The sequence below is a fragment of the Zootoca vivipara genome, chromosome 14 (assembly GCF_965207765.1).
Source record: "Zootoca vivipara chromosome 14, rZooViv2.hap1.1, whole genome shotgun sequence".
NCBI classification, from domain to species: Eukaryota; Metazoa; Chordata; class Lepidosauria; order Squamata; family Lacertidae; genus Zootoca; species Zootoca vivipara.
The window spans coordinates 8910688-9054866 of record NC_142597.1 but is presented as its reverse complement, the minus strand read 5'-3'; the positions used below and the strand labels follow the sequence as shown (position 1 = coordinate 9054866).

The 144179-nt window shown below is 44.9% G+C and overlaps 1 long non-coding RNA gene and 1 other non-coding gene across 3 annotated transcripts; one reads left to right on the top strand and one right to left on the bottom strand.

The window, feature by feature from the left end:
- Positions 1 to 26070: 26070 nt before the first annotated feature.
- Positions 26071 to 65432, bottom strand: LOC148683483 (uncharacterized). Of its 2 annotated transcripts, XR_015947031.1 has the most exons (6): positions 65086 to 65432; positions 36423 to 36528; positions 35118 to 35179; positions 33820 to 33847; positions 28928 to 29076; positions 26071 to 28086 (listed from the first exon to the last, which is right to left on the bottom strand). It is a non-coding gene; the product is annotated as an uncharacterized LOC148683483 (long non-coding RNA). The 2 variants fall into 2 exon arrangements; XR_015947032.1 differs by lacking the exon at positions 26071 to 28086 and having other exon boundaries at positions 33729 to 33847.
- Positions 65433 to 123536: 58104 nt separating this feature from the next.
- On the top strand, positions 123537 to 126262 carry LOC118097313 (uncharacterized). Its single transcript, XR_015947035.1, has 3 exons — positions 123537 to 123608; positions 124139 to 124291; positions 126150 to 126262. It is a non-coding gene; the product is annotated as an uncharacterized LOC118097313 (transcript).
- The last annotated feature ends 17917 nt before the right edge of the window (positions 126263 to 144179 follow it).

Genomic DNA, 144179 nt, shown 5'->3' with positions numbered 1-144179 from the left:
TGACTTGTACCTAAAGAATCCTTGCGCGCAACGGGGGCATAACACATGTAATTAACAACTAGCCCAAAATAAGGAAACCAAGAGAGATTTCCTAACTCCTAGACTTCATTAGCAGTTAAAAGGAAAAGAGAAAAAAGGAAAGAGAACTCAACTGCCAGCAGGTTAGAAGTTAATTAGGAGTGGTGCTAGGGGACTTCTGCCAGCCTCTGAAGCTTATAGGATAGTTTAAAGCTCTTTATTGCCACTATAAAAGTTCTTGTGCTGGCATGCTCCCTGAAAAAAGGAAAACAACTCTCCGAGTAATTGTAAACCAGGTTGCAGCTAGTTCCGGCCTCCTTGGAGTACAGGGACATCAAATCCATCTGACAAGAGGCGATCACTCCTCTATTAACAGACACTTCTACTTGTCAAACAATATTGTGGACGGAGAAGAAGGATATAGGGTCCTTTTGCAACAGGGCTGGAGGAACCTGCGACCCTCCCAATGTTGTTGAGCTCCAGCTGCCATCAACCCCAGCCAGTATGATCAGTGGTCAAGGTTTATGAGAGGTGTAATCCAGCAACTTCTGAGGGGTCCTCAGTCCAGTTTTATTGTATACAAGGCCACCCTTATTTGATCAGAAGATGGATGCTCAAGAATGACTTGTAAACATTTGATATCTACAGGGCCAGTTGTCAGAGCTTTGGGGGTTTGTGTGTGAGGTGGAATGGAAACTGCTCCAAATACATCATTGAAAAGAAGGCTAACTGCAACAGCAAGTCTTTTTATACATTTTTCCAGTCCAACGGGGTCAGCCTGGGAGGGCAGAATCAACCTATGACAGGAATGAGAAACTTCTAGCCCTCCAAATTTCATCAGCCCCAATTAGCATGACCAGTGATCAGGGATGAGGGGAGTTATAATCCAGCAACAACTGAAAGGATACTGTTTCCTCATGGCCATGAAACTGAAAAGCTATCACCTGTGACAAAGTGAAGCTCCACAGAGATTCTGCAGCTGCCACCAATTATGAACCGAACCCTAGTCTTGTTCGCATATTACAATGAACACTGTCTGTACACGTGTACAGGTGTCTGTGTGAAAGCATGTATGTTGGGAAACTATTGGGTAGACAAACCCTTCTTGTTCCGCTCATTTGGGTCCCATTTGGGCAAGCTATTAAGGCTATAATCATAATTCCACTTACCTGGGAGTAAGCTCCATTGAATTCAATAGGACTTCCTACTTCTGAGTAGATGCGTTGCATAAATAAATGGCAGAAAACTAAGTTCGAAGGATCTGCCTTGACAAGGAAAAATCGCAGCAGATCCCTGGACCTGATTTCAGTATGGCGTTTCCCCTCAAGATTCTTCATAGTCCTCCTTCTCTTTTGCAAGAGAGGTTCCAAGCAACAGCAGGCGTTGAGAGGGCCTGCGAGGCCGGGTGCTGTGAACAAGGAACAAGCTGTAAATGACTCCAGCTGTGTATAATTAACCGTAATACTGTGAAGTAAATGACTTTTATTGGCAAGCATGTCATAACTTCATTAAAAGTCGTATTTACAGCCCTCTCACATGGAAGGAGCACTTGTGTAGTCTACAGCTTAATGAGTGCTCATTTACACCTTGTTCCAATTATCACGCAAGAGCCCCTCTCCCTTTCCCTACATTACGCCAGCAGCTTATAATGGGAACGTAATTAGGACTGCCTTGCATCTTTTCACAAGCCCACATTCCTCCATGCTGGTAAAAGCCTTTTTGTCTTTGCTTTATTGTTCCAATAGCAAGACACTGCCTTCCAAACAGTGCTGCCATTTGACAATAATTTAAAAATTGCTGCACCGCTGCCCAAAAGGGTCTCACCAACGTAGCGTTTCAAGGGGCCCAAGTGCTGCTACTGTAAACTGTGCTTTCTAATGGCAATAATAGGGCAAAGCAGACAATGTGGTTGGAAAAGTGGGGCTTAGAAACAGAATCTGAGGTAATTTTGGAGAGATTCCCTGGTCTAACTTCAGGTGTGTTATTAGGGTTGCCATATTCTCCAAAGTGAAAATCCAGACAGAGTTGACCTTTTTTGTGCTCAAAGTTTAGGTTTTTAAGATAAATATCTGACCCCAAAATTAACTTTTTTGAATTTTTTATTGATTTGATTTTTTTAAAAATAACCCCCCTTGCCATACGTCCGGGTTTCCCCAGACATTCTATTGATTGCGCAAAAAATCTGCCCGGATGCCAAAATGTTGTCTGACTGTACATGTCAGGAAAAATCGAAGCATATGGCAGCCCTGACAATGTGTTATACACATAATCCCACATTTTTGCTTGAACCTATATGCTCATATAAGGGCTATGTGTTTGGCCATAGAATGATTTATGCACAGACCTCATTTATTGTATATGCACTGCAATGCTTCTTGCTGTTTGACTGTATTTGTTTATTGGCCGTGTTTATGGAACATAAAATGAGGAGAAAGATACCAAGAAGAAGAGGAAGAAGTTAGCTTGATGTCAAGGAATGCAGAGAAATTATATTGTTTATGTGATAAAATTTTGATTCGGTATAACATTCTTATAGCAAACAAGATGATTCCGTGCATTCACATTTCACTTTTCCCTCCAAAGTGTTCAAGGTGGTGTAAATAGTTCTTCCCCTCCTCATTTAATCCCCACAAGAACCCTGTGTTGTAGGTTAGGCTGAAAAGCAGCAGCTGGTCCAAGGTCACCCAGTGAGCATCATGACCAAGTCGGATTTGAACCCTGGTCTCCCAAGTCCTCGTAGTCTGACAATCTGATCACTGTGCTACACTGACTCTACTGAACTAAGCTGATTTAGGCTGCTCCATAGTGGGATGTATAGAATTGAAAGCAGACTAGCAGGTATCAGAGTGTAAATTAAACTCTCACTGTAACCTTGTATCAAAAAGTGGATGGCTACATTTTTTGGGGGGGGCTGGTCCCTGGAAGGGAAAGCAACCTTTCAGTTGAAATAAATATTCCCCCCCCCCTGCTATACATGTTACAATATTGGGAAGATAGGAGGTGGCAATAGGGATGGGTGAATCTGTAGATTTTGCTTTCTCTTAGTTTCTCATTTTCCCCATTATTATTATTATTTTGTTTCTGCAACCTATGGATGTGGTTGCTTCTTTGGAATTCCTTATACTAGTTACGACAGGGATTTCTTGCTGGGATCCAACCAAAGCTATCTTGATGCAATCATATTTGATTTGAATTGCCAGCCCCACAAACGACTCAAGTTTAATGGAGCAGCATGAGTTGTAGATATGTAATTTAATCTAAAGCTACTGCTACAGTTCACTTTCCCCATCCTTTTTTGTCAGATTTGCCCTGAATTATACACAATTCAAATATAGCTTTAGGCTTTGTGAGGACTTTGATTTTCACTGATAATCTGTTTCTCTCTAACAGAAGTAATCATTAAAAGGAAGGGTGTGAAACTTATGCATAGCTTTTAAAATAGCTAAGATCTTAAATCCATCAAAATTTTGCAAATTTCTCAACTGGTTGCCCCTCCAGTTGCAGACTCACCAAAGCCTAGCCTACAACCTTGCCCAAATTTATCCTGATATGGAATACAATGCCCAGACAGATTGCTAGCCACAATGTCTCTCCCTACCTCCACTAAAAGAGGCAGTATACCTCTGAATACCAGTTACTTGGAATTACAAGTGGAAATAGTATTGGTATATGCAAGTCCTGCTTTGAGGCTTCCCATAGGCATCTGGTTGACCACTGTGAAAACAGAATGCTGGACTAGACTGGCCATTCACGTGATCCAGCAGGGCCCTTCTTAGGTTTTTATGACTGATTACATTTATTTCCTTGCAGGGGGCTATTGCACAGTTAGCATTACAGCTTTGCTCTATGCAGCAAGAAGTACCAAAGCAACTCATTCAGTGGGGCAGAGCTGCAGCAATTGTATTCCAGTAGCAGTGCCACCAGGAAGAGGGGGAGCAGAGTTTGCTAACACCATCACCATCTGCTTCTAGGTAGGCCACTTTCCCACAAAATTTATGTATTGAGAAGTTTTAAAAAAAATCAGAATTTCCAGAAATGTGGAAAATAAATCTATAAAGAAGTACAAATAAGCTAGCTTATTTTAGCAATTTAAAACTAAATAGGGTTGAGAGCAAAGTCTAACAGAAATGCAGTATGAGATTCTAGGGGGTAGGGAGAAGACATTCCACCACAATTTGTTCACATGCATTGCAAGACAGCAAACCTGCCACCCTTCCCTCCCAACTCTCAGCTGTTTCATAGAATCATAGAATCATAGAGTTGGAAGAGACCACAAGGGCCATCCAGTCCAACCCCCTGCCAAGCAGGAAACACCATCAAAGCATTCTTGACATATGGCTGTCAAGCCTCTGCTTAAAGACCTCCAAAGAAGGAGACTCCACCACACTCCTTGGCAGCAAATTCCACTGTCGAACAGCTCTTACTGTCAGGAAGTTCTTCCTAATGTTTAGGTGGAAGCTTCTTTCTTGTAGTTTGAATCCATTGCTCCGTGTCCGCTTCTCTGGAGCAGCAGAAAACAACCTTTCACCCTCCTCTATATGACATCATTTTATATATTTGAACATGGCTATCATATCACCCCTTAACCTTCTCTTCTCCAGGCTAAACATACCCAGCTCCCTAAGCCGTTCCTCATAAGGCATTGTTTCCAGGCCTTTGACCATTTTGGTTGCCCTCCTCTGGACATGTTCCAGCTTGTCAGTATCCTTCTTGAACTGTGGTGCCCAGAACTGGACACAGTACTCCAGGTTTCTCCTCTGTCACTCCCCCATTTCTCATCTGGGGAGGTAACGATGGTCCTTCAAGCTTCACATTTCTTCACAGTTTTAATATAGCTCACTCTGATCTCCAAATATCCCTTCCCACACTGTCCTTGAGGCACTTGGAAACCATGAGCCAAGTTTGACCCTTAGAGTACTGCTTAGTTAGTCTGCTCCATCTCATGCTCCCTTCATCCTTTCCTGCAGCAACATTTTATACCCTAACTGCTCACCTTAGGATGAGAGCTTAGACTCATGTCAAGGCACAAGTACTGAGGGAGATGAGAGGAAACACCTCTTTCCCTGCCATTACAGCAAAGGATGAGTTGGTGGTAAGGATTTGGATGGAGGTTGTGTGGATGTTGCATCAGGAGTACCAGATTGGCTCCACCAGAGCATCTGCACAGTTCTGGCTTCATTGCCAGCAAACAGCGAGGGATGGGCTGTTAGTGAGCAAGGACCCAAGACACAATTCCTTTCCACTCATCTAAAAGGAATCTGGAGGAAAGCCAATTTCTCATAAGTGAGAAGCACAAAAATTAGGCAGGCTGCATCCATTAGTAAGATGTCAACAACTGTCATTGTTCCGTCAATAAGATATGGCAATAAGATGAGCAAAAATGTCTCGTTCTTGCAGCAAGCAGCATTTGGCATCATCTTTCAATTGTCTGCCTTGGACCAGGTTCTTTGCTGATTTTTCACCCTCCACCTTGCTGCCGACCTCACATACATTTGCCGCTTGCTGCAGCCTTTCAGAATTTACAGCAGCCCTAAGAAAGGCTGACATTTCTTTATTATTCACAAGCAAGGCCATCAGGCATGCCATGTTTGTTGGTAAAACTAATTATTAAAAAGATGCTGGCACCGTGTTTGTAGCATAAGGAGGCAGGCAAAGATTGACAGTAAATGAATGAATTCACTTTGTGTGATTTGAGCTGCAATGAATTATTCACAAATTATTCATGAAATGTGTGTCCATGGCACTGCATCTAGCTGATTTCTAAATCTGGAGTCAAAATCTTCTCTAAACACAACAAGCTTTGCAAGCAAAGTTCTTTTCTGGGTTTATGGAAGCAAAAGACAATGAACTCCACTAGGGACATTTTAAGAAAATTGATTCTTTTTGATTTCTGATATGAACTGACCTGATCCTCACCCCCCAGACAAATAAGTGGGTCAGAATGCAATCCTAACTTTTGCATTTCTCTGAATTTTGTGACCCTATTCTTGGCTCACAAAAACATATAAAAATGCATATTTAAATGTGTATTTTAGAATAAACTACATTTAGAAATGAGTATATTTAGATACTATTGTTACGGTACTAATCCTTATTATTCTAAGGCAGAATGGCAGTATCCAATGCCCTTGTTCCATTAAGCACTTGTGCATTGGGACTTTTCCCCATCTCCCCCAACCTTGGGCATGCCCCATGTCCTCCTTAAATCTCCTCCAGAGGGTGGGGGAACCCCTAAAACAGATTTAAGGGATGCATGTGAGATGAAGATGGAGAAAGTCCCACTGCAAAAGGCTAAATCCTTGCATTGATCCTTGCAGTTTCCTGGGCTTGTATACAGCTGCATTTTGCAGCTCGCCAGCCAATGTTTGAGATGAAATTACTTCCCTCTTGCTAGGTGAGCCATGGGTGAGCAACTTGCACACTGAGCCTCTGCTGTCCAACACTCAACCAAGATGGACCTGTCAGACCCAGAGGGAAGAACTCCAAAACCCACCACACAGAAGGCAACAGCTAGCTGCACTGGCTCCCGGTGGAGTACAGGATCAGATTTAAGGTGCTGGTTTTGACCTTTAAAGCCCTATGCGGCTTGGGACCCTCATACCTACGGGACCGCCTCTCCTGGTATGCCCTGCGGAGGACCTTAAGGTCCACAAATAACAATAATTTGGAGATCCTGAGCCATAAAGTGGCTAGATTGGCCTCAACTAGGGCCAGGGCCTTTTCAGTATTGGCCCCGACTTGGTGGAACACTCTCTCACAGGAGACCAGGGCCCTGCAGGATTTGACATCTTTCCACAGGGCCTGCAAGATGGAGTTGTTCTGCCAGGCCCTTGGGCTGGACTCAGTCTGACCACTATGTTTTTCCTCCCTTATGGTTTTGATTTGGGCCATTTTAAAATGAGGCTGCATTAAATAATAATGATGATGATGATGACGATGACGATGACGATGATGATGATGATAATAATAATAATAATATTTTTTAAAAAATCTGGATTGTATTTTAATCCGCATTTTCATCCATTGTTTTTCTTTCTTTTACATTTTGTTGTGATCTTGTTGATGTCAGCCGCCTAAAGCCCGGCTCTCGCTGGGGAGGGCGGGGTATAAATAAAATTTATTATTTATTCTTATTATTATTAAATGGTGTCCTTAACTAAAAATGCCTACGATTACCTAGCATTAATGTATTTCCTCACCTGTCTATACTCAAGGCCAAACAGACCACACCTCTCCCAAGAAACAGATCAGAATGGCCCAGCAGTGTAGAGTAGAGGTGAAAAAAGAGGGAAGCAGCCCTTCAGGTGTTTGGGTGTTGGGGCCTGTAAGGGGGATGGCTTATAGAGAACCCCCCCATCTGAAGCAGCCTGTCTCCCAGCAGTCAGGAGAGCGAAGGGTCTGATGGAGGGAGTCAGGAAACGGAGAGGGAGTGCCAGGGCTCTGGCAACATCCAAGAGCCCCTGCTCCATAGGCAGGAAGAGAGGGAGGCGGAAAGAGAGGACAGGAATCGGTCAGACAGAAGACCCGTCCCCCTGACGCCGGAATTGAGGAGGAGGAAAGGGAGGCGCTTTTCAGTTCCGAGGCTTTTATGTTGGTCCAAAACGCGGAGGGGGGCAGTGCAGGAATCTGACTCGAGCGGGTAGACATGGAATCAGCAGTTCGTTACACTGTAAATAATGTGCACCAATAAAAACATCTGAAAGACAAGCATGTGGAAGGTCGTTACTCAAGAGTAGTCACTACAACCTTGACAGGGCCTTTAAACACTAATGGCTTTAAACACTAACACTGAGCCCAGAAACAAACGGGCAACCAGTGCAGCTCTTTTGGAACATTTGCTCTGGCTTCTACTTCTAACACCTTTAGAAGGCATCCTCTGCCAATCTTAGCACCTGAGAGTCTGAGCTAGATGGACTAATTGGACTAACTCAGGAGGCAGCAGCTTCCTGTGTTCCCTTTTTGCTCAACCCTAGACGATTTTGGTAATATCTCTAGATTTACTTTCCCCCCGAGGCACCAGATCCTTGGGCTGGAAGCTTTTGTGAATGAATTGGTACTATGGAAACTGGGACATTGATTGAGAACCACCCTCATTAGGGCCTCCTTTAACTACAAGAACATTAAACCGAAAGCAATTATTTACAGACTTCGTGGGAAATGATGCTTTCAATCCGCTTGGTAATAAAAAGAACACCGCAAGGTGTTCAGGATGTTATTGGCACTGTGGGAAATTCTGTATGGGTTGTAAATCTACCGTCACTTTCCCCCCCAAACTGACCAACCAAGCTTTAGTAGCTAATCGATAATTGGCCAGTACTGAGGCAGCGATTAGCACTTACCCTGAAAGTAGGAAAGGAAAGGCAATAAAAAACTCAATGTCCCCCCAATTTCTCTACTGGAATAGAAAGCTGTGATACGGTGATTTATAACGCAACCTGAAAATGATTGTCCTCTTGCATCCCTGGAGAGTGTCTTTGACTACTAAGCTGCCTTGGTGTGCTAAAAAGAGAAAGCAAGCATCCCCGGTACTGTAATAGTGAATGCCATTGTAGGAGCATCAGAAGTTGCCGACGGTTCATCTAGCTCAGGGGTCTGCAAACTTTTTCAGCAGGGGGCCGGTCCACTGTCCCTGGGAACTTGTGGGGGGGGGCGGACTATATGTTGCCATGATTATGATCTGCATTTTTGGCAAAAACCCTTATTGGGACCAACCCCCAACGCTGATTTTCTTTGGGGTGTGTGTGTTTCCTCACACACCCATGCTGCTTCCTTTGCATTTTACGTGCTGACAGTTATTATTTCTCTTGTAAGGTAGGGGGCTGAGATAAGCACACCATTCCTTTCAGCCCGGGAGAGCATGTGCACATGCGTGGGTGAAGGGAAAAGCCGCTGGCCATGTTAAGTCAGGCCTGCGCCACTCAAGCAAAAACGTTCTTTTCCCTGCATGAGGGAAGATGAGGTGGAGGCTATTTACCTTTCCATGGCTCGCACCCTGTAGCTAACAAGCGGTCTCCCCAGCAGAGTGCAGAACTGCTTCGGAGTGCAGCTGCCCAGGTGCTCCCTGCTTCCCCTGGCAGGGAGCACCACCGCCACAGACACCGGCGGGCGTCACTCCCGAGGCGCCTCTGAGCCCTTGCCACCGCAACAGCCCTTCCTGAGGTCAGTCGCTGGCAGCTCCATGGTGGAAATCCAAACTGTAGCTCCTTTTCCCTCTCTCTACCCCCCAGCCTGGGACCCAGGTGGTGATGTAGGTTAAACCACTGAGCCTAGGGCTTGCTGATCAGAAGGTCAGCGGTTCAAATCCCTGTGACGGGGTGAGCTCCCGTTGCTTGGTACAACTCCTGCCAACCTAGCAGTTTGAAAGCACATCAAAATGCAAGTAGATAAATAGGAACCGCTACAGCGGGAAGGTAAACAGCGTTTCGGTGTGCTGCTCTGGTTCGCCAGAAGTGGCTTTGTCATGCTGGTCACATGACCTGGAAGCTGTACGCCGGCTCCCTCGGCCAATAATGCGAGATGAGCGCACAACCCCAGAGTCGGTCACGACTGGACCTAATGGTCAGGGGTCCCTTTACCTTTACCTTTACCCCCCCCCAGCCTGGAAGAAAAGATTCCTGTGTGCATGAGATGGGCAGAGAAGGGGCTTGTCTTGAGCAGCTGCCCACCTCACTTTTGACCCCCAAGCCCGGCTGAGTTGCAAAAACCATCGTGTGTGCGCACTATGCCGGCTTCCTGGATTCCTGGACAGTCCGCGGGGGCGGATCTAGAAGGCAATTGGGCCTGATCCGGCCTGCGGGCCTTAGTTTGCTGACCCATGATCTAGCTCAGTAGTTGCCACATGGAACAGCAGCAGCTCTCCAGGATTTCAAAGAGGGTTTGCCCTCAGCCCAACTCTCATCAGCCCCAGCCATGGCCAATAGTCAGGGATGATGGGAGATGAAGCCCAGCAACATCTGGAGAGTCACATGTTCCCCAGCCATGCTCTAATTACTAGCAACAACTGCTACTCAAAGGCCTACTACAATCAATGTTTGTTTAGGAGAATTTTGATGGCAGCTATTGGGAGAAAAATAATTTATAATGGAGCAAAGCCAGATTATATGGGGGGAGGAATGCTCTTTCTAAGATTTAATGGTGACACCCCATCTTAAAATAATAACAGCAATACATTTGGATCCTGGAGGTTAATTTGAATCTAAGGATGAATCTCAGGTTACTACTTTGAGCCCTGGAAACGATTTCCCCTACAATGAAGATTAATCCCTTTTATTTTGTTGATGAAATAATGACACAATCATAAAACATAAGAGAACAAGAGGAAGATTACAAATGTGATTAATTGTCCTAATATATCATAGGTTGCTGACTGCAGAACCTTCCCCCCTAGGCTCATTTTTCAGAATTTAACACTTTCGTGTAGACTCTGAGAGGTGAAGAGAACAAATGAGATTTTAAGATGCCCTGATCACATGGTCTACTATGGGGGTCAGCAGCATGCAGCCCATGGGCCAGATCCGGCCCACGAAGACCATTTTACTGGCCCACAAGCCACCCGCTCGGCGAGTCCCCTGCGTGCTGTGCTAAACCGGCACATCGCGGCATGGGGACTCGCCGAGCGTTGGAAATTGCTTCTGCGCATGCCCAGACACCGAAAATCGCTTCTGCACAGGTGTGATCTTTGGCATCGCCCTGCCCTGGTCCGGCCCATGGATGATCTCCGCAGGTGTGATCTGGCCCATGGCTGGTAAGCCTTGCCGACCCCTGGTCTACTATGTAAGTCCTTTTTTTAACTTTATTTACTCTTGCTTTATTTTATCCTGTCCTGCCCAGTGTTTTTGTACATTGTGTTGCATAAGATTATATTGTGGGCCTTTGGCCGTAATAAAGATTTCATTCATTCTACTATGTAAGGTAAAGGGTAACCAACACAGTGTGCTCCAGATGTGGTGGACTGCATCATCCCCGACCACTGGCCATGCTGGCTGGAGCTGATAGAAGGTATAGTTCAAAACATTGGGAGGATAAAGTGTTGTCTAACCCTGGTGTAAGTCATAGCAGGCGCAAGAACAGTTATGCTCGTGTCTAAAACTTGTATCCATTCAGGTGCAAAATGCTGTAAAAGACCATGCAGAAGATAAAGGTTGCCAGACTTAAGGTCACCTTTCAAAGGGAGCACCAAGACCCACAGCCTTGGCATCTTCAAGATGGGTTTATCCTATCTAAATAAATAAATAAAGTCGAGCAACACTGAGCCTCACTGATTTGGTTATAACTTTTATTTGCGTGTGTAATTAACTTGAATCGGGGACATAGCAAGTTGTCATATTCTGGAATCTTAGCTCTCTGGAGTATGGATTATTAACTGAGAAAGACAAAACATTGTTTTTTTAAAAAAACGTCAATAATACAACGAGAAGGATCCTCAGCCAGAGATGAAACTCTCCGCATTACTTAAACAGCTGCAAAGTGAAGTGCACAGAGGGATGCTTGTTTGAGTGCAGCCTCAAGCAGCTGTTCCAAATGGTCCCTCAAGGACCTGTAAATGTAGCAAGTTATCTTCCACTCTCTTCCCTCCTCTATCACCACCTCTTTCCTTTTTATGCACTTTAAACTGCTGTCACATTAGAACCCTCTCAACAATTCTTTTTTTAAAAAAATCATCCCCAGAGATGCTAGTAATTAAAGAACATTCCCTCCCACAATTGCCAATCATATAATTATAAAATGGGTCATTGTGGCCTGTTAGACAAGAATCTCCCTACATACAGATACAGACACACACACTTATTTAGCAAGCAAGACAAATTTATCTCTTGGAGAGAGAGGAATTCTAAAACCGAAAAAGGGATTATAAAGGATTCATTGGCTATCGCAATTGCTTTAGAAAATATTTAAGGTGTTTGTGGTGCAGATGTGTGGCTCGGACCATTTCCAAGTGATCAGTCATTGAGCTTTTCTGTCACATTTTTTTGTGATTTAAAAATAAACATTCAAAAACGGCATTTTAATTGCATGCATTTCCCCACCAGCATACATGTTTTGTGCACATATTTCCACTAAGTGGAAGAACCTTTGCCCCTCCAGATGTTGTTGAACTCCCATCATTCCTGGCCATTGACCATATTTGCTAGGACTGATAGGAACTGTACTACAGCAATATCAGGAGGACCAAAGGTTCCCCACACCTAGCCTAAAATAGGCATCTTCTGTTTGCATTTTTTAAAAAATAAAAATTGAATATACATCACCAAATTTGGAGAAGTGTGTCATCTGACTGATATATGCATTGCATTCCACATATAGATCAGGGACTGGAGAATTAAATCAGTTTGCCCAGGCAGGCACATATTTGTGGTTCAAGGAAATAACTTAGGCAGGACACCAGTGTTGGGTGAAATCAGGTCACAACTTTATCAACGGCAGTAAGGTAAGGGTAAATTCCTTTCTCCACTCAGCCCTTGCTGATGGAATGGCATTTTGCTTGGGGGTGGGGAGCATCTAATCCCCCCATCATGGGAGTTGGCCAGTATTGAAACCTGGCATGGTACAAGTCAAACATCCTGGATCCCACTGGGCATCCTGGATTCCATCCTGTCAGGTGCCCTACCGAAACCTAGGATGTGCCTTCAGACAATCCTTCTCCCTGGCCACTTTATTGATCCTGCCCATGGGATCTCATGGCACTTCGGACATGAGTGAGAAGCCTGGTGGCTTGGATTTGGCCCATGGGCTAGATTTCCTAGCTCTGGTTTAGGTATCCCCACTGCTGTGGTTAATAAACAGTTGATTAAAGGGAAAGGGGAAAGGGACCCCTGACAGTTAAGTCCAGTCACGAACGACTCTGGGGTTGCGGCGCTCATCTCACTTTACTAGCCAAGTGAGCTGACATTTGTCCGCAGACAGTTTTTCCGGGTCATGTGGCCAGCATGACTAAGCCGCTTCTGGCGAAACCAGAGCAGGGCACGGAAACACCGTTTGCCTTCCCGCCGGAGCAGTACCTATTTATCTACTTGCACTTTGACGTGCTTTCGAACTGCTAGGTTGGCAGGAGCTGGAGCCGAACAACGGGGGCTCACCCCGTCGCAGGGATTCGAACCGTCAACCCGTGTTGGTGCCACCCATGTCCCTTGATTAGCCTGCAGCAAATCCTCTATTATTGTTATTGTTGTTACTATTATTATATTCAGCAAAGCAGTGAACCTTATTTGAAGCAACACTTTTGGCTCTTGCAACTCATCTTTCCATTGGTCCACTCCTTTTCTCCTGGTAGCAAAAGAAGGGAGGAAATAGCTTGGGTGCTTCTGAAGGCCTTGAGATTTGATAAGGTGACAGGAAGTTAGCAGAGGCCCTCCACTGTCTAGACTTGGAAAGCCTCCCATCTGCTGCCTGCCATCACCTCACATTGGAGATTCATTTCTAATTTCAAATTAGCAGCAATATGTACTATGCTAAATTACCCTTGAAATTGAAGAGGAGATTCATGAGGGTGTGTGTGTGTGTGTGTGTGTGTGTGTGTGTGTGAGAGAGAGAGAGAGAGAGAGAGAGAGAGAGAGAACCAACATGTGTTTGCAAAGGAGCTAAGTTTGCAAAATTCTGTTGTGTTCTCTTTACTTAATAAGCACAAGTTATAGAGAGCAGTATACTTTCAGAAAACTAGGTTAGTATTGAACAAGCCCAAGTGAATATGTATTTGAAGACCCATTGTGTCAAAACTATTTTTATACTTTTGCTGTTCAAGGAACTGCAAAGAGCAGTTTATTAACTCAGGGCTTAGAAAACCATGAGAGGAGCAAGCAATAAAGGTCACAATAATCAGAAATCAAGGCCCTACAAGATTTACTCAATACTGGAGCAAAATATATTAGGGATGGGCTAAAGGGGTAGGAAACTTGTATCTTTGGTTTGTATACAATGTTAGTTCAGCTCAGAGTAAACATAATGAAGTTAATGGACATTACTAACTCGGGTTCCTTAATTTCAGTGGGTCTACTCTGAATACAATTTAGTTGGATACAACCTATTATCTCCCTAGCACCACATTTCTTTCCAAAGTGGAGCTGATGAATTATGGAGTCTCCCGTGGTTCCACATTGAGAAAGGTGGCAAGAGACATCTTCTTCGCTGCTGTCTTTTAACATTCCAAACAGTTGCTGTTTATAAAGTTCATTTGAAATCTACAGAAAAATACAATCAATAAATCCAATGAGCACTTATATTACAAAATTTCCTCCCTTCAATACGAAACTTTTGTGGAGCGCAAATGAATCATAACATTGATAATATTTGCATACATACTCAATCAGATGTACTTTTCATTTTCAAATAAGCTATAAATATCGACCATCCTTCCACAAATATCAGCACAGCCTTCTGTTTCCCAATGCACATATGCAATAGCACCACATTTTTGCACTTAAGCGTAACATGCCAAAGTGTTTGAATATTCTCTTCCAGAGATGATCTATTTTTATTCTTCCTTTCTGAGTGGGATGGCTCTGATGTGGTGAGCATAACATGCCTTCTCATCCTTCTAGTGGTGGGACTGTGATTCTACCTATTTCGTCTTCCATCAAAGTAAAAGGCATTGATGAAGTTTTGTTATCATAAAAGAGGACAGCTGATTGAACCTCCCCTAAAGATACTTGGTAACCAAGTGCTTACTTTACCAAGTGCATTGAAATCTGGGGCTCTGATTCGAACTCCATTAACGTTTTGCAGAATATTTCCACCCTGGAAGCTATACTCTCTACCATGGGCATAGGCGGGGGGCAGGAGGGGGCAGTTGCCCCTCCTAGAAGCAGGGCCGCTGGACAGCCTGCCCTGCTGCCTCCCGCCGCCCGGTGCCGTCTCCCTTCTCCCTGGCTGGCTGTGGGGCGGGTGGAGGGAAAGCCAGCCAAATGCTTTGCGCGGCTCTGGGGCTTTCCCTCCACCCGCACCACAGCCAGCCAGCTAGAAGGGACGTCTCCCTTCTCCCTTGCTGGCTGTGGGGCGGGTGAAGGGAAAGCCAGCTTTCCCTCCACCCGCCCCGGCGATCACGGAGGGGGAGGAGGGGATCGGAACAGCCCGGTTTCGCGCTGATCCTGGCGCCCCCTCGCCCCTGCCTGTCGAGGAGGGGGAGGAGGGGGTCGGAGCAGCCCGATTTTTGGCTGATCCTGCCGCCCCCTCGCCCCTGAACGACCATGGCTTTCCTTGCCCACTGTGCCCCTCCCCCGTGCCTTGGCCCCGCCCCTTGCCCCCCCTAATTTTGATCCTGGCTATGCCCCTGCTCTCTACCACCAGGAATTTAAGCAGAAATTATTTGTACAGAATCAGAGTGGCCAAGAAAGAACGCAAGAGTGCACTGTGCTCAGTTAGAGTATATCTTGAAAATTGCTACTATGCCTATTAAGTGTTTTCCTGCTCTGTGCTATTTGGAATTGGGCAATAACCAACTCTGGAAAGCAGCTTTTCAATATATTTTAGATTTTTATTATCTTCCAGAACTGAGCTCTGCTTTGACCTTGAAGAAGTGTCAACTGAGAGATTGGCTCTTCTGGATAGAATCCGTAATTGACCCGCAGCTAATTAGAAATACCCAGTTTCCCCCTTGGTATCCACTCTTGAGAACAGATCATTTTAGAGCTAGTTGTCAGGGTGAACTCTCACCAGTTTCCTTAGGAAATGCTTTTATTGAGCTGCATTTCCAAGTGATATCCAGTATTGGGTGGCTGCTACAACAAGGTCCCATACACATACAGACTTTGTATTTGTGTCAAACTCAGGTGGAAGACATCACTCATTACCTGTTATACAGAGACCCAAGAGGTCACTTTCTGAAATCTTTGATCACACAAGCAAGCAGGCACGCTCCAGCAGAAATGCTCTGGTTTCTATTGAGTGACAATGCTTGCTTCGTAACACACAGAGGGCCTGTGTTGGCTGCAAAAGAAATCAGGGGAAAGGGGTTATGGTAGATAAAATTACTAAAAATGGTTGTGGTGATTCAAAGGTAGGTTTGTTGGTGTCTCTCATAACTTTCTGCTCTCTCATCATGGCAAACTGGATTTAAAAAATGCAACATATTAGAATTGGAGCTGTCAGAGGAAACTCTGCTTTAATGCTCAGGAACTTGGATGCATGTTTTGTATTATTTTATTATTATTATTGCTTAATTGCTGTTGTTTAGTTGTGTCCGACTCTTCGTGACCCCATGGACCAGAGCACGCCAGGCACTTGTATTATTGCTTAATACAAGTTGTATTAAGCCTTTGGCTAGAACAATAAACTTAGGAACTGAAATAAAATGGTGATGAATTTTCATGCAGATTTTTTGCATACTGATGTGGGAATGTGGAGAACTGAATTTAAGATTGAGAAACTGGGGAAAACCAAAATTCACAGATTTTCCCATTCCTGCCTATTCCTTGTTGCTGCTCTAGCATTCTGAGTGGGGAAAAATGACTTTCAAGTGGGTTTGGAAGCTTGCTAATCAGATCAGCATCAAAGGTCAGCATTGTCAGACCTTGCCAAGATCCACCCTTAGGGTTGTCATATTTCAAGAAGTGAAAATCTTTTTTTAGTATTGTCCCAAGTTGTTGAGCTTTTTTGGCAAAATCACAAAAAAGGAAAATCATCTAAAACTACACTGCCAACATGGGTTGCCATACATATGGATTTCCCCACACATTTTCTCAGGGACGTCTTAGCCATAGAGGCTAGTGGCGCGGGGAACCACGGCACCAAATTCTGGAGGGTGCCACGGAAGAGGCGGAGACTGGGCGTGGCGCCTCCCCGCATCAGCTCACTGCCCTTGCTTGCCTCCGCCATGCCACACGGCGCCCGGAGCCTCCATCCCATCGGAGGAGCCGCCCTCCAGCCACTGCCTGCCCGTAGGGCTGCCTCTTGCCTTCCCCGTCTCCCCCTCGGCAAAGGGGCCCTCAGGCAGGAGCTGCCGAAGCGCCAAGGCACACCGCGAGGCACGCGCTTCGCCAGACCCTCACAGCATAGGAGGGCTGCCAGGAGGCGGCTGGCCACTGAGGGCGAGTCCCAGAGCTGCTGCCTCTTCCTCGCCGCAAGGACCCCGCGGCTGTCCTGAGCACAGCAGCAGAGATAAGGTGTTGGGAGAGCCCTTGAGGCCGATGTGGAAAGTTAAATCCGCCGCTGTCTGGCTGGAAGTGGGAGGGAGGGGGGAGGCTGCTTAGTTTGGGGATCGGATCACAGCGCCCACCCAGCAGGGGCACCCAGCAGCTGGAGTCTGGGAAGATCCCTCCTCTTCAGAGAGGGGGGAATTTGCAGGCGGGACCCGCTCTACACTCCGAGCAGGGGGGGGCGTGTTTGGCCCTCTGCTCCACCTTTACCTGCCGCGCTCAGGGCCCTGGCTGGCCAATAGTGTCAGCTGTGGGCAGGGCTACCTGTTTCAAAAGAGCGCGGCAGACCCCAGCTCATCCCTTTTAGCTGCTGCTCCTCGTCGGATCTCCCACCCACCCTCCCTTTAGGTCTTCCCTTAGGGTGTTCGCTTGACCTTGCTATGGACTTCGGTTGGTCGCCTTGGTTGCCCGAGGGGCCTGGTAGGAGTTTTTTATCCAATTGGCTAATTGGCACCGGCCTCTTGGTTTTTTCGCCTACCTCGTAGCAATTCGTCACAACTTCTTTGGTATTTGGCGGTAGGCATTGGAATATGGAGTTGTCTGGTGTGTTCGAGGACTGGTTGTGGCCATCACCCAACCCTCCTCTTATAGGGGTAATCCCCTTAAGGGATCCGGCGGTCGTGGATCCCGTCCTACGCCCTGCTGGTGGCTAGGGCCATGGCACGACCCCCGGTGGCACCAGGGTGAGCTTTCAGTTGTATTTGCATCAACAGGCTCCTTCCTTGGGGTGTTAACCTGATATGACCCCACCCCCACCCCCCGCCGAGCGGGGAGGAGTCATGCTTGCTAGTGAGTCCAATGCCTAAGCCAATACCTCTCACTTGCTCTAACCAATAAAGTTGTGGCCTTATTCTGCCCATTAACCCTAATACCATGTGTCACTGTGTCTTTATATATCGCGGGGAGCAGGTCCTTGAACCGCAACAGCTGCTATGCACGCTGCTCAAGTTGGGGCTGCAAGTGAGGTGCTGCCGCTGAAGCAGCAGGCTCCAGGCGCCCAGCCTGGCCTTGCCAAGCACTGAGTCTGCCTTGCCGCTTCCTCAGCCGACTTGGGAGTCTCCTCAGAGGAGGAGTCGCCACGCTGAAAGCCCCACAGAGCAGTGTCTGGTGCTGGCCACAGGCAGGGAGAGGACGGGAAGGAGGCAGGCGAGCAAACAAGTGGAGGGGGGAGGGAAGGAGAGAAGCAAAAGCTCCCTCAACTCAGGACCCAAACCCTGGAACCCACAGGGTTAAAAAAAATGATCCCCTTTTTGCTCCTGATTTCACTCCACCCCTGGTGCTTTGTTCCATTTGTCCCATTTCCACCGTTGGGGCAGCTGTGAAAGCCTCTATTCTATTCCCTGCATCTGCAGCTGAGTGTGTGGAGGGCTGCGTACTGTTGGGTGAGCATTTTTATTCAATCCCCCACCACCCAACAACTTCGTGCTCTTTCCCCTAAGAGAAGCTTAAAAACTCTTGCTAATCCCTGCCATAAATAGGTCAACTGCTGGCACTCCACCCTAAAAAAAAAAGTTCATAAACTGGCCAATCCTCTCCCAAAACAGCTCAACAACTCCGGGCAATTGCTTCCAACTGGGCAGATCACTGCCCTAGAATTATAGTATTGTAGAGCTGGAAGGGAACCTGTTGAAGATAACCTTTTTACATTTGCTCTCAGCCTTCATTTGGCCTCCTCCTACTATGTAAGTTTACATATCTCTCTGTCTGTCCCTCCCTCACACACACCAACAACACACAAGCACAGTGTTCTCGGATGCTAGTCCTACTCAGAGTAGACTCACTGAAATGAATTAAAAACCCAAACTTAAATTTCAAAGGATCTGCCCTTAGTAGGATTTAGTTGAATGTAGCCTGTTATTATGACCAAAGTATCTTACCCAAAAAGAGCTGCACAAACCAGTTTACCTGAGTGCATTATTCTCAGGGTGGGGGGGGAATCATTTATTTATAATTGCATAACCATATGGGACTAAATTGCATTATGTTGTAAGGACCTTTTTATTAAATCTTAGAATTGTAAAGTTGGAAGGGACCCAAGAGTCATCTTGTCCAACCCACTGCAATGCTTGGAACCTGGCATTGGGCTGCAAGAATGTACTGTAAACTATCACATTTTCCAAATGTCTGATAGCCAAGTTCCACTACTTTTCACAGGATGGGAGTAGTGGCTCCCTCAGATTGTACCCATTATGGAATTAGACTAGAAAAGAAAGTACTAACACAGTTTGTGCTGTGTTTGTGTTGTGCTACTTCCATAGTTTACTTGGCATGGTTCAGATTGACCAATGCATTGTTTTCAGTGACAGTCTGTAGCAGTTGAAGCTGTGAAATGTGCTAGGCCGGGGCAAGCATTTTTGTTGTTGCGAATTCTACTGATGTTAACAACGTTATCTGACCAACAGTACACAAAATCTCTTAATTGGTATTTGAAGCATACAGTATGTGTTAATGAGATGAAAGCAAACTAACCATGGCACCAATTGAGAAAATGTTTGATACACATTTACTTTTAGTGACTTTTTTGTGGGCTGATTCATTTTCCACAATGAACAATGTTTTATGACCAACAAATAATTTGCTAGACAGATTTTTTTTTAAATAAAATAAAAAGAGCATTATTTTTTAGAGCTGCCTTAATGTAGTGGATTTCAAATTTTAATTATTTTAAAATATGTTCGTACGTTGTTTTAAGGTCTCCCTTATTAAAGCAAAGCATTAAGGTGTTAGGAGAACCTTAGAATGTGAGGAAAAACTATACTATCCAATGTACTGTATCAAACTATTTAACATGAATAAATTTATTTTCCCAAGCAGAAATAATATCAATGTATCAATATCAATATACTTTATTCGACCGTTAGTCAGAAAGAAAAAAAACTTTTCTCAATACAAATATAAAAATATAAAACTGAAGGCATCAGAGGGATACATAAAAATATTAAAATATAAAACTAAAGGCACCAGAGGGATACATAAATGGGGTATGACCGCGCTACTAAACCTCCTACAGGTAACCCACATCAAGACATTCGATTATACGTTTCCGACACTTGAGCGCCAGAAAGAAGAATTTAGCCACCGAGAAGGTTATTTTCCCAGTGGGCTTGTTTAGCAAATATGCTGCCTGCCATTCTCTTAGTCGGAAACTAAACTGAGATAAATATGGGGTTATAAGATATTGCCTTAAATCATTATAAAAGGGACAACTCAATAAAATGTGTTCTGTGGATTCTACCTCACCCAAGGCACCATCTCTGACCGTATGGGACTCCTCCAAATCTTCCCCTCAAAACCGCCGAATCAAGGACATTCAGTCTAGCCGCTGTAAGTAGTCTGCGGTTTCCACATAGTGGATATCCGCCAGGTAACGGGCTGGTGCAGTCCGATACACCTGCTCCCCTAAAAAACATCCCAGATTTCACACGGACTATGTCCTCCTGTCTGGCAATATCCCCCAATCTCTGAGTGATCACCGCTTTAGCAGAGATAATGTGTAAGCATGGTGTCAGCTATCTGAAGGTCAACAACTTTTGTGTGTCCCCCCCTTAAAAAAGGCCGACGACTCTGGGAAATGCCCCCCCCCCCCGGCTGGATATGCTTAAAACGGCCCTGCATTTTTTGCTATTCCATAGTGAAAGAAAGGAATGTGAAACCACTGAATTTACAATTCTTCAACATTTTAATGCTATCACTTGTAAACTGAATCAGGGCTGTTAATAATAATAATAATAATAATAATAATAATAATAATAATAATAATAATACATGTGTTAATTTGCTTCCCAATGCCAGATGGTCTATGGTAACAACATTGTGTGTGTAAGTGCCCGCTGATAATAATGTAATTATCACTGTTTTCTGTATTTCATTCTTCCCTTCCTCACAGTTCACGGTCTCCACCCCTGTAATTCAGTATAACACTTCCGGCATCCAACAGAGTGGGCTGTAATCTATAAAAGCTTATGCCACTATATATTTGTTAGTCTTTAAGGTGCCATAAGGCTCTTAGCTGGTTTTGCAGCAACAGATTAACACAGCTCTCCCTCTATGACCTTTTCAGATTTAGAATTGGTGGGATCTCGTGTCACTAGATATACTATAAGATGGTATATGCAATTGTGATGGGCCAGAAGGAACATAATAGTTAAGACTGAGCAGGATGCAAAAGAACAATCTGACAGCTGGATTCTTTCTATTTCAGGCACTTCTTCCTAAACTGATGTGCAAAGGGGTCCCCATTTAGATGCACCTCTAACATGAGAAGAATACCGCCATAGCACTTTACATACTTATGTGTTGCTAGGAAATTATTTCTGCTGTGCCTATGAAAGATGCATATTAATTTAGATCACCTGAAGTGACAAGAGACTGCAATTTCCCTCACCTGTGATGAATTATGAGCTTCCACCTTCTGTTTGTTCATATATGGGGAAGCAGAAGGAATGCTTAATGCAAAGTGTCTGTGTACGTGGAGCCATAAGCCAAGGGGTGCTATCCTTTTTTGGGCCTAGGCACACATTTCGAAGTCTATGCAGCAGTTGTGAGCACTATAACCTAAGGTTACCAGACATCCCCATTTCCCGGGGACAGTCCCCGGATTTACAAATCAGTCCCCATACAAAATCCATTGGAGTTGAAAAGTGTCCCTGGATTCATTGAAAAAAGTCTGGTAACCTTACTGCAGTATAACCATCTAACAGAACGGAAAGAAAACCTGGTAATGCTAAAGGCAAAACTCTACCCGCAAAAGACAAGACACCTATACCTCATTTTTAAAAAATAATCACAGATTTATTTATTTATTTTTAAAAAACCTCAAAAGGCAACATCCTGAAAAAAAGACACAATAACATAAGAAAAGCCCATCTAGTCCCGCATAGGGGGGTAGCTAGGTGCTCCGGCACCCAGAGTGGTGGGGGTGGGGCGATCCACCCAGGGGGGTGTTGTGCAATCTACCCAGGGGGGTGCCACGGTGAGCTGCCCACGGAATTGCAAGCCCCACGCTGCCGTTTTGGGCAGCGTGGGGCACTGAGCCACCACGTCACTCTCAGGAGAGTCACATGGCTTGGGCACGCTGCAGGCCAGGCCCCGCAGTAAGTGCCACCCCCCGTGGTGTGCTATTTTGTCAGCCCCTCAGGCAGGCTATACCCCCTGCACGCCCCGCAACCCCCTTCCTACGTCCCCGGTCCAGCGTCCTGTTCTCTCTCTCTTTTTTTTAAAAAAGACAGTTTATAAAAAATTCCAATTAAACACATTTAAACAAAAACAAACCATACAACTTCAAACACAACACAACCACACATAAACATAATAAACACAAAAAATTTTCATCTTAACATCTAATCAATTATTACAATTTTCTTTGCTCTGCCAAGCTTTGACTTCCCTCCTCCCCCCCCCCAATCGGTTTTCTTATCCATTCCTATCTCACAGTTTCTTTATTCCTTCTACTTAAAGTCAATTCGTAGGATTTATTTCAATCCTGCAAGTGTCTTTAAACTTCTACAGTTCTTCTCCATATACTCCACAAATTTACTCCAATCCTTTTGGAACTTTGACTCTCCCTGGTTTCGGATCCTGCTAGTCAGTCTTGCTAATTCCGCATAGTCCATCATTTTCGTCTGCCACTCTTCAATCATCGGTAACTCCTGGGTTTTCCATTTTTGGGCTAACAAAGTCCTACGGTAGCTGCAGTTGTCACATACATAAATAATACTTGATACCCTTTCTCTATCTCTTGTTCTATAAGTCCTAATAAAAAAAGCTTCCGGTTTTTTGGGAAAGGTGTATTTAAAAATCTTTTTTCAGTAGATTATAAATCATTTCCCAAAATCTTTTGATTTTATCGCATGTCCACCACATATGATAAAATTCACCATCCTTCTCTTTACATTTCCAGCATGTTTTACTACTCATCCTAAACATCTTATCCAGCATCCTGTTCTCACAGTGACAAGTGGTATGTCTATGGGAAGCATGAGAACAGCAGCTGAATTATTTTATTTATTTAACAATTATATACTGCTTGATAGTAATAAAATGTCTAAGCCCCTCTTTACATTCATCAACACCTATGCACCCTGCAGTTTCCAGCTACTAGTATGCATAATGTTTTATTATGTTTTTATGTATGTTGGAAGCTGCCCAGCGTGGCTGGGGCAATCCAGTCAGATGGACAGAGTATAAATAATAAAATTATTATTAATAATTTTTATTATTCATGAGAATAGAACATACCCATCATGGTTAGTAGACATTGATAGCCCTATCCTCCATGAATTTTTCCAGTCTTCTATTAAACAGCCATCACAGCCTCTTGTGGGACCGGAGACACTTTGGGGATAAGATGCCTGCCTTTCACTTTTCAGCTAGCTCAGTTCTAAAAGGTAAAGGGACCCTTGACAATTAAGTCCAGTCGCGAACAACTCTGGGCTTGCGGCGCTCATCTCACTTTACTGGCCAAGGGAGCTGGTGTTTGTCCGCCTCTGCAGACAGTTTTCCCAGGTCATGTAGCCAGCATGACAAAGCCACTTCTGGCGAAACCAGAGCAGTGCACAGAAATCCTGTTTACCTTCCGGCCAGAGCAATACTTATTTATCTACTTGCGCTGGTGTGCTTTCAGACTGCTAGGCTGGCAGGAGCTGGGACGGAACAACAGGAGCTCACCCCGTTGCAGGGATTCAAACCGCTGACCTTTCGATCGGCAAGCCCAAGCGGCACAGCGCCACCCGCGTCCCACCTCAGTACTACCTGTGATATAAAGAAAAGAAGTCATAATTTCGAAAGGCAGGGAGATATAGCAGGCACCAAGGGTGATGTCAGAGGACCAAGAGCATCACAAGGCCATGAGCACCGTATTAGCCACAAGCCCTTTTTCTGAAGGAGAGTGTTTGTTGCATTTTCTTAATTAAATTTCATGTTTTGCTACATTGAAAAAAATTTTTAGCTGTTATATGTCGATAGCAGTCATCTGTTGTGGACCACTTTCTTGGAGCATATTTTGTGATGCATTATCATTATTCTTAAAATATCAGCCTGGTTCTGTCAAATTTTCTCTGTATGTTCTTTAGAAAAGGTTGGAAGCAACTGTCTCAAGATGACAGAAATAGAAAGCTGCAGAGACATCTTTTACTTAGTAATGGGGTAGATGGGAGGATAAAGCACATTTTCATTTTTCTAAAAAAGACCTCAAAACTGGGGGGAAATGGATGGCATTAACCTAATTGTGGCTGTAGTTATTTTCCTTTTCAGGTTTTTTTTTATAAAAAGAACCAGTTTCACAGAATTTACGTATCAAGTACTTTAGTGTTTTGTTGCTATTGAATTGTTTCCTTGCATTAAGATTCCAAACTGCGCCCTTTGAATCCAATGAACATATAAAATCTCTCATGCACACTGGGCATCTCTTTGGGGAGCATCGGAAATGGAGCCTTTTGTTTATTTTATTTATTTGTTCCAAGGAGAGATGCAGTCAAAAATTGCTGAGCTTGTGCCCAGAATAAAGTGTCAGTTTCATCTTTGCCTTCAGTCCCAGAAGTACTCAAAACCCCAAGGGTTCTTTTGTTCTCAGAGAGCCCCGGGTGGGGAACTTGCTGAAAAAGGTTGGTGGCCTCCTTTAATCACTGCATTTTGCCGCGGGTTTGTTTTGGCAGGTTTTACACACACACACACAAACACACACGTTTTATCCTCTCTTAGACTCTTGAATGGTACAGTGATACCTCTGGTTATCAACTTAATTCTTTACAGGGGTCCATTCTTAACCTGAAGCCGTTCTTAACCTGAGGTACTGCTTTAGCTAATGGGCCTCCCGCTGCAATTTTTGTTCTCATCCTGGGGCAAAGTTCTTAACCCGAGGTACTACTTCCAACTTAGTGGAGTCTGTAACCCGAAGGGTTTGTAACACGAGGTGTTTGTAAACTGAGGTACCACTGTATATATTTCCTTGCTTGTATTCTGGCAAATGTTCTTTTTCTTGTACTGCCTGCGTGTCCACCCCTCTTCCTCTTTCTGGCTTGCTATCGGGGATAACATCACCTTCAGGGGCAGAGGAAGGGGGTGCGGTGGGTGCTGTTCGCCCCGGGTCTCACCACGAGGGAGGTGACAAAATGCCAGGCGGCACTCACCATGGGGCCTGCAGTGCGCCCAAGCCTCTCTCTGTTGGGAGACACACGGTGGCTTGGGTGTGTGCAGGCTCTGCACTGCCCAAACAGTCCACCCGCTGCCTCTCCCCCCCCCCAGCTGTAGGGTGGCTGAGTGGGAGGAGACAGGCAGACTCTGGAGGCCCCACAGTGAGCCCTGCTCCTATGGGTGGCTCACCCCACTCCCCACCCCTGTGGGCAGCTCACTCTGCCCCTGGGCGCGTCACCTCAGGTGCCCAAGCGGCTTCCTCTGCCACTGGGCATCTGTGTCTCTTTTCCTCTTCTCTTCCTTACTGAGGCACCACAAATTCCTTTTGCAGCTCACCTTTCCCTCTCTACCACCTCCTTGTCTGTTCCTTCTAAATCTCTCCCTTCCCTCCAAAACATCCTGGCTTGTTTCTTCTGTGTTCCTTCTCTGTTGCTCCCCCAACAGCTTCTCCCTGCTAAGACCCAGCTCAGGCATTCCCACAGAACATTTCAGTAGGTGCTGGTCTTCTGTCTGTGTCCTCCTGACATGAGGCATTGCTAACCACCTGGATTCCTGCAAATCAAGCTTTTAGGGCATGAATGGGGACCCTCCAGCCTGTGGGCTCAAAGCAGCCGTCAAAAGACTCTCCCTGCTTCTCCCCCTTATTGGTCTGCTCCATGTTCCCCTTGAGTGCTTTTGGATTGCTGGAATGCATCCTTGAATTGTGATGCCTCTTCCTTGTCTAGGTGGAAGATGGTGTCTTGCCAAATGCAAGGTGGTTCTTTCAATGAGATTCAGAAGCAACACAAACACAAGTGAGTGAGAAGATTAAAGATTTTATTCTAAACAACAAGCATTATATACATTATGAAGCAAGCACTTCGATCTGCCACCGGAAGCCCTCAAGAAGTGGCAAAGTGACAGGTAGCCTCAGGTAGCATGACCCTCCCACCATGAGTTTGTACACAAGCTTCCAGGTTATGCCTCAAAACCATCTGATTTATAGATAGCTAGATTGTTAGCCTACGTGCCTTGCCCGACTAGCTAGTGCAGATTATTAATTAGCTAGCCCCCTCTTCCAATACTGCACGTTCCTCCAAACAATGTCTAACATCAAAGAAAGTAATAATGTTCCCTGCATTATCACTTCTTCCTTCCACCAGATTATACATTAAAGGCTGCTTGCTCTCAGCCATCAAAGAGCAGTACAGGAGATAGAAAGGGGAAGTAAACAGAGGCAGGAAGAAATGACCATGTCGGATCACTTATCTCCTCAAGGTACAAATATCTTCTGGGAAAAGTTGCCCATAAAGATGGTGAGACTTCAGGATAGAAACCTCTGCTCTGATGTTTGCTCAAAATGCAGACAGAGGCCCGTACCTGTAAGGAAGGTATCTTTATTCAATCAAGTAACAGTACAGGCTCAGCAGTAAACATGGCTCAGGAATCATGATCCAGGAGTTCAGGAGCAGGGCAAGGAGCTCTGACCTGGATAGAAGCAACAAAGATGTCCCAACAAGTTTCCCCGCCCCTCCCTCTGACTTTTAAAAATGAGGCATGACACGCTCACTCTCTGGCCATGTGTGAAGATTGCAAGTTTATGCTCCACCAGAGCAAGTGGGTCTGCTCCCATCCTTGAAGCTGGCAACTGGTTCTAGATAATAAGGCTTCATCCTCCTGGTCAGGCTCCTGGTTAGTCACTGTTGCCTCCTGCTCAATCTCCTCTCCTCAACTGATCAAACCCCTCAGCAGCCTCCACTGAAGCTCCCCACTGCAGGAAAATTGGAGGTGAGAGGCAGTATCTCTGCCGCCCCTTATAAAGTGACTGTGTTGGTGTGGAAAAGGGAGACCCTCAGCTCCTCCAACCCAAGTTCCCACCATTCAAGCCCCTCTTGTTTCTTCCTCTTCCTCCTTTTGGGTTTTTTTTTTTGGGGGGGGTATTTTGGTTTAAAATAATAAATACTAGATATGGTAAAATATGCTGTGGTTAAACCACTGAGCCTAGGGCTTGCTGATCAGAAGGTCGGCGGTTCGAATCCCTGTGACGGGGTGAGCTCCCGTTGCTTGGTCCCAGCTCCTGCCAACCTAGCAGTTCGAAAGCACGTCAAAATGCAAGTAGATAAATAGGAACCGCTACAGCGGGAAGGTCATCAGCGTTTCCATGTGCTGCTCTGGTTTGCCAGAAGTGGCTTTGTCATGCTGGCCACATGACCTGGAAGCTATACGCCGGCTCCCTCGGCCAATAATGCGAGATGAGCACGCAACCCCAGAGTCGGTCACGACTGGACATAATGGTCAGGGGTCCCTTTACCTTTACCTTTTTATGGTAAAATAAAAGGAGAATTTTCCTGGATGCAAAGATCCAGGTTCGAGGCAAGTATTCTCTGGTGAGAAAGCCTCAGCCAGAGATTTTAAATCACAAAACATACAGCAAACTAAAGCATGAAAATAGAGGCTGATAGACCTTTAAAATACCCCTTCTAAGTTCTTCCAGGTCCCCAATTCTCACGGCATAGAAAGAGCTTACACATTTAGTAAGTTAAAAATTGTTTTCTTACAAATCCTTCAAAGGTTAGATTCATGTGTTTTTCCATACAGCAGTAAGAAAAGACAGGCAGTTTCAAAATGGCAAATGTTTCTAAATTATTTGTATTGAAACACAAAGACAGCTTGCTCAAGCTTGGAGCATCCCCTGTCTTTTCTGTGACTGGAATGTGGGCAGCTGTGGCTCTGTCCACTTTTGCCAACATAAGGTTGCTCATGAAGGAAGGGAGGCCAGCTGGGGTGGGGGTGGGATTCTCTGCCTCTGCTTTCTGGGGGTCATTAATGCTCTCTTGAAAGGAAAGGAAAGGAAAACATTAGTAATTCCCAAATCCTGATCAACCAGGCATAATATCTTTTTAAACAGTGAATTACAAAAAAATACGCAAAATGAAGCAGCAGGTGCTATTACAGAAGAGGAACACCCTCTGCTTTAACATGGAAGGAAGTTCCTTTGCATGGTAGTATGTATTGTGGCCCATAATATCTATAATCTAAGATGTATTAAAATAAAAATAGGAGCCCTACTGGATGAAGCCAAGAGCCTGTCTAGCTCAGGATTCTGTTCTCACACTGAGCAAACAGATATCTCAATATGAAACTTGTAGGATAGACATATAGAAACAAAAACATAATTTAAAATGAAATCAATTAAACTCTTATGTTGCATCCACTAAAGGCTTTTCAGTACAACAACAACAAATAATAATAATAATAATAATAATAATAATAATAATAATAATACTCATAATGATGGGAGAGATTTGTGTTGTTTTCAGCTATGTCATGAAAAGAAGAAATTAGTGAATGTCTTGACAACAGTAATTAGAGTCTTTGTTAAGTGACAAGCAGTAGTATAAGGCCTTATTTTATTTTACTTTTGTGATTATTGTGATTTTTGAATAGGAAGCTGCCAAATCAGACCAAAGTTGCATCTAGCTCAATATTGTCTCCACTGACTGGCAGGAGACTTTCCCAGTCCGTCCTGGAGATGTTGGGGATTGAATCCAGAAATGAACCTGGGGTCTTCTGCTTGCAAAACAAAACCTCTCATTGACCTACAGCCCTTCCATTTTTATATTGCTGCTCAAAGTTGGGGGTGCCACTGAGAGCACAGCTTTCACTTGACTCACCTGTTTCTTTGGATGCTAGTATGTTGCCATATTTTCCGTTATTGGCTATTTGTTTTAAGAACAGTCCCCTGAACATCTCTGTGCATGGCGCTGCCCGCTTCAGCTGTGACATGATGAAAGGAAGGTCACACTGCTGGGATTTCATAAAGCTGTAGAAGAAAGCAAATGTTACACACAGCAACTTTCATCACTGTTTGCTTTGCCTTGCAGTGTTTTGATGGCTTTTCGCTTTGCATTTGTTTCTCGTGCTGAGCAGCAACCAGCATTTTGACATCACAGACATCATTCCTAGAGGGCAAAATGGGAGGAATTATATGGCAAAATCACAGGATTTGCCAGGTTCGATCAGAAGCTTGGCTCAGCAAACAAGCCCAGTGATCTTGAATCCAGCCACCCTTATTAAGCCAGAGGACAACCTGTATCTCCTTCACAGCAAAACCTAGCCAACTGTGCAGAGCTTCACAAAGGGGCAAGTCTTTCCCGGCCGCTTGCAATAATCAGGTTTTCCATACCACAAAGTTTTGTTTGCTTTTGGTTATGTTTATTTTTATTATTAACAGAGCTGCATATCTTGTGTGATAAATGAACGGGCAAAGATGTCCCCTCCCCTCCCCATGTTCCCATGATCACGGAGCCAGCTTCAAGGCTGAGTGAGCCTTTGGCTAAAGTGATGCCTGGTGAAGCTTCCACTGATACAACCTCCAACTGTGGGTTTACTTGGCATCAGCTTGGAAACCGTGGCTTTAATTTTCTCACAATACCCAGAATGCTTGTATGGCGCATCACTCCAGTACACCAGTAGAAATTTAAAATGCTAGCTTCTAAGACTCTGCTGCCCAGCATGGGGGAACCCGGGGTAGTTACCCATGCCTGTTGAGATGCTGGGTTGCTAGCAATTGCTCAAGAATGCCAGATTACTGACACTGGACCTCCATGTTTAATAGAATCCATACAGCCCCCACATGGAGCCCATGATGTCAGTGCACACAGACAACATATCCACAACATGTGACATCAGGTGAGGAGCAAGCAGAGACACAGCTGGATTAACTGTGCCATTGTGGGCACCTGAATCGTGCCTCCAATCCCTCCTGAAAGCTCCTGAGGCTCCATTTACACCAGTGGTGGCCAAACTCGGCCCACCAGATGTTTGGGGACTACAATTCCCATCGTCCCTGACCACTGGTTCTGTTAGCTAGGGATGGTGGGAGCTGTAGTCCCAAAACATCTGGAGGGCTAAGTTTGGCCACCTACACTATACGTTTAAAGCAGTGCCATTTCACTTCAAACAGTAATGAAGCATGATGGGAGCTGTCCTTTGTTAGGGTGCTGACAGTTGTTAAGAGCCCTCTATATACCCCTCACAAAGCTACAATTCTCAGAGTGGTTTAACAGTCAATATCACTTCCCAGGGAACTCTGAGAATCATGGCTCTTTGAGGGGAATAGGGGGCCCCTGACAACTTTCAGCACCCTAACAAAGGACAGCTCCCATCATGCTTTGGGAGGCATCATTACTGTTTGAAGCCGAATGGCCCTGCTTTAAAGGCAGAGCGCAGATGGGGCCTGAGAAAGAGAGGAGCAAACATTGTATATAACAAGTGAAGAAACTCAGACTCAGAGAGGAGTCCTATCATAAAAGAAGGCAACCAAACTCTTTGAGGAAGCTCCCCACTGGTGGCTTTCTGAGACCACATGGGGTCCTGAGGGTTCCTAGGACTGGAGGCAGAGGTAGAGCAGAGACATGTTACAAAAGATGCAAGCTCAGCACATGTTCACTTCATCTCTGCTTGGAGTCAATAAATGAAATAAATAAAAGACTCCGTTTCTAGTTCTCCCCAAAGATATACTCTATGTGAGAGATTTTCTGATATGTCCATTAGATTCAAATGCGATTGTTTAGCCGAGCTCAACCAGCACACATTCCAGCACGAGCCTCAGTATTAACGATGGATAGAGAGCATTGGTTTTAAGGGGCAGGTGCAAATTATTTGATTTTGTTGCAGAAGGTATTTTCTTCTTGCAAAGCCTCAAGGGGACAGAGAATGATATTTTTATTATTTGCAGAAAATGTGCCATTCCTGCCTGACATACTGTATATTATTTGTGAAGTTAACACACGATCCCTTGGGGCGGTGCAAAAAACCAACTCAAATATTAAGGAGGACCTCTTTTGTTTCAGGTGCTTTGAAAAATAAGCCCAATGCTATGAAGGAAAAAGGAAATGAATAGAGTGGTGGGAACATACCTGCATAAACTTCTCTGCCAATATATTTCTACTGGCTTCCAGATGTTTGTTTGTTTTTCTAACTTTTGCATTAAACACAACACGGAGATTTAACAAACAAGTGAGTTTTCATTGCATCTGAATCCCTGAGTTTTTCAGACTTTGGTGTGCTGCCTTTGTGTCAATCATATGCTAAAGTAGAGATTTCATATAGAACAATCCCCTAGGATATATATGCTAAGCCAAGGCATATGCACACAGCACTGCCAGCAGACATGTGCCAACATTATGGGCTGGGAAAGAAGAGACTCTTCCACCATTTCCCTGAAAAAAACTCATGATTACCAAACCATTTCTCAGTTGAGTTGAAGGGAGTTTGTCCATCACTAATAGTAATAGAATTGCTTTAAGGCCATGCACACCCCACTTATATAGGGTTGCCATATTTCAAAAAGTGAAAATCCCCCCAAAAGTTGTTGGGGCCAAAGTTGTTTTTTGGGAAGTTTTTGAGCTTTTTTTAAATGTAATTCATCAAAATCTACACTGCTGCCATGGGCTGCCATACATCCAGATTTTCCTGGACATATTTCCGCCCAGACGCTGTTTACGAGGGCTAAGTACTGGCTATGCAGGGACGTATGGCAACCCTAACTTATATCATGACATGTGTTTTCACATAACATCACTCCCCTAGTGATATGCTCTGTGCTCCAATTTGCTCTTTGCAATATGGTAGTTGTAGGAAAGCGGTCACAGGTATAGCTGGCTGTAGCAATGTCTGGGTCCTGTGCATAGCTGCCAAGTTTCCCCTTTTCTCGCGAGGAAGCCTATTCAGCATAAGGGAAAATCCCTTTAAAAAAGGGATAACTTGGCAGCTATGGTCCTGTGAGGAATGATTGAAAGAACTGACTAAGCCAGGCTTCCTCAACCTCGGCCCTCCAGATGTTTTGAGACTGCATTTCCCATCATCCCTGACCACTGGTCCTGCTAACTCGGGATCATGGGAGTTGTGGGCCAAAAACATCTGGAGGGCCAAGGTTGAGGAAGCCTGGACTAAGCTTTGCCTGGGGAGAACATGATAATGGTGATCATAGATGAAAGGCTATCATGCAAAGGATGGCGGACACAGGCTGTCTGTTATCTGTAAATATCACCATGACCCCCAACATGAGGTGGGGATCAGAAAGTAATACCAGGCCAAAATAAAGGTGTTACTATGAGTATATAAAGCCTTTAACACAGGCTTCCTCAAACTCAACCCTTCAGATGTTTTGAGACTACAATTCCCATCATCCCTGACCACTGGTCCTCCTAGCTAGGGATCATGGGAGTTCTAGGCCAAAAAAATCTGGAGGGCCGAGTTTGAGGAAGCCTGCTTTAACAGCTTGGGTCCAACTTGCTTATGTCACATATGCCCATTTGACTGAATTGATCTGCAGAATAAGGATGCAGGTGGTGCTGTGGTCTAAACCACTGAGCCTCTTGGGTTTGCCAACTGGATGGTCAGCAGTTTGAATCCCCATGACAGAGTGAGCTCCCATTGCTTTGTCCCAACTTCTTCCAATCTAGCAGTTCGAAAGCATGCCAGTGCAAGTAGATAATTAGGTACCACTGTGGTGGGAAGGTAAATGGCATTTTTGTGCAGTCTGGCTTTTGTCACGGTGTCCTGTTGCACCAGACGTGGTTTAGTTATGCTGGCCACATGACCCAGAAAGCTGTCTGTGGACAAATGTCGACTCCCTCAGCCTGAAAGCAAGATGAGCTCCATAACCCCATAGTTGCCTTTGACTGGACTTAACTGTAACTGCTGCAGGTGCCCCATAATACCCATTCTATGTTTGTAAGAAATCGACATTGTAGTGTAGCAGCTCCTACACTCAGGGACGGAGCAAGATGGGGGCGGTGGGAGAGGTCCACCCCGGGTGCCACCTCTGAGGGGGCGACAAAATTCTGTGCGGCACTCACCGTCTGGGAGAGACGATGTGGCTTTGGCGCACGCAGGCTTCCTGCTGCCAAAATGGTCCACCTCCCCCTCAGCTTTGGGTGGCTCAACAACTCTGGCTCCCCCCAAAAAGCTGAACAACTTTGGTCAATCCAATGGGTAGATCACTGCCAGTAGATCACAGTCTCTTGGGAGTTGGACATGCCTGCTATCAATAAAATAACACAAGCCAAAACACAATCCATCCTGTAGATTTAAGTATCTGCCCACAGTCGCCTACTTGTTATCAGAGGCCCAGAATCCACATTCCTTTGTAAGAAAATATGAAATAAAGTCAAACCATTTTTGCAGGGGGACAAAAAAATCAAGGTGGAGGTGTGTGACAAGAGGTTTTCCACACCGGGTACCACCTGACCTTGCTATGCCACTGCCGACACTTTGGAACCCTCTGCAACTTGTGCTTCTTGACATCAGGGGACGTGCCTCTGTTTGACTCTTCCCAGCACCTGCTCAAAACATTCTTGTTTAGGTGAGCATACCCAGGCAAGTAGGAATTTCACATGTTTTATTTCCTTTTCTTTAAAAAATGATTGCTGATTTTAGTCACCCTCTCCAACATGAGAGCTCTCTCACCTCTGCTGATCTAACGGTCCCCGAGATGCTCACCCAGAGGCCATGGGATTGACCTGTTAATGTCTGTTGTGGAGCTTGAGCCGAATATTACCTTAGTCATCTTTCTCTGCTGGGAGGTCCTTGGGCAGGTTACAGCAATGTAAAATGAAAAGAAAAGTCAGATCAAAATTGGTTAAAATCAAAAGAATAGAGCAGGTCCCACAACAAACAATCAAACAAACAAACAAATGGGAGGTGTCAAAAGTCAGTTGGCAAATAGGTGCATTTTCAGGATATAGTGAAAGCTTTGTGAGGCCCACCTGTAAAGCAGAGCAGAAATACCATAATTAAAATATCAGGAGCAGGAAAAAGAGCTAGTCACATTTAATGTAATGTAAAATACAGACTGGCTATTTATTTTTAATGATTTTATTACGTAAGGGATCCATCAGTCCCACAAATTAAATTAGTCTCCAGCTGTCAGCATCACCTCTTTAAATAGTTTCCTGGCTCCTTGATTATTCCCTCCCAGTTCTAAAGTGAATTTGAAAGAGCAGACAGTTCTGTCAAACTGCTATGAATTATATATCCTTCGTCTCACCCTACCCCAAATTCCTTGTATATATCTGCGGCACGTCATTTTTGCTGAAAAGATGAATCAGCCCTAGGATTGGTGTGTTCTCTGGAACAAACCTGAGCAACATGAAATTGATTAGGGAAACAAAAGTCTTGAAAAGGGAAGGAAATGAACAAATATAAGTATTCTACAGCTTGTAATTTTACACTTGGAGTGGGTTGGAAGAAAAATCACAAGAGCCAGGAAATGTGGAGGTGAAATTTAAGATATTTAGAAAAGTGTGATAGGCTGATGTTTCAGAATAGTGAAAATTCAGTTGGAATTTTGTGTGTGTGTAGGAGGGGATGGGAATGTGATGAAGGGGGAGATTAAATTTTCTCTCCATTTTACAGTTTTAGGTGCAATTTTCTTGGGGATACAACAAAACACAGTTGTGCTATCTTAACTCCTTGCTCCAGCCATATTTAAAATCTATATAATGCCACTGGAATTCCTTGGTGCATCCTGGAGGAGAAAAGGCAAGTCTCACTGGCCCCCATATGAGCAAAGTTTTTCAGTTCAGGTTGCAAAGCCCCTAGACCAAGTGTAAGGAACCTTCGACTCTACAATGTTACTGAATAACAATTGGCAAGCATGGCCAATGGGTGATGAGAATATAGGTCAGCAAGATCTGCAGGGCCAAAGATTCACCACATGTACTCTAGGCCCTTACAAAAAAAAGCTTTGTTCAGTTCTGGACTGTGTACTTGCAAGACGTAATGGCACACACACAATACAAAGTATGAATAAAGGCAAAATGCAGAAGACAGAACACAGCTGTAAATAAACCTTACCTAAGAAACTAGGAACAAAACGAGCTGGTCAGGATAAGGAAATTCTGCAACTGCTTAAGTAACTATTAGATGAAGACACAGGCAAATAAGTTTAAAAACAAAGCTTGGGCGGGAATTAATTGGGAAATGCTGGTAGACAAACAGGTATAAGATTGAACAGGGTATTGTGAAGGAAAGAAACAACAAGGTGAATATACACCAGCAAACTCATTTTAGAGACAAAACTTACAAGAGTGAAGGCAGTGTTAGCTTGTTGCCTATTAAGACATAAACATTCCTCCCCTCAAGCACTGTGATTGGAGATGGTTTGGTGAAATTCTAACCATGCAGCCCTCAATAAGAAAATATCTGCTCTCCTCCTCCTTCTCCTCTCCCCGTTCTGGTGCTCTCTTAATTACTAATTGCAACACTTTAGAGACCTGTCTTGTTTTCTAAGAGGCCCTTTGAGCAACAGGTCAGCAAAAATTGTTACAAATTGAGTCAGATCAATGCAACCCACTCTGTAGAGATTTGTAACTGCATCAACCTGATCTAGACTGATCAGCCCAATTCAGTTTGTGATTCAGACAGATTGGTTGCACAGTCCCACTTAGAGTTTTGGGGTTGTCGTTTTTACCCTGCAACGGGGTGAGCTCCCGTTGCTTGGTCCCAGCTACTGCCAACCTAGCAGTTCGAAAGCACGTCAAAGTGCAAGTAGATAAACAGGTACCGCTACAGCGGGAAGGTAAACGGCGTTTCCGTCTGCTGCTCTGGTTTGCCAGAAGCGGCTTTGTTATGCTGGCCACATGACCTGGAAGCTGTACGCCGGCTCCCTCGGCTAATAATGCGAGATGAGCACTGCAACCCCAGAGTCGGTCACGACTGGACCTAATGGTCAGGGGTCCCTTTACTTTTACCTTTAGTATGTGTTTGATTTGGACAAAAAACAAATAGAATGGAAAAAATGAGTGTTAGTTGAAAACCACATGCAAATTCAAATTTTACAGGTCAACCTTCAAACTAACTTTCTAGATTGAGGACACTCAAATTGTATTACAACCGAGCTGTCCAAGCTGAGCACATTCACATTCCAAGCAAGGTAATTACAAACTTTGGAACGTCACACTCTCCAATGATTTGTAGAAAGGAAACACAGAGAAAAATGAAATCCAATATCTAAAGGTCATTTATCAGGACACTGATACTCCCACACTATGAAACTCTTCTTGCAAGGGCCTCCAGGCGAGGGGTTTGAATGCACCTATCAGTGAGTGATTATAGATAATTATGCAGAAAGACAATGGCATTTTATTACAGTTTACTTACATTGTGCAAATGATGGTTAATTTGTGCCTTGATGTATCTGACCTTCTGGTGTTGACTGAAGAATTTCTATTGCCTGAACAAGGTCAAATGAAGGACAGAAAAGGGACTGTGGTAACAGTAAAAAAGAACATTAGAATTATTAAAAACCATGGGAAGTGATGATGATTAATTACTACCAATACAAGTGAAATAGCTAGAAACTATTAACCAGTTTAATTATTTCCCCTTTAGTCTGAATCATGGTTTAATGTATCTTCTCAAATAATTGGGGGTGGGGGGTGGGGAGAATAGATAATAGAGAAGAAATGATTATTACTCATCAGAGATGAATTGCATACACAATTTCAGAGAAATTGCTACCAGTAATTTCTTCCTTTTCAGCTGGAACCAAGCTGAAAATTCAGAGAATATAGTTTTCTTAGATTCCCCATGATTATCATCATTATTCACAGTCCCCTAAAAAACACACACACACATAAGGGCACTTTGCAGATTTTCCCAAATATTATCCACCATTTCTGGTGGTCATTTCCCCCATGTCCCTCACACGAACAATACCATATTCGGATCACTGTGGATTGCCGGCACAATTCCAGTGATTCCACTGATTCCAGTGCCGGGGTGTGGAATGTGTATGATGTGACTGGCCACACTCAAAATGTATAATGTACATTAGAGAAGAGCTTTCCAAACTGTGCCGTGACGCATTAGTGTGTCGGCTGCAGTGTGTAGGTATGTAGTGTGAATGCTCCCCACACTCCTCCCAGGGCTTTAAAGGGGTTAGTTTAACTTCCAGTTTGCAAGTAAAACTGAATTACTGTGTCACGAAATGATGCATGTCTAAAATGTGTGTCACCAACATGGAGGCAGGCAGAAGCCCAAGAGCAGGAACCGCAGCTCCGTCTGGCGCCATCTCCTGGGATTCGGGGCTTCCTCCCCGGAAGCCTGTCCCCGGAGAAGCCCGCGCTTTGGAGGCCTTCCTCACCCTGCCCTCCTATGCGTGGCCGCTGAGCAAGTCCCGCCCCACTGCCCCTCCAGCCAGAGGCCTCCAGGACTAGAGGGGCTCTGGCTGCTCCACCACCCGCCAGTGTGCTTCCTAAGCGGCCTCCGGAGAGGAGAGGAGACACTTCTGTTTTTCTCTACACGCAATATGCAAACCTGCAACCAGCGAACCCGGCTCAGATGCTTCTTCCTGGGGAGCTGGACAATTGGTGTTCCTTGGGGCTGTGAGGCTTTGCTGGGCATGGCTGGGCGGGACGAGCCATGTCTTGGCCGGCTAGGATCTGCCTGAAGACTAGCCCTTCAATGGAGCCGGTGGCTTATTCTCGCCTCACATGCACCACAGGTGGAGCCATTTCCCTCCCCTCCAATGCCTGTTACCCCCACCCTGAAAATCTCCATCCCAAACATTTCTGAACAACTGCCTGACCTCGGTGCTGCTGGGCTGGGTGAGCTGAGGGCTGCCTGCCTGGCCTGTGCCCAGCTACGGGAGGCGACCAGGGGTGCCAACTTGAATAAAACATGGGGGGGGTGCAGGTAAGGCCGGGCTTCATAATAACTGTCCCACCCACACCCTCGGAATGGCAATGCCCATCAACTTGGTGGGGGGAGGCAGGCAGGCAGGGGAGAAGATGGGTGTCTTCCCTGAAGGGGTGACATTCGGCGCCCCCTGCCTGCGACTCCCAAGCCTACAGCAAGCAGTGGCCCCAACGCACATCAAGGCCGCCAGCAAAGCAGCAAAGTTCCCCCCCTTCCCCCAGCTCGCAGTGGGCTTGGGAGTTGTGGGCGAGGGGGGGTGACCTTGATATGCCTCTGGCCCCACTCTGCCAATCTTAGCACCTAAGAGGGTCTATAGGGCAGGAGGCAGTCTTTCAGATATTCGGGCTTCAAACACTATTGTTAGCACCTTCAATTGGGCCTGGAAATGAACTGGAAACCAGTGCAGCTCATTTAAAACATTTACTCTGCTTCTAGTGCTCTCCCACCACTGGTGGCTGATGCCACAGACAGATGACATTAGCCTTGATACTTATTGCTGTTTGGTGTATTTTTCTCTCAAACCAACTTCTACAGTTATATGCACATTCACAGATTGTGACAGCTTCACTGAATAAGAGTTCAGCATGGGGAAACAAATTAGGGAATGTGCTTCAGGTGAAAGCATCCCCCCCTCTCTGTTGGCGTGCATAGCAACAGAAAAGCACCTTGAAACATAGCAGGGGGCAATGGCCTCACTCCATTTTAAGGGGAGAGGGCCTAACTACTTTTCAAGCCACTATTCTGTGAGGGTGAGGTTGGCTGCTTAGTAACAGCACCAGCAGCATCAGGAACTCTGGAGGTTACAAAGTAGTGGAGATGCATGAAAAGCGCTGCAGGCAGAGCAAATCAATTGATCTTCCTCATCCCCTTGCATTGCAGGTCACTTTAGGAGTAGCTAGATTGTATTGAAGAGCTAGACCAGAATATACCGTATTTGCCTTGCATGTCTTCTAAATAGGCCATTCAGGCTGGAACCTAAGCTGAGTTTATTTATTTATTTTAAAAAAATATAATGTAGGCCATAGGAGACAGCTCAAAGTGCTCAAATTAGCATCTCTGTTGACTGTGCTGTATCGATCTGCACAGCAATAGCCTAGCAGAAGCAGAAGAAGGAAAAAAAGATGCACTGAAAAACAGACAGGTGCTACAAAAGCTATAAAACCTGCGATGCTTTAGTGGTGCTCTAGAAATGCCTGGTAAACAGAAAGTAGCTAGTTATTACGACTTTGAGAAGGAGACCAAGAAGGGGCCCAAGCCCAATTTAAATACTGTATTTTGTATTGGTAAGTGTTAAAATCCACATTTGCAGTTTTCTAAGTCTACATGTTTGCAGGGGGGTAGCAAGGGGGGTGCGTTGGGGGCAGTCTGCCTCGGGTGCCACCCTGGAGGGGGTTGACACTCAGTGCCCCCTTCCCCCCATGACTCCCAAGCTGAGCCTTGCCGCCCGGTAAAAAGCCTCACTCACTACCTTTGCTGGCACGCACTTTGCTTCTTCCTGCTCAGGTGGAGGCGAGGGACGGGCCAGAGAGGGGCGTCAGTGGCCTGCCCCTCGCCTCCGCCCAAACTGAGGGAGAAGCAAAGCGTGCGCCGAGCAGGTGAGCAGGTAAACTGTGGGGCGAGGCTTTTTATCAGGTGGTAGGGCAACGGTTCCTCCCAAGCCGTCCAGTAAAAAACCTCACTCCACAGCTTGCTTGCGGTTTGCCGGCAGTGCCACTCCAGCACCGTATGGATGGTGCTGGGATCCTCTTCTGCAGCCGCAAGCAGAAGATCACGGCGCTGGAACGCCAGTGGCGGCAACCCGCCACATACTGTGCATGCGCAGCGTCACTACGTAGTGATGTATGTGCCGTACGTAGCGATGTGCGCCATGTAGCATGTGTCGTACATAGCATGCACGCTATGTAGCAACACCCCGCCCCTGGGTGCACATCAGGTTTGCCACTCCGGGTGCTGGAGTGGCTTCCTACGCCAGTGCATGTTTGCCTGCAATTCCTGGGTCCCAAAGCAGCATAGATATCCATGCTAGAAGTTCACTAATGAGTGAAGGGGGGGCAGAGATAATTGAAGTCCTTCTGCTATTGCTCTCATGCAGTTCCCAAATAGGATGGACAACACAAATATGTTGGCCCTCCTTGGCTCTGATCTTAACCGCTATCTGTGCTACATACATTTTTTTCCCATATTCTGCCACTGTATCAAGCAAAGCCCTTGTTAGAGTCCGGGATGCCTTTTGCGCATTGGAGTCATGTAGCTGCTTCTGTGATCCTGACTTGACCCCCCATGCACAAAGAGGAAAAGCTAGCTCAGCGGAAAGTCCTTGCAATTTTGAATATGCACATCCTGAATGACACTAAATGGAACTGCAAACAGTGTGCCAGTGTTTAATTTTCTGACAGCATATTTGATTAGAGGGAAGGTATCTCATCTGCGGATAACGTTATCCATTTATCTGTCCAACACAAGGAATGAGGATCAGAAAGGAGTCTGTGAAAGTTTTAAACTAGTAGTGAAGGGTGGGGGAAGGGAGAAAGAGGGAGGCAGTGTTTTTCAATACATTGGGAAGAAAAGGTTAGACATATAGCAGGTATTGGCAACTAGAAATCACACATTTTTTGCTTGTGCTTGCAGTGGTAATAACAGATTGGACACCAGCTCTTGGTGAAATCAGACCACAAATTTATTGTTTAAAGAGCAGGTGGGCAGGGTTGGCGTGGCAGTAGGGCAAGGATCAATTTCTTATTCCACTCAGCTCTTTGCTGATGGAATGGTGTTCCTTGCGAAGCATCCAAATCTCCACCAGGGGAGTTGACTAGTGATTGAATCCTGGCATGGTACAAGCCAAACATCCAGGAATCCCACGGGAGAACCAGGGGCAGAGATTACAGCCAGGCAGTGGCCCTATTCAAGCTTAGGGTGTGTCTTGAGCCCTAAGGCCCCTTAATGTCCTCCCTCCATTACTATGTTGATCCGGCCCAATGACACTTCTTCTGCCCAATGTTGTGACAAAAATTTGTAATTGCCTAACATATAGAAGCATTTCACTGAGGAAAAGATGAGGGGAAAACCCCCACCAAGGTCCAAGTTAGTTTGAGAGGGGGAAAAATAAATACTGACTGGCTCTGTCAACCAGTGACCCAAGTAGCCCAGTGAAGCTCTAGCACTGAGGGGGGGGGCAGTGCATTTTAAAGGCCCTGGTCTCCCCCTACTCTTGTGAGATCCCAGTCCTGTGAGCCCTCACAAGGACAATGCAGGAAGACAAAGCCCCACCTCTCCATTGTTCTCCATGCCCCTACACTGCTAGGCAAAGTCACCCTGTATGGAGGCATGTGCGGAGTAATCCTCAAGGGAGGTTGGCTGCTTTCATTGCCTTGGAGATGAAGGACTAAACCAGATTTGATGGTAAATGTGCTTTTGCACTTAATATGTATGCTGGAGGAGACTCTTGAGAGTCCCATGGACTGCAAGAAGATCAAACCTATCCATTATGAAGGAAATCAGTCCTGAGTGCTCACTGGAAGGACAGATCCTGAAGCTGAGGCTCCAATACTTTGGCCACCTCATGAGAAGAGAAGACTCCCTAGAAAAGACCCTGATGTTGGGAAAGATTGAGGGCACAAGGAGAAGGGGACAACAGAGGATGGGATGGTTGGAACGTGTTCTCAAAACTACTAACATGAGTCTGACCAAACTGCGGGAGGCAGTGGAAGACAGGAGTGCCTGGTGTAATGGTGCTGGCTGCTTCCTCACGAGCAATCCGCTCCAAACTCTGTGGCTGGTTTTTACAGAGTTTTATTATATACATATGTACAAGACAGAGCAACAAAAAGCATGACTGTTCTATCCCGAATCAGAATCCGGAAGCACTGCCCTTCGTGACTTCCGCCAAAAGAACACACTGGGTGTTCGGAATCTCCTCCTCTCTGCACGCCTCTTTTCACCCCTCCATTGTTGGGGTGATGGAGCTGGTGGAGAACCCTTCCCACTGGAACTGCCTAACTGGGGGGCTGGAGCTGTCTCCTCTGGCACCTCCCCTTCCTGAGCGCTCTGGTCCAACCCTTCAACGACCCCTTCAACGCTTCCCTCTGAGGACCTCCCCCCCCCCTCAGCATCCTCTAGGCCAGTGGTCCTCAACCTTGGGCCTACAGATGTTTTTGGCCTAGAACTCCCATGATCCCTAGCTAGCAGGACCAGTGGTCAGGGATGATGGGAATTGTAGTCTCAAAACATCTGGAGGTCCAAGGTTGAGGACCACTGCTCTAGGCTCTGCGCCGCTTCCTGAGGGTCAGCACCACCTCCTGCGGACAGCTCCGAAGCAATGCCACCCCGGGCTCTTACTTCATTGGAGAGCCCTTGTCCCCATTTCCTGGACTCTCCGCTGACCCCTGGTGGTCTCCTGGTCCATGGGGTCATGAAGTGTCAGACACGACTAAACGACTAAACAACAACAATTGAGTAATGTTATTTTCCAATGATGGTTACTACAAGATGCATGAAAAAACAAACACAAACAAGAGAAAACTAAAACTGTGTATAATATAAAGTGATAATCTTGGAACTAATAAGAGGAGGGGGAGAGGAGGGGGGAAAGTAGCACTTGGGCGGGGGAGCAGGAAATCCATAGGTGAGGTTAATGCATCTTTACAATTAATGTGACCGTAATGTGATGCTATGAAGCAAGAGCTGGCCATAAATTGGCTCAGGGGAGAGGGGTGACAATGGGGAGTCTGGATGAAGCTCCTGAATTAATAGTGTTGGAGCATCTGCCGTGCAATATGGTTTGAACTTTAAAGAGCTCTGCTGTATTATTCACTTGTCAGGCAGGTTGAGGAAGAGATGACACATCTGCCGGGTAACGGGAGGGCAGGGGAAGACTTTTTAAATTCATCATGTTGGTTATTTTTTAAGGAAAAGATGGGAGTTAAGAAACCAGCTGTTCTTGCTGTGATGTTTTGTTCATCACTTAGCAAACGTAGCAATTTGAATGTGCTAAGCCAAGCCTGACGCAGATGTATTCTTACCCTCTGCAAGGGAAAATCACAAAATATGTAAAGGGAATAGGTAGGGATGGAGAAATATGTCAGCTTTGGTTTCTCATTTTTTCAACCTTAATTTGTGGGGTTTGCTTTTTTAAAAAATCTGCACCAAAACTAATTTGCATCTTTTCTTTGCACAAATTTCTCCAAATCTATGTACAGTAGTTTTGTACGTAATTCAGTCTAAAATACACATTTTTGCAAGTAACTTTCTCCAACATAATGCCATTTTTAATGTTATTTTCAACATTATATGTATTTGGGGGCACACTTCTTATTGGTTCATAAAGTGTGAATTAAGTGGGTTAAAATGCAGGCTGAATGAATTTGACTCCAATCTCCATAAGGGAGGGATGTTGAGAGTCTGGGGAACAGGATATCTTCATAAGAACATAGGAAGAGCCTGCTGGATCAGGCCAATGGCCCATCTAGGCCAGCATCCCGTTATTGCAGTGATAAATCAGATGCAGTAGGAAACCCTCAGTAGGGACTTGAGCTCAAGAGCACTCCTGCCCTTGTGGTTTCTGCCAAGGGTGACATTTGGCCCTGAGGTTCCCCATCCCTGTGTTGGTGGAAGAGTTCTAACATAGGCATCTCACTGATTTGCAAGCTTTCTGTATTTTAACCATGGAGTCCTACTCATGCTTATTCAGAAGCTCCACGGAATATATAATGCTGTCTACTTATTGTCTTTAAGATTGCAGCCTAAGTGAATTATCAGCATCAGCACATACATGACAAAAGTGCATTTTACCAGCTCCAGAGTTCCCTGGGAAGAAGATTGACTGTTAAACCACTGCAAAATTTGTTGGTGACAGAAGGAATATGATGCTGCAGCAACCTTGCTGAAGCTAAGTTGCTTTGGGTCTGGTCAACAGCTGGATAGGGGACCACCTGAGAACCCTTTGTAGGTTGCCCCAAGGTGCATCATGAAATAAGATAAATGAGTATTCCCACTAACTTTAAAAATAAATAAATAACATTTTTAAGATGCTATCCTCCCAGAGGTCATCAGGACTGACCTCACTGCTGTTGTGGGTGGAAGTGATTGGATAGCCACAACAACCCAATTGGTGGTCCCTCAGTTGCTGGGGTAAATCTGGCCATTGGGATTGTTCATGCATTAACCAACGGACCTATATATACCGCTGCATGTTGCATTGAGCTTCCTCTTTTTCGCATTGTGCACCGGATCACCCACCCACCCTCCCTCCCTATATTTAGGGTCCATTATGACCTTGCTATGCCATCGTGGGTCGTCTGTTCTTGGGACAGGTGCCTGGTAGGAAATTTCCCATTTGGCTGATTGGCTGGTGCCACTTGGGTTTCACCTGTCGCGTAGCAAATCATCACAACTTTGTAAGGTTTGGCGGTTAGGCATTGGTTCAATGTGGAGTGGAGTGGAGGTTGTCACACTTGCCCCTCCAATGCACGGAAGTGTATTCCATTAATGGAATCCAGGGGCTCACCTTGCTTTTGTCCGATCCACTTCCAGGGATTAGGGCCACGGCAGAGCCCCTGGGAGCATTTGGTGTGAGCTGGAGACTGAGCCTGGTCCAATGCTCCCCCATGATGTTTACCTGAACTGACCTCTGCTGGAGTCCAGTCATCAGTGCTGCCCTGCCAAGGTCAGGTGCAAACCACTCACGATCTGTAATCAATAAAGTTATGGCCAAAATTATGCCAATAACCTTAAACTAAATTCTGTGTCAATTGTGTCTTTATTTATTGGGGGAGGTCTTGGGATCTTAACACGCAATGCTCGGCAGTCATGGGATGGAACAAGGGGAATGGAATAACAAGGCTGGAATCTTGTGGGGGGGGGAATAAATATTGTTATGAGTTTGTGGGTGCCAGACCATTAAATCCCTGGATCCAGTAAGTGCTAGAATTTAATCAAGTGTTAAACTGAGTGCCACACTTCTACTCTTTGGATCCAGCAAGTCTTAAAAGCTAATCAAGCCAGGATAGTCTCCTGGTGATGTGTAAGGAGACGGAAGGGGCTTTGTGGGGGTTGTAAATGGGTGTGGCTCACCCTCAACTCACAGATACTGAGAAGGAATAAAGCCAGAGTTTAGAGTGGAGAGCTAGCAGTTATGTGAGCTAGAAGCTGGATGCAAAAGTGTCAGGCTGGAAAGCAGAGAGCGCGTGCGCCATTCTGGATATCTACTTGACTCCAAGGCTGTGGCTATAGGAGATGCAAGACTCTTTTGAAATGAATGAAAATGCAACAGAGAAAAATAAGGCTAAAGAAGACACAGAACATTTGGAGAATATTATTGATGGAGGACTGCCAGAACAGGAGAGTGGAATGATACAGCTGGAGACAGTAGATGGTGAAATAGAAAGGACATCTCCCCAGGTGCCTGGAGGAGTGAAACAGTCAAACGGTAGAGATACGATGTTGGAGGTGGGGGATAAAACTGTGAATGGAGAGATTAAGAAATATTCTGAGCTGGCAGAGATATAGCTGAGAAAGAAACGATTCTGTTTACAATTTGGAGTGAATTTAGAGGGGAAAGCTACCAAACCTCTGGCAACACACCTGGACAAAGAAGGAAGGAACTGTTTTGTTTTGTTTTGTTTTCAAATTAGGATGGACAACCATATCCAACAGGAAATGGGAATGGAAGATATGGAACTGGGTGTGGATTAATGAATATACAATAAGCAAATAACAATGGATTGATGTTTTAATATATTACCACAGCAAAGAGACGCATGTGTGAATAAAGATGAAGGAATTATTGCTTCTCAGCATAGGAGGTAAAGTTGTTATGCTGGGCTGGAGGAAGATTATTGTTGACATTTATTGATAACCAGAAGCTCCTTTTATTTGCTTCTTTTTCCATCATTTTATTATTTTCATCTTCCTATTTCTTTTCCCTACCTTTCTGTGCTTTGCTCTTGTTTCTGTTTTTTTTAATGTCCTCTACTCTGGGTCAATGTGGAGATTTTATGCACATGAAGGTGATGGCTGGCTGGTGATGACCCTGTGTGTAACAATATGATGTATCTCAGCAATGTGCCACAATTCATCCGGAGCTGTGTGGCGTGCATAAGTGGAAAAATCAAATGTTTTTCAATAAAGCCAATTTTACTAAAAGAAGCAAAGGGGCATGTTATGGTGGTTCTTTTTTTGGGGGGGGGTACTATGAAAAAATTGGATTAAGACCTGTACAGCTGTCTTCCAGAAGCTCCTCGTTGAATTTGATCATCACTTTCCAGCTCCATCCATTTCTAATTGTATCCTTCTGTAGTATCCATTAAGACTGGAATGCAACACCCTGCCCTCTAGTTGATTTCAAGAATGATATTATCCCATCAATTTTCCAGCAAATTACAGTGCTTTGCAGAAGCACATTAAACCACCAGATCTTTCTCATTATAGATTTCTCACAAGGCTTTTCATTCCAAATGAGCTTTGAGTCCACCTTAAATCTCTGATGGGGCTGCTGCCTTTCACAGCTACATGAAATGAGAAGTGCAACTTCCATGCAGTAATTTGGACCTGGGTCTACTTGAGTGACATCTGCAGGATGCCATCTTGGAAAGCTGAGGAGGAGTGCTTAGTATTTGCAAGAGAACACATTCTCTAGGAATCATGAGACTCACACAGAGAGTGGAGGACTCTGTGCTTTCTATTCTTTCTCCACCTCCTGTGAAGATGCTAGTTATTTCAGTCAACCGGGATCTGCGGCCCAGTAATTATTAGAGCAATGATATCATGGTACAGCGGGACCCAGGTGGCGCTGTGGTTAAACCACTGAGCCTAGGGCTTGCTGATCAGAAGGTCGGCGGTTCGAATCCCTGTGACGGGGTGAGCTCCCGTTGCTCGGTCCCAGCTCCTCCCAACCTAGCAGTTCGAAAGCACGTTAAAATGCAAGTAGATAAATAGGAACTGCTACAGCGGGAAGGTAAACAGCGTTTCCATGTGCTGCTCTGGTTTGCCAGAAGCGGCTTTGTCATGCTGGCCACATGACCTGGAAGCTATACGCCGGCTCCCTCGGCCGATAATGCAAGATGAGCGCGCAACCCCAGAGTCAGTCACAACTGGACCTAATGGTCAGGGGTCCCTTTACCTTTTATCATGGTACAGAGACAATGTTGCCCTCTCCTGATGAAACAACTAATATCTTTAATATGCTAGAGAGATTTCAAATTCAGGAAGCCCTAAACCGTTGAAGCAGGTTGATTTAGCATCTCTTTTAAATACTGCTCATGCTAGAGGAGTTAGCTTTATTGCTCAAAAGTGACAACTGTTTCTGAATTTCCATTTAAGGAGCCATTGTAATTTTGCTGGGAAGAAAAAATGTCTATGCATGGCTCCCTCTGGCCCATGCAAATTACTGGTGGAACACATCCTGGTATTTTATCTTCACTGTCAACTCACAGCATGAGCAAAGCACATTCCTGGGAGCTCTGAAGACAAAAGAGAAGCACAAAGTGGTAGTGGGTGGATTTTGCATTTACCCTACAAATGAAGAGGGAAGTTCCAATTTTGCTTCTAATGGAACTGAAGATCAAAGTAGCATGGGATCAGGGGGAATTCAGCACTTGGTACGATCAGATAGAACACCATTTATAGAAGGTCTGGAGCTTCTTCTGAACTGTCTCCCAATTGTTCCTGCACTATTTCAAAAACCATTTGCCTCTACAGTATTACCGGTACCTGAGCCATTGCATACAATATAACGCATGTCTTCCTCCTGCTATATCTGGGTGGCTTATGGCCTCTTGAAGGTCTTATTTCATCGGTGGAGAACCTCAGGCCCAGGGACCAAATGTGGCCCTCCAGACCCCCCCCCCCCCCTATTTGGCCCTCCTCTCAGGCCACACTCTCCCCAGGCCACACCCTATGGTGGTCCTGCTTCACACCCTAAATATTATTGCCTGGCTGGAATGTGTCCTTGAATTCTGACAATGCCTCTTGTTTCTCTGGATAGAGGGTAGAGAAGGGCATAAGGGTGTTATAGAAACTAGCCTACTGTGCAAAGCTAAACTTTATATTCATGGCTCTGCTTATCCTGCTGCCTGCATGAATCTGTATTCTGCACAGCTCAAGAGGCTCAACCCTTTATCATGTGTGTATCATAACATCTTTCTATAAAATTAAGGTGGGAAAGCAGATATGGTATCTAAATATCTTTATGGTAATTAGTGGTTCAATTTAATTAAAAAATAGTTGTGCTTGAAATCATGCAAGCTCTCCTTGCTTTCTAAAATTATCCTTGAGTTACCTTTCTCTCGTCCTCCTCCCTCTGGTTTGCACTCTTTTTTATTATCATAAAGAAATGGCATTAAAAAGAACAGAGAGATTAGGTCTAGGGCAGGCATGTCCAACAGGTACCGTAGATCACGATATACTGGTAGATCACTGAATGCCTGTGGTAGATCACTGGCTCCCCCAAAAGACCTACAACTTTGTCTCCCATAAAAAAGCTCAATATTTTTGCCCTGCACCCCCCAAAAATGGGGCTTTCATACTCCCTAAAGAAAGCTCAACAACTTTGACTTGAACCCTCCAAAAGGGGGTAGATCACTGCCAGTTTTTAACTCTGTGAGTAGATCGCAGTCTCTTGGGAGACCCCTGGCCTAGGGGTTCCCACCCTACTCAGCAGTCTAGATTGCAGCTGAAAAGCTTATTGGAATAATAAGTAGTCTTTAAAGAGATTAGCAAGCCTAAAAATAACAGGAAGCACACGTCCATTCAAAAGCATACAATAAGAAGAGTGATGCATTTATATGCACTCCCAACCGGCTTGTCAGTAACAAATTAGACTTGTCACATTCTCCAAACAGATTTCTTTTGAGAACATTAGCAATGCTAATGATCTTGGATCTCAGCAAGAGCAGAGAAGTTGAAACCTGGTTCAGAGGTACTGCCAGACAGCTCACCTCCTTCCTTGGAGACCAAAAGCAATTCCTTGCTCTGCAAGCATGGATTAATTGACAAGAATAAGCACAGACCCAGCCCTTTTAGGGCTAGGTTCAAGGTTCTTGTGTTAGTATACGAAACCCAGAACGACGTAGGTTCAGTATACATTAAGGACCACTTCATCCCATATGCCCCAAACTTGCCTTTGTGGTAAACTAGAGAAGCACTATTAGCCCCCCCTCCCCGCCCCATAGGGCAGAAGCACAACTCATGTCAATGAGGAGCCAGGTCTTCAATGTAGTAGGGCCAATTCTATGGAGCTCACTCCTATTAGAAATCAGTCAGGCATCAATCCCGGCTAAATTTAAGATGTTGAAACTGTTTTATTTTCAGACAGCCTTTGCACTACAAATGTTGTTCTGGTGTCTGTATCTTCCATTGTTATATATCTGTGTTTTATAGTTAGGGGTGGGGGACTGTTTAATCCAGTTCACATTAGAAGTTAAATCTATCAAATTTGCAGATGCTGAAACAGTATGAGAGCCAGCGTGAGAACCTGCTGGCCAGTAGATGAGGAGAGTGCATGGCACTGCAGAACCAGGTTGATCAACTTGCCTTTACAGTGGTACCTCAGGTTACAGACGCTTCAGGTTACAGACTCCACTAACCCAGAAATAGTACCTGGGGTTAAGGACTTTGCTTCAGGATGAGAATAGAAATCGTGCTCTGGTGGTGTGGCGGAAGTGGGAGGCCCCATTAGCTAAAGTGCTACCACAGGTTAAGAACAGTTTCAGGTTAAGAACGGACCTCCAGAATGAATTAAGTTCTTAACCCGAGGTACCACTGTATGTGGGAAAGTCCCTTATATAAAAATCTTCCCTGGCCTCCTTTCCAGTGACAGGCAGGATTAAGGTTCTGGCTCCGGATCCAGAAGAGCAAATCCAGACATCAATGGGCAAATGCACAACAGGTTGAAAGCAGCATAAGGCTGAACAATGAAGAGTCAAGCAAACCTGATCAGGAAAGCTTAAAAAATATTCCGAGGGGAGGGAGACCATATTACAGATGACAGGGGAACACCTGGTATTGGGGATACAGTAATAGCTTCATTGACGCACAAGCAACTGATGTAGTGTTTCCCCTGCTAAAGGGCAGAAAACAACATACAGTGGCACCTTGGTTCTTGAACGTACTCTGCTCCGGAAATCTGTTGGACTTCCGAAATGTTCAAAAACCAAGGAGCGCCTTCCTATTGGCTGAGGCCAATAGCCTCAGAACCACATCGAGAGAAACAATAGCCGACAACCACATCGGACATTCGGCTTCCGAAAAACGTTTGAAAACCGGAACACTTACTTCCGGGGTTTTGGCGTTCAGGAGCTGAAATGTTCGAGTACCAAGGCATTCGAGAAACAAGGTTCCACTGTATATATGTGTGTGTCCATACATGCACACATTTTTGTAAACACTGATTGCATTGGAAAATTTGGAGGAGTGTGAATTTTGAAGAATGGCTGTGTTTCCATTCTCATATTGTTTCAAGAAACTGCAAATTTGATAGATTTGGCTTTCAATGTGAACTGAATTGAATTTCCCCTCCATCCCTACTCTCAAATCACACTGAATTAATCTTCTTGTTCAAGGATCAAATCCAAGACAAATAAGGCAATACACTGTTTGCCAAGCATTCAGCACATTCTAGGAACCAACTTACCTATCCCTTTTTTTAAATAAAGAATTATTGCAATGGTCCAGACACAAGGGATTTCGCGTGGGGTAGGAGAGAGAAAGAATAGATTGGTAGGATGAGTCATTCAAACTAGAGACAGTTGGTAATTAATTCAACAAAACAAACACAGTAATTACTAAAAGTAATAAAACTTTACATTACATTAAAGGATCTAATAGGTTTTATAAGAGGATTCTATTACACTAAGCGCAATGGAAATGTGCTATTTATAAAAGCGAGCCTTGCAAAATGTCAATAGCTTGGTATTTACCTTAGAAAATTAGACAACCATACGAAAAAATAATTATCTTTAAAAATGCACATTTGGAGATTCTTTCATTAGTGAAATTAATTGCATGATCTTAATTGCGTTGGCGGCACGTTAATGGCTCCTGTTCGTGGCACTTTGTAAACGAAAAGCGATCAAGAAATATAATGGGAGGAAAACTCTATTCTCATTCCATGCAGTCATATATTGTAAAAGAGCTCATCTGGAAAGTAAAAGTCGGTTGAGAGAGTTCCTTAGGGTGCCAAGGGTTTTGAAGCAGACAAATGATAAGGTGAGTTAATGATTCTTTCAAACTTGGAAATGCCCAGGCCAGTTGTTTGCTCAGAACTGGAGCCAAAGTATTATTATTCCTGTCTTGAAAGGTTCTAATTGATCACCCACCATTTCATCCAAAGCAAAGGGTTAAAGTAATCAACTGATGAACATACACCAAAAATGACTGCTGAATTTGAGTGCTTCTTACGACAAACTAGTAGAAAGTACCCAGCGCCCTTCAGGAATTCTTAGAAATCAAAGGATACCGAGATTTATAAATGGATAATGTAATTTGTTCATTCCTGGGTCTGTGCATCCTCCCCCCAATAATAATAATAATAATAATAATAATAATAATAATAATAATAATGGGGATGTTTTGTCTCCTTTCTCACCCTCCCAACTACCCTGCAGAGAGCAGGTTTCAGTCCCTCCAGGAACTTCACCTTAAGTGGATAACTCCCACACTGCTGCTTCCTGTGCTTGGCTGATGTGCCAGCCTTCTTGCCATCCCCCTGCTTCCATGTCACTTACCCCCATGTGTCCCAGGTTCATGGCCCAGCTGTTCTCAGCACCACAGATGACTCCATTGCTTCTCATTCCAGGGCCACCACCCATCCAGCTACTGTTGTTGTTGCTGCCGCCACTGCTAAATTGTGAGAAACAGCTGCCTGAGCTGGACCCACCTCACTCCCACCCAGACTGACCCCTGCATCAGCCATCACCATGGAGACCATAGCCAACAGTGAAAGACAGACCCCTGGCACTGGGGCAGCCCTGTTCTCCATGCCTCCTCCACTACCCCATTCCTCTATCTTGTACTTAAGTCTCCTCATCCTCCCTTGGGACCTCTGTGATTTCAGCCACGCCCTTTTCAGTCCTGCTAGGGACTGCTTGTCCAGTCCCTTCCCTGAACATTCTGGCAATGCAGAACCCAGCAGAATTGCCCCTTCTGCTCACAAAGCTACAAATCCCAGAGCAGTTTCACAATCGATCCTTATTCCCAGGGTCACTGGCGTAGCAAGGGGGGGTGATGGGGGTGCCACCCTGGAGGGGAGTGACACTCGGCGAGCCCCCCCGGCGAATCCCCAGCTGAGCGGCGCCACTTCAGTTCCGTGTGGATGGTGCCGGGATCATCTGCTTGCGGCTGCAGCCGCGAGAGGAGGGTCCTTCATTTATGGCTGCAGCCGCGAGTGGAGGGTCCCAGTGCCGGCCCCGCATGGCGCTGGAGGGTTTGCCTTCGCTGCTGCTGTGTAGTGCGCATGTGTGGCATCGCTGTACATGCCCGCTGCATAGCGGTTTGCCAGTGGCAAGCTGCTCCAGCGAAGTGCGGGGATGGTGCCGGGGTCCTGTGCGGCCCCGGCCGAGCTAGAGTGCTTTGCCGATGCCGCCGCGCAGCACGCATGTGCGTAACGCGCATGCGTCGTGTGTGGTGATGCCGCACTGCATGGCAGCGCCCTATCCCCGGGTGCACACCCCCGGGTGCCGCTCCAGGTGCCCGAGTGGCTTCCTCCGCACCTGCCCAGGGTAGCTCCATGTGGGGAACCTACAAAGAACTCTCAGCACCCTTAACAAATGAGTATTCCCAGGATTCTTTGGGGGAAGCCATGACTGTTTAAAGAGGCCAGATGCTGCTTTAAATACATAGCGCAGATGGAGCGCATGTGTCAGCAACAGAGCCCTGAGGTCCTGGCAGCCTCCTAAGGGCGCTGGTTAAATGAACTGGTGTTCTGGGTTGGTAAAAGGCAGTTCTTGCTCGTATTTCTGTCCTTCCTTTTTACCCAAAGGAACTCAGGGCAGGAAAGAACAAAGCAGAACAAATTATTTTAAAAAGAAAAGACAATGGAGTTGGGTGCACCTCACCAGGGAGGACATTCAAAAGGGGGGGGGAATCGCCACACAGAAGGCCCTGTCAAAAATTTCAGTGCCAACCAGGTAGCAGCCAGTAATGGCAGCACCAACAGGGCCTCCTCTGCTGGTCATAGGGCCTGAGATAGTGGATACTGAGGAAGACATTGTTTTAGGTAAATGGTTGTTTAAGGGCTTATTTTTTATTTTTTTGTTACAAAATTGTACACACATAAATCATAAAACATGACATGACAAACAAAAATAGGTCACTTGGGGGGAATACGAAACATTATTTTACAGTACATAATAATGAGATGATTACAGAAAAATGAGTTCTTCAGTGAATTTACTTGGAAAACACAGAGTAATGGGAGCAAGTACAGAGTTGTGCCTGCTTATCTCTATCATATTGCATTTTTTGCTGTAGGTATTTCTTGTCTGTGCATTGTTTCATTTGTATATTTAATAAAATCACACCATATGGTGGAAAAATTAACTTGTCCCCCCCCTCCCCTTGCCCCCTTCAGTTTCTGCTACAGCTTTTCCATTATGGCTGTTTGCCTGTTTAAGGCTTATATGCTGTGGCCTCCCACACTCATAAATATAATGAACAAGAGTTGTTTGTCATTACTCAGAAGTGAAAGACACTGTATTCCTTTCCAAAGGAAACTTTTAGGTATTCCAGTGTTCAGAGGTTGAGCCTATTATTGCAATCAGGTTCAAGTCCGTCATGACCTTTTGCTCAAATGTTTTCATATCCTTTTTCTCTATTTTTTAAGAAAATGAAGTTTGAAAGGATAAGGAAGCAAGATCAAGGATAGAAAAAATCTTTAATTTCAAGGGGTTGTTTAATCAAGACAAAGACAAGCATGAATGGCTTAGCATTTTTGCTATTAAGCCAGGTATTTGGGCTTTTTAAGGGTAGGTAATTATTGCAATATTTAGGAGAAATGCATAAAGAGACTATGGAAAGAGACTAGGGAAAGTGAATGATAAAACCATTTACGTACATTTGCACACATGCACACACAAACATCTGGTCAAACACTTCTTCCGAGTGGAATACCTTGTAGCTCCTGCTTACAGACAATAAATGTTATAGGTTTACAGTGAAGAGAAATGAGAACTGCCATTCCCAAGGGACCCGGAATACATCTCTTCCAATGACAAGCAGTTAACATTATGGATAGCATCTGCCCAAGCTTTTATCATGATTTAAATTTGTTTTTCATTCACCAAGCTGGATTGCAGGAGAATAATACTGAAATGTGTGTGAATCACCAGAGAGAATTTTTATTATTATTAGCATCTCTGTGGTGATCCTAGTGCAGAGAGAGGAAGTTTATGAGGGAACAGGAGTACAAGGCACTTTCTTGTCTCCAATATTTCCTGCAACAAATGGAAGGTGTAATTGATTTTCTAATAATAGAGAGAATTCTCCTTTGGAAGCATAATATTGCAGCTTTAGACCATGTCTGGGTTCTGTAATCCACACTATATAGAGCCATTCAAGTGCTTTATGGCAAATGGTTTGTAAGCTTATTTGTTGCTGGAATCTGGAAGGATATGAAACATAAAAGGGTCTCCAAGCCACTAAGGTAATTTAATAGCCCGACACACACACACACACACACACACACACACACACACAACACCATGGAAATATGAAGTGCAAAATATTTGGCACCAGGTGAAGAGCTTGCAGTGATGAGACAGAAGGAGTTATGGGTTCTATCCTCTCTGCCTTGCAAATTCCACTGGTTGTTGACAAGGAGACTAGTGAGGGTGGTGAAAAATCTCAGCTGCTATTAGGCAGGACATCATTTGGGTCTTCTTCACAGACCCCCTCACTGTGAGTCCTTGCAATCTGATAGACAAGAGGACTTGGGAGGGCTGGTACTACATTCCCAGTACTGTCATGATTCAGGGAAAGCCTACCTATAACTTGGGTAGTACAGGCCATTTTTCAGCCTGAGGGCCACATTCCCTTCTGGAAAACGTTATGAGGGTTACATGCCTGTGGTGGGTAGAGTCAGAGGCAAAAGCAGGTGGACAACGTATGTAAATGTAGCTCCTGAACGTTAGGCTAGCTTCTACACACACTCAGGCATCCCTCTGTATCCTCCATCCAGGTGACATTTTCAGGTCACTTCCAGGTTCGCACTTATTGAATGCACGTAAACGGAGTTGCTTGTCTTTGCACACACACATCAAGCCCTGGAGTCCTTCTTACCAGTTTCACTTTTTTGAGAGTTCAGGAAATGCAGTTGGAAATAATTAGGGTGTGGAAGGTCTATAATGGCTATACAAATTCCATCTACCCTGCATACATAGCTGGGGTTACTGGAGTTTCGTTATTTGACATGATGTGTTTTTATTAAATTTATATTTTTATGCTGTGCCTTTATAGAAATGTATGTTCGGGGTTAACGTTTCTGATAAGAGGAACTTTTTAATGGTAAGATCAGTTTCGTAACTGAACCAATTATCTAGAGGTCTTCAACCAGAGAGGCTGGACAGCCATCTCTTAGTGACCCAGGAGATTGGACTAGAGTATATTTGAAAACAAAGCAAAGAGCTCCGGGCACCCTCTTTTAAAACCTGTGTGGGTGAGGTTTATTATAGAGCAAATGAAAACAGCACACAGAAGCCTTCTGTGATGTGCAATATTGAAGGGCTGGTTCAGGCACTGGTTCTTCATGTTAGAGTTGGTGCATGACAAGCAGACCTGTTTTCACCTCTGAAATATTGGATTGGATGAAAGGATATAATTTTGCTGCCTCAGTTGCATTCAGAACTCTGTGCCTGAAGTCAAAATATTCCTTCTGAGAAACAGACAGGAAGTTGCCAAGGGACTGTTTTCCTTTAAGTAAAATGGAAATGAGCAACCGTGATATGAGAGAAAGGCTGAAAACTATTCACATGTCTTAACGTAAATCAATAGTATTGGAATTAAGGTTTAACATGAGAGGCAGCTGTCACAGAGACAAGGCTAACAAGAGCAGAATATCTGTAGAGACGATTAATGTTGTCCACTTTTCGGAACAGACATGCTGCTGAAAGTGAAGGGGGGAAGGGAAAAGAGCTTTCCTTGCAAGAAAGATGCGCTGGCATATTCATGAGACAATTTCCCAAGATTCTCAGTTGAGTATTGCAGAAAAGCCCCATGAGCCTTTCCTCTCCAACCAGCCTCTGATTAGCAGTTCTGAAAAGCAGCCAATCAATTTCACTGGACGGCCCTGCGGTCTAGCACGGTGGCGCTGGAGTGAATTCTCTCTGACTGCTTTCTACCCATCACACATACTTTTGTAAACCTCTATGAAAAGTGGAGAAGATGGAGGTGTACAAAAATAAAATAAAAAATAGTCACGGTGAGGATAGAGATCCCGCCGCCGCCTACTTCACCTATAATTCTGTAACGGGGTTATTGTTACTGCGAAGCTGATCGGGCTGGAATGGGTCCTTGAACTCAGATTCAGATACTCAAACTTTTATTTGCATGTGCCAATGTCTTTTGTTCCCATGGATGTAGAAACCAACCAATACAAAGGTAACATTTATATTCAAAGGCTGCCTCTTTTTGCCTCTGGCACCCAGAAGGTTACCCAGAAGGGAATGTTCCCTGCCACTAAGGTTGCTGACTTAGTTACAATTACAAAGACAGAGGACAAGGATCTATCCAGGCTTTGCTGGACCTGCAAAGCCTTGGGAGGGAATTATCCAGCTGGCCTGTGGGGAAAGCAGCATAAGCACCCTTGGCTTCCTATCTTCCTTCTGCAGTTATTTTCCCCTACCTGAAGGAATGAATACTAAAACACACAGATGCACACAACAAAGTGAAGTGCTAAAACTTCTCTCTGGTCGCCATGTTTCCCATATTTTAACATCCCTTCTGCTTGTGGAATATTTATTTTTATTGTCCCCACCTTAACAAGCACGTCTTGTACCTTTCTCGCTGCTCACAAAGGCTATGCTACAGCCACCGGCAGAGGAAGAGGAGTGCAGGGGGGGCGCACTGGCCCCAGCAGTGCGATCCCAGTAGGGTGCTATCACGGCTGCCCCTCCCACCCCCACTGGGCACCACGCCCCCGCAAGCGGTGTGCCACGCCCCCAGGACACGTGCCAGGATGTGCGCCAGCCACACCACTGGCTTCAGCCACCCAGATAACCTTTGAACAGCCAACTTCTGATAGTGAAGCCTGCACTGAGGCCTTGATACATACAATTCCATTAAAAAAAATACCGCATGGTGACTTAATGTTCGTGTGTAGATCTGCCTAGATATGTACTAGTGATAAAATGAACTCACTCACCCAATTTCCCTTTGAGACCTTGGGAAGGGAGCAGAACATTCTGGCATTTTAATAAGCAATACAGGGAAGGTGATTTAGCAGGACAGGTAGCAGAACATAAGGATACTCCCGGATAAATTGTCTCATACTTGTTGCCAAAGTCAAAGAAGGGCACAGGAGAAACAATTCTTCTCTAGCTCATAATTCAGTCTGAGCCAGAGAAGAATTCCAGGGTTTGAAAAGCCTACTTCTCCTTTGAGGTGGACTTTACAAATCCTGATAGTTCTTCTTCAACCTGTAATATGGAGAAGTTTACCAGGACCCCTAAAAGTAAGTGCCGCGACACAGCTCATCTGCTTGCCAGGTGCCCCCAGACAACAGCAATTTTCAAGTTTGTATATAATCTGCATGATTTATTCTGAAAGCGCAACTAGGTTTTCTCTGGAAGACGTGCTGGATGTTATTTATTTAATGGTTCATTTGGAGATGCATAAAATATTCAGTTCTGCCTCTGTGTGAAATCAACAGTAAGAACAATCCACTTTCTAGGTTTTGTGTTTGTTTGTTTTTTAAATGAAATTTTACGGCCAACTTTTAGGTCTTTGTCCACAAAGCACACATTATTTGGCAGGGTATCTGAATTTAACAAATGGTGTCCTTTTCACAAGCATGTTAAAATACTGTCAGTTTTCTGTGTATGGCATTAGTTCCAAAGGCAGCAAAGTGGGGGTAGGGAAAAGAATAAATTAGGCTCAACACTGTAGAAAAAGAAAAGTTTCCCTTTCTCCCAACAGTGTTAATCAGAAAAGGCTGAAATATAGAATATCATTTCTCTTGAATAAAACTGACAGAATATAAATCACTCTTAATACCTCCAGCCCTCCGCAAGAATACAGACGGCACAAGGCAGTCGCTGTTCTACACACACTTTGTATGCTTCAAAGCCTTCCGCTTTGTCTGGCAATTCTGAATAATAGAGGATCCTGAGCCATGTATATGAAACTTGGATTAATGTGCAAGATTTAATCTACAGTTTGCAAGGACCAGGCAAATTCCAAGGGAAATCAAGAGTTTAAGAAGTCTCTCTCCCAAACAGGAAATAGGTCTCAAGTCCAACTTGTAACATATTGCTTATGACACATTTCTTGTTCCAGGTCAATTCTCGCCTACCCCTGCCCCACCACAACTGAAATTAGTGTAGAATGAGAGGGGCCGGAGTTATGTATTAAAGAGTCCCAAGCCTTCATCTGCAGGGTGAACGGAGGGAGATGGGTTTGAAGCTCCAGGAGCAGCTGAGCTTACCAAAGGCTGGGTGAAGTCATAGGCTGCCTCATGCCAGGTGAGACTATCTGGCCCTCTAGCTCAGTATAATCTGTTCTGTCAGCAGCTGTCTATGTTAGATATTACTGACGTTTTGTGAAATGTATGTGTGTGAGAGAGGAACAGAGGAAGAGATTGATTTTGTTCTATATTTACATTACTATTTCATTTTTATCCTTATTCTAAAGCCATACTAGGGTTGTTTATTTGAAGGGGGGGATAAATGAACAAATCATTTTAATTTTTTTCTCGATCTTGGCTAGCATCATAAGAAGGTGGCAGCTGTGGAGGGGCCCAACATTGTTTTCCACCAGGACATAGAGGGGCAGCTGCTATCCTCTACTTCCATGAGCTTACTGGAGGCACTCCAAACAGCTTTCCCCATTTTGAGAAGTTCCGTCTATATCAGTTGAGGAAAGAGTCACATAAGGGCTATAGTACACATCATCTTCGTGGCATAGCTGTGTCTTTAATTGAAGAGTTTTTAAAACAAACAAAAACAAACAAATTACCTAACATGGATAATAGGGAGTTCCATCATTTAGTCCTTGGGCTAGTCCCAATATGGGTAATACTCTCAACCTAACTACTTAAGCAGAAGGGAGGTTTCCTAGTTCAGTTTGCAAGCATGGGGGCTATGATTCAGATTGGGACCACAGCATGGGGCAAAGGGTTTAAGCTCCCTATCAGAATTCCCTTCCAATCCTAATGGGAGCACCCTCTTTGCTTGTAATTTATTTAAAAAGAACAACAACGATTCCCTTAAAAACATAGCTCCATAGCTCCTGTAGCCAGCAGTGGAGGAAGCCCCATAGGGAGGGCACCTGGGGCAGCATGCCCAGGGGTGGGCCAACCACCCACAGGGATGGGGCACACAGCTCCCATAGGGAGGGCCGGGACAAGGGGCTTGGAAGGGACAGAATGGGGCGCGTGGTGCCCATAGGGACGGGGCACACCACGGGGCCTCAGCTGCCCTACAGGTGAGGGGTAGGCAACAGGCGGATAGCACAGAGCCTGAAGGCACCCAAGACGCGTGGCTTGGATGCACTGCAACAGGCCTCGCATTGAGTGCCACCTGCCATTTTGTCACCCCCATCAGGGTGACACCCAGGGCGGCCCACCCCTCGCCCTCTCCTTCCTACACCCCTAACAGTAGCAATTTAGCATGCAGCTTGATCCTAGCTCTGATGTGTGCCAAAACAGTTGCACTAGTACATTGTTACATTATTAAATTTCCTGTATTTCCCCCTAGCATCTCCCACTAATTAATGTGAAAGGAAACTGCATTCAAAAAATATCAGAGCAGAAAGAAAATTTGGGTGAAATATTCTGGATGGGTACAGGATTTTTGTTGTGCTTATCTTATTTTGAAGGTGGCCAACCAGTGTTTGCAAGTGTATTCTCTTTCATTCCACAAAACATCTCTCTGGCTGTCTGCTCCTGCAGCCTTCCCAGTTGCTTGCAAATCAATTAAATCCCAGGGGAATATATCATGAGATAATACATTTTTGTATATCACAAGGTTCAGGCAGCTGGGGAGGCTGCTGAGGGCTGGTGAAATGTTTACTGGAAAGTGAAACACGCAATGAGAAAGGCAAGCTCATAACGGAAACTCAAAGGGGGAAAACTGCCCCCTTTGCCTTTGGATGCCCAAGTCGACCACCCCACATTTCCCTGTTGGTAGACCTGACATCCCAAACCGCCCACCAAAATTCTAATGACATTCTAAAGAGGCTGGATAATTTGGCAGAAAAATAGAAGCTTCATTAGCTGAAGAAGAAAACTTTCAAGAAACTGGGGCACAGATTCTGGATGTTACATGCGGTTCTACGCCACTCTCCTATTTTTTGGCCAGTTTGATGAAATCCTGATTGCAGGAGAAATCTCTTGATGCAAGCAGTCACAGATGAAAGACCGTCCACAGAGATTTTTTTGGGGAGACACAAAAGCCTTTACATGACAAAAAAGTAATTATTCTTCAAAGTTCCTTGAAAGAGGGAGTTTAAGGTATTTAATGATTAAAAACTTGATGTCCTTGAGTACAAGTCAGATAAAGGAATTAGCATGGACCTTAAGGCTGCCAAAATGACAAACATAAAGACTGCAATAATGAGTGTGCCTGAGGTGATTACATTTTCTAATTAGAAGAACACATGTCCCATTTAGGCGTGGTAATCTTGTTCTGCCTTTGACGTCATTTGGGTCGTCCTCAACTAGTAGAAGCTCTTGCAATTTTTAAATAAAGCCCATAGGCAGAAGGCAGAGTCAACTCTCAAAAAGAAAAGGAAAAGAACAGCACCAACCACATCTCTAAACATGAAGTGTGAAACTTCATGTCCAGGGTCCAAATGCAGCTCTGTGGGACTTCATTCATACTACACTGTGATGCAATTTTAAACGGTCATGGCTTCCCCCAAAAGAAGCTGAAAGCTGGAAGATTCAAGACAAAAGAAAGTACTTCTTCTTGAAATGCATAGTTAAGCTATGGAACTCTCTCCTACAGGAGGTAGTGATGATCATCAACCAAGTTGGCTTTAAAAGAGGGTGAGACAACTTCATGAAGGCAAAGGCCATTGGCGGCTATTACATAACTGCAATGCTCTGCCTTCAAAGATGGAGGCAGGAATGCTTCTGAAAACCAGTTGCTGGAAGCTTCAAAAGAGGACAGTGCTATTGTGCTCAAATCCTGTTTGCTGGTTTCCCACAAGCATCTGAGAACAGGATGCTGGATTAGATGGTCCATTGGCATGATCCAGCAGGCTGTTCTTATGTTCTTAGTCCAGCAATATGTTGGGAGGCCACACAGAGGCGTAGCAAGGTTAGGTGGTACCCGGTGCAGAATTTTTTTGTCCCTCCCTCCCATCAATGGCTTGGGGTAGGCTTGGGAGTTGCAGGCAGCGCACCAAATGTCAACCTCCCCCACCCCCAATCGATGGCTCAGGGTAGGCTTGGGAGTTGCGGGTGGGCAGCGCGCCGAATGTCACCCCCCTCAGTGATGACCCCCAAGGCGGACCACACCCCACACACCCCTTCCTACGCCTCTATCCCCATCTCCAGCAATGGGAGGGTCACTTCTTCCCCTGTCCAGTTCACACACCATGCCCATTTCTGTCTGAAGGAAGGACATGGCTGGACTGCTGCTTGGCCAGAGCCTTTCCCAAACCATGACCCTGCGAAGGAAGAAGGGCATTGTATTCTCCTGGCATAGGCATCCACTCTAGAACAGCGGGGTCCTGTGGGCCCTCTCCAATGATTTTTTTCTTGGGCACAGCTCCCTCAATATCCCCCCCCCCGCTCCTGTCTGCCTTTCCAGCTACCTCCCTCCCTCAGTCTGTTGCCTCCCCCCAGCCACACCCCTCCTTCTCCTCATGGCACAGAGCAGCTCAGCAACAGAACAGGGGAAGGCGAGACAGTGGAGGCAGGGGCCCCAATGTGGTAGGGACATAGGGCCCCTGGGGGGCCAGCCCCAAAACTACTGTGGGGACAGCCTGAGCGCTGCTGAGTGCCTGACCAGCTGACCCAGGGAAGGAGGGAGGCAGAACAAGCACATGCCCATGCCCACATCACGACTGGCTGCCGACACGGCAGCGTGATCCCTGGCTCGGAAGGAGGGGGTGAGGGGCTGGGGTGAGGTGAGGTGAGGCAAGGCAGGCCTGCTCCCCACCCCACCCCAGCCCTGTTTCGCTCAGGATGGCGCCACAACCTCCTGGCACATGTGAGAAATGGATTCCCCATGGAATTACCATACCATGACTTTGTGGCCTCGCCTTCTTTTGATATCCACAGCTGCCTATGTGGCCCACTTGTCCTAGGCCCTTGGAGAATAAAGGAAAATAAAAGGAAAGGAAAGGAAAGGAAAATAAAAACAGAGGAAGAGGTCACAGATGGGAAATGTCTGGGGAAACAGTTTGTAAAGCTGCTTCCCGGGTGCTTGGAGGGGGTGGTGCGAGGCATCTGGGCATTTGCAAAACAAGCCAAGCCGTGGCTCTGTGACTCACCTAAATGGAGGGAATTCTGTTCCTGGGCAGCTGACAGAGTCCCTCTTGGCCACATGCCCCTGGCGATGTCGACTGGACTGCTGAACCTAAGCCCAGCCCAGCTTCTGGTCCTCCACCAAGTGCCCCCTTCTAGAACCCACTGCTCTCAACCGACTCTCACCTGCCTCCCCCCAACATTCCACTTCCCTTTCCAAGCCTCCTCCAATCTTCTGTCTCCACCAGAATTCCTCTCTCTCTTCCCCCTCCCTCCCTGCTTGGCAGGAATTCTATTAGCATCACCTCACTTACCATAATGCAAAAACAGAGGAAGAGATTACAGATGGGAAATGTCTGGGAATCCCAAAGTCTAAAGCATAGCTGCCAAGTTATCCCTTTTTTAAAGGGATTTTCCCTTATGCTGAATAGGCTTCCTCGCGAGAAAAGGGAAAACTTGGCAGCTATGCTAAAGGCAGAGACCCTGGCTTATGCCTCACAGCAGGACTCAGGATCCATCCTGGACCTCAACCTTTCCCAGTTCCCTTTCTGTGTCAAATTAAAGATTATAAGCCCCTTGGGGCAATGGGGCAGGGACCTGTTTCTTAAGGGTCACATGCAGTGATGGTGCAAAGAATACAAAAGAAATCTCACTAGGCTCTTACCCCGTGCAAGCTGAAACCCCCTGGACACCTTTCCCTTAAAAACAAAGGCTGTGTACACACCATCCATTTAGGGCAGGGGTAGGCAACCTTAGGCCCAGGGGCCGGATGCAGCCCAATTGCCTTCTCAATCCGGCCCACGGATGGTCCGGAATCAGCGTGTTTTTACATGAGTAGAATGTGTCCTTTTATTTAAAATGCATCTCCGGGTTATTTGTGGGGCATAGGAATTCATTCATTTCCCCCCCCTCAAAATATAGTCTTGCCCACCACATGGTCTGAGGGACGGTGGACCAGCCCATGGCTGAAAAAGGTTGCTGACCTCTCATTTAGGGCTCCTGCAGCATGAAAAGGGGCTAAGGCTGCAAGGCTGCATTACGGATAGGCAGGAACTCGGACCTTAGAAATACAATTGGCAGAGAGGGCTCTGTGTAAGGTCCTTCTCCCTGCTCTCCTTGAGAGAAAGGAGCACATTGTACTTCGTGTTCCCCTCTCACTTCCTTGGACCCTTGTTGGATGCAGACATGCCTCCTCCACAGGTGCCTGGGGTTGGTTATCTTGAAATGTCAGAATTGTTGACAAAAGTTGGGTGTCACCCCTACACTCTGCAAGATGCCAGGGGGATCCAGGCAGTCTCACCCAAGATCCATGTTCCTTTGGAGAGAAGAGACACGGCAGAGATTGTCATAGCTCTCTTAGATGGGTTTGTTCACCCATTTGCACTTTCTGTCTGCGTGGAGGGAGTCCGCATCTGACAGCCTGGTCCTGTCAAGAGGGGCTTGTCCCCCACAGCAGGGCAGCCCTGGGCTCCCAGGTATTTCTCCCAGGCTCTCCAATGACCCCTTTTGGCATGTTCCTGTCTCTATATCAGGTGAGGCCCTGACTTGGAAATAAATCTGAGCCTGTGCTTTCCCACTGACTTCCAATCTTCCCTTCAATACATCAGTGGTGTCCAAACTTTTTTCAAAGAGGTCCAGATTTGAAGTGAAGAGCCGGCCAAAGGGCTGACCAAAGTTCTTGAGCTTTTTTTTAGGGTTGAAGTTGTTGAGCTTTTTTAGGATTTTACCTCAGGAAATAAACTGCCACAGGCCCCCCGAAATGGACTTTGGACATGCCTGCTCCAGGTCATCAAAACCCTACCATTTATTAATCTCTGGGGTTTAGGAGTGTCCCCTGCAAATCCATAACAGTATTTTGCCTTCGTAGCTTTTACTTCTACCTTTGCTATGAACCAATGTATGGTAAGAAAGTAAGGAAGGCTTATTTTTAAACTTCTCAGCTTGTGGCCTGATTCTTTCTGAAGTGGGCAGCTGATTTCATAGCTGGACTTCCTCCAAACAAGATTTCGCAGCCAAATTCCTAAGCATTCAGTTTCGCTGTCCAGGAGGGGATTTTAAACCTCTGTCATCTCACATTTGTGGGTATCTGGAGGGATAAATTTCCATTGACATATACTCTTCTACCTGTTAAAACCAATTCACACAGTGGCAAGATCTTGAAACTTTGGGAAATTCTCTTGAAAATGATCTAGATGAACATGTTTAGGAATGATGAGTCTGTAGATTGACATTTAATGGAATGACCCCGTGACTTCAAGGTGTGATGTGTACACAGCCTTAGATTTAAGAGAACAGAGGCATGGAAAGGCCATATTGTTCAACCTAGTAACCAACCAGATATTCACAACAGTAAATATAATCTGGGGGCCACAGCTGAGGACCTGCCAAGCTATCAACAGCTGTGGACAAGTCAAGCCAGTTAGCCAAGTCACGTGCACCACCAGTGAAGGGTGATGCTAATAATAATAATAATAATAATAATAATAATAATAATAATAATATTACCTTCACAGTTCCTATTCATGCTGAGTGATGGGCAAGTATCTTGGCAAGAATCTCACCATCATCTGACAGGCATCCCTCTTGCAGGGCACTATAAGGCTGGCTTGCAAAGTGGGACTTTGTGACATCAGCTGGCAAACAGGAGCCAGGCTGCTGGGTTGTCAGGCAGCTGAATTAAGAAAAATAAAACCAACAGGGCCAAAGGGTGCTGAGATGAAGCCACCGTGGGTCAGGCCAGAGTGTGCTGTTGGGGTGTGTGGTTGTGCCTCCCTGATGTCAGGATTGAAGAACCCTCATATCAGAATCTCCCACTGTCTGAAGAGCACATTCCAGCAGAGGCTGAAGAGAGGGAGGAGGGAGAGAATGGAATGCAGGTTGCCAGGGAAACAAGCAGACAGGAACTAGGTGTAGGGTCAGGTGATGGAGCGAGGGAACCTGCAGAAAGTGACAGCTTGTCAGAAAGGGAATCTGAACCAATCAGCCACAGACTTCGCTGGAGGGAAGGCTTACAAGACAGACAGACAGACAGACAGACAGACAGAGAGAGAGAGAGAGAGAGAGAGAGAGAGAGAGAGAGAGAGAGAGAGAGAGAGAAGCACAAGAAGAAGACATACTTCCGTTGCTTCTTCCGTAGTAAGGGAAAGGGAAACCAGAGCCCAGTTGAGTCATCTTAGGCTGTTATGGCGGTTGCTTGGGAGCGAGCTGCCGGACTTTCTGTTTGTTCTTTGCAATAAATCATCCTTTTTAATTAGCCAGACTCTTGTGCTTTAAATGTCGCTGATACCCTTGTTCTGCATCTTGCTCCCCTGCCCGTTCCTTTGGCTGCTTGATAGAATCATAGCATGGCACAGTTGGAAGGGATCCCAAGGGTCATCTAGTCAAACCCCCAGCAATGCCAGGATGCTGCCCACAGCCAGCCCTGGCTGGGCTCCAAACTCCGACCATCTTCTTACCAGCCCAGACCCCTTGCAATTCTGCATGGGGTGGAGATAGGGAAGAGAGAAACAGTTTGTGCTCTCTCTCTCAGGACATTGACCTGAGAGCCACACCATGTCAATATCTCAAGGGCCAGCACAGGGAGGAGGGAGGGAGCTTGTTTTCTCCTGCTCCAGAGGCCCTCAGGACCTAAAGCCATGGCTTCAAGTTACAAGAAAGGAGATTATGACTCAACTTCAGGAAGAACTTTCTGACAGTAGAGCTGCTTGACAGTGGGAAGGAATCTCTTGGAAGGCGGTAGACTTTATTTCCTTGAAGGTTTTTCAGCAGAGGTGGGATGGCCACAGTGGCGGAGCAGGCCAATCAGGTACCTGGGGCGGTATGCATGTCCTGTGCCCAGGGGCAGGGCCAGCTGGGGCAGGATGCTCCACAGGGCCTCAGAGGAGTCTGCCCGCCTCCTCCCACTCAGCTGCCCTACAGCTGAGGGGGAGGGAGTGGGCGGACCATTTGGGGCAGCGTGGAGCCTGCGCATGCCCAAGCCACCGCGCCACTCCCAGGAGAGACGCATGGCTTGGGTGCGCTGCAGGCCCAGCGGTGAGTGGTGTCTGGCATTTTGTTACCCCCCTTACTGGTGACACTCAGGGCGACCCGCCCCCCACTGCAACCCCCTTCCTCCGCCCCTGGGGCCACATGCCCCCCAGAACTGCAGTACACTAATACACATATGCCAAGAATCTTTTAAGAGGTGCCCTGGAAGTGTGATCCCTTTGAGCTTGGGAGATTTAATATCACAGCTTCGAGCGCATAAAGAAACATGCTGACACATTTTCCTCCCACTCTGAGCAGCTGCTGGCATTATGGAATTAGGTAATGCATTGGTCAAGCCTTGTGCTGAACCACTTCATCAGAAAAAAGCCCAGCACTTGATTGTTTTCACAATCCCCATTGCTGCAAAGTTGTGCTCTTTACAAACAGCTCGCCTTGGTGGGTCTGGCGAGATCAGAGATCAGCTCAAGAAAGAGAAAGGGAGATCATGCTAACAACATTTACTGCATGTCAAAGACTCCATGACACTCTTTGGTAATACCAGCGGAATGCATGGGATGCAGAACAGCACTGATTCAGTACTGTTCACTTCCTCACTTACCCTCACCAGCCTTATTCGTTTCCTTTTATAGCTGTTTAAGTAGAATCCGATTGACTCTTTGGCTCACTTTCAAACCCTCAAATGCTTTGAACTGCATGGCTACTTTGCAACACCAGGATACAAGATCTGCAGTCGATGCCCCCACCCTTGGTTCCAAGGGCTGATCCTCAGGCATGGAAGAGATTTTTTTGTCATTATAGATAGGGGGGAAGAAAGAAAGAGACAAAAACATTGCAATTCCAACTCCTGGTGTAAAATGCCACAGAAAACTGGAGTTTTTCAATCTTCCTGACATTTTGTTACCTGTTAATGTTTGTGTTGTATATTATCTTTCGCATGCAGGGGCATAGGAAGAGGGGGGCGATAGGGGGGCGATAGGGGTGCTCCGTCCCGGGCAGCGCAATCTCGAGGGGGCCATCGCAGCTGCCCTCCACGCCCGCACTGGGCGCCATGCCCCCAGAATGCATGCCAGCCCCGCCCCCGCCTGCTCTCCACCACTGTTCGCATGATGAAATGCTACTTCTGGAAATTTCGCAGAATCTAATGGAAGTGTTTCTGTGTTGTTTCCAGAAAAGAAAAGAAAAATCCATTTGCAATCCTGGAAGCCTGGAATATCACATGATTTTTGTGCTGTAAGTTCCCCACAATTTTCATGGATCATACCCCCACCACTCGTATATGGATCATACCCCCACCACTCGTATATGGATCATACCCCCACCACTCGTATATGGTATGTGGATGGTATTTTTTAAATATTTCCTGGTGAATCAAGGGTGGATGGAAGTGAGCATGTGTGAAAATGGTGGGGGAGCGGCGACACATCTGATGATATTTGTTGCTGTGTTGGGCAACCCCTACTGATGTGAATGAAATTCAGCACAGCTTGATGGCATGTTGGTCAAAAAGCCACAGTTCCAAAGCTCAGCAGGTACTGCAGTGGAAAAGGCAAGTTAAAGATCAGGGCAGAAATGCTAGCATTATAACCAATAAAAAACAAAACAAAAACCCACATAATGAAATAAACTCCCCGTCTGAATGTAGCATTCTTCAGGATCTGAATTTGCTCATGGAAGGGTTTGGCTTCCTCCATTTACAGGGCATACAGCTGCTGCCAACTTCACTCTCACTGCAGTGGATCTGCCCACTAATACCTGAGAAGATTCTAGCTGGGATTCAGGGCTGTCTCTACCATGAGACAGAGTGAAGCGGTTTCCTCAGGTGGCAGGCGCTGTTTGGCAGGAAATGTGGCAAAGTTTTTGAGAACAGAGTGGTGTGTCTGGCCAGCATCCTCTAAGCTGGCCTGCTACATAGAATTGTAGAGTTGGGAAGTGTGGGATGTGAAACACATAGCAGTCAAGTACAACATTCCTAGAATGGACATGCTAGGAGATGCTTTGTATCAGCCTTCTAGGACAAGACTTCTCTCTGCATGTGACTAGAGGCATGTATGGTCTAATCTGGCTCTCTCTGCCTGGGAACAAGAGCAAGGCACACCTCTTTCTCTTTCAGCTCTTCTCCATTTTGTTTTTCTACCATGTTTCTCCAAAAATAAGACACCGTCTTATATTTATTTTTCCTAAAAAAACCACACTATGGCTTATATTCAGGGGATGTCTTATTTTTTATTAAGTATGGTACAGTTTAACCTACAAGGTTAAACTGCCTATCACTATGGCTTATTTTTGGGGTATGGCTTATATTCCTTGAATGCCTAAAAATCCTGCTATGGCTTATTTTATGGCTACGTCTTATTTTCGGAGAAACAGGGTATGTTTTTCTTATGGGATAGTTCCACTTGTGTATATACTTTTGTAACATAAGTCTGCCTTCAGGAATCTAACTGTGAACTGAATGAATGTGAGTAAACTACTTTTATATTGACTTTAATAAGATTGTCATGTTTATTCTTTTTAAGAGGGACAAAAAGGGCTTCTACCAGGAATCCTTATTTAGAGGCTAAAACTAGCCTGCAACAAGCAAACCACTGTGTATTTAAAAGATGAATGTTTAAACTCTGCTTAGATATAGAACTTGCTAATGGAAGTTAGGAAGGATATCATTAAACAATATATCATCTCCTGCCTCCCTGAACATTCCCACAGAAAGGACCCCGAGGGTCGTCTAGTCCAACTGTCTGCATCACACAAATCCTGCCCACAGCCATCCCTGGTTGGGCTTCAACGACCAACCTTCTGGTTAACAGCCAGGCAAACTGACCCACTGTGCATACAGTGAAGTGAAAGACTCTGACCTGTCCGTAACACTGAAATAATATTCCATTTCCTGTCTGATAGTTACTCTTCATGGAATGAATAGATATGAGGCACTACCTTGTCCTTCACTTCAGATGGCAAAAATGTCTTGGGCTTGCCCTGCTCAGACTCATAGCTGCCAAGTTATCCCTTTTTTAAAGGGATTTTCCCTTATGCTGAATAGGCTTCCTCGCGAGAAAAGGGAAAACTTGGCAGCTATGCTCAGACTGGTCCCTGGGATCATATCAGATTGATTTGACTGTCCTTTAGTCTGTTTCTGAGTTCTGTGTTTCTGAGGTTAGTCTATTTCTGAGTTCTGTGTTTCTTATTGGCTTACCAATAAGAACTTAAACTGGGGCAGGAACCTTTTTCAGCTCAATTGTCATGTTTCCTTCAGGGTAACCTTCCAAGGAGGCACAGGTCAGAGACAGAAGTGGAACAATGAATGCTAGTTTACACTTTACTCTTTCTATCTGTCACGCTTCTCTATCCTCCATCAAGAAGTATTATCAGAGTACAAGGAAAAACATCCCAGCCAGATCTGGAAAAGGGCCAGTGATGGGGCGTGGCCTAGGAAGAGTTATGAGGGCCAGATCAAGAAAGCTGAATTTGCCCCCTGAGTCTAAGGTTCCCCACCCCTTTCTTGTTCGGCTTAGGACCCAGGTGCCATTAGTAACACCGTATCCCACATCAACCTGCTAATATCAGGTTAATTATCCCATGCTGCCTTCCCAGTGTCACTGCCATATTTTGTTATGTGCAAATGGCTTTAGATACCTATTAGGTCCATAAATTAATTAAGGGTGCGGGTGGCGCTGTGGGCTAAACCACAGAGCCTAGGGCTTGCCGATCAGAAGGTCGGCAGTTCAAATCCCCGCAACGGGGTGAGCTCCCATTGTTCGGTCCCTGCTCCTGTCAACCTAGCAGTTCAAAAGCACGAAGTGCAAGTAGATAAATAGGTACTGCTCCAGTGGGAAGGTAAACAGGGTTTCCGTGCACTGCTCTGGTTCGCCAGAAGTGGCTTAGTCATGCTGGCCACATGACCCGGAAGTTGTATGCCGGCTCCCTCGGCCAGTAAAGCGAGATGAGCGCCGCAACCCCAGAGTCGTCCGCAACGGGACCTAACGGTCAGAGGTCCCTTTACCCTTTACCTTTTTAGATCCATAAATTACCATATAGCATATATTCAACACAAAAAACAGTGACAATTTGTTGTTGACAAAGGACAGCTGGGAATATACCTTCAGTAGCTTAGGGCCTCATCCAGCCTAAATCCAGCCCTGCTGCCAGCTTGAGGTGAGGTGGGAAGTGACCCGAAACCGGTTCACCTGTTACAGAACTCCCAGTTCAAGGACATTTGCTGGGCACCTGTGTAGCTATTTGGGGGGCATGTGAAAAAGACAGTTTTAAGTTTTCTGTTATTTTTAATAACTCCAGACTTAATATTGTTTTTACTAGATTTTATGCTATTTGTTTTGCATTGTTTCAAGCCACCTTGGAATCTTGTGATGGAGGACCCTATACACATTGATTAAGTGTTTCCTCTACATGTTTGTTTAATCTCATTTTGGAATGATACTTGTGTGTCAAACTGATGTGCAGGCCCGGCTCTAGGTGCAGTCCTGGTGGCGCAGGGCGCCAAAGCCGCGCAGAAGCCGTACTGCACGCTGCGAGGGCGGGGGCGCCGGAGCGATCTCCGCGCCTCAGCGCCAGGGCGCCCGACCTGCTCGAGACGGCCCTGCTGATGTGTGACTAGAGTGGAGCTGTACTGAGTAGCCTGACCCCAGCCTCACATATGCTGAATAACCTCCATGCCTGGGACTCATATATGGTGCACCTGCAGCGGTGGGGAATTGCTACGTGTGGGTGCATATGCACAGACTTCTATGTAATCTAGAACTCATGAGTGTTACAGTTATCAGGTGCAAAACAAGTCATGCCAAAATGAAATTGTATAGCCACTATTAGAGCAAGAAAGTGGCTGTTTGGGGCACATACAGAAAATATCCCGCTGGTTTTGTGGCTGTGAATACCATTAAAAGGTACAAGCAGCATCTCCCAATAATTTTGGGGAATGGGATGTTCACAGAGTGTAGGATGTAGGATGTAGGGCAGGGCAGGGAGATAACAGTCCCAATTCTCTTTCTCCATCTGCAGAAAGAAATAAACTATACCATTTGCTACAGCAAAACTTTTTTAATTGCATGTTTTGAGGTCTTTAATCTAAAGGGACCATTTAAATGTGAGATTTCCTTGCAACAAAGAGAGTAATCATGATAAATGCATCCTTCCCACTATTATTTTTCCTTGTAACTCCTGGACTTATCCATGCACAAGATCTTTGCGGAGGCCTGGAAAAATGACAGGGTTGCAATGAGGGATAGAGAAGCAATGAGTGGGGCACAGAGAGAGGGGGAGGGAGGGAGGGAGAGGAGTGTCCTGAGGACTCATAGGGTGCAATTTGTGGGCTTCAACGTCTCAAAAGTTAGTCTCTGTGGATGTTTGGAATATAACCATCATTCTTAGAGTACATCAGCCCTTCACAATGAATACCACATTAATACAGTAATGAGGCAAGCAGGGATGGGGCCTGTATATAAGTTTGTATGTAAGAAGAAATCTCCTAGCATTAAAACCACAAGGCAAAGCCATTTCCCCTAATTGCAAACCTATGCAGTGGAGCACCTGCCAATGGGAGCAAAATGGTGCCACTCAAAAATAAAGCAGGGGTTTCTTTCTACATAGCCTACACGGGAAACCCTCTAGGTATGCAGTATATAAGTTTGCAAATCAAAAGGAAAACAACACCAGCACCTAAGCAGCTTGGCAGGTGCTTGTGATTTTCTAGGGTATATTGAATGTTTAGGTAGCATTGAGGGGAAACAGAAGGAGTGGGAGATTATTTTCTGATTTAAACTATCCTTAATTTTTGAATACTCAAACCATATCCCCATGCTTTATTAACGTATAGACAGACAGACATAAAACCCATCAGGTGTTTATTAAGGCTAGAACAATTGACTGTTGTGACTTCTTCACCCATCAATATGACTAGAAGCTAATGATGAGAAAGCTGCATTGGATTCCATAAGGTCATGAAAGATTGCATTTTTTTGCAGTGGGCAAGACTCTCACGGGATTTGTTGTGTGGGTGGGGGCTTTGCTTTCTACTTGCAAAGCTGCAGGGCATCAGCCTTTGAAGCACCACTTCTGAGCCACTGTGAACCCTTCTCTGTGGTGCCTGCAATGCACTGCTTAATCATGTGCTCTGGCTGCTGCTCTCCCTTAGGAATTTGGCCCCTTATTATTCCTGGCATATATTTTTTTGTACCCTCATTAGGCTTAAGAGGCCCCATCAGATAAAAATACTATTTCCAAATCAGCCTGATTGAGGCAATCAAGCTGCTTGCGCAAGGCTTTTTAAAAATCCTTCATTAGCCTGAAGGATCCCTTTTTATATGAATGCTGCAGCCAAGGAAACTCATTGACCAACTCACATCAACCCTAAAGAGCCAAAATGATGGGGCTGAAAGGGTTCAGAGATGGTTACATAGACTGAAAACTATGCCAGTCAAACCACTGGAATTGTTTTGAATGTGTTCATCAGAATACACTTCCTTTAGGTCTGCATATCCACAACTTGATCTAAAACTTCTGGGTTTACACAGCCTCCAACATTTCACAGATGAAAATAGACGTGCATTTGCAATGCTCTTAAGATGTTACAGCTTATTGATCCTCCAGAACATGGCTAGGGTTCCATCAGCTAGCAGTGCCCAAGTAGGGGGCAGGAAAAGGATGGAGAAATCCCATTGCTTAAGTACCAGGGTGATGAGGAGTAGTCATCACTGGGGCTGTGTCCAGGCCCAGGCCCTGCAATCAAGTCAGCACACCCTGGACCAACCCAGAGACTACCTGGCCCACAATGGACCCATCCCCAAAGCAATTCAGGGGCAAGGCTAAGGGTTTTTTAAACCCCATTTTCAACACATGGCCCTGAGACAGGGATGGGAAAGCTATGGTTTTCCCAGTAGTGATGAATGGAAGTGAGAGCTGGACCATGAAGAAGGCTGGTCGCTAAAGAATTGATGCTTTTGAATTGTGGTGCTGGAGGAGACTCTTGAGAGTCCCATAGACTGCAAGAAGATCAAACCTATCCATTCTTAAGGAAATCAGCCCTGAGTGTTCACTGGAAGGACAGGTCATGAAGCTGAGGCTCCTATACTTTGGCCACCTCATGAGAGGAGTAGATTCCCTGGAAAAGACCCTGATGTTGGGAAAGATGGAGGCACCAGGAGAAGGGGACGACAGAGGACGAGATGGTTGGACAGTGTTCTCGAAGCCACCAACAGGAGTCTGGCCAAACTGTGGGAGGCAGTGGAAGACAGGAGTGCCTGGCGTGCTCTGGTCCATGGGGTCCCGAAGAGTCGGACACGACTAAACAACAACAACATGACTTGTAAAGTGGAAGAAGAGGGCTTTAAATGTTTAGTTGTTTAGTCAGACACGACTAAATGACTAAACAACAACAACGGGAGCTCCTTAGGCTTAATTCAGACCAATGCAGACAGGAATGGGAGAGAGACACAGTTTTGATTTCTGGAAGAAGTACAGTTATTTCTTATAAGACACTGATCCTGTACAGGAGACACACAAGCTACTGCATGCAACTATTTTGGATGTATCACTATTGTTTTTGTTCTGTTTTGAAAAAAATGTTCTGCAAGTAAAGTTTTGAATAACATTTATGGGTCTGGACATAGTTTATTCCAAATAGAGTCATTTTTATGCATCCAGTTGCTTCAAGCTGTGCAATTCTAATATATGCAATACTACCAAATCAATGTTGTACTGTTTTCCATATCAGCTTCTTCCTGAAGACAGGTTTAAGCAATGTAGTATCCTGATGAAAAATGAATGCATGCCTATGTTCTACCTCCACTGCTGGGTGCAGTATATCTTTGAAACTGAATGCCAGTTACTGGGATTCATAAGTGAGGAGAGTAGTGTTATGCTCAGCTCCTCCTTTCAAGCTTCCCATAGGCAACTGGCTTGCCACTGTAAGAACAGGATGCTGGAGTAGATGGGCCATTGGCCTGATCCACCCAGCTGTTCGAATATTTGTGTCAGGGGCCGTGCTCAGGAGGGCTGTACTGAGGAAGAATGGTGGGAGCCACCCCCTCCCCCTGATCCTGATCCTGAATCTTCCCAGGAGCAGGAGGACAGTATAGATTTGGAATAGTGGTTTGCAGAGGGACATAGTTTAGAAGGCAGAAGCTGGGAAATACTGGATGGGGAACAGCTAGAAAAAGAAACACTGGAAAAGAGAGAGTTAATAGATTCACAGTCTCTGGACAACATTCAACCACCATCCCCAAAGACACGGAGAGCTCAGAGAGTGTTAGTATAGAAAGCACAGAGGGTACAAGCTCAGATTACAAGATGTAGGAGTGACGTAGATTTAATAGGGATGGGGGAGTGAACTTTAATTGGGAGCACCGCCATTTCTAGGAGAAATGTTCTTTTCTCTCTCACTGTGATTATTAAGTAATCTAACTGGCAAGACATTTTTTCATTTGATCTTATCATTCACGGCCACGGGGGAGGAAGCCGATTCCCCAAAGCCTGACAGTATAATGATATATTTGGTTGAGTTTTTTTCCACCCATTGTGAACAAGGGGTTTACTCATCGTGATAAAAGTGGGTCTTCTCTCCTCCACCCCAACAATTACGAATCCATGTTTCATGGTACTAAACCTCTTGAATATTAAAAGAGCGTTGTACATAAAATCACTGCTGAGTGGACATGGACAGTGAGAATCAAAAACAAATATTAACAAGTTATCAGCTAGAAATAAATAACAGAAAGACTGTTGGGTGACTGACGCAAACAAATTTTCAAGCCTACTTTTTTGTTTTTTGTTTTTTAAATAATTTTTATTGATTTTACAGGAAAACACAATACTTTAAACACAAAATATACAAACAAAAATAACAAGAAAAAAAAACATTACAAAAAAAATAACAAACACAAAAATCAAAATACCAAATCCTTTTCCTTTAACATTGTATGAGGGGACTTCCTCGAGTTCCCTCTATCTGCGGTTCATTTCCCCTTTATCTTTAGCAATTTCCAATTCATTGATTAAAACTCCTTACAATTTCAAATATCTCATACATCAATTTACTTCACAAAATTCTCAAACCCGCAGTTTCCATAAACTTCTAAATTTAATCTCAATATACAAGATGGCCATATTTTTTTAAATAAACTTTGAAATCTTTCCACTCTTCTTCTGTCGCTTCTTCTCCCCAGTTGCGTATTCTCCCGGTCATCTCAGCCAGTTCCATGTACTCCATCATTTTCATTTGCCAATCGTCCACTGTTGGTAATTCATGGGTCTTCCAGTTCTTGGCTAATAATACTCTTGCCGTCATCGTAGCATACATTAAAAAAATAACATTTTTCTTGGGAAATTCAAGCCTACTTTTGGGGAGAAATGTGAAATATACAGACCTACCTTATTAAACAAGTTCTTCAAAAAAGAAAAGAAAAACACCTACCACTGTGTGTAGAGATGTACAGATTTTCTGCATGCCGCCAGTGACAGTAGAAAGAAAGTTTTAGTTTGCTAGCACGCAACAAAATCTGCAGGCATTCTTCAATGGGGATAAGGACAGCAGAGCCACCTAGCTGTTTTCTTTATTGAGTGTGACCTTGCAAGTGAAATTGACTTTGGGAAATAATTCATGATTTTGCAATGAAAAAATCTAGAAAAACAAAGCTTTGATGTCAACTGGTTTATTTATAAAGTGTTTGCAGCCATATTGGTCCATTGGAATTGTTGTGGGGTGGGGAATCAAAATGTCAACAGGATAACCTTTAAAAAAAACCTTTCATTCTATAGTCAGCAACTCTTCTGCAATATAATGGCTATGTTAAACCGAAACAGCCACCGCTGAAGCAACAACAAGAAATGGTGATGTCTTGGGCCATGGTACTGTATAACATTCCCCTTTAGCCAACATTAGTAATAATATTCATTCATTCATTCATTCATTCATTCATACCCCACCCATCTGGCTGGGTTTCCCCAGCCACTCATGTGTACAGCTGAACATGTAAAAAGTGGTGGCATACCTCTCAACTTGGATACATGTGTACCACTGTATACAATGGGGGTTCTTGATTGCATGAAAGCTGAACATGCAAAGGGACCTCTTTTAGGCATTCCATTGAATGTGTGGGTGTTGAAGCATGACCAAGGGAGTCGGGGCTGTCCTGTCCATGAGGCAAAGAAGTGAGGAGAAGTGGTTGTGGAATCCAGAAGCTGCCACCACATCACCCCGGTAAGTGAGGGTTTAGCCTCAGATGGATAAATGGGACAGGCTACCCCTGAAGGGAGAGTTTCAATATCAGAGGACTTAGCTGGTGAGCAGGGCAGTCTCGAGCAGGTCGCGCGCCCTGGCGCTGAGGGGCGGAGATCGCTCCGGTGCCTTCGACCTCGCAGGGCGCAACATGGCTTCCGCGCGGCTTTGCCGCGCAGCGCCCGGCCTACCAGCCCGGCGCCCCGCACCACTGGGATTCTACCTAGAGCCGGCCCTGCTGGTGAGCATGCCTCTGCTTCTCATGCACATGTTGAGATAAATGTCCATGCTCTTGTCTAAGATCAACGCCAACGTCTTTAAATTCTGTTGTATATTTCTACTCTGCAATAGACTGGCTTCCATTGATTTTAATTTTTTTAATTGGTTTTGCTCCTTAGTTAAACATATATGGAGGGGAGAATGGATTGTCCAATATGTGACTTTGCATTCATGTACATGTGCTTACTTATGCATGCACTACAGACAATATGTATTCGTCCCCATTCAGTGAGTTCAGTAATGGCAGCTTTCCCCCCAAATTCAGGTTGTGTGTCAATTGAGTCCTATTATTATTATCATTATTATTAATAATAATTAGTTAATTAATTTATACCCCACCCATCTGGCTCCCCCACCACTCTGGGAGGCTTCCAACAAATACCGAAATACATTAAAATATCACAGCTTAAAAACCTCCCTAAACAGGGCTGCCTTTAGGTATTTTCTAAATGTTTATCTCCCTGACCTTCGATGGGAGGGCGTTCCACAGGGCGGGCGCCACTACCGAAAAGGCCCTCTGCCTGTTTCCCTGTAGCTTTGCTTTTCGCAGTGAGGGAACCGCCAGAAGGCCCTCGGTGCTGGATCTCAGTGTCCAGGCTAAACGATGGGGGTATACAGGACCGAGGTAGTTTAGGGCTTTAAAGGTCAGCACCGACATTTTGAATTGTGCTCAGAAACGTTTTTGTTTTGCTTCTACCAAGTGTTTGTATGAAAATGTGTACACTGGTTGATTTGTACAGGGCAACTACAGTGTATACCAGCCTTCCTCAACCTCGGCCCTCCAGATGTTTTGAGACTACAATTCCCATCATCCCTGACCACTGGTCCTGCTAGCTAGGGATCATGGGAGTTGTAGGCCAAAAACATCTGGAGGGCCAAGCTTGAGGAAGTCTGATGTATACCCATATAGCAATTCATGTGTACAGTACAATGGTTTCACAACTTGACTATTTGTGTACACAGGAAAATGGTTTGTACACTCACCAAACATAATATGTGGCAACTCTTAATGTAATGAGATTTCTGAGATGGTATTCTTTGATTGGTATCATTGTTACAGCCTGCTGGAGAGTTATAAGAGTGCCTGTTTGTCCTTCTTTGGCAGGAAATATCATCATCTTCACAAGGAGAATATGAAACATGAATGAGAATATATATATATATATATAACACTATAAATTCCCCACACCAATGCTTTTGATGCTGTGTCATATCAGGAGCCTTGCCTGCATTAACCGGAGTAATGGCCTCTCGGAAAAGATATTAACAAGAAATTTTCCTCTTGGAGCTGGTGGCATTAAGATGAGATGCCCTGGCTATTACACTGTCAATTTGTTTAATGATTATTAGAGAAGTAGGTTATTTCTATTAAAGAGAACTGACAGACTGCCCATTAGATATAGATGCATGTTTATTAAACTGGAAACTGGGAAGGAACAGAGCCGACTGGGTTATTTGCTTCCAAGTTTCGGGCTAACCTCTTTATTTTCTAATCTAGAAAGTTCAGGTGTCTTTTTTCTTTCTTAAGTGACGTGAAAGGAAAGTGTTTATCCACATGACTTTTATGAATATATGGAAGGATACTAAAGGTAGGGGTTTATTTTAATCTGAGTGCCAAAGAGGATGGAGGATAATAAGAGGGTTCTAACAGAAACTGGGAATGATGTTCTTATTGAGGAGGAGGAGGAGGAGGAGGAGTTAAATTTTCAGCTGAAAATTTGTCTCTTATTTTTCTTTGCCATTTGATGGATGAGTGGACAGGAGGGGGCAAACTGGCACCTCCAAAACATGGGAGGGGGAAGGGAAAAAATAATTAACTAACATTTTCAGTCAGGATTCGTCTTATTTTACTTTAAACCACAGCATTCTCTCAAGACACCTCTTTTCTTGTTCTGTACAATGCCCTAGTAATGACACTATAGCACAATTCCAAGGTGAAGTTTTAGATGTGTTTCCTAAGCAGGTTTAGAGAGCAAAGACCCCTTTGCTCTTCCCCACACCATAGACCCATATTTATCCAAATGAGATATAAAGGAGGACTGGGATCCTTTATCTTCATTAATAATAGTTAAATTTTCTGCGCTCCTTGAAAACTTTGCAGAGTATGTCCTTCTGACAATAAACAGCTCATCAATATATGCCCATTATGCTCTACAGGAGCTTTATGGGATGGGGGTCACATTTTTGATGACTTCATCTAGGAGCCATAAGTGATTTAGCCAGTGCTTTTTTCCTGGGGGTACGCAGGGATATGCATACCCCTAAACATTTTGTGAATTTTGTACTTTTGTCCATTTTCTGTATTTATTTTTCCTGATTTGAACTATAAAATGGTGGTTTTCTTTTATATATATATATATATATATATATATATATATATATATATATATATATATATATATAATTTTATTGGTTTTTCCAGCATAACATCTCATAAACATCAAATCAAATATTTAGCTATCACAGCCTAAGACTTCCTTCAACCCGTCTAATGATTTTCTAAAATTATTTCTAATTCTGCATTTTATTACTATAATTATTGCTATAAATCCAAATCCTAAACAAATTCATACTTAATTCCTTTTGCAGTAATTTATATAATTCTCCTCACAAACTTCTTGTAACCCTACAAGCGATGTCAATTGATTACAATTGGCTTTCAGATACATCACGCACTTCTTTCAGTCCTTCAGGAAAGTCTGGTCCTGCTGGTTCCGAATTTCCCCCGTTAGTCTCACCAACTCGGCATAGTCCATCAATTTTGTTTGCCACTCTTCTTTCGTCGGTATTTCTTCCTGTTTCCATTGTTGGGCTAAAAGTATTCTTGCTGCAGTGGTTGCATGTAAAAACAGGGTTTTTTAATATCATTCTTGTGGATTTCTGTACCCACAATGCCAAGCAGAAGAGCTTCTGGTTTTTTGTTTTTGTTTTTTTGCAAATGATGCTTTTCAACATTTTAAAAAATTTCCAGAAGTCTTTTACTTTTTTGCATTCCCACTACATGTGATAAAATGTACCCTCTTGAGTCAAAATGAGAGTACCCCTAAACATTTTTTTTTAGAAAAAAAGAATTGGATTTAACTGAAGAGGAGGCAGAGCTCTGCCCTTGCTCTGCCCTTGACAATGTCCCTATGGTGAATGCAAAGGCACCAGCTTCTCCAGGAGATTGAAAGGGCCCAGCAGTGGTGTCACAATGGGGGTGTGGGGGGCAGTGAGCCCCGGGTACCATGTCAGGGGGGGTGACAAGAAGGCAGCCATTGTGCTGCCACAGCCGCATGTGGAGGATCCTCCGTTCGTGGCTGCAGCCATGAGCAGAGGATCCTGGCAATGGCGGCAATCTGCTAAGTACAGCGCATGTGTGGCATCGCTCTGTGCAGTGCATGCATCGTACATAGCGGCACACATGTGCACCTTATGTAATGACACCTTCATTCGCCCCTGGGCCCGATGTCACGTCATGAGGAGCCGGGGGGGGCGAGCCAAATGCCCTCTGAACACCAAGGGGTCCCAGTCCCCTGGAAAACAATTGGCGTGCCCAAAACATCTTGGCCCCCAGGAGTCAGTGCCTATGGGTGAATTGGAGATCTGGAAATGGATGGAAAATGAGCTCTTCAGTCTCATAGAATCATAGAATTATAGAGTTGGAAGAGACCACAAGGGCCATCCAGTCCAACCCCCTGCCAAGACCATCAAAGCATTTTTGACATATGGCTGTCAAGCCTCTGCTTAAAGACCTCCAAATAAGGAGACTGCACCACACTCCTTGGTAGCAAATTCCACTGCCGAACAGCTCTTACTGTCAGGAAGTTCTTCCTAATGTTTAGGTGGAATCTTCTTTCTTGTAGTTTGAATCCATTGCTCCGTGTCTGCTTCTCTGGAGCAGCAGAAAACAACCTTTCTCCCTCCTCTATATGACATCCTTTTATATATTTGAACATGGCTTTCATATCACCCCTTAACCTTCTCTTCTCCAGGTTAAACATACCCAGCTCCCCCACCCTTCCATCTTCTGGTGCAACCCTTGCCACTGTCACTGACAGCCTGTGGCATTGTGAAGCATGGTAACTGAAATAATAGAGCTACCTTTCCATCTCCTGCTATTAAACCCAATTCACTTTTAACTAGTAATAATTAGTTTTTTTTCTGGGTTTGTGCTGTGAGCCTTTTACTTACCATACAGGAGAAACTTGGGCCGTGGGATCTCTCATATTCTTATAATGTGTATCTGGAAAGGAAAATTTCCCTGCTTCGCTGTAAGCTGCAAAAATGTAGGTTAAATACAGCCAAGGAAGGATAAAGAGCATGCACACCACACTAGGGTACTCTAATAGCATTTATGTCTCCACAAAGATTACCTCAAATCTCTATTTAGCATAGTAAGACCAGCCTTTGAAAGACTAGATCAAAAATAATTCAACGGCAGAGGAGATAACACAGAGCATTGGGCTACACTGGGGGGGGGCAATGTGGTATCCTTTAGCTCAGGCATCCCCAAACTTTGGCCCTCCAGACGTTTTGGACTACTATTCCCATCATCCCTGACCACTGGTCTTGTTAGCTAGGGATCATGGGAGTTGTAGGCCAAAACATCTGGAGGGCCGCAGTTTAGGGATGCCTGCTCTAGCTCCTGTTGGACTACCATTCCCATCTGCCCAAACCAGCATGGCCCATCACCAGGGATGGTGGGAGTGATGGTCCCACGACAACTGGAAGGCACCACATTGGCTTTATTACATTATATAACAGCTGGCAGTGATTTCCCTATAAATCCAGGTAATGGCTAAAATAAAAACTGTGCCTAAAAACGGAAGAACATCTTTGTGGAATTGTGTGTGTGTGTGTGTGTGTGTGTGTTTGAGTGAGAGAACTTTTAGTTATCTATTGTCTTCCTAATAATAATAATAATAATAATAATAATAATAATAATAATATATTATTTATACCTCTTGGCACTGGACCTCAGTGTCCGGGCAGAACGATGGAGGTGAAGACGCTCCTTCAGGTATACTGGACCGAGGCCATTTAGGGCTTTAAAGGTCAGCACCAACACTTTGAATTGTGCTCGGAAACATAGAGGGAGACAATGTAGGTCTTTCAAGACCAATGTTACGTGGTCTCGGTGGCCGCTCCCAGTCACCAGTCTAGCTGCCACATTCTGGATTAGTTGTTGTTTCTGGTCACCTTCAAAGGTAGCCCCACGTAGAGGGCATTGCAGTAGTCCAAGCGGGAGATAACTAGAGCATGCACCACCAGGGCTGTCTCGGCCATTGACTCTAGTGGTGTTGGGCACCAGGGCGCTCAGGGGTGTTGAGGGGCGCCCCAGCAAGTGGCCTCCCTTTTCCCTCCACCAGCCGTGCCACTCAGGGGAGAGCAGGGAGAAAGCGAGTGGAGCAGGGGCTCTAGGACCCTGTTCTGCTCTGCAGCGCCAGGGTCATCCCTCACCCCGGCGCTGTGTTTCATTGGTAGAGGCGACACCACATGGCAGCAGCTCTACCAATGAAATGCAGCGCCAGGGTCATCCCTGTTGGCGGGAAGGCTCAGATGCCTTCCCACAGTCTGGGGCTCTCTCTGCTGGCTCCATGGCGCCCATGGCCTCCGCTGCCGGTGGGAGGGCTCCGATCGGACTGCAGGAGCGGGACTCTCCCTCTGGAGCTCCCATCTCCACAACATCTCTAAGGGTTGGCATCTCCTCCTGAGCCTCAGTCCCACCTTCCAGTGGAAGCTGCCAGGTGCTAGGTGTTCGAGAGCCGTCTCTCGGATCCACTAGGCTCTCCGCTGACCCCTGGTGGTCCCCTGGCAGTGCCACCCATCCTCCAACCACCTCCAGACATTCACACAGGACCTTCACCACCTGCACTGGTTCTGATTTGAAAGAGAGGTAGAGCTGTAGCCCTACCTGTATCCCTAACTGTAGTAAAGGCACAGGACCTTCCATCCTAACCATAGAGAAGAAAGAATTTGAAGGGAGGGTTGCCAGCATATTTGATTGTAGACTCCTGCCCACAATTGTGCAGGGGCATAGCATGGGGAGGTCAAGTGGGGCCATAGTCCCAAGCACATTATTTTGAGGGTGCACAAGGCAGCTGCCCCAACCCAGAGATCCCCACATTCCGCTGAGGGTTTATGGGCCACAAAGCCTGGTCTGGCCATCGTGTCTCTGCCCCCCTCGCTGACTGGCTGCCCAGCCAGTATTGGGGGGATGTGTCTGCCAAGGGCCATGCCAGCCGGCTGGGCTCCTCCCTGTGTAGGTGGGCAGGCAGCACAGTGCGGCCCTATGGATCCTCTGTTCCCCACACCTGCCCGACGGTGGCAAAGGTTGGGCTGGCCTGGTGGGTTTTGTTCACCCTCCACCCCCAGCTCCTGGTCTTTGTCATGGGCCAGGAGTCAGCTTCACCTGCTGAGCAAGCAGCCTGAAGGAGCAGAGGGTGAAGTGACTCCACCTGCTGCTGATCAGCCTTCTTGCTCCTGATGAGTACCAGCAGGCTCCAGCTTTCTTAAGCAGGGTTTCCAGCCTCAGTCAGTTGCTGGAAACAACATTTGCTGTTCCTGACCAGATCTTGCTGCTTCTTGTAATCTAGGACCAGGGGTGGAGCTACCTGCTCCAGCACCCAGAGCGGCGCGAGGGCGGGGCTAGCCGGCCCACATGGCAAGCGTCCCTAGCCGCCTGCACGGTGAGCATGGGGGGGGGGTGCGGCGCAGCATGGTGAGCGTCCCTAGCCGCCTGCCACTCATGCAGCGAGCATCGGGGGCATGGCTAGCTGCCTGTGGCAGCATCATCCCTAGCAGCCAACCACCAGCGCAGCAAGCGTGGGTGGGTGGGTGATGTGGTGATGTCACCCACCTTCACGGCTAACACCCAGTGCACCCACCTTCCTCTGCCAGTGTCTAGGACCCTTGTCTTTCTTGACCCCCAGAACGTCTGACTTTGTGAACTGAGATACTCCTGACCTTAGGACTGGCCTGGACCTTGTGTATGGCCTCTGCCTCCAGGCAAGTACCCTCTGAGACTCGGGTGGCTGGCTTCTCCCTCCACTGAGCTGTGCTGTGGCTGGCAGCACAGGACTATGGCAGTCTTGCCTTCTGTACGCATGCATGCGGACACCCCGGGTGCTAACAAAGGATGCAACACCACTGCAATTGGGGACAAGAAGGGGGAGGAGGGGAAGAAGGGTGAGAATGAGTGTACACACCTGCTTCCACAAACAGAACGTAAGAATGTCTCAATAGGGGCGCATTGAAACATGGGGAGTATTGTGTTGGTTTTCCTGATTGTGGTAGTAACCTTTGGTCCCCTTTTCTAACGATCCTTTCACACTGCAATACCTGTTGCTTTATGGACCTGTGGCTTTTTGACCAATATACCAGCATGTTGTGGTAAACTTCATTCACACCAGTAGATGCAGTGCGCCACAGTGGGATTGGACAACGTCGCTACTCCCCCACCCTTTTCACACATGCATGGTTCTCTTCCCCCATGAAAATGGCAGAAAAGAACCGTGTGCCGCCGTACTGTCCCAAATTTTGTCACTTCACTTCTCCAATTTTGTGGGTTAACGTGGTTGGGAAACGGATTATTTATGGAACCAATTAACATGGAAAGGAGCACAAAACTCCCACCGTATTCTGCTAGATTTTCAGAAGGGGCTCTTCTGTGTGAAAGCTCAGATATAATGTGGAAAATAACAGTTAGGGAGACATTGGGGAAACAAAATAAACTGCTGTGTGCATGCAACCTAGGGCTACATCCATATCATTCAAACACATCACAACATGTTTGTAACACTATTTCTGCAGTGTTATCAACATTAATTGTAATCATTATCATTATGAAGTTGAACGCCTTGTCTCCATCACTGCAATCTGATTGGCTTCATCCCCATGTAGCCACCAGGTACATACACACACAAACACACATTCTGCCACAGGCCTGGGAATAATGGCTGGGGAAAGGAGAGGCCTGTGGAAAGTCCCAAAGACTAGAGAGGTCTGGAGGACCCATTTGTCCTCACCTGAGGTTCTGCACTCTTATTCAGATGTGGGCAGGGTCTCCACCTTGGGCCCCAGATTATGGATGCCCCATGGTGCTCAACATAGCATGACATTATGATGTCACGCCGCACCATGACATCATGATGTCAGGTTGTGCGTGCTGCAGCAGCACCTGGGAAGGCCAGAAGTTGCATCCGGGGCACCCCCCCCCCCCCGCATATGGTTGGCACTAGTGGATGTGGGGTTTATTTGTTTAGTTTTCCGTGTTATAATGCTAGCACCATTTTCTAATGCTCCCTTCACACTGCACTAACTGTTGTATTATGGAACTGACTTCTTCATTGATATATCACCAAGTCACACTAAACCTTAAGCAGCAGGGGTGGGGGCAGGAGGGGGAATTGTATGCCAGGATACTGCCCCAAATTTCAACACATGAAATTACAACAGAAAACTCACAGTGAACTGGGTTGCAAATAGATCCCTCACCCCTGTAAACAATCAACATGGAAATGAGTGCTAAATCTCCAGTAGATTCCACTAGGTTTCCAGAAGTGGCATTTTCATTGTGTGAAAGTTCACATAAAACATGGAAATTATCAGGTAAGGGAATGTCAGGAAAACGGAATAAAATTCTGCCTGAATGCAGCCTAAGAAGAATGAAAGCACCCAAAAAGCCCTTTCCAGACTTAGTCCTGTATTTCTCACAACCTACCTTGAATCACATTTGTGAGATAGAGTCTGAGTCTAATAGGAACAAAACAAAGGCTACATACACACCATAGATTTAAACTGCAATTGAACCACCCACCCACCCCTTCTCAGAATCCCGGATGCAATATTTTATTAAGGGTGCAGTGAATTGTATCTCTGGGAGGGTTAAACTCCAGTTACCAGGATTCCTTGGGGCAGAGGCAGGGTGCTTTAAATGTGTGGTGTGTGTATGCTGCCAAATAGAGTTCATCTGGGAGCTAACTTTTACAAAAACTGCCCTTGTTACTTAATGAACAGTTTCCATTTGCATGTACTGAAATCAATGATTGTACAAGCAGCAATTCATTTCTGGAAAGATTGCCAGCTGCTGATTGTCTTTTATATATTGAAGTAAATGCAAAGTCAACTGCGACACATCTCTTTCCCACACCACCGACACTGCAGTAAATACAACCTTGCAGCTTGAAATCAGAGTAGGATGTGGCACTGTCTCTAATAAATCACACACATTTCCCTCTACACCCTTCCTGTTTGTGTTTTTGCTGTACAATTTTGTGATTTGTGACTGACTGGTTTGCACTAAGAAGTGAATGCTGGTGGCACTTCATTTTAAAGGCAGGAGGATGCTGCCATCCAATGGTGAGACCTATACATCAGCCTGCCTTCACCAAAACAAGCTGCTAGATGCATAGCTGCCAAGTTTTCCCTTTTCTCGCGAGGAAGCCTATTCAGCATAAGGTAAAATCCCTTTAAAAAAGGGATAACTTGGCAGCTATGGCTAGATGATGGCTGTGACTATAAACCAAGAATGGTGCCCATTGTGGGGCTTACATTGGCATTAAAATGCAAGTTATTGGGGAAAGCTACAGATACTGGTGGTTGAATAAGCAGACCCCTGCAACTTTAAGAGATAGGAGGAAGTGTGGCTGCAAGATTGGGAGGATTATGTTTGCTGTAATGAGTGTTATCTGAAAACAAAAGAGTACCGGTATGTTTTCTTTCTTCAGAATTAATGTCTTATTAACTGCCCACCGGAAAGATGACTTGAGAGACAAGACATTTGGTTCAAGTTTATATTTATTAATATAACATTAGGATCTACAGCCAATAATCCAAACTTAAAAAGTGCAGGCAGGTGGAATCTGTCTGTAAACAAGGTGGGGTAATGTCTCTCCTTTCATCCTGGGCAATATCTCCCTGCCTCACCTGTTTCTGTAAGAAATGCCATCATCTTCATGAAGTTGCCCAAGCCTTAGGATTGCTTTCTGAGGCCACACTCTGTGTCTCATCATTTGGGTATGGTTGGCCACTTATATGCTGTCAAAAAGGAGGATACAGATTTGCGCAATATTTTCCTACACCTGGTCTAAGGTAATGAGGATTTTAACATTCTATGATTCTGGATTTTAACATTCTATGATTCTTCGCCCCCTCCCAATTGTTGCAGTCACATAACATCTGGTCTACTGCCCTCTAGGATTCAGTGGCGAGGTTCTGCTGTGATAATCATGATATGTCGTTTAGGCACCAGGCAAAAACATTCCTTTTTACCCAGGCCTTTGGCCATTCAATAATCCATGACCTGTTACATTTGTGTGAGGGAGGCCACTGTTGTTATTAGTATGCTGTTTATCATTATGCTCTGTATTATTATTTTTTAATGCTCCATGAAATATGTTCTTAATATTGTACACCTCCCTGGGATCTTTTGATAAAGGGTGGTATATGAATCAAACAACAACAACAATCTATTTCCTGTCCATGTTATCAATAACCAGACCTTTCAGTCCCCTACAATGACACTATATATATATATATATATATATATATATATATATATATATATATATATATATATATTGTCCAGTAGCACCTTGGAGACCAACTACGTTTGTTCTTGGTGTAAGCTTTCATGTGCATGCACACTTCTTAACTGTGTATGCACATGAAAGCTTATACCAAGAACAAACTTAAAAAAGGTAAAGGACCCCTGGCAGTTAAGTCCAGTTGCAAACAACTCTGGGGGTGCAGCACTCATCTCACTTTACAGGCCGAGGGAGCCAGCATTTGTCCGCTCCGCAGACAGTTTTTCCGGGTCATGTGGCCAGCATGACTAAGCCGCTTCTGGCGCAATGGAACACCAACACCAGAGCAACGCACGGAAACGCCGTTTACCTTCCTGCCGGAGCAGTATCTATTTATCTATTTGCACTTTTTGGTGTGCTGTCAAACTGCTAGGTTGACAGGGGCTGGGACTGAGCAACGGGAACTCACCCCATCGCAGGGATTCAAACCGCCGACCTCCTGATCAGCAAGCCCGAGAGGCTTAGTGGTTTAGACCACCGTGCCACCCACGTCCCAAGAACAAACTTAGTTGGTCTCTAAGGTGCTACTGGACACTTATATAGAGAGAGAGAGACCGCATCAGACCAACACAGTTACCTACCTGAATCTAGAACCCTAGGGTGACAGTTTGCACTGCAGTGCTTCATGGAGAATCAGGAGGTTACATGGGTGTGCATACATTGCATATGAGCAGATCCACCATTCACTGCCTCAACTTTATAGGGATGGTGGTGTCCACCTTTCTACTAAAGGATGTAATTTATTGATCAAGGATTCACAAAGGGGCCTGTCTGACCTTGTGCTCTCCAGGTGGGTAGAGGGTAGCCCAGCTTAAGCTCTTGTGACACATAGTATGAGCAGGGAAGGAGTTTAGCTTAGCACCCCTGATGAGCGCCCAAGGGCACCAACTACCCTAACTCCTAACCAGGAACAGAAGAAACAGACCTTGAGCAGTAGAACAGGCTTCCTTCGAAATTCTGGGATACAACTCTTGGATGCCCACTTCAGCTTGATTTTAAGTGAGCAGACATAGAGGGGTACTAATTGATTAACTATCTAAATCTGGGACCCTGAGCCAGGATGGGGTTGCCCAGATGAAGGGCTGATGGGTTCTCAAAGCACCTTCATCATATTAGGCTTCTTACATTTTCCTAGATTCATTTTCTCTCAGGGCCTTGATAGTTAATAAAGCTGTGATGTATAATCCCAGTCACGTCTTGCTTCTATGGGTGGGGACAACCCTTGTATTTGCATGCATACAATCTAATTCTAGAAACTTGCTTTTCAGCAGATGTTGGCTTGAGCAGGAGGGTATTCCACAATGGAGAGTTGATGATAATTGTGCTGGGTCAGCTGGAAAGTACACACATGTGGAAATATAAAGAAGAAGAGTCACATTGCCAAAGTTACAAAATGGCTACTGTCGGCACATTGCTTTATTCACATGGCAACACTGACTTGAACTGGCCCCCTTTGGCTTTCACAGTGGGGAGGAGATGCATCCAGTAATAGCTACATTTAAAAGCCACAAAATATTGCATTCTTTGCCCATCAGCCTTCATGCTAGGGAACTGTTTTTGCTGCTTGGTTTTCCTGGGCATGTGTCCCCTTTTCAGACAAAAATCACCATTTCCCCACTCAACTGTTCTGATTGCATGAAGAGAAACCTGATTGCGTTATTATTCATCCATTGGTTTCATAAAAGATTTTTTAAAAAACCTCTCTAAGAACCCTAGAGATTTAGATGAAATTATATTGCAATGGGGAGTGAATGGTTGAGATAACTAGCTACATCTGATCCCAGCAGCTGCAGAAGTGAGGCTTGAAGATGGGGAAGGAGGAAAGAGGGATGTTCCGTTATATCAAGCAATATGTAGAATATAGTGCATCATCCTTTTTGTCTCCATTGTCTGTCTCCTCTGTCCAAGGCCTAGTCTGAGACTCAAGCTTGTTGTGACACACAGGGGGCTTGTTGTGGCAAGGTGGGGACTACCGGGTTGGTGGGCCTGGGCACATTTGGGGGGGGCATTTTTGGGAGGAATGCCTGTTGCGTCCTCACACTGGCCCTGCACCCTAGCCCTGTGCCACTTTGCGAGAGCAGCTGTGTTTTGTTTTGCTGCTGGTGAGTTTGCCCAGTGAAGTGCAGGGGTCTCAAGGCAACTGCAAATGGGGGTGAAAGACAGCCGGGGGGCTGGCTGGGCCAAAGAAGAATAATTTGGATTTGATATCCTGCTTTATCACTACCCTAAGGAGTCTCAAAGTGGCTAACATTCTTCTTTCCCTTCCTCCCCCACAACAAACACTCTTTGAGGTGAGTGAGGCTGAGAGACTTCAGAGAAGTGTGACTAGCCCAAGGTCACCCAGCCGCTGCATGTAGAGGAGTGGGGACGTAAACCCAGTTCACCAGATTACAAGACTCTTAACCACTACACCAGTGTTTCCCAACCAGTGTGCCTCCAGATGTTTTGGGACTACAACTCCCATCATTCCTGACCACTGGTCTTGCTAGCTAGGGATGATGGGAGTTGTAGTCCCAAAACATCTGGAGGCACACTGGTTGGGAAACACTGCACTACACCACACTGGAGGACCACAGCAGGGTGGTGGGTAGGGAGGGAGCTAGCTGTGAGGAAGAGGTGCAGAGGAAGGAGGAGGAAGAGGAGCGGCCTCTGCTGTGGAGGCTGCTGTAGCTTCCCTGCTCTTGTGAAGGAGCCAGTTGTGGGAGCAGAGGGGAGGCAGGTGGTGGTAAGGGGGAGCAGCAGCAAGGAAGCATTGGGAAGGAGTTTCTGCAATCTGTGCAGCCCACTCACCACCTGTTCCTTTAACCTTTCCTGAGCCTCTCTCTTTCACTCCTGAATGCATTGCATGAGTGCATCCAAGTCCTACCTTTGTAGACATACCCAAATAGAGACTTAATGCAGGGTTGAAGTTGCACCTCCCTGTTTGCTTCTTCCCCTCTCCTGTGAGGGGTTCCAGCTGCCTCATTGTCGAGGTGGCAGCATCATTCATTGGCTACAAGGAGCCTCTGGGTTGGGGTGGGACAAGGAAGGAAGGAGCAGCAGCACAACAACTGTCAACACCAATGTGGTTACCCAGTATGCACCTCCACCCCAGTTTCCCAGTCCACTAGGGGGGCACAACACTTCCCCACACTGGGCACAGGCAACCCATGCTATGCTCCTGGTGACATAGGAGATCTGCCAACTCTTTTTATTTACTTCCAATGGATCTGAGAGTTGCTGTAGGATTGTGAAAGGAGTGCTGGGGTAAACTCTTCCCATATTCCATTTGCCAATTCATGTTGTTTACCAAAGTTACTATGGGTCCCTCTTGAGGAGAACATGCCACTCTCCTGAGTCTCACATGGAGATAAGTTGGGCTCAAACTAATGGAGGAGGAAGCCTTGACTGACTTCCTCCTGGAGGAGGAGGAGAGGAGATGTTTGTACCTTAGTGGGTCAATCAGAAAGGGGATGGGTCTGGCTCATAAAGGATCATTCCATGCAAGTGAGACCACCACACCTTGATTGCTGTGGTGTCTCATCCATCCACCCTGGGACAGTGTGGGTTTACCCAGTCACCCTTTCAGGGCTAAGTAGGAAGCAGCAGCTGAGGCAACTTTCTTTGTGTAATCCACATTGTTCCTTGTTCAGCTGGTTTTCCATAAACATAGGTAAAGGTAAAGGGACCACTGACCATTAGGTCCAGTCATGACCGACTCTGGGGTTGCGGCGGTCATCTCGCATTATTGGCTGAGGGAGCCGGTGTATAGCTTCCAGGTCATGTGGCCAGCATGACAAAGCCACTTCTGGCGAAACAGAGCAGCGCACGGAAACGCCGTTTATCTTCCTGCTGTAGCGGTACCTATTTATCTACTTGCACTTTGATGTGCTTTCGAATTGCTATGTTGGCAGCAGCAGGGACCGAGCAATGGGAGCTCACCCCGTTGCAGGGATTCGAACCGCCAACCTTCTGATCGGCAAGCCCTAGGCTCTGTGGTTTAACTCACAGTGCCCCCCGCGTTCCATAAATGTAGCTGATGTCTGCAGCTCGCTCTATGAATGACATCATATGTTGGCAGTGACATCACAAAGATTCTAGAATGGAAGGGTATTTCTTAGAACTTCCCAAGCAAACAGTAGGAAAAAAGCAGAAGAGACAGCACAGGAAAGAGATATGTATTATCATGAAGAGAATGGAAGCTGGGATGAGGAAATTGGGAGCCACTGCACTGAATATGTTCAGCTGGCCTTTATGTCCTCCTGTCTGTCCATTTTTGTGGGAGGTATCCTCCTCATCTTGATGGTCAGAGTAATTGAATACACATTGAAGTCCTTGCTTAAATTGACTGGATTGAAGGTAAACACACAATTGGATGCTGAGCAAGGAGGGTTTGCATGCCTGGACAATATACAGTAGTTACAGCTGGTTACTAAGAACCATCCTTGGGGAGGCATCTTGGTTCTTCGGGATGGGGGGGGGTGCTTTCTCACTCCCCAACCACACATTAGGGATAAAGTATTGGTGTGATTGTACTCAAATATATGTGTGGTGGTCAATGTACAACAACATATATGTGCAAAAGTAAACAGTTCATGAGCATGACCTTGGAAAAGATAACCCAAAAGGCTTAGAAAAATGTAAACAAATGGAAGAAACTGAAAGCTGGGACTAGCTGTGAATGATCTAGTTCTGCTGCTCATGATTGCTATCTAGTTATTTGTTGTATGTTTTTTAAAGAATTGGGGGGAGTGTTAGTGGAATTGGCGTAATTTTCTCTATTTGTTTTTATTGTTAACATACCAACACACTGAGAGGTTTCCAGTATTTCCAGAAACCACTCTTCTCTCACCCCCTTTTACACTTGCGTCTGTTATTTAATATTCGGGCTTGGCACTCAAATAGGAGATCTGCCTTGCTCATCAGCAGGATCAAAATGAGCAGGTGTGTGCTTAGTTTAAAAGCCATTCCCCCCCCCCTCCCAGTTTCCCCAAAAGATTCTGCCCCTATTCAAACACCGGGCAGTGTTCTCATGCTTTTACAGAGACTGGTGTGCAAATTTCACTTGTGTGGAGAAGTGGGGACATGGAGAAGTAGCAGGGGGCATACAGCAATAATCTGAGAGATGAGAGTGCCCTACTTGCCTGTAGCACAGCAATGTGGATTGTGGTCCTTTTCAAGGACTCAGCGCCTTTCTTTCCCCCTTAACAGACTCGAAGGATGCCTAGGTTAAATCTATGGAAGAGACACTTTCAGGTTTGGGTGGTCAGGATGATCTCTGCTCAGACTGTTGTGGGACGCATATTGGTGAGTTGTTTAATTAATATGTATGCATTGGGAAGGGAATCATTATTATTATTATTATTATTATTATTATTATTATTATTATTATTTATTGAATTTATATAACACCCTATACCCGGGGGTTCTCAGGGCGGTTCACAGAATAAAATCAAGCTATAAAATCACAAAATACATAATTAATAACAATAAGAACAACAACTCAATAGCCCCCCCCCCCAAAAAACACATTTTTTCCAGGTTTAAAAATTAACTTTATTTCTTATTAAAAACATTAACAATCATAACGAACAGACAAACACAAACCAAAAGGCACAAATCATATCAAATCATATTAAATCACATCATAATAATTTCCCCCAAATCATAACAAACAAACTAATACATACAAAAAGCAACATTCTAACAAATCAGATCAGATCAGATCAGATCATAAGGAGAGAAGAAAAGGAAAAGGAAAGGGACAAAAAAGAAGAGAAAGAGAAATTTGAAAAGAAATAAAAGAATAAAAATCAACTTCCAAGCATTTTAATATCGGTTCCCTTTCAATATATAACATTTACCATGCCTCTTCCTTATTTTATGTAATTAAAAAATAAAACTTTTCATATTTTTCTTACATTATATGTCTATGTATTTGTCTTCTTGTGGATCTCAGTCTAAGCAAATCACCCATTTCGAATTTATACCCTCCTTGCGAAAATAATCCTCCACATATATCCATTCTTCTTTCAATTTTTGTTTTGGGACCCTCCTAATTACTGCCGTCATTCTTGCTAAATTCATGAATTCTGCAAATTTAATATGCCACTCCTGAATTGATGGTATTTTTTTCCCCTTTCCAATTTTGAGCCAACAACATTCTGGCATAGGATGTCAATAAAACCAACCAAAGGCCTGGTTAAAAATGAATGTTTTTGCCTGGTGCCTAAAGGGTGTATAATGAAGGCACCAGATGAGTTTCCCTAGGGAGAGCATTCCACAGGTGGGGAGCCACTGCAAAGAAGGCCCGTTCTCGTGTTGCCACCCTCTAGACCACTTGAGGTGGAGGCACATGAAGAAGTACTACAAATAATCATACATGATACCAGGGCCGTCATCGGGCGCCCTGGTGCAGGGATCCCTCGGGTGCCCCCCCCACTCTTAAAAAAAAGGTAAACTCTTACCTGGTGTGCTGGGCGGCGGGAGCCTCACAGCGGTCCCCGCACCTCACAGCAGGGGCGCGCTGTACCGGAGGCCACCTGCCTGTCCGATGCTGCCAGATTGAGTGGGGGAAGGGGCGCCGCTGCTCCGCACGGCCTTCGTCCCTTCTCCCAGCGGAGCGGGGTGCCTGGGCAGGCCGGGCCACGGCGGGTTCCTTCCCGCCAACAGGGCGCTGCGTTTCATTGGTAGAGGTGCTGCCATGTGGCGTCACCTCTACCAATGAAACGCAGCGCCGGGGTGAGGGATGACCCTGGCGCTGCAGAGCGGAACAGGGTCCTAGTGCCCCTGTTCCGCTCGCTTCCCTCCCTGCTCTCGCGGCACGGCTGGTGGAGGGAAAAGGGAGGCCGCCGCGAAGCTCCCCCACTTGCTGGGGCGCCCCTCAGCGCCCCCTAATCACCCAGGCGCCGTGGTGCATTGCACCTCTAGAGTCAATGGGCGAGCCGGGCCTGCGTGATACTGCAGTAGGAGAGGCGGCAGGGCTGCAAGATGATAACCACCCCATACACATTTCTTATGCTCAGGCACCACAAAACAGCACCACTCATGCAAAATAAGAAGGTACTGGCAGGTTCAATAAAGTCTCAAGGTTTTCCAAAGTACAAAAAAAAAGTTAGGAGAAAAAACCCTATCCAGAATACTGCAGTCGGAACCAGTGTCTGGGCGAATTCGTCAAAATGTCTGGGAAAAGTCAGACATATGGCAACCCATGTCAACAGTGTTGTTTTTGCCGATTTCCCATAAAAATAGCTCAAAAACATCAACCCTGGTATGGCACTCCACACTGTAACTTTATGTTGCAGGTTCAGTTTGTTATTTCAGTTAGGGATGTGTGAGGTCCACTGTGGTTTACATTGGGGATTGGCTCAGATATAAGCTGGACTAAAGGTAAAGGTAAAGGGGGCCCTGACCATCAGATCCAGTCGTGTCTGACTCTGGGGTTGCGGCGCTCATCTCGCTCTATAGGCCGAGGGAGCCGGCGTACAGCTTCCGGGTCATGTGGCCAGCATGACAAAGCTCCTTCTGATGAACCAGAGCAGCACACGGAAATGCCATTTCGCTTCCCGCCGGAGCGGTCCCTATTTATCTACTTGCAGTTTGATGTGCTTTCGAACTGCTAGGTGGGCAGGAGCTGGGACCGAGCAACGGAAGCTCACCCCGTTGCAGGGATTCGAACCGCCAACCTTCTGATCAGCAAGCCCTAGACTCTGTGGTTTAACCCACAGCGCCACATGGGTCCCTATAAGCTGGACTACTACCCCCCCCCCAAACAGGGCCGTCTTAAGCGCCCCTGGCGCCGTGGAGCGACGGATCCCTCCGGCGCCCCCCCGCACCATTTCCCAGCGAGGTGGGCGGGCGGGCACAGCGCAGTTGCCGTGGGCACAGGGCACAGCTGCACGGCGGACCGGTGGACCAGCTGGCCAGTGGGTGGCCGCAGCTCGCGGCACCCTCCTGGCGGGCCGGCACCGTGGTGCCCTGTGCCACCCAGCCTGGCCGTAGGGCCGGCCCTGCCCCCAAACCCTAAAAAAATAGCTCAGCTTATTTCCAAGCCAAGCAATATTTGACTTCCTCTTCTTTGGGGTCAGCATTACATGATACAGAAGCTCAAATGCAGGCCCTAAGCCCAGCATGCTCCACCAGAATCTCTGTTGTCAAGAGTTCAAGGCCTATAACTACAATGTACTGCAATATATGGCCAGATTGTGCTCTTCTAAAAGATCACAAACTTACATTCCAGTCCTAAGCCTCATAGATTTTACTTCCAACTAAATGTTCTTTGGATTGAAGCCGACCACTTCTGATCTTAAATAGCATTTGCTTGGAGGTAAGAGCCATTGATTTCAGTGGAATTGGCTTGTATTGTGAGTAATAGCATTTTAAGATCAGAGTGTACCAGAGCATTCACACCAATTTTTTCCCTCCTAGTAGATGCCTTATATTCTGGACAGAGTCAGTGATTAGTGCACCACTTCCAACTTCAATTGCAGCCATGCTGTCGATCACATCAACCTTCCCCTCCCCAGAGTTTTATGAATACAAACATGTGCAACCTGGACACGCTACAATTCCTGAATTAGTTTTAGAAATTATCATTTTAAAACCAAGATTCAGGAGGAGTGGAGAGCAGGGCAAAGTGAAACAGAGAAACAGTAAAAAAAAGGGGGGGGAACCAGGGGAAGTTGCACACCCCAAATTCATATAATGTGTGGCAATGAAACCGCTAGCACATTTGCCAAGCTAAGTAGGGTCTGGTATGCTTTCAAACTGGATGTGTTGAGATTCCTGCATTGCAGTGGGTTGGACTAGATGACCCTCGGGGTCCCTTCCAATTCTACAATTCTATTATTCTATGTTCGCTGTGTAAAATTGAATGCACTGTGTAAAATTGAGGGTTGCTTTGTTACCCTAAGATTTTATCTGATGATTGTTACAAATAATAATAATTTATGTTGTGACATCTGTGTACATTCCTGGACATGTTTAATTTCATGTGCTGAAAAAAATACATAAAAACAAACAGTGCTTGATACAGATTAATCCATTTGTCCCATTCCTGCATAGTACAAACTGTGTGATGAACATATACTTGGAACATAGCTGCCAAGTCTCCCGTTTTCCCCGGGAAATCCCTGTTTTTCCAGCTGTTCCTGGCTGAAAAACGGATCCCCCCCCCGGTTTATTCTGGCACGGCGGCCATTTTGGAACTGGGCGGAGCATGCTCAGAAGCGACTTTTGATGCTGCTCTGCCCAGTTCCAAAATGGCTACAGTGCAACTTCTGGCGCGGCAGCCATTTTGGAACTGGGCAAAGCAGCATCAAAAGTCACTTCTGAGCATGCTCCACCCAGCTCCAAAATGGTGGCAGCGCTACTTCCGGTCTGCTATTTCCGGTCTGGTCCCTTATTTCTCTGACAGCAACTTGGCAGGTATGACTTGGAAAGAGACAGCTCTATCATCACAAAATAAAGTGTTCAGTAATCTGCACATGAAAGCCATAAAGTGTACATCTACCCAACATTTTAGTGAAGTTTAAAGGAAAGGATGGGCAACTTGTGGCCCTCCAGTTATTGTCGGACTCATTTTTCACCAGCCACAGCTAACATATCCCAGGCAACACCCAGGGAAATGGGAGTTATAGTCCAAGTGAATCTGGAGGGTTACAGAGTCCCCATCCTTGTTTTAAGAAGATAGTAAAATGGTTTCACATCTTGATAGATGAATGGCATGATTTAGAATCAGCTGGATTTTCATTATCAGTTATCACGGATTCAATCTGGATTTCTGTTTTAGGTCATACTGGTGTTCCTGTTTAGCATTGGATCACTCATCATTTACTTCATCAACTGTCAAAGGTAATTATAATCAGAAATCTATCCTAAAGTGTATTTTTAATTTGTTGCTTTTTAAAAAACAAAAACTAGTGATATAGGTATTCAAAATATTTGTATCCACTTTTCTCTTGAAATCACCAGGATGGCAAACAACACAGGCAACAGGGAAGGATAATAATAATAAAAAATAAAAAATATAAAATATAAAATAACAAAAATAAAATAATAATAATAATAACAATAACAATGTTAAAATTCATATTGAAACTCTCAATAATCCATCACTCACATTTGAAATCAAATGCACAAATTATATTGGGAAGGAGCACTCCAAGAAATGCTCACTAGAATTAAAGTATATTTGGAGTCAGAACGCCCCCCAAATATCTATCTTTGCGGTTAGCAAAGGTTGAAAGGTGAGCAAAAATGGAGCCAGGTGGTCTTCCCTTGGGGACACAGAAAATGCCTCCCCCCCCAACTATTTGTCATATTTCTGGTGTTAGAGGAACCTGTAGCAGGATTCAGGCTGATCTCAGCCCTCATAGGAAGCTATCTTATACCAGTCAGAACCTTGGCACACCTGGATTGCTATAGTTCACACAATGGTTGGCAGCATTTTTCCAGTGTTTCAGACAAGAGTCTTTCTCAGCCCTGCGCAGAAATGGTACAAGGCAGCTCCCTATGTTTCTGAGCCAGACCGTTAGACCAGGCATCCCCAGACTTCGGCCCTCCAGATGTTTTGGACTACAGTTCCCATCTTCCCTGGCCACTGGTCCTGTTAGCTAGGGATCATGGGAGTTGTAGGCCAAAGCATCTGGAGGGCCACAGTTTGGGGATGCCTGGCCTAATGGTCTGGCTCAGAAACATAGGGAGCTGCCTTGTACCATTTCTGCCTTGTACCAAGTCTTGTCCACAATGGCTGGCCCCAGCTCTTCAGAGCTCCAGGCAGGAGTCTTTCCTGGTCCTACCTGGAGATGCCAGGGAGTGAACCTAGGGTCTTCCACATGCAAAGCAGATGCTCTGCCACGAAGTTATGGCCCTTCCCAATGCCAGAGATTGGGCCTTTTGCATGTGAAGCATAACAACAGAAGAAGAGCACTTCTGGCTCAGTCTCATCCAGTCTAGGATCCGGTTCTCACATGGCCAACCAGGTGCTCATGAGGATCCTGCAAGCAGAACCTAATTGCAACAGCAATCTCCTTACATGTGTTTAACCACTGAGCTAGTGGTTATTCTTGCTCACAGACAGGCTCATATGTGAGTAGTTCTAGTTACAGGTAGGTAGCTGTGTTGGTCTGCCATAGTTGAAACAAAATTTTAAAAATTCCTTCCAGTAGCACTTTAGAGACCAACTAAGTTTGTGCCAACTAAGTTTGTGCCTGGCGTGCTGTGGTCCATGGGGTCACGAAGAGTCGGACACGACTAAACGACTAAACAACAACAAGTTTGTCATTGGTATGAGTTTTCGTGTGCATGCACATCTGAAGAAGTGTGCATGCACACGAAAGCTCATACCAAACACAAACTTAGTTGGTCTCTAAGGTGCTACTGGAAGGATTTTTTGTTGTTGTTTTATTTCATATGTCAGTAGACAGTGATACTCCTGTTCTAGGCCATGTAGGGTTTTAATTAAAGCAACAACCACAGTACTTTGAATTGATCTTTGGAAACTACTGGTAACAAACATAGAGGAGACGGCAGTGGCACTATGTGGTGTGTTTGCGCAGTGTGTATGTTTTGGCTTTCACATTCAGATTAAAGTACTAAATTCCATACTTTATTCAGAAATTTAAAATACAAGGTATTCTATCAAAGTCGCTAATGCTCCAAATTGAGGACCCACATGAGCAGCTGGGGAATAAATGGTGAGAAAACAGCTACTGTATCTGTTAGATACTTGCAACTGAAGCATATGGTCCCACTAAAAGATATAGGGTACAGGCTACATCTTGAAAAGTGGGATTTTTTTTCTGGGTTGGAAGCAGCAACATCATATTTAAAAGCACAAATCAAAATGGCTTTGGCAATTTTGTTCTGTCATTCTGCACTTGTCAAAAACACAAAATCTGGAAACTGTCAAAGGTGCCAAATGGAATGTGAAATTCAACTTGTTGATATTTGGGAAGGGACATAGCATGATGATGCAGAATGAGGATGGTTTTGCTCAGTTGCTGCCAGTTCTGAATATCTCATTAAACCCAAATTTGCTTTAATGACAAATCTTGCACCAGTCTATACTGGTTGAAGGAAGAGTCAGGCATATGCCACACCTTAATATGCTTTGCAAGCAAAAGGTCCCTGGTTCAATCTCTGTCATCTGCAGATAAGTATTTCAAAAATATGCCCTTCCTGAAATCCTAGAGACTAGATACAGCATAAGGTAGTTCCATTGTTCCCATGAAAAAAGGTCAAAGTTGTGACGAGTGTCATAAAATGGGCCAGATTAACCACAGCACAGCATTCCACTCACACTTCCATGATCAAAACAAGGATCATTCATTGCCCATGTTTCCAATTGCTCATGTCTCTACACTGGCTGCTGTGTGGTGCCCTATTCAATAATAATAATAATAATAATAATAATAATAATAATAATAATAAATTTTATTTATACCCCGCCCTCCCCAGTCAAAACCGGGTTCAGGGCGGCTCACACCAATAAAATTACAATAAAACATAAAAAGCAATTAATTAAAATACAGATTAAAATACAGTATTAAAATTTAAAATGCAGCCTCATTTTAAGTAGTCCATAAATCCAAGCCATGAGGGAGGAAAACGCAGGGGTCAGACTAAGTCCAACCCAAAGGCCAGGCGGAACAGGCCCTGCGGAAAGATGACAAATCCCGCAGGGCCCTGGTCTCCTGTGATAGAGCATTCCACCAAGTTGGGGCCAATACTGAAAAGGCCCTGGCCCTAGTAGAGGCCAATCTAGCCACCTTATGGCTCGGGATCTCCAGAGTATTGTTGTTTGTGGACCTTAAGGTCCTCCGCGGGGCATACCAGGAGAGGCGGTCCCGTAGGTACGAGGGTCCCAAGCCGCATAGGGCTTTAAAGGTCAAAACCAGCACCTTAAACCTGATCCTGTACTCCACCGGGAGCCAGTGCAGCTGGTAAAGCACTGGATGAATGTGATCCTGCGGTCGGGACCCTGTAAGGAGCTTCGCCGCGGCATTCTGCACCTGCTGGAGTTTCTGGGTCAGCTTCAAGGGCAGCCCCGCGTAGAGCGAGTTACAATAATCAAGCCTGGAGGTGACTGTCGCATGGATCACTGTGGCCAGATCAGGGCGAGAGAGGTAAGGGACCAACTGCTTGATACGGCGGAGATGGAAAATAGCCTGTCTTATATTAATTCGAAAAGGAACTAGGGCATTTTGGCCTCCTCTTTGGTTAAAATCATTGCAGCAGCAGCAACAACTCCAGCTCCTTGTGTGATGAACCCCCAAAATCCACCTCTCTCCTTACTTAATCTAAATTACAGAAAGCTTCTTAATCTTTATACAGAGCCAGGAACTTCAGCTCATCTCAGGCACCTGCCCCGTCTCCTAGTAACAGTTTCAGATGGATTAACTTAAAGCAAAACAGCACCCCCCCTCCACTTCCCTACAATATATATCATAGGTAAAGGGACCCCTGACCGTTAGGTCCAGTCGCGGATGACTCTGGGGTTGCGGCACTCATCTCACTTTACTGGCTGAAGGAGCCGGCATACAGCTTCCAGGTCATGTTGCCAGCATGACTAAGCCGCTTCTGGCGAACCAGAGCAGTGCATGGAAATGCTGTTTACCTTCCCGCCAGAGCAGTACCTATTTATCTACTTGCACTTTGACGTGCTTTCAAACTGCTAGGTGGGCAGGAGCAGGGACCGAGCAATGGGAGCTCACCCTGTCGTGGGGATTCGAACCGCCGAAATATATATCATAGAATCATGGAATTAAAGAGTTGGAAGCGATATCAAGGGTCATCTATTTCAACCCCTGCAATGTAGAAATCACAGCAAAGGAATCCTTGCCAGGTAGCCATCTAGCCTCTGTTTAAAAACTCCCAATGAAGGAGAGTACAGCACTTTCCAAGGTGCCCCTTCTCAGTTTCTGGCTAACCACTGAATGGCCTTTGCCCAGAATCGGGAGTCTTTGCTTCCATGGTCTTTTTGTTAGCTTCACTCCTAGAATAAGTGTTAGTGCTGGTTCTGGCTCCAGATGGTGATGAACCTATGACAAAAAATAATATGGGTGAAATCATGCCAAAGCCATATTTTGGTCTGCCAACTTGAATCAATATGGTGCCTGGCATCCTATCATTGACAAAGACTGCCACTTCCACCTATGGAATGCTTGCATTGATTGTGGTGACAGTATCTTGTGGTTGAATCTATGCCAGAAAGCTGGTGAAGTCATGCTAAAATCAGGTTTCAGTCCATCATCTTGATTCAAAATGGTGCCCTAAATCCAAACATTGACAAATACTACCACCTCTTCACCTCAGGAACCCTCATGCTGCGTTTGGCGATAGTTAAGTGGTATCCAAATCCAAAGAGAGCAGAGTGACAAAGACAAACAAACCGCGTCCCACAATATTTAGTAGATTACATTTCTATCCCACCTTTCATCCAGTGAGCTCAGGGTTATGTTCATAGAACTCTGGTCTCCCTGGTCTCAGTCGAAGAATCTAACCATTAAACGATACTGACATGGGAATTCATATCAGCCTGTAAACAATGATGAATTGCTTTCCCTCTCTTCTCCAGTGTTAAACAGTTCTGTCTCTCATTTGAAGACCAGACAGTTTTTGTTGACCTCTTCTTCAATTTATTCTTCCTCTTTTACTTTGGATTGCGGGTAAGAATTATTATTTTTTCTTTTATAAATTAATAGGGAAAGTCATGGCCATTCATAAAGGAATGTGCAGATGTTAGAATGACATATGGCAAAACTGAGGAGATGTACCTGCCCCAACACTCTCAGTAGCAGGTGAAGTACTTAACTTTTATTTCCCCAGACGGCTGGTGAAAAGTCACATCATGAAATGCATGATGGGAGACATCTGTCAGCAGGGCTGGCCCACCCATGAAGCAGTGTGAAATGACTGCCTCAGGCAGTGGCGAACCTTGCCGCTTGGCTGCCCAGGGCGGCAAAGGTGGAGGTGCCCCCTGGGGGCGGGGCATCGTGACGCATGCGTGGTCCGTCCAGGCTGGTGGTGCTGCTCCCGCGTAAGGTTGCTGTGGGAGCAGCAACGCCAGCCCAGCTGCCGCTCACACACGGCAGCCCGTTAAGGGCCGCTGTATGTGAGCAGTGGCCCATGGGGCTGCTGTGCGCCAGCAGCAGCGTGTACTGACTGTGCATGTGTAGCATGTGGGATGCTGCACATGCGCAGTCAGTACGCGCTGCTGCTGGCGCATGTGTAGTATCCCTGTGCTGTGATGCTGCACATGCGCAGTCAGTACGCGCTGCTGCTGGTGCACAGCGGCCCATAACGGGCTGCCACTCGTGGGGCAGCCAGCACGGACCGCATATGGCGCGCACGGGTGGAGGCGAGGGGTGAGGTGCCCCGACTGTGTGGCGCCTGGGGTGCCCCGCCCGCACCACCCCCACCTTGCTACGCTACTGGCCTCAGGGGTCAGATCCACAGGGGCAACAGATTCTGCTTCTGCCACTCCGGTGGGAGTGACATCTCTTTTATTATAACACAGATTCATGTGTATTGTTTTTAAGAGGGATAAAAGGGATTCACAACTAAGAAAGACTCTAACGAGTCAGCAAGCCGTTTTGCTACTGTGCAGACCTCAGTAAGGAAATGTTTGACTCTGCAATTAACTAAAGTATATTATAAACGTTCTTACAGAACCTGTGCAAATGAAGCCAGCCCCTGTATAATTGGGAACCCGTTTTGGACTTCTCTCATTCATATATACTTTATTGTTCATACTTGCATCTGTTCATCAAAGATTTATCTTCCTTATTTTGCATAAGTCAGTTTTGTCAAAACAAAAATCCAACAAAAGAATATAAATCCTCCTATGCTATATTATATGCTATATATACATAAGTTTGACTTCCCGTCCTTTCCCAATTTTCCCACTCTAATAAACCTATTGCCTCAATATATTACTCATGAAATAATAATTTTCATACATATATAAATCTGTTTTCTCGCATTTAACCTATATTACTCATAGAGATTACTCAAAGGCTGCTACCAATTTCAGACTGCAGATTGCAACAATTATCATTTAAATATCTCTTTGGACTTATCCTTTAAATATCTGCTTAGAGGTTGCCAGTTCATTTCAAACTCCTGTTTTGACTTATCTTTGATCTTTTCCAAGAGACTGTCTAATTCAGCATATTCTACTAGTTTTAGATTTACTAACGCTACTAATTTAGAAAGCTACTAGATTTATATATACCAGCTTTGAGATTTCGTGGGAATTTTGTCACTCTTCCCATGTTTTGCTATAAGTACCCTTGTGGCAGTGGTGGCATACAGAAAGACTTTTCTTATCTTCCTAACAATGTCTGGACCTGTAATGCCCAATAAAAATGATTTTGGTTTCTTCAGAAAAGATTCATTTAACATTGTTTTGAGCTCTCTCTCTCTCATTCCAAAAGGTCTTAATCTTTTTACACATCCACCACATGTGGAAGAGAGTTCCATGTGGTTCTCCACATCTCCAGCATGTATTTGGAACATTTTGAACATTTTGGAAAGTTTACAGGGGCTTAAATACCATCAATATAGCATCTTTTGGTGGTTCTCCCTTAATGTAAAACATGCCATAAATTTCCAATTAAGTTTCCATAGGTGGTGAACCCCTTCTGGACTTTTTGTGTGAAAAAGAAAAGGAATATGCAATATTTAGGTTGGGAGATTGAGATAATACTGGCTTGTAGAAAGTAAAATAGTTTGATTTTATCGTGGGGCAAATGCTTTGAATAATTCTTTTTACATAACTTACAGGGGGAGAATCAGAAACCCTTTTTCTTTTCTTTCCCCAAATTTATCTCCCCTTTTCAGACTGCCTTAGGTCAACCAGATCTTTTTTTAATTAAATGGCCGTTGGCAGATGTTGATAAATGCATCAATTATAGGGGTGGCACTTTTTGCTCAAGCAGCAAGAAAGATAAGAGTAACCTTTATGGATAGTGCAAGTGTCAAACCCTAAGGATGCTGACCAGAAGGAATGTTTTAAATAAATAAATAAATCTGGACATTGTATATTTGTCTTGCAATGTCTTTCATTCTGAAGCTGTGTAATTTGTGCTTATATTGTATTATGATGGCCATAATCTATTGGAATAATTCTTTTTATATAAATAACAAGGAGAGAATTGGAAACCCTTTTTTCTTTCCTCCTTCCTTCCTTCCTTCCTTCCTTCCTTCCTTCCTTCCTTCCTTCTCGTTCCCTCTTCCCCTTTATCTTTTTGAATCAGGAAAAAGCTTTATGGAAATAAATTAAAAAATGGTGGAAAAATGAAAATGGATTCTCTCTCCCATTCCTAGCTGGAAATAATAATCATCATCATGATTTTATTATTTGTACCCCACCTGTCAGGCTTCGGAGAATGGCTTCCTCCCCCGCCCCCTGGACGAGCAGCAGCAGAACAAATCATTAGAGTCCCTTACCAGTTTAAGAGTGTTTTATGATCACAGCAAAAGAACACAACAGCCATTTTCAGAGCAAAGGTGCTCCCAATTAAGTTTTCCTCCTCCTTCCCCCCAGTCATCGTCACTTCCCCTTCTTGCAACCTGATCTCACAACTATTGAGCCTTCTGCATAGCAACCTTATCTCCTTGCCTTTGGAGAGATAGGCTGGGCACTCTCTAGCGAAGGGGAGTCAGTTATATCTCTCTCTTCCTGTTCTGCTTCTTCTAGCTGTTTCCCACTCAGCTCTGCCCAGCTGTTGTTTTCCAAACCATGTCCCTCTGCAAACTTCAGGATCCTGGTCAAGAGCAGGAAGAGGGAGAGGTTCCCACCTTTCTTCTTCAGAGCTGTAATCCTCAGTCTGCTCTCTGACACCGCCCATCTGACTAGGTTGCCCCCTCCACTCTGGGCAGCTTCCAGCATCTACAAAAAGTAGAGGATAGGTCAAGGATGCAGGATTCAGTATAATAACATTCTATGTACTAGCTTTTCATATGAAGAGCTAATATCTGAAGTGAAATGGTGGGTGATCAGCAGCTGACAAGCAGGCAAGAAGAAAGGCAACGAACAGCAACTCCACCCAGTCACCCTCCCTGAAATGGTGTACATAGCTAGTTTGGGAGGATGGATATTGGGTGGGTGGGTGGGTGGAAAGACAGCTAGACAGATATGGTCCTTGTGTCATCTGATTTTGTGCAGTTTTTCTAGTTCTTTGCAGCAAGTGACAAGTTGGCGTTTTGGGTTGAACTCAATTCCATTGTGGACTTCTTCACCATTACTCCGGTCTGTGTATCTTTCTATTTAGGAAGAAACTGGCTTGGTGAGTACACCAATATTTCCATTAACTTGCATAGAAAACAGCATAAATTCCCAAGAAAGACTGAGGTAGGGAAAATACCACTCAGTCTCTCTCACTCACACACCAAGGAACCTCTTACCCCAAGGATGGTTGACTGGAGCCATGGGGAATATGGTAGAGTTCTTTCCTCAAATTGCTGTAACTGGAGTGCTCTGAGAACATCTGCCCAGGAAACCTAAATATCTCCCCTCCCCTGTCAAGCTCTGAGTATTTCCTCAGTCTGTTTGGTTTTGTTTTTCAATAGGGGAAAAAAAACAGGATTTGAGGGCAGAGGTGAAGCAACCTGCTCCGGTACCCGGAGCGGTGCGCGTACCAGGGGGCATGGCATGCCACCCACGAGGGGCATGGCACACGTCCCAGGGTGTGTGGCACGCATTCAGGGGTGTGTGGCATTTTGTGACCCCAGAGTGACACCACCCCCCTTTGGAATGGCACCCGGAGCCCCCCCCACCCCCACCTCAGAACGCCTCTGTTTGTGGGACAACTGAAGCCCCAAGGTTACTCAAAAGCTTAAGCACTCCCTGCTCCAACTTTGGATGCCTTTTTAATAGTGCAGCCCAACACAGAAATATGTGAACTTTCTGAAAAATCAGCCCAATTGACCTTGTATTTCAGGATACAAAAGGACGTACAGTGGTACCTCGGTTTAAGTACACAATTGGTCCCGGAAGTCTGTGCTTTCCCATTGAAAGTAATGGAAAGTGGATGAATCCGTTCCAGACGGTCCGCGGAGTACTTAACCTGAAGCTTACTTAACCTGAAGCAAACTTTCCCATTGAAAGTAATGGAAAGTGGATTAATCTGTTCCAGATGGGTCCGCGGAGTGCTCAACCTGAAGCGTACTTAACCCGAAGTATGAGTGCAATTGGTTCCGGAAGTCTGTACTTAACCTGAAGCGTACTTAACCTGAAGTGAACTTTCCCATTGAAAGTAATGGAAAGTGGATTAATCCATTCCAAACAGGTCCACGGAGTACTCAACCTGAAGCGTACTGAACCCGAAGTATGAATGTAATTGGTTCTGGAAGTCCATATCTAACCTGAAGCATACTTAACCTGAAGCGAACATTCCCATTGAAAGTAATGAAAAGTGGATTAATCCATTCCAGATGGGTCCACGGAGTACTTAAACTGAAAGTACTCAAACTGAAGTGTACTTAAACCGAGGTATGACTGTATTTAGAACGTACTGCTAAATGACACTGTAGATTAGCCATGAAACGCTACCAAATATTCAGTACATGCTTGCTGACCATCAAATACTACCAACTCTTCTCCTCAAATGCCTGTTTCTATTAGGAACCATTGCTATACTCTAGCAGTCCACCTCACAGAGTTCAGTGGAACTTACATCTAGGTAAGGAAGCTTAGGATATTAACCTAAGCATAACAGACCAGATAATAACAGGGGTTATGCACAAATGCTCACCAATACAAGGACCTTTCCCCCCACTGACAAAGCCTCATTTCACCTCCTTTCCTGTAGGTTTACGTTTCTTGCGAGCACTCCGACTGATGGAACTTCCCAAAATATTACAGTTTCTCCAGATTACAACGACTGCGTAAGTCAGACTCGCATCATACCACCCTTCTTATAAGCAATAGATTTCCCTTCGGTCCCTCCTTCCCCACCTTGGGATTGTGGTGGCCTAGGCAGCAAGTCATTTGCTTAGTGTGGAGTTTTGCCCACAGGATTGGCGATTTGGACAGCTTTTGGTTGGGAGAGACATGGGGCCGGATTTAGGTTTGATGAGGCCCTAAGCTACTGAAGGTAATGGGGCCCTTTATATGTCCAGCTGTCCTTTGTCAACAACAAATTGTCACTGTTTTTTGTTGTTGAATATATGGTATATGGTAATTTATGGAGTTAATAGGTATCTAAAGTGATTTGCACATAACAAATAGGAGCCTACACAACACAAAATACTGTTGCTGTATGTAGGTTTTATTTTATTTGTTTTTTATCTTAAATTTTGGAAATGTACATCCAGGTTTTTTTTTTTCCTTAAATATTGCTGGGGCCCCCAAGAGAGTGGGGCCCTAAGCTATAGCTTGTTTAGCTTATACCTAAATCCGGCACTGGAGAAACAGCACAAAACCAAAGATAAATCAGTGGAGGTTTGACTAAGGACTCCTACTTCTTCCTCCCTCCATCCCTCCCTCCCTCACCAGTTAGAGTGTTTCATCTTTGGAGTTCTGTGGATCCAATTAAATTTCAAACTGTGCTTGTGGAATGTCCTCCTAACGTCACCATGAATTCTGTATAGAGAACTTGTTATCTGAGGCTGTATACACACAACATTTTATTCTCAAATTTGTGATGTCATCCGGCAGCGCAGCTGCTGGAGTCTTCAGAGCTTCTGCTGGATGATGTCTAATTTGGGCCCCACTTTTTGTGTTTAATCATTTTTTAGGTGTGAAAGGTGTTGTTTTTTGGGGGGGAAATTATGCCAGATCCCTCCCTGATGGGCATGGAACGTTGTGGCCAAATTTGTTACATTATGGTTCAGCAGTTATGGAGAAAGGCTGTTTCATCCGCGTGCGCAATGCCTACATTTATATAGATATAGATATCAATGGAGGCTACTTTCTATGTAGTCTGCACACAGTCCAGATCTGATGTATATTTTGCCCCTCAAAAGTGCTTCTTAGGAAACTGGTTTCATTCCAAAAATAAAAGCTCAAAGCTCATTGCAGGTGAATTCTGCATTACACAGCAGCATGTCCTGGCAACAGGTGTGTGTTTAAACACACGTGTGCCCAATGGCATTGCACATAGGTGTATTCCAATATCACAATCCCCATTTCCTTCTTGGTTCACCTGGACAGCAGGAATATAGAATCAATTTAGATTAAAAGCAGCATGTTGAGGATGAGCATGGATGATTCCTGGGACGGGAAGAAGCCTGAGACTGGTCCAAGATCAGCCAGCAAATTTTCTGGATGAGTGGGGATTTGACCCCTGGTCTCTCAGGCTTTATCCCAACACTCTAATCACTACACTGGCTTTCTAACTGAGTGTAGTTTGTTATGTAGCCAAAAGGGCATCATCCATGCATCAGAGGGTCAGGGAAAGCTTTATGATTTGGGAAACAACAACAACTTTAGGGGGGGGGAACCCTAAACAGCCCATTGAGGATTGAACATGCTCAGTGATCGCAGAATCCTAGCTGACTGGGGGAATGGATGAATAACCTGGGGTAAGGATGGAATGGTATATCCTGGAAGTAGGTATGGCTGGCTTGCTAGAACCCTGCATACTTTGAGCTGCAACATTTTGTTACATGTCCTGCATGTACTTTGGGAGTCCTACTGTGCATTGTTAAAACACCCCACACAAAAAGTGTCTTGATTCAAGAGCACGAGCAGTTGTATTAATTGCTTTTTTTGTAGTTTTTCATCAAAACACAACTGCAGGTTGGTTAAAATGCAACAGATGGGGAAATAAAAAATGAACTGCAGGAACTGAAAGCTATAGCAAAATGTGCTCTGTACAACATATGAAAATTGAAACAGAACAGTAAAAAAAAAAAATCTAATGCATTAGTGCCATTTCGGATGCAATAGCAGAAAACCTGGAACTCTGAAATCTGGAGAGAAATTAAGATAAAGAGAAAATTGGTATGTTGTGGGGAAATTCATACATATGTTTGTGATTATTGGTGGTTAGTCACTTTGTGTGAATCACAGACCAAATAGCAGAATGTAAAGCATAATTCATGAATGGATCTATATTTATCTCCAATTGAATTACTTACGATAGTGGTACGGTGCCCGAGTGGGATTCTACCCATCTGAGTAATGTTAGGAGGAATAAGTAGAGATGACTTTGGCACTTTGGAACTCAGGTCATGTCTTTCCTTGCCGGTTTAGCACTGCAATCAAGCTGTCCAAACTCCTAGCTGTATCTGTCAGCACTTGTCTCACTGCTGCAGGATTTCTTCATTGGGTATGTAAAGCAATGGCTGCAATGGCTCAGGCTTTCAGGTGGAAAAATTTTTTACACAGATTTTTTTTTCTATTTTAATTAATTAATTATTTTTTTGTTTCTTGCACAGATCGAAAATTCTGGTGATCCTTGGGCATATAATAAAAACCCCCAAAGCCTGACATACTTTGATTGCTTATACATGATCATGGTAACCATGTCTACAGTTGGATATGGTGATGTGGTGGTAAAAACCTCCTTAGGGCGTTCATTCATCCTTTTTTTCATCATTGCTGGCTTGGTAAGAAATTTCTTAGCCCTTTCAAATCTACTCTACAGTTTTTCTTTGTCTTCTTCAGAAACCTGCATCTGAGATCTTTAGTTCTACCTAATTTGATGCATTACAGAACAGCCTTTTTTCATTGGCACCTTTAAGTGGCAATTCTCAAGTGCATGAACCACTATAGTAACTCATTTGCCAAACTGACAGATGGCATGATTGAGGAGGCCACATTGCTGAATAATCTCAAGGGGAGGGCTGAGATTCTTGAAGAGTTCAAGAGGAAAGTTCTCTCCCCCCCCCATTTCCTCAAAAGCTTGGTCAGAATTTCTGTCTGAGAAATTTCAGTTCATTAAGTGTGTCAGGTCAATGACATCTTATGTGTACTAGGAAGTGCAGGAAACAGTCTTACTTTGAATCAGACCAACTCAGCATTGTCTTCACTGACTGGCAGTGACCCTCCAGAGTTTCAGGCAGGAGTCTCTTCCCACCCTACCTGGTGCCAGGAGTCAGAGTCAAGCTTAGGTTGAAACAGTGTCTGTGCCGTTAATGCTTTAGTCAAATATACCAAAACAGTACAGACCTTGTGATCCCAGGAACTGTTCCCAATAGCCCGTACTCCAATGAGGTAACTGTGAGGACTGAAGCTCCCCACCTTCCCACCACTCCCTAAGGCAGGCTTCCTCAACCTCGGCCCTCCAGATGTTTTTGGCCTACAACTCCCATGATCTCTAGCTAGCAGGACCAGTGGTCAGGGATTATGGGAATTGTAGTCTCAAAACATCTGGAGGGCCGAGGTTGAGGAAGCCTGCCCTAAGGCTCCTCCTCTGCAGGGTCTTTCCCAAGCAGTAGCAAACTGCATCCATACACAACCAATCTCTGCTCTGCTCTTTTCATTCCTCCGCATGTTCTAGGACAGTGGTCCTCAACCTTGGGCCTCCAGATGTTTTGAGACTACAGTTCCCATCATCCCTGACCACTGGTCCTGCTAGCTAGGGATCATGGGAGTTGTAGGCCAAAAACATCTGGAGGCCCAAGGTTGAGGACCACTGTTCTAGGAGACCAAAGGGGATGAGAGCTGGTTGCAGCAGGTGGGGAAATTCCCTGGTTTCTTCCACAGCCTATCTCATTGCTGCCTCTTGGCCAATCTCCTCTTCAGTCTCTGGAGTCTGAACTGCTCTCTGCCAAAGTCTCTTCCTCCTCACTAAATCCTGTTACTTCTGCTTCTGACTCAATCTGCTCCTTCTCCCTCTGACCATGCATCGTCGCCCTGCCACCAATCCCCTGGCTCTCAGCCTTCTTCCCCTGGGTGTTCCCTTGGGGGGTCCCCCAGCTGGTGCCTCCCACCACTCCTCGGCATCCAGCCAGTCTGTGATACCTGGAGATTGAACCCAGAGCTTCCTGCATAAAAAAAACAAATGTTCTACCACTGAGCTGCAGCTCTTCCAGAGACTTTTAAATGTATGGTGAATAATAGCCTCAGTGCTAACATTTAAATGTATGGTGCTAACATTTAAATGTATGGTGCTAACATTTAAATGTATGGTGAATAATAGCCTCAGTGCTAACATTTGCTTTTTCTTTCTCAAATGTCCTTGGGTTCCCTATTTATTTACTTAAGAATTTTCATCCTGGCATTTTATTTAACTGAGCTTGTATATTTCCTTTGTCCTAGATCCTTTTTGCAAATTTGGTGCCTGAAATGGTAGACATTGTTGGAAGCACTAAACTACACAAGGGTTCCTACATGGTTGTGAAAGGCAGAAAGTGAGTAAATTCAAGTTCTCCTTTATTTTAATTACAACAACAACAACTATTGTGATTGTTATTGCTTGATCATACTGGCTGCTGTTGAGTAAGAGATTGTGAGTATTGGTTGCCACTTCATTTATGGGCCCAATTCCTGGTGCTCCCCTTAATTATAAAGCCCTAAATGACTCATGGTTTTCCCGAAGAATTGATGCTTTTGAATTATGTTGCTGGAGGAGACTCTTGAAAGTCCCATGGACTTGCAAGAAGATCAAACCTATCCATTCTGAAGGAAATCAGCCCTGAGTGCTCACTGGAAGGGCAGATCGTGAAGCTGAGGCTCCAATACTTTGGCCACCTCATGAGAAGAGAAGACTCCCTGGAAAAGACCCTGATGTTGGGAAAGATTGAGGGCACTAGGAGAAGGGGATGACAGAGGACGAGATGGTTGGACAGTGTTCTCGAAGCTACGAACATGAGTCTGACCAAACTGCGGGAGGCAGTGGAAGACAGGAGTGCCTGGCGTGCTCTGGTCCATGGGGTCACGAAGAGTCGGACACGACTAAACGGCTAAACAACAACAACAACAACAACAACAACAACAACAAATGACTCAGACTCCAAATATTTGAAAGAACTCCTCCTTCTCTACGGGTGCTTCTAGGTTGTTCCACCACCCTCATAAGTTTGGGCAGTTGTGGCCAGGGATTGGGCATTTTCTGTGGCAGCTCCTAGGTTGTGGAATTCCCTCCCCACAGAGGTTGTGTCTGGCACCTTCTTTGTACATATGCTGAAGGCACATCTCTTTTCCCTGGACTTTCACACATGACATAGGTGTCTTCAGGACCTACCCTCTTCCTGTAATGGTAACCTGCTACAGCTGTTTTAATACTTGAATGTTAAATGGTTATAATTCACTCTGGAACCTGCTGACGAAAGGTAGATGTTAAAACAATAGCAATTTAGGGCACATAGACAGTGGGATGTCTTTGCACACTTGTGTCTTCTTAAGCATCCCACTCTAATCTTCTTTCATATAGCATGGGTATCTGTTGTAAATGGGAGGAAAAAAACCACAATCTTTTTCTTTGTATCCAGCTTTATTATACATTTATTATCTGAAATGTAGGAGTGCAATAAAACAACTTGCATTCCAAAAGCACTTAGTCCACATTTAAGTTTAGCTGTTCTCTCCCTCCAGCCCAGGGGTCAGCAAACTTTTTCAGCAGGGGGCCGGTCCACTGTCCCTCAGACCTTGGGGGGGGGCGGACTATATTTTGGAAAGAAAAAAATGAATTCCTCTGCCCCACAAATAACCCAGAGATGCATTTAAAATAAAATCACACATTCTACTCATGTAAAAACACCAGGCAGGCCCCACAAATAACCCAGAAATGCATTTTAAATAAAAGGACACACTGATTCCCGCACCATCTGCAGGCCAGATTTAGAAGGCAATTGGGCCGGATCCAGCCCCCAGGCCTTAGTTTGCCTACCCATGCTCCAGCCCATCCATTTCTTCCTTAGAGAATTTTAGGTTTCCTGTGAGCATCATTTTGCCTTCCCAATGCCCTTTCCTAACCACACACACACACACACACACACACACACACACACACACACTGAATTCAAAGAGATCAAACAAACAAACAATGTCAAATTGAGGCAAAATAGAGACGTATAAACACAATGTTGCTAGGAAGAGGCATCCTATTGAGCTGCACTGCTGGGATGCAATCCTCGGGGCATGAATGCTGAAATCCAAAGCCCTGCTGAGCTCAAACCAATGAGGCAGAAGCAAAAGGGTGGGTGTGTCTGCGCATGTTTCTACATTTTCCTCTTTTAGTGCCTCTCCCTACCAATTTTTCCTCCCATTGCTCCCAAACAGAAAGGAAATCAGTATGCCCGTTCCAGGGCTGCTATATTTCCCACTTGTGATGGAACCATGTCAGGAGAGTGGGAGAGCTGTGGATCCAATGGCTCTAAAGCCTTTCCCAATCCACCCTGGAATGAAATGATCCATTTTTGTTCTTATCATCCTGGGAACTGACAGTGGATTCAGCAGCAGAGCAAGCCGATCGGGCGCCTGGGGCAGCGTGCATGCCCTGCCTCCTCCCACTCAGCCACCCTACAGCTGAGGGGGAGGCGGTGGGCAGGCCGTTTGGGCAACGTGGAGCCTGCACGTGCCCCAGCCACCACATCACTCTCAGGAGAGACGGGTGGCTCGGGCATGCTGCAGGCCCCGCCGTGAGTGCCGCCTGGCATTTGTCACCTCCCTCAGTGAGAGCCAGTGTGGTGTAGTGGTTAAGAGCGGTAGACTCGTAATCTGGGGAACCGGGTTCGCTTCCCTGCTCTTCCACATGCAGCTGCTGGGTGACCTTGGGCTAGTCACACTTCTCTGAAGTCTCTCAGCCCCACTCACCTCACAGAGTGTGTGTTGTGGGGGAGGAAGGGAAAGGAGAATGTTAGCTGCTTTGAGACTCCTTCGGGTAGTGATAAAGCGGGATATCAAATACAAATTCTTCTTCTTTGGCCCAGGCAGCCCCCCTGCCATCCTCCACCCCCATTTGCATTTGCCTTGAGACCACTGCACTGCACTGCACTGGGCAAACTCACCAGCAGCAAACTCTTCTTCTTCAGTGGTGACATCCGGGGCGTACCGCCTCCACCGCACCCCCCTTCCTCCACCCCTGAGTGGATTGACAAATGTTGAGGAGGTTTTCACCCCCACGATGGAGTAGTCTGCAAGGATGGACCTCCTTCTCTGCAGGGCACAGTGACAGATCTGCTGTATCTCTTGGGTTCTGTGACACCTTTCCAAGGACTGTAGGATTGCTCTCTAAATATGTGATATAATGATTCTATCATTAGACACAACATCCTATGAATAAAAAGCCATACATTATATGAATGAAAACATATAATTTAATCAAGATTATTTTTGTGTAGTGTTTTACCAATCTGCAAGTGCACACTTGTGAGCTGATAACTTTTTGAAAAATCAAAATCTGAGTAAATATCACAGCAAGCAGAAATAGAGTGGGATTCATGAGGAATGCAAAACAGGGTGGATCAAACCAACAGAACACTAAAGGAATGGAACAAGGGAAAAACTTTACCCCTGCTATTTGAACGAGAAATGCTGTTTTCCCTAAATGAATGTAGATTAGGCCGGTAGAATCTTGCTTTCAAATAATGTTTTTTATGCTCTGGTGCAGCATATAAATCACAAAGCAATGAAGCATAGTTGAGTCCCAGCCTGACATGCAGATGTTTGGGGGTGGAGCAATGTGAAGTACAGAACTTTAGATTGTAACCTACTTTTGTCCCCTTTCATTAAATAAAAAAGTACCTTAGAAATTCATTGATAAAACACAATTACTTTTAAATTAGAGAAATAGCAAAATCAATCAAATTTAGACAAGGAGCTTCTATATGCCTACTTGGGAGTAAGACTTATTTATTCAGTGGGATGTATTTATGTGTGAACATGATACATCTCAATTTGCAATATTTATTGTATTTTTAAAAGAATTATATACTGCTTAATTAACAAAAACTTCTAAGCAGACTTGAATATAGATTTGGATTGTCATGGTGGCAGCTACATTGGTCTGCAAGTTCCTAATTTGTAGTGTTGTGCTACATTTTCCAGACAATAAAATGATCTGTGGGCATTTCTTCTTCCTGCAGATTTATTGTGGTTTGTGGTAATATCACTCTGAACAGCGTAACTACTTTCCTAAGGGACTTCTTATCCCCAGGCTCTGGGCAGGTTGAAACTGAGATTGTCTTTTTGGGAGAGTAAGTATATCACATTGATTTCAATGGGGGGGGGATACATACCATCCATAGCTGCCAAGTTCTCCCTTTTTTTAAGGGAAATCCCCTTATGCTGAATAGGCTTCCTCGCGAGAAAAGGGAAAACTTGGCAGCTACGATACCATCTAGATTCCTGGAGTGGAAATTGCATTAATTCTTGCATCTGCTAGCAACACAACTACCATTCTTAAGTACCTTGCATTTTATGAACATATAATGATCACCTTCTTTAGTGCTGCACCAAATGTTTAGGGTGCAAGCAAAGCAAAGCACTCAGTAAGTGTGGCTGACTGTCACAATGAAATTGCAGGGAGAAAACCTATCTCTTACTACTTTATTGAGCAAGCAACACAGGAACAGCTGTGTACCTGGTACCTGAGTAACTTTTCATAGGAAGAAACAACTGCTCAGTTCCTGAGACATCCTTAGCTGTTGTGCCACAGGTCAAAGGCCCAACCATAGGGGGGCACTCCACACACACACACTTATTTGAGCAACGATCCCTTTTCTGGGTGACTGACAGAAGGAGGTAGGGTTGGAAGTACTTGAGAAATACAAACTAGCTGTTTCCTAGTTCTGCTGGATCTCTCAGCGGCTTTTGACACCATCGACCATAACATCCTTCTGGACCGTCTAGAGGGCTTGGGAGCTGGGGGCACTGTCATACAGTGGTTCCGCTCCTTCCTCCTGGGCCGTGTTCAGAAAGTGGTGGTGGGGGATGAGTGTTCAGACCCCTGGACTCTCACTTGTGGGGTGCCTCAGGGTTCTGCCCTCTCCCCCATGCTTTTTAACATCTACATGCAGCCGCTGGGAGAGATCATCAGGGGGTTTGGGCTGGGTGTTCATCAGTATGTGGATGATACCCAGCTCTACCTCTCTTTCAAATCAGAACCAGTGAAGGCGGTGAAGGTCCTGTGTGAGTGCCTGGAGGCGGTTGGAGGATGGATGGCGGCTAACAGATTGAGATTGAATCCTGACAAGACAGAAGTACTGTTTGTGGGGGACAGGAGGCGGGCAGGTGTAGAGGACTCCCTGGTCCTGATTGGGGTAACTGTGCCCCTGAAGGACCAGGTGCACAGCCTGGGAGTCATTTTGGACTCACAGCTGTCCATGGAGGCACAGGTCAATTCTGTGTCCAGGGCAGCTGTTTATCAGCTCCATCTGGTATGCAGGCTGAGTCCCTACCTGCCCGCGGACTGTCTCGCCAGAGTGGTGCATGCTCTAGTTATCTCTCGCTTGGACTACTGCAATGCGCTCTACGTGGGGCTACCTTTGAAGGTGACCTGGAAACTACAACTAACCCAGAATGCGGCAGCTAGACTGGTGACTGGGAGCGGCCGCTGAGACCACATAACACCGGTCCTGAAAGACCTACATTGGCTCCCAGTACGTTTCCGAGCACAATTCAAAGTGTTGGTGCTGACCTTTAAAGCCCTAAACGGCCTCGGTCCAGTATACCTGAAGGAGCGTCTCCACCCCCATCGTTCTGCCCGGACACTGAGGTCCAGCCTCGAGGGCCTTCTGGCGGTTCCCTCGCTACGAGAAGCCAAGTTACAGGGAACCAGGCAGAAGGCCTTCTTGGTAGTGGCACCCACCCTGTGGAATGCCCTCCCGCCAGAGGTCAAAGAGAACAACAATTACCAGACCTTTAGAAGGCATCTCAAGGCAGCCCTGTTTAGGGAAGCTTTTAATGTTTGATGATTTTTTTGTATTTTAATATTTTGTTGGAAGCCACCCAGAGTGGCTGGGTGGAAGCCACCCAGAGTGGCGGGGTATAAATAATAAATTATTATTATTATTATTATTATTATTATTATTATTATTATTATTATTATTAAAATACTCTTGGTTGATTTTCAATAGGACCCTGCCTTGCTGAAAGGGAATGAGTGGTTTGAACTTTTCAGGATGGGCAAAATGATTACTTGATTTAGTACTTGCTGCACTCTTTTTGCTCCAGCAGCACATCTCTCTCTCTCTCTCTCTCTCTCTCTCTCTCTCTCTCTCTCTCTCTCTCTCACACACACACACACACACACACACACACACACAGAGAGAGAGAGAGAGAGAGAGAGAGAGAGAGAGAGAGAGAGAGAGAGAGAGACTCTTCCAAGGGTGTTACTGCAGATGTTTAGAATGGTACTGAAAAAGGAACCATATGTTGTTGCACATACCCCAGCATCTGAGTGGTGAGAGACTCCAGGGGTGTCAGTGCTTATCCAGGGTTCAGTTTCCTTGGGATGAAGGTCAACTGAGACTATGATATGCTTGTAGCATTTATGGTTTTATTTATACATATGTACAACCTGAGCATAGGATGGAAGGGCTTGCAGCATTAACATTCCAACAGACCTTGCCTCCCCATTTGGTTCCTAGCCCCACAGGCATACACTTGGATTCAGCACAGCCAAGAAAGTCATGCCTTTCTCAGCAATTTCCAACCCAGTCAAAACTGAAACACCAAAAACAAATTTCCCTGTCCTATTGTCTTCCTTCATCAGATAACCTGGCATCCAGCCAAGTGGGGGTGGCAGGGCAGGCTTCCCTCCTGAAAGCATAATCAGTTGTCACTTTGGCAAGACATCTCTTAGCTAACTCTTTAAGATTTAAGATGCTGATGAGGCCAGCCAAGACCGCCACCTTCACAAATGAATTGGTTTAACCAGTTCACTATTAAATTCTAAGCATGGACACAGAATCACACACACACACACACACACACACACACACACACTCACACTCATACTCATACACTCATTCTTAGGAATTGATGAACACCTTCATTCTCTCTGCATACATTTTCTCCTATCTAGAAATGATCCAGGTCTGGAACTGGAAACTATATTTAGATGTTATGCTGCATATTCCACTTTCTTCCAAGGTTCTGTGATGAAGACTGAAGATCTGCAGAGAGTTAAGGTAAGACTTCCGCTTCTTCATGAACCGAGTCTAGTGGGAGAGTGCCTTAGCTGTGAATCCTCTTTTGCAGAACCAAAGGAATGATAAAAATATAGGAAGTTGCATTATACCAAGTCAGACAATTGCTCATCTAGTTCAGCCTTGTCCATACTGCAGCCGTTGAGGTTCCCAATCTTAACTCCAAGATGCCAGAGATGAGTGTGGGACCTTCTATGTGCCAAGCAGATGCTATACCACTGAGCAACAGCCTTGCTTGTAATTTGCAGGTGTTTACTGAGTTTGAGTTGGAAATAATCTTCCTGCACTAGGAAAGTAACACTCCATCTTGAGTTGATCCCAAGCCCCTGTGAGTCTGGGGCAGAGTTGAAAAGGAATGCAGAATGAGCAGAGCGCCCCCCCCCCAATATTTATCCTGGAAAGCTTGAATAGTAATTATACAAACAGCCAGTAACTAAGGGTTGAAAACTTTATTAGAACCACGGAATAACTTTTGTTCTGATTCCTGCCTGGGCATAAAACAACAACTGTCAACAGCCAGAATGGAAACTGAAACTCAACCAAAGCATGTGATTTGTTCCTAAGGGGCAATATACAGTATACAGTACAGTATATAGTTATTATAACTATAGTGTAGTGGCGGTGGCTGCTGATTCAGTGCAGATGCTTAGCTAGGTAGGTCAATGGTTTGTCCTCATCCTTGGCAGCTTCTTCTAGTCCAAGGATGAGGAATCTTTGGCTCACCAGATGTTGTTGCACTCAAACTCCCATCAACCCCCGTTAGTAGGCCAGTGACCAACAAGAATGGAAGTTGGACTCCAGCAACCTCTAGAATGCCACACACTCTCCATTCCTACCCTATTCTGTTGGGAAACATTCACAATTGCCCACTACAGATATTTGCCCTTGTTATAACAACAAGCAACTTACCATTCTGTTTATTTGAGTGTTTGTTTCTTTAATTTATTTCACAGTTGAGCTGAATTTGGATCATGTGAGCTGATGGAGGGAGGGTCTGGAAGCAGACATTCACCCCCCCCCCCAAGTGCTACCACATCCTCCCATTAGGGTGTAGGAGTTGTCAGCCTGAGGCTACTGAGAGGAGCTCTGCTGCAGCAGTGGAGCTTAAATTCAAGGAGGAAATTTAGAAAAGCAGAGAAGATCCTAAGAAAGAATTTCAATATTTTTGTCCTCCCCTGGAAAAGAGAGAGAAGAAAATCACCTAAATGTGCTTTTCCAATTTGCTGCTGCCTGTGAATGGAGTATCAAATTGGAGAGGATGACATTCCCCCCAATCTCTTTTCTTAGGGGAAGTTGTTGTTTAGAGGTTTAGTATGGGTGGACTAAGCCCAGCTGAACACAGATTTACTTTAGAGTAAATATGAATAAGATTAGGCTGCCAACTTACTTCTAGCCTCCGCTCTATTCTCTTGTTGGGAAATAGATGGAGAATGCTGACGCATGTCTCATCTTGGCTGACACATGTTCTCCCAACCCCTATATCGAGGATACTACTAACATCATGAGGTAAGACAGGATTTTTTATGCTGGGGGGGGGGGAGAGAATAGTGTTAAGTATAATAGTTTAATTGTACTTTGAAATAGAGAATGACTTTCTGTGTATTGCTAAAGAGGCATGGAAATTGCCATAGGAGTTAAAGAAAAGCTCTCTGGTGGGTTAATGATTAACTGTTAATGTATCTCTGCTCTGCTCTCTCATGTGGTGTTTAACTTCAGATCACATGAAAAACGTATTCAGTTGCAAATAGCCATTTTGAAGAGAGTTGTTCTTTTTCTGAAAGCCACAGAGGACAAAGGATGGGATAATGCAGGGGTCAGCAAACCTTTTCAGCAGGGGGCCGGTCCACTGTCCCTCAGACCTTGTGGGGGGCCAGTGTCAGGAGTATGGGCAGAAGTCAGGCCTGTGGTGCTTTGCAGGACTGGGGCCTGCCTTAACTTGTGCTGGAGAAGCAAGGCGTGGCCACACAGGTGAAGACCTCAGCTTGTGCTGGAGAGGCGAGGAGTAGTCTCTCAGGTGAGGCCACTTGTTATCTCACTGCACCTGGTGGCAGGAGCTGGGAGGGATAAAAGCCCAGCATTTCCCTTCAGCTCTTTGCCACAGCAACGCTTTCCCTGCCTGGTTGCATCTGGCCTCTTGATCCTTGCTCCTTGGACCCTTGCCTTGCCGACGTCTTGATCCCTGCTCCGTGGACCCTTGCCTTGCCGACGTCTTGATCCTTGCTCCTTGGACCCTTGCCTTGCCGACGTCTTGATCCCTGCTCCGTGGACCCTTGCCTTGCCGACGTCTTGATCCTTGCTCCTTGGACCCTTGCTTTGCCTTCACCTTGCTCCTCGACCCCTGGATCTTCCCCTTGCTTCTTGTTCCTTGAGCCTTCACCTTGCTTCTTGCCCCGTGGACCTTCGTCTCTGCCGTGCTCCTTGACCTTCGGTTCTTCGACCCTGCGACTTCCTGCTGCTTGACCCGCAGCCCCACGCCACCCGGACTCCTATTCCTGCTTCCACTCTATCATCTTGCCTCTGGTCCTGACGCCCGCCGACCGGACCGTGACAGCCGGACTATATTTTGGGAAAAAATATGAATGAATTCCTATGCCCCACAAATAACCCAGAGATGCATTTTAAATAAAAGCACACATTCTACTCATGTAAAAACATGCTGATTCCCAGACTGTCCGCGGGCCGGATTGAGAAGGTGATTGGGCCGCATCCGGCCCCCAGGGCCTTAGTTTGGGGACCCCAGGGATAATGATTTCTCTTCAGGAGAACATGGCCTTAGGCTGGAATGCAGGCTATGAGAAAGACAGAGCTTTGTTTTTAACTCAGATCATAGTTATTTTATATTTGTAAGAAGTACTTAGACAAACATGTGGTTTTGATTTTATACAACTTTCTTTATGTAACATTGTTTTTTTTTGTTTTTTTAAAATATATTTTTATTAATTTTCCAATTAAAACCAATTATATCACATTCATTATTTCAGATTATACACATATATATATCAATCAAACCGAATGTTATGCCAAATCGTCTAGAGAATTTTTTATTTGGGTTCCCATGCTTCAAGAAATTGGGGATTCCTCGCAGCCGTCCACTGCCGTCTTTTTTCTAAAGTTCAAATCGTCCTCCAAGTTCATAATAATCCAGATCTTCCCCTTACAGTCACATAGATGTTTTCCACTTTCAACCGATTGTTTCCCAGCTGCTGAGATAAATATCAAACAAGGTTTCACAAATGTTCTTTCTCCTGTGTGGGTTAATCAGTCCAGCCTCCCCATAAATCTTCTTAGTCTGGAGCTCCCTGTTGCGTCGAAGCAGCGCCATCTTAAAAAGCTCAAATCACTTTCGTTTTCTCTCATGGCCATGAAGATTAACGATCTTTATAAAATTTACAGCTTTTCCAGGCAGAAGACCCAAACATCAAACCATAAACTCTTGGTAAATTAATGGATCTCCTTGCCCTATAGCTGAACTTAGCTTCAGGTCGCTGCTCCAATTCAAAGTGCGTCACAGCTCATAAATCCTCCGAACGCGTCCAGGACTCCTTCCGTCCGACTAGGGGGGGGGGGGCTTTTCTCATCGGCAACTCCACATCTTTAAAAAATATGCTCAGTAACAACAGTTTATAAAGTTCAACTCACACAGTCTTTTGCTTCTCTTTCACTCCAAACAAGCCAGGACATCGCGTCTGGGAAGGTACGAAGTAACTCATATGAAGAAATATTAAAAAAAACCTCCATTCCCTTATCGCTCCGTCCCCATCAATCCTTCTTCCAGATGATATACAGCCTTTGACTCCTCTCCCTCAGCAGCATAAATTTCTCAGCAGTAAACAGCGCTTCTTCCCCTCCTTCCGAAGTATGTCCATAGATTTAAGCCTAATTATCTTCTTTAACCATGGAAATCCCCGCCATGCAGATTAGCGTCCGGGAGTCCTGGCCCTCATAAGTGCTTTTCAGCCCAAGCTCCCCCCACTCCATAAACAGTCGGAGTGGGTCTGGGGGCATCGCGGGCCAGCGGCCCCTCTCCGTAACCCCCGGAGAGGGTAGGGGGTTGCCATTTACTCCCCTAGCAACCGCCAAATTCCTTACGAAGGTCAGAGGGATGGAAAACAGGTCCGCCATTCCTGCCGGCGGAAACCGGAACCTCTTTCTTTATGTAACATTGGTTGTTTTGTGTCTGTTTTGGAACAAGTTCCGTTAGTAAAGCTTTGAAACCATAGACCCAAACCATCTTAAAAAATTGTCTTGTAGGTTGCTTGTTCTTTCGTTTTTTGAATAGGAACAACACAATAGTTCTACTGACCAGGTGATATGTAGGTTTTTCCTGGAGCTAAACTCTGCTTTTCAGATTCCCTTTTCGTGTTGTTATGTAGAACAGATGTAAGCCTAGTTCTAGTACACCAGTGTGTGGAGTGAATCACTTTAGATTGCTTGTGGAGAATTCCACAGTTGTGAATGCATCTATCTATTTATTTGTAAGGAAAACTCTGAACATAGCCATCTTCTTGATCTACCAATTTTGTTTGCTAAAACCTTACTCTCTGACAAGAATATCTTTAATGGAGAGCTATTCCTTTATGCAAGTCCCAACCTGCAATCTGGAGTGGCTGAAATGAGATTTAGGCTTAATACATCAGTGACAACTGGGTCTTAGTCATCTGTATGATACATACTGTATCAGGATTAAGCATGGATAAGTCTGTCAATCCTAGTTTCTCTCAATTTTTTATTTTTCCAATGATAAGTTCATTTTTCACATTGGCTTATGGTTGTTGTTTTTTTTTAAATACCCTCAGCATGAATCTCAGAAGCAGAACAGGCAAAGTAGGGTGGGATTCATGGTTCTGGAACTACAACTATTTTCTTCTTCATGCAGGGTACTGTCCATCAAGAATCACTTCCCAAACACCAAAGTCATATTACAGATCATCCAGTCTTCTAACAAGGTTGGGCTGTCTATTTATCTATGGTGTATATTAGTTTCAGACGAATCCCAAATCCTAAGCCAAAGTGTGGTGACTCGGAGATATTCTTGGAATCTATCAGGCACCATCCCAAGTTGAAATGAGGTTGTTCCAAAGTGTCATGTGATGCCTTAGTGACTCAGACACCAACAACATGCTGTAGATCAGGCATGTCAAACCTGCGGCCCTCCAGATGTTTTGGACTACAATTCCCATCTTCCCCAACCACTGGTCCTGCTAGCTAGGGATCATGGGAGTTGTAGGCCAAAACATCTGGAGGGCCGCAGGTTTGACATGCCTGCTGTAGATGAATGTAAAACTATGTGCTTAGAACCCAGTGGTGGGAAAACTTTTCCAGCCTGAGGGCCACATTCCTTTCTTGACAGCCTTCCAGGGTGGGTGTCTCTTCCTTAGCGGCCACATAGTCCTGTTTGTCTGTTTTAATTGGAAACTTAATATTCTGCTGTTTCTCATCCTTTCACATTCCCCCCACCCCTTTTCACCTGAAACAGGTCTACCTTCCAAAGCTCCCCAACTGGGACTGGAGGAGAGGGGATAGTATAATCTGCTTTGCTGAGCTCAAACTTGGGCTAATAGCACAGAGTTGTGTGGTGCCCGGCTTGACTACACTGTTGACCAGTCTGTTCATTAGGGAAGACTCCAAGGTAATTCATTTTCCAATTCTTTAATGAGTGTTGAGTTAACCAGAGCCTTCCAGATTTATCAGTACAGCTGTTCCACTGTTTACAGTTAAATAAATAAATTAAATAACCATGGGCTAGGGGTGATTCTCCATAGAACCTGCAGCCCTCTAGATATCTGGATGACAGCTAGGGATGCAGAAGGAATTTGTTTGGTGTGCTTTTTGCAGTGGACTCTCCATACCTGACACTCCCAAACTTATTTGTAGATCAGAATGCAACTCCCAGTTTATATAATAATGCATGGGAGTATATTACATTGCACACACATACAGGGTGAGTCCTTTAAAAGAGGCCTCATGGATACAGAGTACACATGTTCCATGGGGCCTCTTTTACCCCCTTTTTTTCCCTGTATCACTACACACACACACACACACACACAGAGAGAGAGAGAGAGAGAGAGAGAGAGAGAGAGAGAGAGAGAGAGAGAGAGAGAAAGCTTTATTGCAGTCCATAGACCCAAAGCACAGTGCAACAATAGTATATAGCAACAGTTAACAAGGTGTAAGTTTGGCCTTCCTAGGCAACAGAGGAGCTTTAGGCTATACTGTACATACTAATTTCTGATTTTTACTGCCTCTGAGAGGAATTTTGCTACAGCCAGTATAATAGTATCAATCATATCCTCAAGGAGAACACGGACATGGAAAGAGCCAGCAATTCCAGGTTATTCTGTTAATATTGGATTGATTAGGTGCTGTCTGACCTGTTTATACAGACTACCTTATAATAAAATATGCTTCATACATTCAACATTCTGGGAACATGGGCACAGCCTATCTTGGTATGAGACACCAGCCAATCTTCCCCTCAGTACTCAAATGGCAAAACAGATGGTGATAGATATGGTCAAATATATATATGGCGATAGTTAGATAGAGTCAAATATATATGACCATATATATGACCACACACACACACACACATAAACACCGTATTTTTTTCCGTGTATAAAACACCCCCATGTATAAGACGACCCCTATTTTTTAAAATCCAAAGTTAAGAAAATGCACTATGCACTGTCCATGTATAAGACGACCCCTTATTTTAAACTTCAAAAAATCAGGAAAAAATATGGTCTTAGTCTTATACATGGAAAAAATATCACTCACACACACACACACACACACACACACACACACACACACACACTGGATCATATATATCTGAATGCAACAAGGCTTGAACAAGGTTTTAAAAAATAAATATGTTATATCTATTTATATCAATGTTACAGTAATGTTCTTGAAGCAGTTAAACAACAACAAAAAATAGTGTTATGAAATTGACAGTGAAATCAACAAACAACAAACTCACAATAGCAGAGTGCATTTCATCTAACTTAGTTGTTAGATAATAATAATAATAATAATAATAATAATAATAATAATAATAATAATTTATTATTTATACCCCACCCATCTGGCTGGGTTTCCCCAGCCACTCTGGGCAGCTTCCAACTTAATATTAAAAACAGTACATCATCAAACATTAAAAACTTCCCTAAACAGGGCCGCCTTCAGTTGTCTTCTAATAGTAAAATAGTTGTTTATTGCCTTGACATCTGCTGGGAGGGTGTTCCACAGGGCGGGTGCCACTACCGAGAAGGCCCTCTGTCTGGTTCCCTGTAACCTCACTTCCTCACTTCTCGCAATGAGGGAACCGCCAGAAGGCCCTCGGTGCTGGATCTCAGTGTCCGGGCTGAATGGTGGGGGTGGAGACGCTCCTTCAGGTATACAGGACCGAGGCCATTTAGGGCTTAGATGTTAGATGTTGTTAGTTGGCCAGATGATGATGTCAATGATGATATTTGTTACAGAAACTGATGAATTTGAATAAGCACCTACTTGAAATAGAAGGCCAGGATTATAAAGTGATGACTCAGCTTCTATCCAATGATTTTATTGACATGTCCTTCAAAGACGTGGCCAAGTAAGTCCAGGATTTCCCACCACCACTGCCTTAGTTGATGCGTGAGAACATGAATTCTTTACTGGGTCACACCAGACACATCTTGTCCAGCATTCTGTTCCCACAGTGAAAAATCAGATATCTATGGGAAGCCCACAAACATGGCATGAGCACCACAACACTGTCCTGCTCATGCTTCACAGCCACTGGTATTCAAAGTCTTGTTGCTTATGGGCCTCATTCCATCCAGGGGTTTGTGTTGTAAGCGAAGGAAGCCAATGGATGGGTCTAGTGTGTGGTAACATTGTCTTGCTCTTCACTCATGCATAAGAATCATTTTGCCTGAGTAGAGCTCATGGGGCAGCTCACTCACATTGTGTTTTACCTGTTGGGCAAATGTCTCCAACAGGTTTTAAGAACTGATAAAGTTTTCAGCAATGGTTGCTACTTTGAATCCCCCAGATTCCCCTCCTTTCTTCACTTGTTTGTTCCTTTGTCAATAACACAAACTGATCTCTTTCTTAGATTGTGCTTTTTGAAGCTGGATCTCATGCTGCTTGCTATCGAGTTTCGATCTGACATGCAAGGAAATAGGTGGGCACCTATCCTTCTGAACTCCTTGCATTTAACAGGATTAACTATGATACCCTAAACTCCTTGGGTTGGAATGTCCCCAGGGCCAGAGCAACCTGCCTAGGACCTGAGCAGGACAGATTGCTGTGAGGGTACAGAAAAACAGAGGAAGGAATACCTTATGTATAGATAAACTGCGACAAGAGAGCCCCGTTGGGCCTCAGAATAGCCATGCCAAGGGGAGACGGTGAAGTACGTTACAAAATTGTGCCAACCCTGCTGGCATCAGATCTAAAGGATCTTTGTTCTTCCAACATAACCCCTCCCAAACACTTCTTTCTTCTTATCTCCAGCAGAAGCCCATGGGCTTATCCATACTTGTCCCACTGCTTTCCTCCAGGGAAAACTGCTTTTTAGAGCTGAATTGGAGCAAATTGCAACCGGGACTTGCCCTGGATTGCCATTTGTTCTGATCTATCACTAAAGAGTGGGTCTTCCCTTGGAAAGGAATGTGGCAAGGGGGAAACTGCTCAGGCCTGTGCTTTCCAGGCGTGACACAAATGGAAGTGTGGGCAAGCTCTTGGAAAGGCAAAACACCACTCCATTATGTCAGCCTGGATAGCTCAGTTGGTTAGAGCATGGTGCTGATAGCCCCATGGTTGCAGGTTCAATCCCTGTATGGGATGGCTGCATGTTCCTGCATTTCAGGGGTTGGACTAGATGATAATCAGGGTTTCTTCCAAGTCTATAATTCTATGTTTTAATGCCTCTGTAGGGAATTCAAGTGGTGAAACTTTGGATGTGATAGCAGATTCACTTACTGTACTTTGAGTAGGGATGGGGTACTTAGGCCCCTTCAGTAGTTGCTGGACTACAGATCCCATTTTCCCCTGGTGCTGGCAGGGGCCTGGTGAGAGTTGGAGTCCAACTACATTTGGAAGAAACAGGTTTTCTCCCCCTGATTTAAACCCAATTCAGTCTCTGCCTGCTTTGTTTGGCTCATTGGGTAGTCACCCCACTTGGCAGATGGAACAATCAGATTAGTTGCTAAGGTCTTGGCACTACATCCAAGGCTTCTCTACTTCTGTCTCTCTTTTTTGCTCATGTAAATATTTGCCTTCCATAGAAGAAGTAGGTCACCAGGATTTAATGTTGGAGTTATTTTGTTGGAGACACAGAATTCAGTAAATTGGGGAAGCTCTTCAAGTGATCCTGGACAAATCTGCATTTGCACCCTCCGTTTGCCCTAAAGATCATCTTTCCCCATCACCACCTGCTCTCTGACTCTGCATGTAGCAGCTGTACAGATTTAATACAAATGTTTAAAAATTTAAACACTAAACTAAGGGAGGCTTAAATGACATTTCTTCTTGTTCTCAACCTGTTTGACAATAGCATCCTGATCAATCCACCTTCCATGATTAAACTCCATTTCGACACAATGGGCTTTTTCATCGCCAAATCTACAGTGCAACTCAATAGGTAATTTCTTTAATTACTTGCATCCACATTTGAACTGTATTCTAAGTTGTTAAACATTGGAGTAGATGTCAAACATCGGCTAGGTGTTTTTGTAACATTGTTATTTTGTGCTGTGTTTCACAGCCAAAGAAGGGAAACACTCGTCGTTTATATATACAAGTGAATACAGGTGGGGAGGAATCTCGCATTTAAATGTGAACCTACCTAATTTGCAGTTTCCAAACAATATGCAAACCCACACAGTTCTGCCCTTTGAAATTTGCACGAATTGTTGTGATTGCATTATTATTATTATTTTAAAAAATGCTACAAAAGGCATATTGTCAGAGAAAGCATGCAACAAAATGCACATATCCTTCCCCAGCACAAATACAGCCTTGGCTCATGCACAACACATATAATAGGTGTGGGGAGCTTTTGGTCTTCCAAATGTTGCTGAACTATAACTTTTATCAGCCCAGCATGCATTGTCAATGGCCAGAGATGATGGGAATAGGAATTCAGCAATATCTTGATGGTCAAAGATTTCCCACACCTGACATATAAGGACACACATTTGTGAATGACATGTCTGCCCCCCCCCATTTGCCCCCCTCACATTTCACTGCTATACCCAGAATTGGGAGAGGTGAAAGGAATTAATTTTCTCCACCATATAATATTATTACAAGCCTGTATCTTTTCCCATAAAATGAATCAACATTGCAGTCCTTTCTACCAGATCTCTCTGCACCTTACAAAGCATTCTGTCCCCCCTAGCTGTTTTGTTCCATCTTGTCCTCCAAAGCCAGGACTTTGATTCCAATCTCCCCTCATCCGATGCACTTCACAAACTTATAATAACATTCTCTTCATCGTCACAAGACCCACCGTTCCTTCTCCCTCCTCTCTACTCCCAGGCCTAACTTCCCTAACTGTCGCTTTCTCAAAAGTCAAATTCCCTTGACAACATTTGTCCAGACTGTTCAGAACTATCTTTCTCCCCTCCCTTGCCACACACAACTGGATACATTTTTTTTAAACGATCACCTGTTTTCTACATACAACTTATGAAAGATATTAAAAACCAAAACAGAAACATTATTCTGGAAGCATTTAGAAAATTAAAATAGGTTGAGGCACACATATTCTGGAAGCATTTAAGAATTCTTACTTTTTCTATTTTCAATCAGTTTTATGGTTGCTTTTTAAAAATGTTATCATGCCTTGTGAACCTATGTTGAAAAGTAGGCAAAAACAAAATAACAAAAGAAAATACAGCCAGTGTGGGGTTAGAGTGGTTCAAATCACCAGTTCAAATCTCCATTTGGCCTGGAGCTCACTGGGTGACCTTGGACCGGTCACTGCCTCTAAGCCTAACCTACTTCACAGGGTTGCTTTGGAGACTAAATGTGGGGTGGGGTGGGTGGGGTGGACCATGTACAGCACCTTGAGCTCCTTGGAGAAAAGGGTAGGATATAAATGCAATGCAGTAATACAGACCACAAATAAACAAGGAAATGCATATATACAGAGAACTGTTCTGACTATGTTCTGTCCTGTTAAATTTAATCCAGATTATTTTTCTTTTCCTTTGTTGTCTAGGGCACGGTTTTACTGTAGACAATGCCACAGTGATATTATGAATCCAGAGCTAATTGTAAAATGTCGTTGCAAAACGAAAGCCATGAGAAAAGCCTCACGCTCCCCTTCTGGTAAATTCTCCCTACATTTCAGACTGGACTAACCATGTATAAGTCAGAGGTGGATTGCATAGCTAGCCTTCAAGTCCGTCATCTATCAATTTTATTTTGATATAAAATGTATATCTCCAAAGATATGGGGGAAAGGAGACACTTGTGTTCATAGCTGTGTGGTTTAGTAACACCAACATGCATGACAAAGGCAGTTTATAGCAGTACTAGACTAGACTACTTCAATATGAGGGGCTGACTTTGAAGACAGTTCAGAATTGGGTGGCCAGACTTATAACTATGACAAGGAGGACCAAGCTTACAACACTGGTCCATCTACACTAGCTTGTGCTTGGTTTCCATACCAAATTCAAAGGGCTGATTTTAACCTGTCAAGTCTTATATAGCTCAGGACCCCATTACCTTTTCCCATATGAACCTGCCTGGACCCACTTGCCATCTTCAGAAGCCCTTCTCAGAGGACTCCATTCGGGGGAATGTTCAGAGGGCGACTGCACAAGAAAAGGCCTTTTCCACAGGGACTCTCCATTTTTGGAATGTTCTTCCTAGGGAGGTGAACCTGGCTCCAAGTCTAAGATCTATTTGGTGCCCTCCCTGAAGTAGGGTTTTCGTTTAGTGGCAAGCATGAGCTGCCACTGCAGTCCAATGTGTGCAGGGGCATCGGAAAGTGGTTGTAGGGGCATGAGATTGCCAATTGGCAAGCCCTCTTTTACCAAGCTGCTGCCAGCGAGCGAGTTTTAGGACCACATGCCTGCATGTCCCTGACTGAAGCACCCCTCTGCTTCCACAACCACTGCCTTCTGGTGTTTAGTGATGGGAATTCCTCCTGATGGTTACTGCAAAGGGAGAAGGCTGCTTCATTGTTTGGGCTGTTTCACCAGCTACCTCTGAGCACAATCATAGCCAGTTGGGTCTTTGTTACTGGGAGCCATGCTTGTGCTAAGTTGCTATAACAGCACTGGGCAGCCCTCAGCAACCTGGTGCTCTACAGATGTTTGAACCACAGCTTCCATCAGGCCCATCCTTGCTGGCTGAGGCTGATGGACATTGTAGTCCAAAACATCCGGAGGCTACTAGGTTAATGAAGATGAGCACCGAGGCTTACCAAACAGGAACGTTTATCTCCCAGAGTATGTGAAGCTGTAGTTAATGCCAACTTTACTGCTTTGAGAACTGTTACTCCCATAGAGTGTTTGAAGTGGCCGTGGTCTGTTCAAGGATTTATTCTTAAACATTCTATCTTTTATTTGAACAGCAGATGGCAGGCAAGCCCCATTGCTAACCCAACTGTTTTGTCACTTTGGTAGATTTCACAGGAACACACATCCTCAGTGAGATCTCAGAAGCACACACCTGTGGGCTTGTTCACACATTACATTCATGAGAGATAGGGGTGGGGGTGGGGAATTCAGTTCAGTTCACTTTTAACATGAACCTACCAAATTCACACTTCCCCAAACCAATCTGTGAAATGAAAGACAGCTATCCTTTGAAATTCTCACTTTCTCTGAATTTTGTGCTGCAGTTCCCCAACCACATAATGTCTATGCAAATGTATATATTGGGGGAAAGTGTGCATTTAAAATTCATATATTAGTGAAACTAACACACATTACATTAGAGGAAATTGGTTATAATAATATTTAGGGTTGGATAAACATCTTACAAAATAAATGTGCATGTTTATGAGGAGAAATCTGCACTAAAATGCTGATAAAGTCTCACAAGGTCTAGCAAACTGACATGGAAATGTAGAAAACCCAATGTGATTTCTCTATAGTGTTCACATTTGGTGTCGAGTCTATGGCTACATAATATAAAAAAGCTGCTGCTCAGCCCAGTGTAGTTTCTTGTAATTACACAGCATTCAATTTCCACTGAAGTAGACCTTCCACACACCAAGTAAATGGAGCATCTTTGGCCAATGATTCAGTGGCCCTGGGACAGTGGACAGGTGGGGCATAAGTTTCCACAGTGCCCTTGAAGGAGTCTACAAGAAGTTGTATTATTCCATGGGAGCTCACATGGGGTGGGAAAGGCCAAGTGCTCAAAAGCTTTGCCCACAAGAAGATTGGGCACTCTTTGCCCGGTGAGCTATCGCACCTGCCTACCTGTGATGATAGTGGCCTCACTGAGCTCCTTGGGTCACTGATTAACAGGAGCAGAAAGGGATCTTTCTCTCAACATCAGTTGGCTCTTAATGAGTGTTTCATCATATTAGGCAATCTCAATGTTATGTGACAACTCTGTGTGGATATGGTATTGGGTAGGATCAGAATAGTAAGGGGCCTGGAGGAAAGATACAGTAGGTTCAGGGTATGCTCCTAGCTGAAGTAGAGCCCTGCAGGGCCAGAATGTCTCCCGTGATTGCCCAGTGGGATCTTGGATGCTGGCTGATCCTGTATGGTAGCCAGGGTCTAACACTAGTCAACTTCCATGGAAGGCTGGGCTGGACTGCAATGCCCACCATTGAACAGAATGCCATTCTAACAGCAAGTGATGATGGGAATCAATTATTGATCTTTTAAATATTCTCCATTCCTTATAGACTCTCTGTTTCATGTTGTTTCTTACTTTTCCTGATAACTTTTATATTTAAAGAATACTTTAAAAATCATTATAAGAAAGAAATTCTCTTGACAGAGCTAGACTGATGCTTGCAAAACAAAAAGTGTAAATAATATGTTAGGATATATGAAGATAACTGAATGTAATATGAGGCTGCGCTTTATAAAGGAATAGACACAGTAAACAAAATCTTTTGGAAGTCTTTTAAAAGTTTATTCATAGAATTCTTTTTTCTTCTTTTCCTTTTTCTCTTCCTTTACGAAATTGTATTTGTATGAACATAAAGGACAATTTGTTATTATATTCATACAGCAGAATTGCTGTATGTACTTGTTTTTCCTTATCTTCTTCTTCTTCTTCTTCTTTCTTCTTCTTTTTTTCTTTTTTCCAGCTTTGGTATTGAATATTGTTGTATATATATCCTCTTTTTTAATTGAAACTAATAAAGATTAAATAATAATAATAATAATAATAATAATAATAATAATAATAATAGAAGATCCTTGCCCTATTACCATGCCAACCCCTCTTACCTGCTTTATTAACACTAAAATTTCACCCAACACTGTTATCTGGTGTGTGATAACATTGTGAATATTTCCATGAAGCCCCCTCCCAAAGTGTGTCTACCTCTTTCTAAAGGCCAGTATCACTGGCTGTTCCTGCTAAAGCTCAGCACTGCTATTACCTCCTTGCCTTCCAGCAGGTGCACCAATTAGGACCCAACATTGGGGGGGGGGGACATGCATGCATGATGCCACATGTGTGATGCCTCCCCCCCAGTCCAGCCAAGCCTGCTGGGATGCACGGGCGTCCCTTTGAGGATCACCAGAGCACCTTCCCAGAAGATGTGGTGGTGATCACGGCGGGGAGCAGGGAGGGTCAAAATCACCCTCTATGCCTCCTGTCCCCGCCCAGTGCTTGTTGGAGGCGGCGGAAGATGGCAGCCCCCTCAATAATGGAGGGGGCTCAACCCCCTGCCTATAGATAAAGCGGAGGAAGGGGGTGCTGTGGGTGCGGTCCACCCCGGGTCTCACCACTGAGGGGGTGACAAAATGCTGGGAGGCACTCACTGGTGGTGGCTGGGGCGCGTGCAGGCTCCGTGCTGCCCAAACGGTCCGTCCGCTGCCTCCCCCCCCCAGCTGTAGGGCGGCTGATTGGGAGAAGGCAGGCAGACTCTGGAGGCCCCTTGGTGCACCCGCCCCTATGGTCAGCTTGCCCCGCCCTCACCCCGCCCCTGGGTGCACCACCCCAGGCCCCCGACCAGCTTCCTCTGCCGCTGGACATTGGTAGCTGCTGTTCCTTGTCTTCACAGTACCATAAATGGCTTGCACATCAGCTCTGGTCCAGAAAGGACAAGGTGAACAAGCAGGTGGGGGGAACTGTGAGGAGGTACAGGGAGTTCTTGCCAGTACGCCCACTTCCTGGAACATGGGTCTTAGCCCAACCATGTCAATGTTGACGCCATATTGGGATGATGGTCTAATTGTTTGAACATTACCTTTTCACTTGGCTTAGGGCAGGCTTCCTCAACCTCAGCCCTCTAGATGGTTTGAGACTACAATTCCCATCATCCCTGGCCACTGGTCCTACTAGCTAGGGATCATGGGAGCTGTACCAAAAACATCTGGAGGGCCAAGTTTGAGGAAGCCTGGCTTAGGGGCTACCATGAACCTGAAACTGGTAATGAGATGCTTCTACATGCACTTATTTGCCACTATCAAAGTGACTTTGATTGCTCCTAGGCTGCTGAAAAACAATTAAGACTAGCAAGAGAAGAAATGGCCTCTTAATGCTTTTTATTTCAGATAAGTTGAAAGCAGCGCACGATTCTACGAGCAGTTCACGCTCCCTTGGATTTTTCCCTTACCTGGATTTTCCCTTTCACACTGAGTCTGAGGTCAGGTAAGACATTGGGGAGATCTATGTGTGCACCATTTCCTGGTCCGAATTCCTTGTGAATTTGTGAGAGTGTGAAATGGGAGAAAGGAGGTTATGCTTCTTTTAAAGTTGTGATTTTCTAAGCCTACTTTGCACTTTACATCTAATGCGGGGGGCAGCTGGATTTGACTGGCTGAAGTTTGTCACTATTTATGGTGGAAATATTGAAATTTGGGGATTCTGTGCCACATTGCAAGCTGAGCCCAGATCAAACTGAATTCAGGCCTGGTTTGAAGAGGGGTTCTCACCCAACTGCCATTGGTTACATCTCTCTGACAGGTCTACCTCTTTTGAAGCAAAGGTCAGGCTCACTAGTGATAGGCTGCCCACATTTTCTTGCTGCTTTTTAGCGGGAGAATTCTCAAAAAAAAAAATTCCAGAAGGGATTTGGCACATCCTGTAGGTATGAGGAACCTTTGATATTTCAAATGCTGCTGAACTACAACTTCCATCCCTGCTGGCCATTGGCCACTTCTTTCTTGGGTTAATGAGAGCTGTAGTTCAGTATTCCCAAACACTTGCCTTACTAAGTCCCACTTAAGTTCCTGTGGGAAGAACCTTGTGTCCCTTTCTACAAGCAACAGTTCCTCAAATGCCTTGGGTAGGACACAATGGGCTATAGCAGGATATCTATCCAAAGACATTTCCAGAAGTGAAAACAGCGAAGAGCTACTGGGAGAACCCTTATCACTATGATGTAGATGTTACTTTTTAAAATAGTTATTATAAAGTCATATTCAAACTATAAGAAAGAAAATTCCACCTAAACGTTAGGAAGAACTTCCTGACAGTAAGAGCTGTTCGGCAGTGGAATTTGCTGCCAAGGAGTGTGGTGGAGTCTCCTTCTTTGGAGGTCTTTAAGCAGAGGCTTGACAGCCATCTGTCCGGAATGCTTTGATGGTGTTTCCTGCTTGGCAGGGGGTTGGACTGGATGGCCCTTGTGGTCTCTTCCAACTCTATGATTCTATGATTCTATGATTCTATATAAAGAAGAAGAAGAGCCCTTGGCCACCTCAGAAGGTAAGTAAAGCAAGTAGCAACCCACTCCTGAAAAATTTGGAGACAATTCTTCCCCACCTTCATGAACAAGTGGTTGCTTGCATTTATATCGCAAGGAGCTCAATGTTAGCCCCCTCATTTAATCCTCACAGCTATAAGGTAGGTTGGGCTGAGAGGCAGTCACTGGCCTAAGGTCCCCCAGTGAGTTTAATGACTGAGTGGGGCTTTGAATCCTGGTTTCCCAGCTTCTAGTCCAACACTCTAACCACTGCACCACACTGTCCCCCTGATTTCACAGGAGGCTTTCATTTTCCCCACAGTGAATGGTAAAAAAGACATTTTCATTTATCGAGTTAGACACTGTTTTAATATCTTCCTTTAATGAGTTAAGTAAGTGGTAAAATATCAGAGGGGAGCACCTTAAAGGCCCCCTCCTACATGTGTGTGTGTACACAGACAGACATGCACAAGGGCATTCTACCAATTTGTTCAGGAGGGGTGGAATTCATCATTAAGTTTACAATACAGTCTCTCCCCACCCCCTGTGTCCGCAGCATAATTTGAAGAAGGTGGGGAGAGAGAGACTCTCTCAACCTGCTGAAATATCATTATTAAAATGTGCATGAAAAGTCAATTATGCCAGAGGGAGGTATTTAAGAGAAGGAGTTTCCTTACTGTGGGATTACACCTTGGGGATTACAGAGATTGCTGAAATCTTTGCAGCTGTTTAACTTGAAAGAGGAGAGGATTTTCACTGTCAGATGTTCTCTATAGCTCTCACAAGAGGAGGGCAAGCACTGAAGGAAAACCATTGTTCCCGTGGCCCTTGAAACTTAACTCCTGCCATCAAACAGCAGAGAAGGAGATTACCGCAGCAAAAGTTTGCCCCGTACAGGGCCAGATTAAGACCTTTAGAGGCCCTAAACCCCCAAAAGATCACAGTTCTCCCCTGCCCCCACCTCAAAATACAAACATTACTAAAGAGGAGACTGAGAGGTGATATGATAGCCATCTTCAAATATCTGAAGGGCTGTCACATGGAAGATGGAGCAAGCTTGTTTTCTGCTGCTCCAGAGGATAGGACCCAAACCAATGGCTTCAAGTTACAAGAAAGGAGATTCTGACTAAACACCAGGAACAACTTTCTGACAGAGCTGGACTCCCTTGGAAGGTGGTGGATTCTTCTTCACTTTCACTGGAGGTTTTTAAACAGAGCTTGGAAGACCATGTGTCAGGGATTCTTTAGCTATGATTCCTGCATTGTGGGGGGTTAGACTAGATGACCATTTGGGTGCGTTCCAGCTCTGCATTTCTATGATTCTATAAAATGCTCCACTCAGCTGGTTATGTTTCATCCCAGCTCTTATCTCGGTTATCTGAAGAAGAAAAACAACAACAACCCACAAATTGCACAAACATGCATGAAAGAAAAGCAAATCAAGTACATATAACTCAGAAAAATATATATCAGCAATAAAACATAGATTGATTGCAACACATTACAAGATCTGAATTCTTTGCATTATTTCGATCTGTGTCAGTAGGCTGCTATAGAAATAAGCAATTTTAACCGAACAGAAAAATGGGGGAATAGTGTGTAGTGGAGGGCAAGGAAGTCTAACTAAATTCTGATTTCCCCCACAATCTAGGGAATCTCCATAGTTTCAGTTTTTGAACAGTGCTCATGATCATGGGAATAGACGCTTGGAAATACATGGACAGCATTGCAATAAAAATCAAAAGATCAGCACTAGGCCAACCATATTTTATGCATCCTATATTACAGAACACGCCAGTATTCATTTACTATATTTAGGGTAATGTTCTGTGGGCTGTTTACCCTGGTGTAAGTCTTATTGAAGGTGGTAAGCTCCCCCACATCTTATCCTTACAACAACCTTGTGAAGTAGGATCAGTTGAGAAATTGTTAGCAGTGCAAGGTCCCTCAGTGAGCTTCGTGGCTTAGTGAGGATTCAAACGGAGTCCTCTCAGTCCAAGTTCACCACTGTAGCCTGTACACTGCAGTGCCTCTCAATCGCTTTAGAAGATAATTCGCTGGGTTTTTTATTTCATTTTGCGGAATAAGTCTGGTGTTTTCTCCCCACCAGCACCTTTGCAATAGTAGCTTTACTCATTAATTAAGATAGTGTTTGCTGACTGACTTGCCTTCTTTATACGTTCACCTCTCCCTCTCACCATGGTTCAGGCACGCAACTTGCTCTTTTAAAATATTTGAAAACAGCACTCACAAGTTTATCTGAGGAAGAAGAAGCTTGTGATATCATATATCCCATAGCCAGAGTTCTGTACAGTGAGTGTCTGTCCCAAACATAGGGAACTGGTTTACTTAGAGTTCAGTACCATAGCTGCCAAGTTATCCCTTTTTTAAGGGAAATTCCCTTATGCTGAATAGGCTTCCTCGTGAGAAAAGGGAAAACTTGGCAGCTATGTTCAGTACTAGAGTTCGATAACTATTTATATACAGCTAGCGATGTCATTTTCGGCAGAATGCAGTAGCTGTCAGGGATCCTTTACCTTTTTATGTTATTGTGTAAAGACGAAATTAGCTAGAGCCAGTGTGGTGAACATTTGACTCCCAAGAGGTTCCTGAACCACAACTCCCATAAAGGTCCCTCTAGGTCAAAACTGTATGTCCTCATATTTCCCCCCCAAATTGTTTTGCCTTTCATTTTGCTTCAGGGTTTCAGCTGAAATGTTGTTGTTGTTGTTGTTGTTGTTGTTGCTGCTGTTGCTGTTGCTGTTGCTGTTGCTGTTGCTGTTATTTAGATTGCTAAATTCCTGTAGCAAAACTCAATGACCCAGTAGCTATGCAAAGGTATTTGTTTACTATTTAATATATGTGAAACCTGCTCATAAAACAAGATGTTGTCCAAAATCAATCAAAATAATACAACAGAAAACCCATTACTCTAAGCAATGTAACCTCACTTAAAACTGAAATACGGAAAGACTGATGCAATAAAAGAACTTGAATCACAGCAGCTAAAATACAACCAGGAAACATAGGAGCTGAATCTACATGCCATACCAGAAGAACTGAAATAATGAGATTCTAAAATGCCTGGGGAAAACAAGGAAGTCTTAGCCTGGCACTGAAAGGACAACAGTGTGGATCCCTGGTGAACTTCACTGGAGAGATAATTCCATGGCTTGGTTGGGCACCGAACTGGAACCTTCTTTCATAGCTAGTCTCTGAATTTCAGAATCAGGGGGCTCTGAGAGAAAGACATCAGCAGATAACTACAAGGAACAGCAGGGATGGGGAGCCTTGTCAGCCCAAAGGCCCTGTTCCACAGAGGACAACATGTCAGGGATTGCTGGGGATCAGAGTCATACAAGTGCAAAAGATGTTACTCTTATTTTTATCCAGAAGGTTTTGTCTACCTGGGCTCCACCATATCCAGCAAGCTGTTCATTGACACTGAGCTGGACAAGCACATCGGCAAGGCAGTTACAGCAATGGCTCGCCTCTTCAAAAGGGTATGGGAGGATGTGGTGCTAATGACCAATACCAAGATGAAGGTCTATCAGGCTTGCATGTTGAGCATGCTGCTTTATGGGAAGTGAGTTGTGGGCAACTTACAGACTCCAGGAGTGACACCTCAATGCCTTCCATATGCCATCAGGAAGATTTTGGCCATCACATGGCAGGACAGTCTCAAGCAAATATGTGCTCTCCCAAGCCCACATTCCCAGCATGTTCCCACTTCTGTCTCAGCAATGTCTATGCTGGCTAGGACATGCTCAGTGGGAAGCAGGTTTCAGGCTCTAGGCCTGTTGGCAGACCAACTCTGTGTTACAAAGATGTCTGCAAATGTGACACGAAGGCTGACATTAACCCCACCATATGGGAATCCCTTGCAGACGATTGCAATGCTTGCAGACAGACAGGTCTTCTATCCACAGCAGTGAACAGAGGAAGGACAACCACTGGGAGGGATGCAGAGCATCTGCCCCAGCACAACTGGACACCATCTGCCCCAGCTGCAACAAAGCAGGTCTCTACCATATCTGTCTCTACAGACACAGCAGGCACTGTGACTTTACCCCTGAAGGTGAACTCTTCTGTTGTCTCCCAAGATAGATGGATGAAAACAACAGCATACAAAAATCAAGTGTTTCTGACATGCACACATGGGTCTAGCCTTCATCCAGGCAAGCAAGAGGCACCATCCTAGTTCAAGAACACATTCCTGCCATGCAGAAGCACTTGAGGAGTGTGGCCTGAGAAGGAGCCATGTCTTGTTGCGAGTCCAGAGAGCCCAATAGATGGGACTGGAGGGATGAATTTGACCCCCAGGTCTGAGGTCCCCCACTCGTAAGGTGCATACAGGAGAAGGCTTTCTTTCTTAGGTCAGTGCCATCAATCTTAAAAGTTATAATTTCAACTTGATTATGATCCTGTAGCAATCATCAAAGGCTACACCTCTCTTCCATTTAATCCAGACATGGTCAACTTTCAGCTTCTCCTTTTTGAAACCTCCCTTAGGCTGCAATTCTATATGCAATTACTTCCCTAAGTGTAATTCCCTTACCGACTGGAATGTTAGTGAGAAACTGCTTTTTACTGCATTCAAAGGTATTCCAAAAGTGTTAGGGAGAGTTAGGGAGTGTACTGGACAGTCTGTCAGTAAATAAAATAAAAAAATTCCTTCAGTAGCACCTTAAAGACCAACTAAGTTTTTATTTTGGTATGAGCTTTCGTGTGCATGCACACTTCTTCAGATACCTTATTTTCTTATTATCTTATTTTCTGTCAGTAAATAAGAATGTGAATAGAATGAGAGACATCTTTGTTCAAGGGTAGCCAGCCAAGCACATTCAAGATGTTATTGGAGTTCAGTGCCCATCAGCCCAGCCAACATGGTCAATGGTCCAAGATGATGGGAGTTGATGTCCAACACCTGAGTTGTTTCCTATCTCATGATTTATACTTTGTTTCCATTAACATCTTGTGAGAATCATTGTTGCTTACTAACATAACATCTCTGTCTTGTTGAGATCTTCAGCAATTCTAAAGATATACATATATTTTGCTTGTTTCTGCACAACTTTCTCTGCTTCTCCTATGAGTTGGAAGAGAAACTTCTCCCATAACCTCGGTCTGTGCTGTCATAAGCTCGGCTGTAGAGCTGGGGGACCTGTGACCCACCAGGTTCTTTTGGATTCTGACTCCCATTAGCCTCAACCAGCATGGCCAATGATCAGGGATGATGGGAGTTGTAGTTCCACAACAACTGGAAATTCTCAGGTTCCTCCATCCCTACGCTGCTGAACTCAGTGGGATTTGATTCAGAGTTATGAGATTACATTTTGGACATGCTATTGGGTGATGTTTCAGCACTGCAACCAGTGCTCTTCTCCACCCCACCCCATAACATGTAATAAAAAAAACAACGCCATTGTATAAGTGTACCTCTACACTACCCTCTGCCATCACCTCCATTCGTTGGCTGCTCCTTGGAAAAAGGAGCAGAAATAGTAATAGGGTGATTTCATTTCCCATACCTCACTTTCTACAGTACTATAATGAAGGCGGTTTACAGCCCATAGAAGTGCCTAAACATACAACAAAATCACATTGCCGTCCAATAACAATTTTTTAAACACCCTAAAGAATTAATAAAATTCAGGAATTCATTTATATATAGGTAATATCTAGAAAATATCAGAAAGCAATAAAACAAAAACAACCCAAACGATTACCACCAATTAATAATTACAAATCATTTTCGAAAATACAATGGACAAAATCATGTCATGTCATGTGGCATCCCCCACTAGTGCTTACCAAACTACCTCTAATTATCCCCCACCACAAGCATTCATTAAATGCTAATATGTTTTTGATCTCTGAACCATTAAACACTTTCTCTTTGTTCCATGGATAATTATAATGTTAAGGGATAATCTTTTAATGGCTTTCAGGAAACTTAACCCTGGGATGAATTCCTCCACTCAAATTCCACAGGTGGCATTTAACTAAGCCTTATTCAGAGTATACCCATCAGCACGACAAAGTTAGGTCCATTAATTTCAACAGGTCTATGTTGAGTAAAACTTAGTTGACTATTACCCCATGTGTATCTTCAAGCTGTTTCTTGCACTGCTTGGACAAAATCTTATTTGGTTATGGGCAGTGCTTTTCCTCTTGGAAAAAGGTGCCAGTACTCGCCATGAAGTTGTTACAGTAAGTGCCACACTTTTAACCACTTTTTTTTCCCAGGGGGTACTCACGGGTATGCTGTACCAGCAACCCCCCCCCCAGAAGAAAAACCTTGTTTGGTTACTCTCCTTTTGGTGAAACCATCAAGTCTCATATGGTTACATTTACAATCTGGGCAGAGGAGGGGTCATTTGCTAATTAAGACCAGCTTTTGCCAACCTGGTCTTGGTGCCCTACAGATGTCTTGGACTGTGACCATGCTGATAAGGCTGATGAGAGTCATAGCCCAAAACTTCTAGAAGCCACCAAATTGGGTAAGGCTGCATAAGACAGTAATCATACAAAGTTGGCTACAGCCGCACACACTGATTTCTATCTTGAGTTTTTAAAAAACCCAAATCTTTTAACCAAACCAAACTGTTTTGTTTTTAAATGAAAAAACAACAACAATCTAGGTTAGAAAAAGTACCCTTGTGTTCCATCTTAATTGAAACTTATCTAACACCTGGATAATTGCTCATAAATACCTGTTGAGTTGCCAAGGTACAGTTATAGCATGTCAGCCTTTAATAAATTTCCAGGGCTTTAGATCTCACCCTTTGATGCTACCCATCAAATCCTGGTCCAAAGGCAAGGCAGGGGGTGTCGGTGTAGGGTGGGGAGAGAGAAAGTAATAATACTAAGCACTCCTGCATTCACTTAATCTGGGAGAATGCATTGCACTCTTTATGAATGTGTAGGGGAGGCTGTGCAGGAGTCTGCAGAAAGGTCACTGATATTTTTGGAGCGATAAATCACAAAAGGGGAAAAAAGATTTGCATTTTGGCTGTATAACATTCAGGGACGGATTAGAGAGAGAGAAGGGAGAATTCTTTGAAGTAATATTTCTCCGCTGACTTGTTTTATTAGCTCCCTTTTAACATGTTACATTATTGCTTATAGAATTTCATTTACTTGGATTGGCAGCTTGATAAATATGTCTATTGGCGATGATTTGGATTGCTCTGGGCATTAATATTATTAAAACCTGTCACAAGGAAATGTCTGAAAGATGACTTACTGTAAAGATTACAGCACAAAATAAATCACACAGTGGTATTTGTTACCGTTTATGGCCTCTTGGAGCCGAGTCAATCCCTTTTTATGTTGCATTATTTTTCAAGTTTTTATAGCTTTACATTATATATCGCTGTCAGAAATGAACAGATGGGGTGTCAAACATGAGCTTTCTGAATAATTCCCACCCTCGGGTTATTTGTGTGAAGGACAAGTGTAAAACTCTGTTCTCTAGGAAAGGGAGACAGGCAGGGGTGGGTGAATGTGTTGTTACATTCAAGAAAGCTTCCCCTCCGCCTCTCCCCACGTCAGCTGGGACAGGGTGGTTTTAACTTCTGACCTCACCTGGCTTTTCCTCCACAGCAGGGCTTCTTGGGAAATCCAAGCTGCCTGTTTTTTTTTGCTGGAGGAAAATCTTCATTGCAAGCAAAACAGGCCAGAAGGCAACACCTGGCACATCAGAAACAGGGGCTTGCCACTTCCCCACCCCTCTTTCTTTCTTTCTTTCTTTCTTTCTTTCTTTCTTTCTTTCTTTCTTTCTTTCTTTCTTTCTAGGACAGAATCTGTCTGCCAAATCATGACTGCCATTTGTAGTGCAGCTGACATGATCAGATGTGCGATTGGCTCTTTTCTCTGATGCATGTAAGAAGGGTGCTAATGGTGCTTCTTCTTCCCTAATTTGTTTTGTGTAAGGAGTAGGGTAGCACAAGCCTCAGGCTCCTTCAGCCATAGGCTCAGCCTTGGCTCAGTCAGCTGTGCTTTTTCGCTTAACCTTTTTCCATTGCTGTTGTTTGCCTTGCCTCGCTTTGCTTCAGTCAAAAAGAACCACAAGACTCCTTCCTCTTAGCCTCTGCTTCTTCTGCCATTTATATGTTTCTCTGCAGCCACTAGGAATGGGCAAAATCTGTCAATTCTGCTTTCTCTCAGGTTCTCCCCCCACCCCAATCTTAAATTCAGTCATCCACATTTCAACATCAGTTTGGATTAATTTTTTTTAAGTCCCCATATTTATCAACATTTCTCCTAATAGGCACATTGTTTTATGTGCACTTTTGCCTAATAAACACATTTTTACAAAGCAATCTTATGATACATTTTAATGTTTAATGCCTTTATGATGCATTGTTAAGGTTATCCTAGATGATACCTGCACACTTCACCCTAGTAAATGCATTTTTGTACACATTACATGGCAGGGTACGACACTGCAAAATTCAGAGAAGTGCTGGTTTCAAAGGATGGCTGTGTCCACCTAAGTTCTGCTTAGAGCAGATACTCTGAAATTGTTGTTGTTGTTTAGTCATTTAGTCGTGTCCGACTCTTCATGACCCCATGGACCATAGCACGCCAGGCACTCCTGTCTTGCACTGCCTCCCGCAGTTTGGTCAAACTCATGTTCGTAGCTTCGAGAACACTGTCCAACCACCTCGTCCTCTGT